Source organism: Prionailurus bengalensis, chromosome B3, assembly GCF_016509475.1.
Source record: "Prionailurus bengalensis isolate Pbe53 chromosome B3, Fcat_Pben_1.1_paternal_pri, whole genome shotgun sequence".
Taxonomy (NCBI): domain Eukaryota; kingdom Metazoa; phylum Chordata; class Mammalia; order Carnivora; family Felidae; genus Prionailurus; species Prionailurus bengalensis.
The window spans coordinates 53402949-53547127 of NC_057355.1; the positions used below are offsets into that span (position 1 = coordinate 53402949).

At 38.8% G+C, this 144179-nt stretch overlaps 1 protein-coding gene and 1 long non-coding RNA gene across 3 annotated transcripts; one reads left to right on the forward strand and one right to left on the reverse strand.

Annotated features, from left to right (window-relative positions):
- Positions 1-20992: 20992 nt before the first annotated feature.
- Positions 20993-88341, reverse strand: AP4E1 (adaptor related protein complex 4 subunit epsilon 1). The gene is made up of 21 exons (XM_043555432.1): positions 88192-88341; positions 85287-85358; positions 76213-76336; positions 71955-72028; positions 70589-70710; positions 67047-67206; positions 64179-64345; positions 60812-60885; positions 54684-54806; positions 54471-54580; positions 51848-51987; positions 49961-50073; positions 49734-49852; positions 45067-45369; positions 42505-42619; positions 38076-38199; positions 32886-33144; positions 28737-29291; positions 26895-27085; positions 25213-25370; positions 20993-24163 (listed from the first exon to the last, which is right to left on the reverse strand). Exons 1-21 carry the CDS (start codon positions 88339-88341, stop codon positions 24003-24005), a joined length of 3414 nt encoding a protein of 1137 aa, XP_043411367.1. The 3' UTR covers positions 20993-24002.
- Positions 88342-88536: 195 nt separating this feature from the next.
- LOC122468650 lies at positions 88537-102110 on the forward strand. 2 transcript variants are annotated; one of them, XR_006293299.1, is made up of 4 exons: positions 88537-88647; positions 90234-90350; positions 95894-95969; positions 101764-102110. It is a non-coding gene; the product is annotated as an uncharacterized LOC122468650 (long non-coding RNA). The 2 variants fall into 2 exon arrangements; XR_006293300.1 differs by lacking the exon at positions 101764-102110 and adding an exon at positions 101451-101508.
- Positions 102111-144179: the final 42069 nt, after the last annotated feature.

The following is a 144179-nucleotide window of genomic DNA, read 5'->3' on the forward strand; positions in this document are numbered from 1 at the left end:
ATAAAGTTTGCTGACCCCAGTGTAAAGAGCTTGACTTGAAATCCATTCCATCTCTATGCTTCTCAGAGGATGCAACTGTTTTTACCTCCCACCTCTTCTGGCTTTGAAACTGAGTCCATCACATTCTCCCTTTGTGTCCATGAGTCCCCCCTGATACTTGCTGTTCTTCTCACATATTCCATCACCCTGGGGCTATCACAAGGCCTATCCTCACCGGCTGCCCGAAGGACAGCTGTCTTCACTGCAGTGGACACCGTCCATTATCTCCAGTGCCGAGAGCCATGGGAACCATGGGGAAGGTGGCATGAGATGGCCATGCTGTCCTGGCCATGCCGTGAGTTTCACATTTGCCATGTTTTTTCTACTCCTCATCTCTCAATTAATGAAGTACCTTCTAAGGTGGCTGTCTAAAAATTTCCTCCTAAGGAAAATGACCTGGGACGCTAGTCTGAAATAGAATTTTCAGAATTATATTTGGTCCAGTTGCTTCAGGAAGAATAAGAGTCCCTCGGGGGCATGTTAAAGATGCATCCTCTGCTAGGCCCCTCTTCAGCCCCTTTTCTTTCTGAGGACCCCTCTCCAGCAATGTAGGATGGCCTGGAAACACCATTGAGGGGCAGGGCTACTCCTGGAACCAGGACCTAAAGGGAGCAGAAAGACCTGCCTTTCTCTCAGCTAGTGGAGAAATAAATGATCTTAAAGTCAAACATGGGCTCAGACCAGCCATGCATGAGACTCCCAGAGGAAGGAATAAAGGAGCCAGGGCACACAGAGACACAGGGAAGAGGCTCCCAGGCACATGGGGGTTTGGTCCCATGTGATTGCAAGCTGATCAGGGCTACCCAACACCTTCAGTGTTCTCTATCCAGGTTCTCTTGCACCAAAGGGGAGCTGGCTTTTTGCCAGAGGAAGAAAGATGGAGCCTATAGCCAATGAAACAAAAAAGGAATGAAGGGTCTCCAGCTGTGTTGTGGGGGTGGCACTGACAGGCCTCCCCAAAGATCCACGTACCCCACACTCTGGGGCCACTAGCACAGGGCAGGACTAAGGTGCTGGTGTACCAGGCACTTCCTAGCTGGGGTTGAGTAAGGCCCTACAAAAGCGAGGGCTCACCCCAGACTTCTTGCCTCTGATCTGACAATGGCAACTCATTTTTGGAGAGACCAAACCAGGTGTTGGTTCAGATTATGAGGCCATACCCTGATTATTCCCCAAATTCAATTAATGAAACTGATTTCATTGAAATCAATGGGCTGCTTCCCTCCATCTTACATAGATGGAGGCCACTTCCCTCATCATTATCTGTCAGGGGCAGAGAATTCAAAGTATGTTTCCCTCTTGCTTCTCCACACCACGGCAGCTAAATTCACTTTTTTCCTCAATGTTTTTACTGTTATAAAATACACATAACATAAAATTTACCACCTTTATCATTTTTAAGTGTACAGCTCAGTGATATTAAGTATATTCACATTGTTGTACAACCATCACCCCAATCCATCTACAGAACACTTTTCACCTTGTAAAGCTGAAACTTTATACCCATTAAACAATAGCTCCCCATTCCCCCTCCCCCGGTCCTTGGCAAGCACCATTCTACTTTCTGTCTCTTTGATGTTGACTAAGTATCTCAAATAAATGGAATCACATAGATTTTGGTTTTTTGTGACTTCTTTCAGTTAGCATAGTGTCCTCAAGATGTATCTATGTTGTAGCATGTATTAGAATTTTCTTCCCTTTTAAGGCTGAATAATATTCCATCGTGTATCTATATACATTTTGCTTATCTGTTCATTCATCCATGGACACTTGGTTGCTTCCACATTTTAGCTATTGTGAATAATATTGTGAACATGGGTACAAATACCTCTTTGAGACCTGCTTTCAATTATTTTGGATTTACACCCAAAAGTGGAATTGCTGGATCTTATGGTAATTCTATTTTTTGAAGAACTACTATTCTGTTTTCCACAGCCGCTGTACCATTTTACATGCCCACCAACAGTGCACAAGGGTTACAGTTTCTCCATATCCTCACTAACATTTGTTATTTTCGGGGGGGGAGGGGGTGCGCAGGTATTGACAGTAGCCATTTTAATGGGTGTGAGATGGTTTTGACTTGCATTTTCTTTCTTTTAATTTTTTTAAATGTTTATTTATTTTTGAAAGAGAGAGCACGGACAGGGGAGGAACAGAGAGAGAGGGAGACACAGAATCTGAAGCAGGCTCCAGGCTCTGAGCTGTCAGCACAGACCCCGATGCAGGGCTCGAACTCACGAACAGTGAGATCATGACCTGAAGTTGGACATTCAACCAACTGAGCCACCCAGGTGCCCCTTGGCCTGCATTTTCTTAGTGATTAGTGATGAGCATCTTTCATGTGCTTATTGACCATTTGTTTATCTTTGAAGAAATGTCTGTTCAAGCCGTTTGCACATTTTTGAACTGGGTTGACCTTGCTATTGTTGTTTTTAGGAATTCTTTCCATATTCTGGGTATTAATCTCTCTTCAAATGATTTGTGATTATTTTCTCCCAGTCTGTGGGTTGCCTTTTTACCCTGTTGACAGTGTTTCTGATGCACAATTTTTTTGTAATTTTCATGAAATCTAGTTGTCTATTTCTTCTTTTGTTGCCTATGCCTTTGATGTCATATACCATGCATCATTGCCAAATCCAATATCTTGAAGTTTTTGCCCTATGTATCTTCCAAGAATTTTATAGTTTTAGGTCTTACATTTAGGTCTTTTAACCATTTTGAGTTCATTTTATTAGCACTTTATTGTAGTCTTTGTTCAGTCTTTCACCTCGTTAATTCCTATTCTTTTTTGATGCTACTGTAAACGGAGTTGTTTCCATAACTTCCTTTTCAGATTGTTCATTGTTAGAGTACAGAAATGCAACTATGATTTCACCCACATGTAGAATTTAAGAAACAAACAGACGAACATAGGGGAAGGAAAAAAAAAAGAGTGAGACAAACCATTAAGATACTTTTTTTTTTCTTTTATGTTTGTTTGTTTGTTTATTGAGAGAGAGAGAGAGCACGAGCAGGAGAAGGGCAAAGACAGAGGGGGAGAAAGAGAGAGAATCCCAAGCAGGTTCCGCTCTGTCAGCACAGAGCCGAATGTGGGGCTCAAATTCACGAACCATGAGATCATGACCTAAGCAGAAACGAAGGGATGCTTAACTGACTGAGCCACTCAGGTTCCCCAAGATACTCTTAAGTATAGAGAGCAAACTGAGTTTGATGAGGTTGCTGGAGGGGAGGTGGGAGAGGATGGGTTAAATAGGTGATGGGTATTAAAGAGGGCACTTGTTATGACGAGCACTGGGTGTTATATGTAAGCGATGAATCTACCTGATTCTACCTGAAACCAATTTTGGCCATATATATTAACTAACTAGAATTCAAACTAAAAACTTGAAATCAAAAGGAAAAGAAAAGAAAAGAGAAGAGAAGAGAAGAGAAGAGAAGAGAAGAGAAGAGAAGAGAAGAGAAGAGAAGAAAAGAAAAGAAAAGAAAAGAAAAGAAAAGAAAAGAAAAGAAAAGAAAAGAAAAGAAAAGAAAAGAAAAGAAAAGAAAAGAAAAGAAAAAGAAAGAAGAAAGAAGAAAGAAGAAAGAAGAAAGAAGAAAGAAGAAAAGGCAACTGACTTTTGTGTGTTGACTTTGTATCCAGCTACTTTGCTGAATTCATCTATAAGTTCTAACAGGTGTTTTGTTTTGTTTTGTTTTTTGTTTGTATGTGTGTTGTAGAATCTTTAGAGTAGCTGCTATTCTACTAAGAGCTGAAATTAACAAATTAACCATCCAAACCTTCCCCTGGAATTGCAAGCTGGGCTTATTCAATAGACTCCAGGATTCTAAAATAGATCAGACAGATTCTTCCAGCACAATTTTTGTCTAGCTGGGGAGATGGTTTGCAGGTGCTTCCTGGTCCACCACCTTCCCAGCATCCTCAATGGCACATTCACTCTTGGGTCTCCTGCTTATTCACCCTGTGCCCTATCATGCCTATATATGTATGACCTCCAGCTCTCAGGCTTCGCCACCTGCATAGATGTTAAGACCACTGATGAGGCTGTGAATTCTGCTGAGCAATGAATCTCCTGGATAAATCAGTCCAGGACAACCAAAGACCCTGCTCTTCCAAACTAACTTCTCTTCCTCCTCACCTTTTTGCAATCAGGAATCTTTTCACTCTTTTTTTTTTTTTTTTTAAGAGAGAAAGAGAGAGTGTGGAGGAGGGGCAGAGGGAGAGAGAATCTTAAGCAGGCTCCATGCTCAGTACAGAGCCCAACACAGGGCTCTGTCTCACCACCGTGAGATCATGACCTGACCTGAAATCAAGAGTCAGTCACTCAACTAACTCAGCCACCCAGGTGCCCCACGTTTTCACATTTTTGCACAACTTTCTATCAATGTGATCAAAATCCCAAGAAAAGGAGAGGGATCTTCATGCTGTACGTATATGTATACCCATGTGGGGGACACAAGCACCTTCTTTTCAAGTTCCCAAAACCACAGAAAAAAACATTTTTTTTTCAAAGTCCAATCCAGTTGACAAATGTCCCAAAACTCTCTAAGCCACAAACAACAAGAACACTTGAAAGATTCTTGGTAGATGCTGAGCTTTCCAAGAGCCTGAACAAGGAAAACCGGCCCGTGAACACACGTGCTGGGTGCTTCTGAGGCTGGAGCAGGTCTTCTGCCCATTACCAGTTGGGAGAAGAATGGTGACATTTCACTTCCCACCCTTCATCCCGTTGCCTCTTGCCCTGAACGATACAGGTCTCATTGGTGGACTAATTATTGCCAGATTGATGTGAGGGGAGACTGCAGTTTGACTGGGCTGCTGAAACTGGGCCTTTGTAGGGAATAGCTTCCTCCTAACTCCCCTCCCCCACATCATAAATGCCAGGAAGAAAAGACCCACAGGGGAGTGGGTGACCCTCACGGTTGTGGCTGGCCAATTCCTCACTTGCCTGCAAGTTCCCAGAGGAAATGCAAACAAATCAGACCACACTTGGCTGCTGGCCAATGAATCTTTGAACTTCTTCAATAAAGTCTTTAAAACTTTGGTTCTGACCCAAATCTTTTGCTGCAACATAAAAACTGCTAGGCCTCAAGTCTCTCTGTTTAGGGAAACAGTGTGTCTGTGGCATTTGAATAAGGGTGTTTATCTCAGAGATGGTTCCTTGAGTTCCACCAGGTTCTATAGAAAGCTCACTGTGCCTCACTTTTCTTTAAACCTTCCTGAATATTTGGTGTGTTTCCCTCTACCCCTTACCTGTTGGGTGTGTTTACTTGTGACTATTCCTAATTCCATCCTCTTTCTGTGTAACCTCCAGTTGTGCTTTGTAAAAGGGCCCAGACATTGCTGAATTTCCACTGAAAACCAGACAAGAGAAAAACTCTCCAGCAGGAGGCATTTAAACGGTAGCTGCAGGCATTTAAACGGTATTGATTGAAAAAAATAAATAAATAATAAAAAAATAAACAAACGGTATTGATTGGCCACCTGGTATTCACTATCCAAAGTGGTCCTGGAACTACACTGTTAAAAAAAAAAGAAAGAAATTTAAAGAATTGGTGACATATGCAATGCACTGTGTTTCTTTTATGCCAAAGTGTATATTAGATTGTTTTTTCAACCCCCCTAGTTGCTGCTTACTTCTGCAGTAGATAATATGGCAGATACCCACCCTCCAAAGCCAAATCTCCTGCCCTTATAAACAGAAGTCACAGGAGGAGGGAGAACCAAGTTTTCCAGACCTAGGCATTCTTCTTAGCCCGTGTGTTCTCCAAATCAATACCCTTACTACGTCCACTTCCATACCTTCCTGGAAATAAAATGGAGTCCACTTGGAGCCTTTGACAGGAAGTCTGGAAGAAAGGAGCTGCCAGCAAACCACTAAGCAGTGATGTTTTAACTTCTATCCCCAATCTACCTACACAACATGGACATTCAAACAGCAGCCAAACGCTCCCTAGTGTGTCCTGAACTAGGCTTGAACCTCCTCAGCCTGAAATCTGCCTGCACCAAACCTGTAGAATATCCGGGAATCAACGGTATCAAGTTCCCCCAGAGCATCTCAAGTAGCTGGGAAAGGAGAGCAGGAGAGAATTCCAGACTCAAGGAAGGAAAAATACACAGATCATATGTTTTCAGAAAATTGGAGTGATCAGTAATTGTTAACCCATTTCCATAATCCATATAATTAAGGTGCTCTTAATTAACACCTTCATCGAGTCAGGCCCAAACTTAATTTTCACCTGAGTAACTTTTAGTGACAATTGATGGTAATCAACTCCATTTTGGAATTAATTTTCTCTTAAGGCATACTTCCAGATGTGTCACAGGGCATTAAGTGTTGTAAAATAGTGTTTTCTGTTATTTTATGAACTATTTTTTCTGTTTATTTATTTGAGAGGGAGGGGCAGAGAGACAGGGAGAGAGAGAACCCCAAGCAGAGTCCACACTGCCAGCGCATAGCCTGACGCAGGGCTCAAACCCATGAACCGTGAGATCATGACCTGAGCCAAAATCAAGAGTCAGACGCTTAACCAACTGAGCCACCCAGGTGCCCCTTTGTTATTCTTAAAGTGTCAGTATAAGTTTATACATACATAAGTATGCTGCGTCTAGTATTTCAGGACAGCACCAAATCATTTATGATGAGGTACAGCATTAACCAAAGAAAAAGAGGCTCTAAAGAAAGAGGCTTGCTTCCTTAGTAGGCATCCTTCCTTTTTGGACTGGTGGCAACATACATCATCTCCTCCCCACCAAACAGGCTTACTTTAGCCACCCATAAAACAATTTCATATTCTTTCATAATATTTGTGGATTAAATGTGATACTTGGCCTCGTTTTGTTCAATTTTCATGTTCTTCTTACCGTTATATTTATATATTTACATGGAAACTTCTAAAATTGGCCAGAGCTCTGTTGGAGCAAATTCTGAGAGCAGATGAAATAACATATTCATAGATTATTTATGATGGTGTAACTTTCTAAAGTGCTATGAAATCAACTCATATGAAGATAATATTGCTAGTGCTGGTATTTATGGCAGTCATAAAAGAACGTGTTGGATGCCTATTTTGGGTAATGGCAGCTTTTAGGGCTTTAGAAGAGTCCCTCACTGTAGTCATTTTGTTTAACATTATTCTTCCCTCTGGGGAATTTCTGGATGGCTGTTTAAGAGGAGGCTGACCCTGGAGGGAGGCCGCCAGGGCTACATATATAAAGGGGTGCAGTCACTGTCACTTGCCCGGGTAAACAGTGGTTTCTTAGGTTGTCACATGTCCCATCCTGGGCTGCCTTGACTCACACATTGCTGGTGGGAATGTAAAATGGTGCGATCACTGTGGGAAACAGTGTGGTAGTTCCTCAAAAAGTTCAACATGGAGTCACCACATGACCCAGCAATTCCGAACCCTGCATCTGGCTCTGTGCTGACAGCATGGAACCTGCTTGGGATTCTCTCTCTCCATTCTCTCTGCCCCTCCTCTGTTCGTGTTCTCTCTCTCTCTCTCTCTCTCAAAAATAAACTAAAACAATAATCCAGATTAACAGGCAATAGCTCCTTGGTACCCTGAGGACCAAGACACTACACACTCTAACTGGGAGAAGGTCCCTTCTGAACACCTTGCAGGCTCCTGAAGATACCCGTGTCCACACCCTCACTGCACTCTGCCTTCCAGATCATTCCCCAAATCGAGAACTCCCCAAGGGCAAGGACCCGATCTCATTTTCCAGGACCTAGCACCATGACTGACCTATAGAAGAAAGGAAGGAAAAAAAGCGAAGGAGGAAAGAGCACCACTTTTGGTCAACGCTATTCTCTGTTCTGCAGCCCCGGTCCTTCAGGGATAGTGTTGCTAGAGAATGTGGGGTGTGGGGAGAACCATGGGAAGCCTGGCATGATGATCGGGCTTGCCCCCTCTCCTCTCTGTGCTTCAGGACTGGCAGCTGCGCCCTCCTGGACCAGCTAGTAAAGCCTCACATTAGGCTTCAGTCAGCTGGTCCCGTGTCCCTAGAATCGCACCGCCTGAACTCTGGGCCTGCAACCCTAGGCTTGCTCCCAGCACTGCAGACAGGAGCTGGCGGTGTGATGATTCTACACCATGCCGTGCTGGGAGTAACCAGGGCACATTGGCTGAGAAACTATACTCAGGGGGTTCTCCTCAAAAGTTAGTGTGGCTGAAATAATTTTTAAAAAGATCTTTCATATATAAATAAAATTGTTAATTTCAAACATGTTTATTTAATTAAATAATGATATATGTACCTCTGTATCTGTATGTGTATGCTGGATTAATCTGCTTATCACTTATCTTCTGTGATGAGTGTTTTCCAATACAAAACTATAAAAACAATACCAGTCATCAATGGTTGACTTGTTGAAAACAGTGTTCCTTCGGCTTTATAGTTACCTGCTTCAATTAAAGAAAATAATCACAACATTATTTAATTTACCGACCTAATTGCCAAATTACAAAAAAATTACTGTAATTTCTCCATTTTCTTTCGACTAGGTGGACTTCCAACATTCAGAATGGCTTCAAATCTATAAGTAATCAAGAAAAGAAAAAGCAAAATAGGTCTCTCTCCAGTAAGATAAAATCCCTCCCTGTGAAGGCTTGTCAATCTGCTCACAGAAGTTCTGGCATCCTCTAATTGGCAGAACTCCCAAGGGGCCAGCTGCTCCTCACCAAAGCCACAAGGTGTGGAAGAAAAAAGGAAAAAGCAAATAAAATAGGCAGAGGACATTCAAGGGCAATCATAAAATCCCTCAAGTCCTAGATCTACTGCTAGGTATCTTTGGGACCTCAGGCAAGTCACTTCAGCTCTCTGAGCCTCAGTTTCGTCATCAGAAAATAGGAAAACACAAACAGGGGTTTGGGAGACTATAATATTGTTTGGAATCTGACCCAGTGGTGCTCAATAAAGGTTGCCTTGCTGTTGTGATGGCAAATTACTTTTCCTTGGAGGCCTTTTGGATTTAAATTGGGAGTAGACAGTCACTATGGATAGGAGATAAATCATATGATGAGGTAAAGCTGAGAGGTACTAGTAGTCTACAAGCTAGGAATCCCCTAATGTAAAGGAGGTTATTGTAAACTACATACTACTTAAGATAGAGAGGACAAATAGACTTAATTTTGAGTAGCAACTCAGATTAACTAGTAGTAGATGCCTGAAGTGCTATGTAGGAAGGATTCTGAAGCTAAGTCTTGAGTCCAGAGGCAGGAGTGATGTGACAGATAGCAACATCTGTCCTGATCTTAGAAAAGTGATGGCAAGTACCATTCCTGATCTTCTGGGCACAAAGGACCCACTTTCAACGACTCTGTAGCTAACTTCAACAAAAGACACTCAGACAAGTAATAGTACTTCTTAAACCAAGAAATAATTTAGTTGAGAATCACTTCGTTAAAAAAAAAAAATGTATGTCTAACAAAGAAAAATGCCAGTACTGATAAGATACATGGCATTACAGGGGCAACTCTTGAGGGATGTCCTACTTCACTGACTGAGGCCCCTGAAATCCAAGGAAGAGATTGGGAAAGGCGACTGTTGGAGAGCCCATGAACTGACATTTTCATTTATAAGTTCAATGTCCACAGAAACAACCATCTCCTCTACCCACCCTCCCCAAAAAAACCCTACTATTATGCACAAACTAGCAGTTCCAAGTCTACAGTATTCTCCCACAAAGAACATTCCCAAATACCACTCCCACGGATGGGGCGAGTTCAGCTCAGGCTGGCCTACCACCGAGCTCTCTGCCTGGGGCTGCTCCAGGCAGAGGTCAAGGCTGGTGCCCTCCTGACCTGTCTGGCTAGTTCTGTTGACAAGTCTTCAGAGGCTTCACAATGATGGCAAGATTTAAGATCCTCTTCTACTCCACTCTACCTTCTTGACCAGCACTTAGTGGCCACAATAAGGGGCTCTTCCTCTTAATGCTAATCACATCCCCTAATTGTAGGTACACTATCTTTAATAACCTGGCCAAACCTAAAACATACAGAGGAGTGTTCTGGTTCCGTGTCTACACAGAATGAAACATGCTTCTTCCTTCCAAATTCTATACTAAATTTGATCAAATGCCTCAGGAATTCTTAGAATAGGGTAGGAACATGTCCTTCATGAAATTAAAACCTAATTAAGGTACTACCTCTTCTGACCAAAAGCAACAAGAACGACATTTAGCCTCCTGCCTTAAATAATCAGGAAACTGGGGAGATTATATGAAATCATGATTTTTAGAAATAGAAAAACAACCAGCACAAGACTGATTTCCCCGAGAGAAGGGAAAAGAATAAGGCAAGCCCTGGGATTGTCCCAGCTTACTGCCTGAAGGCAGTTTCCAAGGCACAGGATAAGGAAGAAGAAGCCCTAAGAGATCAAGAAGGCCAACATGTCTAGAATTAGAGATGGAAATAGTTTGTTTTTACCAAAGTGCCCTCATGAGATAGAGGTAGTATCCTCGGAAGGGTGTTGCCTTAATCGGGATAAATTAACCCTAAAGAGACAGCTCTGTACTCAGCCTAATATAACTTAAAGGCAAGTGAAGGGGTGGCTGGATGACTCAGTCGATTGAGTGACTGATTCTTTATTTCAGCTCACGTCATGATTCCAGGGTCCTGGGATAAAGCCCACATGGGGCTCCATGCTGAGCATGGACCCTGCTTAAGATTCTCTTTCCCTCTGCCCTTCTCTCCCCTTCTAAAGTAAAAATTGAAAAAGAAATCTTAAACACAGTGTTGAAAGGATCAATCTGATACCAAGCAACTTTACTATGCACCAGAAGAAACTCCAACACTATTTAGAAAATAAAGTAAAATCTGGCACCCAATAAGGTAAAACTCTAGTAAAACATTACCAAGCACACAAAAAGGCAGCAAAATATGACCAATAACCAGAGAAAATGCAATCAGTAGAAACAAACAAAGAGGGGAGCCTGGGTGGCTCAGTCAGCTGAGCATCTGACTCTTATTTCAGCTCAGGTTATGATCCCAGAATTGTGGGATTGAGCCCTATGTCAGACTCCACGCCACGCATGGAGGCTACTTAAGATTCTGGCTCTAGCCCCCTCTGCTCCTCTACCTTGTGTCGCAGACTCTGAATCTGGAGTTCTCTCTTGTCCAGCAAGACAGTAGACACAGAATTGAATACAAGAGAGGCTGATGTCCGGGAGAAGACAAGAGCCCCAAACAGGATCTTTGTCTCTGTATTTATTGAGCTCACGAGATATTACCCACCTGGTGAACGTGAAGAAAACAAGATCTTACACACGTGCTGAACATGAAGAAAACAATCAGATATTAATCATTAACTTGTGTGTGTAAGAAGCAAAAGGTGGGGGGGGGGCAAGTGGACTTTGCGATATTGGCGTCAGATGGGAAGTAATTTCCTACAGGTGATATAACAAGTTACTCCTGATCTCATTACAACATCTCAATAGCTAACCTCAGGCACTTTTGCCCCATGGTGGCAGCTTTCTGCCCTAAGCTTTTTTCTAACCCATTTATGTAAGTAGAACCTATTTCCACACATCTCCGTTCACACTCTTTTTTATTTTAGAGAAAGAAATAACAAAGATGCCAGAATAAGCCACCAAGGACATGACAACAGCTATTAAAATATATACTCCATGTTGGAAAAAAAAAAAAAAAAAACATGACCATGGTGAAGAAAGAAATTAAAGATATAAAAAAAGATCCAATGGAACTTCTGGAGATTAAAAAATATTATGTATGAATTGAACACATTAATAGCAGTTTAGACAAAGATGAATTAGACATAGGAAGGAGACAAAGACAAGAATAATCAAATTCTTCCAGAAATGGAGGAAAATTCTCCATTTTAAGAAGATATAATTCTCTCTGAATTGCCATTAAAGTTTAAGAATAATGGATTTAATATCAGAATTAGCAGCAAGCAAGGGATAGAATAATCACTGATTGTTTTTTCTAGATTTGGCCTTTATAGGACTATAAATTGAGATCTTAGTTGAAAGTTAGATCTATGAAAGCACTATCCAATAGAAACATAATGTAATCACATATGAAGTTTAAATTTTCTAGTAGCCATATTAAAAAGAAACAAGTAAAATTAATTTTGATAATCCACTTTATTTGGTTTAATATATCTAAAATACAATTTCAATATTCTTAATATATAGTAGTATTTTACTTTTGCATGAAGTCTTTGAAATCCAATATTTATACTTAAAACACATTTCAATTCTATACTGAAAACACATCTCAATTCTGACTGGCCACACTTCAAGAACATCCAGATGAAGAGGTACATCAGGCAAAGTCTGAAAGGGTCCTGAGCACAAGAACTTCTGTCCCCATGGAAATGGGATGCCTCACCCACATGGAAGTTCATGAATCCTACTCAAGAGTTTTTCTAGAACTTAATCTCCAGCGACCCTACCCCTCCCTTTTCCCTTCCCAGAGGTAGGTGAGTGGGGCTGAAAGTTCCAACTTGGGTCTTTGTGGTGACCAACCCCGTCCTGAGGCTCTGTAGCAATGCCACTGTAAGTCACTTGATGAGCATGAACTCGGATGTGCTTAAAAAGGCTTTTTATGGGGCGCCTGGGTGGCACAGTCGGTTAAGCGTCTGACTTCAGCCGGGTCACGATCTCGCGGTCTGTGAGTTCGAGCCCCGCGTCAGGCTCTAGGCTGATGGCTCAGAGCCTGGAGCCTGTTTCCGATTCTGTGTCTCCCTCTCTCTCTGCCCCTCCCCTGTTCATGCTCTGTCTCTCTCTGTCCCAAAAATAAATAAACGTTGAAAAAAAAATTTTTTTTTTTAAAAAAAGGCTTTTTATGAATAACAAAAGACACATCACTTCTGTGGATGAAGACTGGTCCAATATTTGGGTCCAAATCATTTCGTTTTTCCCACAGCTCACCGTAACTCTTCTGTTTAACCCCAGCAACTATTAGTCAGTCAACTAAGATGAAAAAATAAATTCTTAACCTTGATCTATCAGGTCTTATACCTTGATCATCATTGGAGACCAGCTTGTTCCAGTCACTGGTTTTGCCCTCAACTTCATTAAATTATACAGTAGCAATTCAGACCAAACACCTCTCCCTAAGAATATATCACACCTTGCTTCTGTTACTTCCTACTTGTCACACAACATAAAGGATGGAGTTGTACAATTAAACAGATTTCCAAGTACTTTTCTCTCACTGAAATACAAAAAATAATCTCTGGGCTCTAGTCTCCATCCATTTAGCACATGTCCTGCCAGACCTCATTAGGGAAAAACTTCCTAAGGCCAGCTATTTAGTGGTATCTGCAATATGTTTTGGGGAAGGAAAAGTACTCATCCACTTATAAAAATAGTTTAAAATAACTAAAGAGGGAAAAAGGCAAGATGGTGGCTTAGGAGGACGCTGGGCTCACCGCACGTCCTGCTGATCACTTAGATTCCATCTACACCTGCCTAAATAACCCAGAAAACCGCCAGAGGATTAGCAGAACGGAGTCGCCGGAGCCAAACGCAGACGAGAGGCCCACGGAAGAGGGTAGGAAGGGCGGCGAGGCGGTGCGCGCTCCACGGACTGGCGGGAGGGAGCCGGGGCGGAGGGGCGGCTCGCCGGCCAAGCAGAGCCCCCGAGCCTGGCTTGCAACAGGGGAGGGGCCTGACGGACTGTGTTCCCACAACAAGCGCGACTTAGCGTCTGGGAGGTCATAAGTTAACAGCTCTGCTCCGAAAGCGGAAGGCTGGAAGACAAAGGGAGGGAGAGCTGCTGAGCCCCCTGACAACAGAGCTCAGTTTGGTGGGGAACAAAGGCGCTCGCCAGCGCCATCTCCCCCGCCCATCCCCCAGCCAAAATCCCACAGAGAACCAGTTCCTGCCAGGGAACTTGCTCGCTCCGCGCAAACACCCAACTCTGCGCTTCTGCGGAGCCAAACCTCTGGCAGCGGATCTGACTCCCTCCCGCTGCCACAGGGCCCCTCCTGAAGTGGATCACCTAAGGAGAAGCGATCTAAGCCTGCCCCTCCTGCCCCCGAGCACCTTGCCTACCCACCCCAGCTAATACGCCAGATCCCCAGCATCACAAGCCTGGCAGGGTGCAAGTAGCCCAGACGAGCCACACCACTCCACAGTGAATCCCGCCCCTAGGAGAGGGGAAGAGAAGGCACACACCAGTCTGACTGTGGCCCCAGCGGTGGGCTGGGGGCAGACATCAGGTCTGACTGCGGCCCCGCCCACCAACTCCAGTTATACACCACAGCACAGGGGAAGTGCCCTGCAGGTCCTCACCACGCCAGGGACTATCCAAAATGACCAAGCGGAAGAATTCCCTCAGAAGAATCTCCAGGAAATAACAACAGCTAATGAGCTGATCAAAAAGGATTTAAATAATATAACAGAAAGTGAATTTAGAATAATAGTCATAAAATTAATCACTGGGCTTGAAAACAGTATACAGGACAGCAGAGAATCTCTTGCTACAGAGATCAAGGGACTAAGGAACAGTCACGAGGAGCTGAAAAACGCTTTAAACGAAATGCATAACAAAATGGAAACCACCACAGCTCGGCTTGAAGAGGCAGAGGAGAGAATAGGTGAACTAGAAGATAAAGTTATGGAAAAAGAGGAAGCTGAGAAAAAGAGAGATAAAAAAATCCAGGAGTTTGAGGGGAAAATTAGAGAACTAAGTGATACACTAAAAAGAAATAATATACGCATAATTGGTATCCCAGAGGAGGAAGAGAGACGGAAAGGTGCTGAAGGGGTACTTGAAGAAATAATAGCTGAGAACTTCCCTGAACTGGGGAAGGAAAAAGGCATTGAAATCCAAGAGGCACAGAGAACTCCCTTCAGACGTAACTTGAATCGATCTTCTGCACGACATATCATAGTGAAACTGGCAAAATACAAGGATAAAGAGAAAATTCTGAAAGCAGCAAGGGGTAAACGTGCCCTCACATATAAAGGGAGACCTGTAAGACTCGTGACTGATCTCTCTTTTGAAACTTGGCAGGCCAGAAAGAATTGGCACGAGATTTTCAGGGTGCTAGACAGAAAAAATATGCAGCCGAGAATCCTTTATCCAGCAAGTCTGTCATTTAGAATAGAAGGAGAGATAAAGGTCTTCCCAAACAAACAAAAACTGAAGGAATTTGTCACCACTAAACCAGCCCTACAAGAGATCCTAAGGGGGACCCTGTGAGACAAAGTCCCAGAGACATCACTACAAGCATAAAACATACAGACATCACAATGACTCTAAACCCGTATCTTTCTATAATAACACTGAATGTAAATGGATTAAATGCGCCAACCAAAAGACATAGGGTATCAGAATGGATAAAAAAACAAGACCCATCTATTTGCTGTCTACAAGAGACTCATTTTAGACCTGAGGACACCTTTAGATTGAGAGTGAGGGGATGGAGAACTATTTATCATGCGACTGGAAGCCAAAAGAAAGCTGGAGTAGCCATACTTATATCAGACAAACTAGACTTTAAATTAAAGGCTGTAACAAGAGATGAAGAAGGACATTATATAATAGTTACAGGGTCTATCCATCAGGAAGAGCTAACAATTATAAATGTCTATGCGCCGAATACCAGAGCCCCCAAATATATAAAACAATTACTCATAAACATAAGCAACCTTATTGAGAAGAATGTGGTAATTGCAGGGGACTTTAACACCCCACTTACAGAAATGGATAGATCATCTAGACACACGGTCAGTAAAGAAACAAGGGCCCTGAATGAGACATTGGATCAGATGGACTTGACAGATATATTTAGAACTCTGCATCCCAAAGCAACAGAATATACTTTCTTCTAGACTGCACATGGAACATTCTCCAAGATAGATCATATACTGGGTCACAAAACAGCCCTTCATAAGTTTACAAGAATTGAAATTATACCATGCTTACTTTCAGACCACAATGCTATGAAGCTTGAAATCAACCATAGAAAAAAGATCTGGAAAACCTCCAAAAGCATGGAGGTTAAAGAACACCCTACTAACGAATGAGTGGGTCAACCAGGCAATTAGAGAAGAAATTAAAAAAATATATGGAAACAAACGAAAATGAAAATACAACAATCCAAACGCTTTGGGACGCAGCAAAGGCAGTCCTGAGAGGAAAATACATTGCAATCCAGGCCTATCTCAAGAAACAAGAAAAATCCCAAATACAAAATCTAACAGCACACCTAAAGGAACTAGAAGCAGAACAGCAAAGGCAGCCTAAACCCAGCAGAAGAAGAGAAATAATAAAGATCAGAGCAGAAATAAACAATATAGAATCTAAAAAAACTGTAGAGCAGATCAATGAAACCAAGAGTTGGTTTTTTGAAAAAATAAACAAAATTGACAAACCTCTAGCCAGGCTTCTCAAAAAGAAAAGGGAGATGACCCAAATAGATAAAATCATGAATGAAAATGGAATGATTACAACCAATCCCTCAGAGATACAAACAATTATCAGGGAATACTATGAAAAATTATATGCCAACAAATTGGACAACCTGGAAGAAATGGACAAATTCCTGAACACCCACACTCTTCCAAAACTCAATCAGGAGGAAATAGAAAGCTTGAACAGACCCATAACCAGTGAAGAAATTGAATCGGTTATCAAAAATCTCCCAACAAATAAGAGTCCAGGACCAGATGGCTTCCCAGGGGAGTTCTACCAGACGTTTAAAGCAGAGATAATACCAATCCTTCTCAAGCTATTCCAAGAAATAGAAAGGGAAGGAAAACTTCCAGACTCATTCTATGAAGCCACTATTACTTTGATTCCTAAACCAGACAGAGACCCAGTAAAAAAAGAGAACCACAGGCCAATATCCCTGATGAATATGGATGCAAAAATTCTCAATAAGATACTAGCAAATCGAATTCAACGGCATATAAAAAGAATTATTCACCATGATCAAGTGGGATTCATTCCTGGGATGCAGGGCTGGTTCAACATTCGCAAATCAATCAACGTGATACATCACATTAACAAAAAAAGAGAGAAGAACCATATGATCCTGTCAATCGATGCAGAAAAGGCCTTCGACAAAATCCAGCACCCTTTCTTAATAAAAACCCTTGAGAAAGTCGGGATAGAAGGAACATACTTAAAGATCATAAAAGCCATTTATGAAAAGCCCACAGCTAACATCATCCTCAACGGGGAAAAACTGAGAGCTTTTTCCCTGAGATCAGGAACACGACAAGGATGCCCACTCTCACCGCTGCTGTTTAACATAGTGCTGGAAGTTTTAGCATCAGCAATCAGACAACAAAAGGAAATCAAAGGCATCAAAATTGGCAAAGATGAAGTCAAGCTTTCGCTTTTTGCAGATGACATGATATTATACATGGAAAATCCGAGAGACTCCACCAAAAGTCTGCTAGAACTGATACAGGAATTCAGCAAAGTTGTAGGATACAAAATCAATGTACAGAAATCAGTTGCATTCTTATACACTAACAATGAAGCAACAGAAAGACAAATAAAGAAACGGATCCCATTCACAATTGCACCAAGAAGCATAAAATACCTAGGAATAAATCTAACCAAAGATGTAAAGGATCTGTATGCTGAAAACTATAGAAAGCTTCTGAAGGAAATTGAAGAAGATTTAAAGAAATGGAAAGACATTCCCTGCTCATGGATTGGAAAAATAAATATTGTCAAAATGTCAATACTACCCAAAGCTATCTACACATTCAATGCAATCCCAATCAAAATTGCACCAGCATTCTTCTCGAAACTAGAACAAGCAATCCTAAAATTCATATGGAACCACAAAAGTCCCCGAATAGCCAAAGGAATTTTGAAGAAGAAGACCAAAGCAGGAGGCATCACAATACCAGACTTTAGCCTCTACTACAAAGCTGTCATCATCAAGACAGCATGGTATTGGCACCAAAACAGACACATAGACCAATGGAATAGAATAGAAACCCCAGAACTAGACCCACAAACGTATGGCCAACTCATCTTTGACAAAGCAGGAAAGAACATCCAATGGAAAAAAGACAGCCTCTTTAACAAATGGTCCTGGGAGAACTGGACAGCAACATGCAGAAGGTTGAAACTAGACCACTTTCTCACACCATTCACAAAAATAAACTCAAAATGGATAAAGGACCTAAATGTGAGACAGGAAACCATCAAAACCTTAGAGGAGAAAGCAGGAAAAGACCTCTCTGACCTCAGCCATACCAATCTCTTACTTGACACATTCCCAAAGGCAAGGGAATTAAAAGCAAAAGTGAATTACTGGGACCTTATGAAGATAAAAAGCTTCTGCACAGCAAAGGAAACAACCAACAAAACTAAAAGGCAACCAACGGAATGGGAAAAGATATTCGCAAATGATATATCGGACAAAGGGCTAGTATCCAAAATCTATAAAGAGCTCACCAAACTCCACACCCGAAAAACAAATAACCCAGTGAAGAAATGGGCAGAAAACATGAATAGACACTTCTCTAAAGAAGACATCCGGATGGCCAACAGGCACATGAAAAGATGCTCAACGTCGCTCCTTATCAGGGAAATACAAATCAAAACCACACTCAGATATCACCTCACGCCAGTCAGAGTGGCTAAAATGAACAAATCAGGAGACTATAGATGCTGGCGAGGATGTGGAGAAACGGGAACCCTCTTGCACTGTTGGTGGGAATGCAGATTGGTTCAGCCGCTCTGGAAAGCAGTGTGGAGGTTCCTCAAAAAATTAAAAATAGACCTACCCTATGACCCAGCAATAGCACTGCTAGGAATTTATCCAAGGGATACAGGAGTACTGATGCATAGGGCCACTTGTACCCCAATGTTCATAGCAGCACTCTCAACAATAGCCAAATTATGGAAAGAGCCTAAATGTCCATCAACTGATGAATGGATAAAGAAATTGTGGTTTATATACACAATGGAATATTACGTGGCAATGAGAAAAAATGAAATATGGCCTTTTGTAGCAACGTGGATGGAACTGGTGAGTGTGATGCTAAGTGAAATAAGCCATACAGAGAAAGACAGATACCATATGGTTTCACTCTTATGTGGATCCTGAGAAACTTAACAGGAACCCATGAGGGAGGGGAAGGAAAAAAAAAAAGAGGTTAGAATGGGAGAGAGCCAAAGCATAAGAGACTGTTAAAAACTGAGAACAAACTGAGGGTTGATGGGGGGTGGGAGGGAGGAGAGGGTGGGTGATGGGTATTGAGGAGGGCACCTTTTGGGATGAGCACTGGGGGTTGTATGGAAACCAATTTGTCAATAAATTTCATAAAAAAAAATAAATAAAATAAAATAAAATAACTAAAGAAAATTGACTCTTCTCTTGGAAAGAAGCCCACAATCTAGTTGCAACCACTTAGAAGAACTCACTACATTTGCAGGATTACAGATGCTCCAGAAAACTCACGGTGTTTGACATCATCTGTCTCTCCCCCATGCCCAAGCCCATCCTCCCTGTATCCAACTCACAATCTTTAAGTTCTCAGGGTTCTATGGACCCATCTTTTGGGTACCATCCTGTCTTGGATCCATGCACCTACCATAAAGTTTCCCACATGATGCATAGGAAACACATTTCCTTTTAAGTAATTCTGCTTCCTGCTACTTTATTCAGAACTGTTCTTTCCTAACTTTCCTGATGCTGTTGGCCTTATTAATTTATAGCTGTCCCTCCCACTATCACAGTGCTCACTCTTCTGAAGAAACATGTAATGCTAGCTTAGCTAGTAAATCTGCCTTATCACATTCATTAGCTATCATTAACTTCACTGATCAAATGTCCACTGCTTTCTGTCCTAAAACCGGTTCTTTAGATCACTAAAACTTCATGAACATCTGCCATAACGCAGAAACGTCCTCCTCCTCCAAGTCATAGTATCTATCTGTAATCACACTGTATCTGCAGAGAGATCTCTTAAATGGCATGGCAACTTCTCACAGGACTTAACCTTCAGGCTGGTAAAGGTCTCATCAAGCAGTCATGCTTCCTCTCTTCCACCAGGTAGAAACTGGCACAAGCTATTTTCACCAAAACCCCTTTCTGCTAACTTATATCTATAAACTAAATCTGATCACTTTTCTTTACTTCTAGAAGAGCCACAGGATTGCTAAAGTCAATCCCTAGATATTACCTGGTCTCAGATTATTTACTTTGATGGGACAAGTCTTTTTAGTCATTCATTCAGTAGGCTGAGTCCCTATTACTGAATGCCTATATTATGCATCAGGCAAAGGAACACAGAATAGAATATATGCATGGTTCTTAACCATAAAAAGCTCATAGTCGTTCATTATGCACACACATAAACAAGTAACTTTCATACAATCATTAACTTTGACTACCAGGTTTGGCAGCAGGCCATCCCTCCCTTTAAGAGTCCCTTCTTGTCAATTACTGCAGTGGGTGTGGTGCATTTAAACCTCCTTTACCTTCAGTGTCCCAAAGATGGGGCTTCAAGTCTCAGAACTTCTTGCCTGCCACACATTATAGCCAATAGTAGGCATAAGTCAGTGAGATTTAAATGCCATTTCTGATCTAGCTTTGTGTTTCAGGATACACATGTAGAGACAGAAACTCACTAAATCACCTTTTGACTTACTGTGTTTCTTGCATCTTAAGGCGGCTGTACGGAGAGGGCATCATGGAAAGAAAGCACTGCTCTGAATGCTCTGGTCAGGCTAGGATAAGCTGACCTAGGGGATATGGGCACACACCTGAGAACGAATCCATGCCTGAAGCCCACAAAGTTCTCTTTGAACATCACACAGAAACAGCAGTATCTTTACTTTTAACCAATTAGGCCAGATTCTTTGAGGGACTGCAATGAGTAAATCACTCTTTTCATCCCATTCCAGTTGCTTCTGCTCCTTTTCACCAACCCTATCAAATTACTGAATAGGATTACTTATTAGCTATTTAGATAATAAAAAATATACAGACCAAAGAACAATATAGATCACTTTGTATTTATTACATATTTAGCCGAATTGTTTTTCAAATTACAGAATTCAACTCCAAAATAAAGTCATTAATGCCTATTAGGTTGTTATTCTCACTTGCATTTTTCCCTCTAAAATTTTAACACAGCAAAACACCTTAAAGACTTGTGAATAGGTTCAGTGCACTTGCAGTGGCTCACAATCATGACACAAAGATCACATTCATCCATAAAAAAGAAGACAAAGAACTCAATATTTTACAATATTACTGACATGAAACAAAATAAAGGAAAAAATACAATACTGCATTTTCAGCACAACTGTTTTTTGGTAGAGGATAGCAGGTTACTATTTAAATAGTGCCCCCCTGCAAAGAACATGCGGACACACTTGGCACATTAGCACTTGGTAACTGCTCACCTTCTATCTGCCCTCTCTTCAGAAGTACCCTTACTCAGGGCCCCACTTTCCCTTGAGCCTGATCCGCCCGCCTCCACAGGGACTACTCTGGTGGGAGCCTGATCCTTCTTCATTCACCTGCTCTTAAGGTTTTGCCGTCTGCCCTTTATTCTCCCCCAGAGTCACACCTGCCGCCGCCTGCACTCTCAGTCAAGGTGCCTGGCACAGAACTCACACGCTGAGCATCCCCACCACAGCTCTACTCCAGATGCTTCCCCTTCACTTTAAACCATGACTGTAAGGTAAAGAGGATTATCTGCCCACAGAAATCATGCTCCCTACTTTACAGTCACGTCTTCCTGCAATGCAAAAAAGGTTGGTGATGCCTGATTTGGAACTTAAAACACTGAATTAATTTAGGCAGATACACACTGCTCCGAAGTTCTTTAAAATTCACTCTTTCCTACTGTTGTTTTAAAGCCATAAAAATATAAAAATTGTAAACATTCTACTAAATGTTTCAGTGGAAACTCCATTACTCTACTTTTTATTTAGTGGATTCAGAAAGAACAAAAGTGACACTATGTTCCCTTTGACAAGCTAAAATGATGCTCCCGGCCCTAACCTACCATTACACATCTCCCACAATCAGACAGCTCTGTTGGCCAAGCAATGTTACTGACAACTGTCAGTTGCTATTCATGACCAACCTTTTAACAAAGCAGCAGAGTAGCCCATTGTAATCTCTCCTAGATAGTCGTCCATCTGCTTGCTGGGCACCTTACACACACTGCTCTATACTCAACCTAGCCTTGGTGATCATGCACACACACAGAAGTAAGGACACACAAAAAATTGGAGCACCTCCTTTGCCACATACTGTATTCCTCTACAAAGTGAGAGGGTACTTCCTAATTTTTTGTCAGAGTAACAGCAGAATCGGGGGTTGGGGGAGAGGGGTGCTGTTGACAGAGGCAGAAATAAAGAGGAAGCTGGTAAGTCTAGCTACCAGTGTCCACCACATCCAAGAGAGCTCATTCTCTTCACATGACGCTGCTGGGAGCATAAAGATGAATCTGACCTTCTATTCAAAAGAGAAACCTACTCAGGAAATTCTAGTCACTTATCATTACTTTCATAGCAAGGTTTTACTGTATGTTTTTAAAAACATGAAATTAACAAGAAGTGACATTTTTAAAAATGAGTAACTTTAAAATTAATTTTTAAAAACAGTGCTTTTGTTTTTAGGGAGAAAAATGCTAGACACAAAAAACTAATAAAACCTAACAGCTCTAGGGAATCCCTTTAGTATCTTTATCAGTTATGATTAATGAGATAATATAAACCAGAATTCCACACGTGGGTGATAAACAGTACCAATTAACCAGAGTATTAACTGCAATGACTTAAAACTGTATTACCTGAACAGTCTCCATGGTGAAGTGTCAGAAAAAGTGAAATAATAAATATTTTCCACAGCACCATAAGATTTTATAAAATACTTACTATTTCAGTTTTTAACTTTAATGTACAATCTCAAGATTGTGGTCCATTGTTCATAGTAGGCCTAACTTCTTCTTTCACTGACAAGAATTCTGACATAGGCCATAAAGGCACAATTACAACATGAAAATGATGTATCTTACTGAAGAATCTGTACAGTATACGTAAGTAGTCACTGTTGTGGTTGTATCCATTGAGTATTAGCAGATTCAAAAGCCAGGAAAGATGGTTTTACCATTTATACTCACAAAATTTAGTTTGTCAAAAGGACCTAAATGGACCTAAATGGTAACTAAGATAGTTGCCATAACTACAAAGTCCTTTTATATCTGTTTTAGTATTCTGTCCTCTTATGGGTTATGTTTTTATATGACAATATTTTGTAAATGGCTCTGGGTTTTTAAAATAAGAATACATTTAAAATAAGGATTCATTTTGAATTTTAAAAATAAGTTCAAGTGGAAAATGGACAAATTCTGTAGCTGAATTATCTGCAATTATGTGTAACAAGTTATCTACAATAAAAACTATATCACAGATTGAATCCCCCCGATATCCAGCATGCTCATGGATCTCCTAAACTGTTAGTGTGTGCTGTGCCAATTTATTTCAACACTTATCCAAGCAAAACATAATTGAAAGTAATGACTTCCCTATTGAAAAGCTTACACTGCATTCCAAAGCCAAATACAAATTAGGTTTGGGATGATCAATGCCATGTCTCCCCCCGACTCCCCCACCATTAATGCAGAGAACGGAGACTTGGCTTTACTACAAATCAGCTAGCACTAGAGTAAATTTGCTATAAAATTATTTATAACAAAATAAATATTTTCAGTCCCTCTACACTAAGTGACATATAAATCATTAGCAGTTTATAACATCAGTTCAGGTCACTTTTGTGAGACCCAAACATACTGTACAATCCTGAGTAAAAGGTTAAGGATACAGTTTCTTAGGGATCTTTCTTGATCAGGATTCATAAAGAAAACACATAAAACCACAGCTTGTAATAATCCCCGTTTTCATTAGAAGAACCAGGAGTTCTTTTTACTTTGGTAAATAAGATTATCTATGTAAACCATTTATTTTGATGGAGTAAAATAAAAGCAGAGCTTCTGCTAGGATCCCTCCACTACCTTTTGACACTGATACAGTAAATAGTCAGGAAGAGTAGAGCAGGAGGATCTGAACCACAGGGCTAATACATCACCATGAACTCGAAAATGCAGCAAGCAGGGGATGGATGGGAGCAGCTGACAGGCCAAAAGCCCTTCATTGCCTACAAGAAAACATAAATTGAAAATTCTTTAAGACAAAAGGACTCAGACATTTCTCCAAGATACACAAATGACCAAGAAGCACGTGAAAAGATATTCAACATCACTGATCAGTAAGGAACTGCAAATTAAAATCACAAGGAGCTACTAATCCTATAAGACACACACACACACACACACACACACACACACACACACACACACTCATATACATATAACAACTGTTGGTGAGGATGTGGAGAAACTGGAACCTTTGTGCACTGCTGGTAGGAATATAAATGGTACAGATGCTGTGGAAAATAATATGGCAGTTTCCCCAAAAATTGAACAAAAATTACCATATAATCCAGAAATTCTACTTCTGCATATATAACCAAAAGAACTGAAAGCAGGGACTCAAACACAGGTATGTGTACACACCCACACTCAGAGCATCATTTTTCATAATAGCCAAAAGGTGGAAGCAATCCAAGTGTCCATCGACAGATGAATAGATGAATAAAATGTGGTATATTCATATAAGGAATAGTATTCAGGCTTAAAAAGGAAGGAAATTTTGACATATGCTACACACGAATGAACCTTGAAGACATTATGCTAAGTGAAATACGCCAGTCACAAAAGGACAAGTATTGCATGATTCTGCTTATATGAGATCCCTACAGTAGTTGAATTCAGAGAGACAGAAATAAGAATGGTGGTGGTCAGGAGCTGGAGAGGAAGGGGGAATGAGGAGTTAGTGTTTAAAGGGCACAGAGTTTTAGTCAGGCAAGAGGAAAGAGTTATGGAAGTGATAGTGGCAATGGTTGCACAACATGAATGCACTTAATGCCAATAAACTATACAGTTAAAACTGGGTTAAAATGGTAAATCCTGTTATACTTTACCACACAAAAAATTCTTTAATAAAGTCTGAACAACACACTCACTTTGAAAGGTATTCGTAACAGGAAATAATAGCTCTAAGAAATCTGATACTTGTAAAAGTTGATTTGTGTTCTGTGAGAAAGCCCCCATAAACACAAAATTGCCTTTTCATAACTCTACGAACCTATAATTTCAACAACATGAAGTCTTAGTTTCTGTTGCAGGGTCTTCAGGGCAGAAGGCAGAGCAGCTTGAGATTCTGACATTTTTACATTTTGCTTCACATCATTTGCGAAGGATAACCAGAGTTTGCCAAAGTTTTCAGTTGAGATTTTCAACGGTCTGAAAATAATTTTTAAAATTAGATATGTCCAAAAGAATGAAATTAATTCTAAACAAATACATTTCAAATGACTCATGGGAATAAAACATAATCATTGTAAATCTGGGCCCCACAAAATTTATGTTTTTAAACTAACTATGATTAGAATTAGAATGCTTACCATCAACCTCCAAACTTAGGAAATACTAAAAGAAGATTTTATTAAAGTGTCAATGTCTTTCCAATAAATCACTCAGTTCTTTTTCTGAGCATTAGTCATTTCGGCAAAATTTTACCAAGTTAAAAAAATTTTTACCAAGTAATTTGATGAATCATTCAAATATAAATATACTTTGAATTTGGGGACAATAAGACACTATCAACATCATGTACAGAGTATAAATATGAAGATCTAGCACCTTACATAACTCAGACTAAGGAAAGGATTTTAACAAATGTATTTTTGAAAATGGTTCATGAGACTGAAGATCAAATAGTTAACACTGGGTCTCTGGGGGTAGAATTACAAGGAACTTTTATATTTTACTTATACTTTTCCATAGCATTTGAATTTTTGTAATAATTATGCACTGATTTTATAATGGGGAAAATATTTTTAAAACATACATAGGATTTTATTAATACACACAGAAGAACTGTTAATTATATATACTGTGCTGCTTCAGGTTACTAATGCTCACCATGGGATATACCTTTTTAGTCAGAGAGTATAAGTTTTTGGAAGGCTGGATTCTATCTCATACAGCACCAAGGCCATGAAAACTCTTTGACAGACTGAGAGACACATTCTTACTAAAAGATTGTAAAGAGTAGGCAAAAATTACAGCAGTGTAACACAAGTTAATGTGTGAAGGTTAAAAATTTTTACAGATATTTATTGGCATTCTGCATTTTTGGTTCAGGCAGCCTTCATTTAAAAAAATATTTGAATACAGTAAAATATATCCATAAAACCAAATGAGAACAGAAAAATGAAGAATTTGTTTTCAATTATTTTGGTAACACGGCTTAGTGCCTTGTATAATGCTAAATACTTACTATATCTCTAATTAAAGTTTAATAACCTTGAGTAATTTTCTTGCAGATCTCTAAACCTTAATAAACAGATTTTATGAAAGAATTAATCAAATAAATGAAATATAATGAGAGAAACTTTAAAAGCTTTAAAAAGAAGCCACCTGGAATCTTTGAAGTTATTTCAATTTAAACATTACTTTAATATTACTTTCTCTCAGAAGTTTTCCAAAATTACTAATCAACCCCAACGTAAATCAGGTCCCATACTATAATCACTCATTGTACCATTTACTTCCTCTTCAAAGCACAATTCAAAATTATTTATGCATTTATGTGATTGTTCAATGTTTCTTCCCTAGACTGGACTCTCCCTAAAGGTAGGGACTGTATCTAGCTTTGAATTATTTTACTCTGCAGCGCCTAGTGCAGTGCTTCTGTCCAGAGAAAAGGCCTAATAAATATTTGCTGAATGAGTAACTTGAATTAACATTCCAGAAAATATTTACCTAATGAAATCTAATAGTGATAAGTTTACAGAAAATTCAAGCTGAACAGAATGAGTATCCATCATCTGATAATTTATAAAACCAAAAAGATTCCCTTCTGTAAAAGGTTTCTCCATCTGTACACTATATTGAAAGGTTTTGATGCTTTCTGTTTCTATTACAGGCAAGCAGCATCCAGGTTGCTCAGTGATCTGTAAACAAAAGTAATAAAAGTATTGAAGAAAGGATCAATACAGACTATTATATGAATACCAATTTTCTATTCAATTGAATTTAAAAGCATACTATTGTGAGATGTTAATAACAAACTACAGTATAAAAATGACTAACAACTTCACTTGAGAAAAATTTACTAGCACAGATAATTAATATAGTATACAGGTAAAAGTTATGTGACAAATTGCAGTGAAAACCTCTGTATAATTTAGTAACAACAACAAAAAGATTATTTGGTTCTCAATCCTGACTAGCACTAGATGTTTAAAACAGGAGAGTTAAAAAACAAAACAAAACAAAACCCAAAAACACCACAACCAACACACACACACACACACACACACACACACACACACACACACACATGTCTTCTTTTCTCAAGCTACAGTACACCCTTACTCAACCTATGGCGAGTCGAGCCCAAGCAACTGAATTAGATTTTGTTTTGTTTTGTTTTGTTTCTTTAAGTTCCATAGGTGGTCCTAATGAACACCTACAGTCAGAACTTCTGCCCTGGTCAGTGGCTCAGGTAATATCCCATTCAACACATTTTAGCTCACAGAAGAAATTGGTCAGTCTTGTGAAATAACTATCTACTGGTCAAGTCTCATAACTCCAGCAAGGACATCCATACAATAATGTAATATCAAAAAGGCAATTCTCTAGGGAAGAAATAGAATTGATGCCCAAGCACTCAACATAAATCAATGAAAGAAAAAGACAGCAGACAGTATACAATATTATCCTTCAATATTCTTACTCCTTGATGTTCTGCTTTGCTAAATTGAGAACTCTGTTTCAGTGTTTATGGCAAGAATGAAGAATGAATGAATATGGCAGTTCTGTGAGACATTTAAAGGGAGCAAAAAAACACAAAATTCACACTGAAAATAATAACACACTAACACCTACCAAGTGCTAGGTACTGCTGTAAGCATTTTACAGATATTAACTCATTTACTCCTCACAGTAAAGGCAGACACTATTAATACCTTCATTTTAAATGTGAGGAAACTGAAAGCCACAAAGCAGTTACATAACCTGACCATGTAACACAGCTAGTAAGTAGCAAAAGAAAGATTCAAAGCCAAGCATTCAGAGTCAAGAGTCTACATTCTTTTATTATTTTTTTTTGTAATGTTTATTTATTTTTGAAAGAGAGAGAGTGAGACAGAGCGTGAGCAGGGGAGGGCCAGAGACAGGGAGACACAGAATAGGAAGCAGGCTCCAGGCTCTGAGCTGTCAGCACAGAGCCCGACGCGGGGCTCAAACCATGAACCCTGAGAACATGACCTGAGCCAAAGTCAGACACCCAACCGACTGAGCCACCCAGGTGTCCCAAGAGCCTACATTCTTAACTACTGTGCTCTGTCCAAACTCACTTTATATATTTATATTTATGGCCTTCCCCAATATAGCTGGAAAATCTTTATTATGTTTCCTTGTCTCTTTTGAATAATTCGTCCTTACTCAAAATAATAAAAAACCTGTCACACCTTTGGGTCTTTTTGCTAAAGAGGAAAGGATGTGGATGAAATTTATAAATCATCAGAAGAGTCAAGAGCAGAAACACTAAGTAAGCATTACCCCTTTAAGAAAGAAATAAGGAACCATTCATTGTCTTACCTTGAAATTTTCTGCAGAAGAAATTTCTAAGTCAGCACTTTGCAATTCCAAACCACTCTTATTAGAAACTGACCAGACCACCAGTAAACAGTCATCTTTCCAAATTTTGTAAGAAGACACTGATATGGTTTCATTATTACAGACCTCCATAAGATCTGAATGCATGTGTTCAGAAGTTTCTTCCAACAGAGAAGAAGCTAAAGAGATTTCATTAGTAACTGAGGCTGCAGTGGACGAAGGAGAGTGAAGACCTTCCATATCATCAGTGAACAAAGAAGGTGTAGACAGTGTGCAACTGGAGAGTTTCTCAACGGAGGGCAGTTCTGTGAGTGACTCAGAATCCAGAAGTTCTGAGTTGAGAGAAAACTTATTTAATTCTTTGTCTCCTCTATCCTGCAAAGTATCCAAATAATAATCATCTTCATAAGTCACATCTGACGAAGAACTAAAGTAAGAACAGGGCATATTCTGAGCACTGGTTGTTTCTCCACTTTTGGTTTCCTTGACTTTTGATTTCCTTCTGAACTTGTGAGATACGGTATCTGCTTTTCCTAGCTGCAAAAATAAAATATAACAATATCTAAAAAACCCATTCTACCAGTCATGAGTTTTAAACATCTTTCTATAATTTCAAATGAACAATTTACTAATTTGTTAAGAGTCTATGTATAAAGCATAGATTAACAAAAGAATCAGAGATGAATAAAATGTTAAACCCTAAAATTATGACAGTTACCTCACTTTGAACTATTAGCTAAATCTTATTTCTCATTAAATATACATAACATCAAAAAAAGAAAGTCAAAAAGTCATTGGTGAACAATTCTAAAAACTTGATCAATTTCAGAATGTTAGAGTACAGAATTGCACAAATTAAGAACAGTGAGAAACCCAGCCGTTATTTGAGTTTCCAGAGTTGTCCTGTAGAAGAGAAGATACCCTCAAATACATGGATGGCTCAAACTCTGGTTCAGTTGTCTATGATAATCGTGATTTCATGGCCCACAAGTCAATAAACAGAGAAGAAAAACTGATTTTACCTCAAGAACCAACTGGCAATGACTGACACACATACAGCAGGCAAGAATTTTGTAATTGACTAGTGATGTTTGCTACTGACTCCGGTGACGGGAATGGCAAATTTGCCATCCTTAAGCCAACACTCCTGGGGAGTGGTCTGCAAATCTATGTAAGAGTGGAGTGGTAGCTCACAATTCCCCTTGCCTCCCAAAGTTGCCTAGAATCAGGGCAGCAGTCTGGCACTACTCTAAATCCACATCTCCATCCTCCTAGGGGCTTCAACATGGTGTGGCCACCCTTCACGTGATTCCAGCTAAGCAGAATTCTAGTTCCTCTTCCATACCCTCTCACTCCCTCAAGTCCCAACACCTCTTCCAGCTTCCAGCAGATGTCTCCTATAGTTCAATTCAGAAGTCATCAAACAAGAACTAAAATTCTACTAACACAAAAATGAAAACAAGTGGGTGGGTGAAGGACTTCCATTTCCAAGTAACCAAGGGACTCGAATTAGATGTGTATTACACTGTTCAATATTGTTACTCAGGTCACTGATGTTCTGAGTTTTTTCATTTGTTTTTTCTCTTTTCTGTGCTTCATTTTGGGTTGTTTCTACTACTTTGTCTGCATGCTTAATAATTTTTTTTCTATAGTGTCTATCCTGCTGTTAATCAGAAGCTACACAAGCCACAGTACACTAGAGTGACATCTTGGTTAATGTTAACATTTAAAGAAAACAAACAGTTAACCTAGAATTTGTTACCCCAGAGAAAATGACTTTTTTTTTTTTATTTTTTTTTTTCAACGTTTATTTATTTTTTGGGGGACAGAGAGAGACAGAGCATGAACGGGGGAGGGTCAGAGAGAGAGGGAGACACAGAATCGGAAACAGGCTCCAGGCTCTGAGCCATCAGCCCAGAGCCCGACGCGGGGCTCGAACTCACGGACCGCGAGATCGTGACCTGGCTGAAGTCGGACGCTTAACCGACTGCGCCACCCAGGCGCCCCTGAAAATGACTTTTAAAAATGAAGGTAAAAGAGGGGCGCCTGGGTGGCTCAGTTGGTTAAGTGTCCAACTCCTGGTTTCAGCTCAGATCATGACCTCACAACTTGTCGGTTCAAGCCCCACATCAGGCTCTGCACTGGCAGCTCGGGGCCTGCTTGGGATTCTCTTTCTCTCTCTCTCTGTCCCTCCCATACTCATGCTCTCTCTCTCCCAAAAATAAATAAACGTTTAAAAAATGAAGGTAAAGGGGCGCCTGGGTGGCTCAGTCGGTTAAACGTCCAACTTCGGCTCAGGTCACGATCTCGCGGTCCATGAGTTCGAGCCCCGCATCGGGCTCTGGGCTGATGGCTCAGAGCCTGGAGCCTGCTTCCGATTCTGTGTCTCCCTCTCTCTCTGCCCCTCCCCCGTTCATGCTCTGTCTCTGTCTCAAAAATAAATAAAACGTTAAAAAAAATTAAAAAAAAAAATGAAGGTAAAAGAATAAAATCAAGAAACAGACTCTTGGCTATAGAGAACAAACTGAGGGTTGCTGAGGGGAGGTGGAGAGGGGGGAATGGGTTAAATAGGTGATGGGCATTAAGGAGGGCTCTTGTTGTGATGAGCACCAGGTGTTGTACGGAAATGTCGAGTCACTAAATTCTACACCTGAAACTAATATTACACTATGTTAACTAACTAGAATTTAAATAAAAACTTAAAAAAGTAACAAAAATGAATACAAAATAAAAGGCAAAGATGAGGAAAAACAAAAAGCCTTGATACTCAGAATGGATTATGTAAAAAAATTAACCCAGAAAGGATTTAGCATACCTTAAAAGGAAAAACACCCTCCTTACATTTCTGATTTCAAGTGCACCACAAAAAAAAAGCCTGATAATGAATTTGTCACAATGAATGTTCTCTTGAGAAAGACTGTTTAGTTGAAAGCTTTGCATGTTGTTAAAAGGGCAGAAATCCTTCGACATCAGCTATGGGGTTCACAAATCAGGGTTCTATAAGCCTGGGTGCACTGTGACCACAGAGAACTTGCCCCTTCAGTGCCAGGCATTCACTGATACCCTTACCACAGCCAGCTGGAACATCTTAGAGACCCAAGATAAGTCACTTTGCTGAACTGCAAATGCTGACTGAGACAGCATTAAGATACATTACTTATTTATAACTTTTAGATTGAAATTTTTTTTTCCTTAGGAGGGGATCTCAAGTCTGATAGAAATGGGGTCTAAAAAGAGAGAGAAAACAAGCAAAGAGTATTACAGGGATGGAAGGAAAATTCTACCAGGAGAGAGGGAGGATGAAAGCACTGTAATGATGTAAAACTGAAGAAAAGGTAGCTCTAATCACTATTTTGTACCAGGTAGGTCCATCAGTCCACCAAATTGGCAATTACATGGAATTCTCAGATGCTCAAAAATAGCACCTGTCCTTCACTCTGAGTTTTCATTCTTTTCCTATGATAGTAATATATCAGCATAAAAAGTTTTGAAAACCATCATAATCATAATGCCTGAGTATTATTTTCATTTTGGGGTAATTCCTTTCAGTCTCAATACATTTTTATCTCCTTAACAGTTATAAACAAAATATAAATAAAACTTTATATTCTGTTTTTTTGCTTAATATGTCACATGTATTCTTTATTTTATAATGAAGTATTTATCATTTTTAATGGCTGAGTAATATTCTGAGCTAATATAATTTATGTACCCACTCTCCTACTGTTAGACATCTAAATTGATTCCTATCTTTTACTATTAAAAATACCATTTTGAGAAGTACTTTTCCCAAAGACATATCAATATTATTGAACTATTACTACCGAAAATACTTCCCACTGAGAACTGTCCTATCCACCCATGGGAGTAATACCTATGGTCATATTTGTAACTTTATTTGGACCCTGACCCTTGCCCCAGCTGACTGGACTACAGAGAACACCTGACTCAAGCTAAGCCAATTAGAATTTCTCTTTCAGAAATATAAAAAGTGTATCACTGGTGGCTCTGGAGCTAGGGAAGCCATTTTCCACTGTGTGTATAGATGACAGCCAAGAGCTTTCGTAGAGCCCGGTTTTTTTGTACAAGACAGGGACAAAGATTCTCAGAGGACTATAACAGACTACTTACCAAATTGATTGTACTTTCTGTTCCTAGCCCAACAAATAATGATGACGCCAGCAGCTGCTTTTCTTTCTCCTCTTTAGATTGGGTAAGGACTTGAGACTGATCCTTTTTTATTACAGTTTGGTCTACATTCTCCATTATTATACTCTCTTGAGGAACAGGCGGAACTTCAGTTTCATCCCCAGTTTTGCCTTCTCTCTTGGGAAGATAGCCCTCTTTCCCCCATAATTTCTTTATACCTTCCAGCTTCAAGCTATTTGTCCTAAGGAGATTAATAATGAAATCAAGTCAACTTAAATAACTGCTGCTTAAATAACTTACTTTTTTGAGGCATTTTTAAAAACACATCATTGCCATGACCTCTTAAAAACAGCTTTCATATTCTATACTCTATGTCAGGAAGTAAAACCTAGATCCCATGATGTTATTTTAGTTTCATCCAATGTCCCCACACCCTCCAGCTAAAGGATTTAAGGCACTAGAACCCTAGACTTAGTTAAAAATTTCAGATCACTTAATTGCTTGAATAAGTTGTCCAAATCAAAACTACTATAAATTAGCTCCTTTCCTCCACTGACTTTTCAAAAATACCTTTAATTCTGATGAGTTAAAGATCAGAAATGACTCTTAGTAAGTTTCTTGGCTATAACCACCCAATAAATTCATTAAATAAAATCCTGTTGAAAGCAAAAAAAAACCCCAACAAATCATTCAAATCCACTCCTTTGATTTAATCCAAAAAGTTTTCTTAATGTGAACTCTAGCTACATAGTCAACTATTATAAATGTAATTTTATTAAAATGAATGAGGTTTGGGGCGCCCTGGGTGGCTCAGTTGGTTAAGCGTCCGACTTCAGCTCAGGTCATGACCTCACGGGTTCGTGGGTTTGAGCCCGGCACTGGACTCTGTGCTAACAGCTCAGATCCTGGAGCCTGCTTCGGATTCTGTGTCTCCTTCTCTCTCTGCCCCTCCCCTGCTTGCGCACTCTGTCTCAAAAATAAATAAACATTAAAAAAAAATTTTTTTTAATTTTTTTATTTTTGAGACAGAGAGAGAGCATGAGCAGTGGAGGGGCAGAGAGGGAGGGAGACACAGAATCCAAAGCAGGCTCCAGGCTCTGAGGTGTCAGTATAGAGCCCAATGCGGGGCTTGAATTCATGGAGTGTGAGATCATGACCTGAGCCAAAGTCGGACGCCCAACTGACTGAGCCACCCAGGCACCCCCCCAAAAAAAATTTTTTTTTTTAAATTTTTTTTTCAACGTTTATTTATTTTTGGGACAGAGAGAGACAGAGCATGAACGGGGGAGGGGCAGAGAGAGAGGGAGACACAGAATCGGAAACAGGCTCCAGGCTCTGAGCCATCAGCCCAGAGCCCGACGCGGGGCTCGAACTCCCGGACCGCGAGATCGTGATCTGGCTGAAGTCGGACGCCTAACCGACTGCGCCACCCAGGCGCCCCACCCCCCCCAAAATTTTTTTAATGAAATGAGGTTTGATCTGTAAGAGAAAAAAGATTTTTTTGAAAAAGCATGAAGATTATGAGCCTTTTTACTGGAGATGGAAGAACTTAAAGTCATGATTAGAGTTTGGACTCACCTACTGCTGTCCCAAAAGTTATTACATCTGTGACTCTATACTGACTAAGATAATCACCAAGTACAGGCTGAAACAGCCAAAGTTAACCTCTATTGTTTTTGTTTAAGAACCATGTCTCCTTTGCTCTTGGATCATTTAAGCATCCCTGTCATGGCCCAAAATAGCATTTTAACATTTGTACTACAAAACAGATCATAAAATGAATCTAAAAGAAAAACTCAGAATTATCTGTACAAGTTATTATTCCTTTCTAATTTGTTGGACTCATGATCAATTTGATTTTCTATATATGCAAAAAACATAGACAGGTGGTCACACTTCATACTGAGTGAAGAACTAATACTATTAAATAGTAATTGGCTGAAAGAAAATTTGAGTGTTAATAAAGAATGCCCTATGGGGAATTAGTCCAATCCTCCAGAATGAATTTTACTGCTAAATTTTCCTTTTATGAATACCTTCATTTCTCCCTTTCTTTCATGTACCAAAAAAGCCTTCTAAAAAGTTTTTTTAAAAATAAAGCTATTATTTATCCACCAGACCTCTTAGAAGAAAACTGGCTGTCTTTGTAAGAGCGGATCCAAAAGTGGTCATGGGAACCACTAAAATGACCCCTAGCATCTCTAGGATGCTCAACAACAGGAACTCAAAGGGATTCATAAATTCCCAGTGTTTCTGTAACCCTATTTATCAAAAAATATCCTTTAATTAATAAGGAAAAAGGGCAACTCTCCAAGTTTTACTAATAAATGATTTAAATATCAGTTTAACAACAACAACAAAAAAAAAGCAAGTATGGTAGACCCTGGGATGCTCCATCCAGATCATCCTTCAATAAAGGACTTGTTGCCCCAACTGTTGGGAGTACAGTCCTCTCTAGGATTGCCTCAGATGCAAAGAGTCACCTCGCCTGAGATCACACCCCTTCCCAGGGAAGCCCAAACCCAGTGACTGTGGGACAGAAGTCCTGGCCACAGTCCTGGCCACCCATTTGGGTCCAACTCAGGTCAACTCTGAAGAAGGGCCACTCTAACTTCAGAGCTCCTCATGGGATCAGCAGAGGCTGCTGTTGGCACCGCGTTGCATCTTAACTTCCTCCTCTGCTCAAACCTGCTTCTTTCTCCTTCCTTCCATAGGTGTTGATCACAAGGGCACTGCCTTAATATTCTGCATGCGAAACTCCATCACGGAATGCACTTGCCAGGGAATCCAATCCACAACAACAGACAAAATAGAAGAGGAAAAATAAGCCTAAAAGGAGCCTCAAACTACTTTAAAGATTTTCTTGCATATTTCATCTGCATACATGCCTATTATCAAATAAATTTTGTCATGCATTACATATCGAAAGTCTAAAAAGTAGGAAAAATGAATAAAAGCACAAAATATGATTCTTTATATGAAACCTACTGAAAAAGAATTGTTTTAAACATGCATCATCTTTGCCTGGATTTTAACAATAATAATATAATTCATGATATTATGTGGCATATATACTTTTGTATTGTTTTTAATCAGATCGTTCAAACAAAGATGTAAATTCTGGCCAAGCAACCTTCAAAAGATTAGGGATACACTTTAACTCAGCTCTAGAAATCCCCATCTGAGATAGTCCCAAATAGGGCTTAAGGTAAGAAATTATAAACTGGGCTTTCTACTACTTTATTTTCAGCTTGCCAGAGGTTGGACAAGAGTGACTGTCTCCTCCTAAAGCCTTGTCAATTACCATACAGGTTCCCAATCTGAAATGATGTGTGAGCTGTAGTCCTCCTGGGAAAGAAATTTAAAATTCATCCCTCATGTCCCATTTCATGATAAAACAGCAAGTGTATAATTCCTTAGCAGCTCTGCCAAATGTCATTTTTCTGAGAAGTACATGTAAATATACAGGATTTACAAGGCCCTGTCAAGTCTCCCAGATCTTAGTTCAGTACTAAACAAACAGACGCTGTCACCTGTTGTGCCTGTAGAAGAGACTGTTTCCTCCCTAGGTTTGGAGGGTTTCTATCCTCTCCTTCCCTTATCCCGCAATTCTCTGTTCAGGGCACTTAACTGCTGTCACCACTACCATCAAATGCTCACAAATCATATCTGTTCCCCATGCTTGGAATACCAAAATTAAATGTCTGGGAAAGAAAAGGGTGTCAACAGAGAATGAAAAAGAGGCTAAGAAAGAGAATTTCATTCAGCATATCACCCTACATTCCTCATAATCTATGTGTCATTTTTCTGATAAGTACTTCTCATAACCATCATGCTGGAAGACTGACAAATGCAAAAATGGACATATAATAAGCTGACTGACTCCATAATGAACATATGAGGACTCAAAATTCAAATTTCATCTTTTAAAGTTGTCACTTTTGAAATTTTATTACATTTATTCCAACAAAGCTGCCATTACTCAAAACGTTTTTTAATAAGCACAGAATAGTATATGGAGTGTTGAATCACTATACTGTACACCAGAAACGAATACAACACTGTATATTAACTACACTGGAATAAAATTTAAAAAAAGATTTTTTAAATCTTTTAGAAGCTCCTTCACAAACAAGGAAGCCATTTTCATTACTTTATGTCACATCAATATATTGACCAGTTATCCAGATAGATCACTAATTTCATTTGGTTAACTCAGCTTTTGGATAATGACAACTATGGCAATGACAATCACTATTAATAATAGCAGTTATCATTTACCATGCACTACATTTTATGAGGCACCTTATATATATTATCTCACTTTTTTAACTTAGTCATGTTTCTAAAAGTAATTTATTATATTTCGAAAACCAAAATCTACTTAAAATGGTAGATTTTGGCTCCACATAAGACATTTAGATAAATGTCTTCACCAATTCTCCAGGTAGCTGGAAAGAAGCTCTGAAAGCATTTTGAGCAAAGTATACATTTACTTAAATGAAGTCAGTCATCTTATTTTATGTTCATCTCTCTGTCAATCTTCCAATGAAACAGTTTATAAGAAGAGTATAAGGAATGTAGAGTAATATGCTCATATTCACCTGTGTATGTAAGTTCTCACATATTTCTTTAACAAATGTATGTGTATACATGTGTGCATATATATATGTGTGTGTATAATACACATACAAACATACATACATACATACACATACAATATGCAGTAATAACACACGTCATTACTGTGTATAAAGCCTATGTACACTATTCTGTGTTGAAGGTAAGCAAGCTCTCTTAAAGTTCTCTTGTACAGGGGCACTTGGGTGGCTCAGTCGGTTGAGAGTCTGACTCCGGCTCAGGTCACAATCTCACGGTTCAAGAGTTTGAGCCCTGTATCAGGCTCTGTGCCGACAGTGCTTGCTTCAGATTCTGTGTCTCCCTCGCTCTCTGCCCCTACCCCGCTTGTGCTCTCTCAAAAATAAATAAAAAACATTAAAAAATAAATAAATAAAATAAAATTTCTCTTGTACAACATCAACACCTTGAAAGCAATAAATAGGAAAAACTGAAACAAGAGGCTATGCAGAATTTAGCTTTCAGGAATCCTTCTACATTTAAAAATATTTAAATACTCCTCTATGTTCTCAGTTTTATCAAGAAAGAACTTACTCTTTCAGCCCAGTCTCTGCACTATTCCCAGATATATCTGAACCAAGAGAAATGCCAGCAGGAGACTGTCGTCCAGTGAAGCCAGATGAAGAAAATGAAAGTCCATATGGTTCAAAATTGAGAACTAGAATTTTAAAACAATAACAGAAGTTCATATTTAAAACAAAGCAAAAGTTAGGGGGGAAAAAGCAGATGTTATCAAAATTACCAGTCACTACTGAAATAAAATAATGGAAGACTAGAATCCAATGACAATTTTTAAACTGGAAGGGGCACTGAAGATGATTTAATCAAATAATAATAAAGTAGCTATGATTTATTGAAGGTCTACTACAGTCTTCACACTATTAGTTGAGAAAAGACAAACAGTACTTCATTTTTATCTTTTCACCTCCCTGAGAAGCTAAACTAGGATCCAATTAGGAAAGACAACTGATAAACCAGGTCTACTGAAAATTGCTGCTCCCAGACAAAAATGTTTAATGAGCTATGAATGAAGAGATAGTGTTTTTCCTTAACAAAATGTTCTTAAGCACATTCCTATGCCAAATAGACTAATGGACCCTTCAAAGTGAAATATCCCTTACTGACAAAGAACAAGGTTTATTCAGATTCAGATTCCTTTGACTCTGTATACCCAAATGAATTCAATCAGAGCCATAAAAATTCATACTGATATTGTGGTGGAGCAGATGCCAATATCCATTCTCCTCTTCTTTCTAAGTAATAGAACCCTGGATTCTAAGTAATAGAACCCTGGATTCATGGCAACCCAGAAAGAAATGACATTTCCAGACTCCTTTGCCATGAATTTGAGTCCTGGCCAATGAAATTATGCACACATTCTGAGCACAACTTCTGGGAGGAATCTTCCTGGAAAAAAAAAAAAATCTTTCTTCTCTCCCTTTCCTCCTTTACATTCATGAAGCCATTATCAATCCCAGGCTGCCTACTTCTGGAATTCCTCTAAGGGAAAGAGCAGTAATCTTCTGTCTTGTATAAGACCCTATATTGTTCTTTTGTTTTCTAATATGCTATGCAGCTATACCTAATCCTAACTGGCATTATTTATCTTTATGGACTGTCTGGATTATAACATAAAGGACCTCCTTAAATCATAAAAAAGTGCCGTATAAAAAATAAATGTGAGCTTCTGTAATTATTATTTTCATCTTACAAATACAGAAACTGTAGCAAAGTTTGCCATGAACTTAACCAAGATTACAAAAACAGGAAAAATGATAGAGCCAGATAAGAAATCGGATACTCTGGTTCTAGAGCTCACTCTCCACTGTCTCCTGCAAAGGAAACAGCATTTAATCCAAACAGAACTACATAAATTTTTGTTGTTACCCAAATGAATGATATAGAAGAGAAATCAATGTGCAATAGAAAAAAATAATGGGCTAATTAGTAATCAGAAGAACTGAGTTCTTGACATGCATCGGGTATTAAATGGGTGCATGAACTTGACCTTAATTTCTTTGTCTGTAAAGTGAAGGGTTCAGGCTTGATCAGCAGTTTCCAAATGCTGATTTGATAACCAGGATCAAGCTGACTGTGTAGAATCTCCCACAGACCTTTTTGTACATACAGCCAAGCTTTTACAGATTCAGATACAAAAGATACAGGAGTATGGCGCAAAAATCTGTATCATTTTTTAAAACTCTTTTTGATTCTGATTCATAACCATGTTTGGAAACCACTTGTCTAAACATTCCAAGGTCATTTTCAGCTAGAAAATCCTCTCGTTTTAAGCTTTTCAGGGGCACCTAGGTGGCTCAGCTGGTTAAGTGTCCAACTCTTGGTTTCAGCTCAGGTCATGATCTCACGTTTTGTGAGTTCAAGCCCCACATCAGGCTCTGTGCTAACAGTGCAGAGCCTGCTTGGGATTCTCTCTCTCCCTCTCTCTCTCTGTCCCTCCCCCAGTGACTCTCTCTGTCTCTCTCAAAACCAATAAGCTTAAAAAAAACTAAGCTCTTTTTTTCTTTTTTCCTTCCCCTCCCCCGTGGGTTTCTGTTAAGTTTCTCAGGATCCACATAAGAGTGAAAACATATGGTATCTGTCTTTCCCTGTATGGCTTATTTCACTTAGCATCACACTCTCCAGTTCCATCCACGTTGCTACAAAGGGCCATATTTCGTTCTTTCTCATTGCCATGTAGTACTCCATTGTGTATATAAACCACAATTTCTTTATCCATTCATCAGTTGATGGACATTTAGGCTCTTTCCATAATTTGGCTATTGTTGAGAGTGCTGCTATGAACATTGGGGTACAAGTGCCCCTATGCATCAGTACTCCTGTATCCCTTGGGTAAATTCCTAGCAGTGCTATTGCTGGGTCATAGGGTAGGTCTATTTTTAATTTTCTGAGGAACCTCCACACTGTTTTCCAGAGTGGCTGCACCAGTTTGCATTCCTACCAACAGTGCAAGAGGGTTCCTGTTTCTCCACATCCTCTCCAGCATCTATAGTCTCCTGATTTGTTCATTTTGGCCACTCTGACTGGCGTGAGGTGATACCTGAGTGTGGTTTTGATTTGTATTTCCCTGATAAGGAGCGACGTTGAGCATCTTTTCATGTGCCTGTTGGCCATCTGGATGTCTTCTTTAGAGAAGTGTCTATTCATGTTTTCTGCCCATTTCTTCACTGGGTTATTTGTTTTTCGGGTGTGGAGTTTGGTGAGCTCTGTATAGATTTTGGATACTAGCCCTTTGTCCGATATGTCATTTGCAAATATCTTTTCCCATTCCGTTGGTTGCCTTTTAGTTTTGTTAGTTGTTTCCTTTGCTGTGCAGAAACTTTTTATCTTCATAAGGTCCCAGTAATTCATTTTTGCTTTTAATTCCCTTGCCTTTGGGAATGTGTCGAGTAAGAGATTGCTACGGCTGAGGTCAGAGAGGTCTTTTCCTGCTTTCTCCTCTAGGGTTTTGATGGTTAGAGTGGGAGAGAACCAAAGCATAAGAGACTCTTAAAAACTGAGAACAAACTGAGGGTTGATGGGGGGTGGGAGGGAGGGGAGGGTGGGTGATGGGTATTGAGGAGGGCACCTTTTGGGATGAGCACTAGGTGTTGTATGGAAACCAATTTGACAATAAATTTCATATATTGAAAAAAAAATCTAAGCTTTTCTATCACCGAGTTTAACTTTCTGTCCCACTTTTAACTCTTTAATAGCATCTGTGACAGCCAGTTACCCAGCCTCTGCATTAACAAAGTAAGTGAAGAACTCAAGCAATGTTTCCTATGCATAAGTAAAAACAAAGAGTTTAAGCCAAAGATCAAGTAAAGATAGAGTTTAAACACAAGAGCAGAAAGAATTCAAAAGCAGAGGTATAGTTTAAGAGTAAAGAGAAAAAAACTAGACATAGAAGGGGACAGCATATGGAAAAGAGATAAAATTCCAAACCTGAGACAACAAAATTAAACACTGTCATCTAAGGAAGGCCTGGAAAGGATCGAGGTTGAGAATGAACTTCAAGCCACATTCTTTTCATTCTTTAGTGAAAATTTCCCAAGTCTTTATAGAGGTGAATAACAAGAAGGGCCAAAGATTTTTAAAAGTTAACTAGATGTACAAGAGCTCATGTGCATATGGGAATCAGGAGGAGAATCACAGTGTGCAGGAAGAGTCAGGAGAAGGAAGTAGATGGATGAATTGCAACTTAGACTTTTCTGGTATCATTTTAAGATCAATCATTTAGTTATACCTACCACAGAACCTGGAAAGTACTTGACAAAATCACTAGATGATGAGTGGGGAGAAAAAGAGCTTTCAGCATTGAACTTTTCAGTATTAACATTCTGAACTCCTACAAAGATAATACTCAATGGTCTCCCTTTATTCATATAAATACTTCCCGTCCACCATCCAAACACCTCAATGATTTCCTCTTTACCAAAATCATGACAGGCATCTTCCACTGACAGACTACATTTCTAAAATCTGAAGTTAATCTTTCCTTTCTTAGCTGTTTCTCACTTCACTGATCAGATATTTTGTTACAGGAAGCATTCAAACACACTTAAGATATATAACACTGCTCAGAATGAAAATGAAACTCACTAGTCCATAGTAACCAGACTTCTTTTCTCAAATTTCTCTGTAGATATGCTCATGTGATTATCTATCAGCCCTCCATCTAGCACAGTGACCCAACATGATAATTCCATCTTCAAGTTCTTTCAAAGTTCCAGAATGACTATCTTAGGCATTTAAATATATGGAGCCTATGACTTTGGGAATACCTCTAGGCTAACTTTTTTTTCTGGGTATCCAAAGACCTAGGCAGAGTAAATAAGTCACAAGCAGATTTAAAGAGAGATAACAAAAATAAATATCCTCAGTTATCTACATTACATGACTATAATACGAATTGCATTAAAAAAAAAAAAATGATGTCCCTTACAGACCCATAGAAAATTACCTTTTTCCTGAGAAAGCTTCTCCTCCTGACGTTGGTGGTGAGGTTTGTAAGGTGCTGCCCCCTGACTGAGTTCTTCAGCCACAAAACCATCCAGAAAAGATAAGGAAGCATCTACCTGTATTAAAGTGAAGCAAAAATCAGAAATTACAAAACTTTACCCTAAACCTAGACTGTACATTCACATAACTAATTTCAATCCATATGTCCTAAAAATAATTTTTAAGTGAAAAAAAAGAACTTCAGTTCTAAAAATGCTACTAGTGTTACCCAACTCTCTAGCTCTCTAAAACACCTATATTCAAATCACTCAGCTAAGTATGTAACAATGAAAATCATCTGCAGTTATTATTAATTTCATTGTACTGCAGAATAAACTTTTGAGCATCCAGTATGTTACAGCATCATGTCAGGTGCTATGATGAAGACAAAGAAAGACATTTCTCCTGCCCTCATGAGACTTTAACCTACTAGAGAAGACATCTACACTCTGAGCTAGTGTCTGTATTAGTTTGCTGCTAGGGACTAAAAACAAAGTGTTGGCAAGGCTAGTTCCTCTGGGAGGCTCCAAGGGAGAATAAGTTCCTTCTCCCTTCCAGCTTCTAAAGGCGCCACCATTCCCTGGCTTGTGGCCCCATCACTCTGATCTCTACTTCTATTGTTAGTTGGCTTTCTACTGACTCTTTGCTTACTTTTATAAGAACTCTTGTGATCATGCCTTCTTGGACAATCCAAAATAATCTCCCCCTCAAAAATTCCTTAATTTAAGCGTATCTACAAAGTCCTTATTACCATGTAAGATAACAAATACACAGGCTGCAGAGAATGAAGTATGCACATCTTGGGGAAGGCTACTATTCAGACCCTGGCAGTGTCTTTAACTATCCTATTCTTTTCTACCTAAAAATACCTTTTCACAAATCTATGGAAAATTACCTAATTTCAGCAGGAATAAAAAGGTACAAAAGAAAGAATAAGTGAAAATAAATAAGAGATGAAGAAAGAGTGAGGGGAAAGGATAAAAGAAAAAGTGAGGAAAGAAGAATGAGATATACACAAAAGGATATAGCAGTGGTGGCCTCAGAAGCCACAGATCTGCCTCTCCTGGTTTAGCCAACTGTATGCAAACAGCTCCAATAATTAGAAGAACAGACAGATCTCAAATATTTAAGTGGCATGACACACTCTGAATCTGGAAAGGTTCTTACAAAATGAAGACATGTCATCATTTCAATCTTTCATTGGAGGAAAGAGGAAAAAGAGTTATTTCCTAGTTTTGTACTATGTATAGCATATTTAGGGGAGCCTGAGTGGCTCAGTTGGTTAAGTGTCCAACTCTTGGTTTAGGTCAGGTCATGATCTCAGTTTGTGGGTCTGAGCCCTGCATCGGGCACAGCAATGACAGCCCAGGGGCGGCTTGGGATTATCTCTCCCTCTTTCTCTGCCCCTCCACCACTCTCTCTCTTTCCTTCTCTCTCTCTCTCTCAAAATAAATAAATAAACTTAAAAAAAATATTATGTATAGCATATTTATTCACCTTTTCAATGAATGTCTTTGGGCCTCCTACCAAAGGTGAAAGAAAGGTGTCTACCCCTGAGGAGCTTTTGAAAGAACTAATGAACAAAGAGGTTCAAAATGAATATAAGTCATGAAAATCTGAGTCAGAATTAGTAGGAATGCTGCCCCTCCTCTCCTCTTTCTCAACTATATGACATCTAACAAATAAAAATTTGTACAAATCTGGCTTCCTTTTGGCAATTTCCTAATTTACACCAGTCTGGAGAAGAGATCAGTACATATTCAGAGGGTGAGTAGTAACTGAGCCCATTAGGTCAGAAAGAGTAGTGGCTTAAAGTTAGGTAGGACAAGGAAGGTGGTTGATCAGGTTCCAAAGTGGTAAAGAAGTTAGACACTAGGTGGACAAAATGCAACAGAGAACTATTTTTTACATTCTCAAAGATACCAAAGTAATAATAAAATTGCATATTAGAGAAGTTCAAAGGAGATTTTAAAAATTTAATTTTTTTATGTTTATTTAGAGACAGAGACAGTGCAGGGTTTAGGGGGGCAGAGAGAGAGAGAGAGAGAGAGAGGGAGAGGGAGACAGAGAGAGAGAGAGAGAGAGGGAGAGAGAGAGAGAGACATTGAGAATATCCCATGCAGGCTCCACACTGCCAGCACAGAGCCTGACGCGGGGCTTGAACCCACGAAACCGCAAGATCATGACCTGAGCCAAAACCAAGAGTCAGATGCTCAACCGAGTCACCCAGGCTCCCCCCAAAATTTAGTACTTGAACTACCATATATTAAAAGAGACTGCCACTGGATATTAAACTGCTTCAGTGCAGTTCTCCGGAAGAGATACTGATCTATTCCCAACTCTTTAAGAGCTCTACTGAATTGAAGCTCTCAAATTCTCTCATATGATGTGAGAAAAACTCCAACCTTTATCTGAAGTGTTACAGAAAGTATATCTTGATATATTCCAGATACATCACAAAGGTAAGAATTATTCTGTTTGGAGACGATGCAATTTTTACAAAGATAAAATACAGATGCCTTACCACCATGTCTTCACAGCTCTTATCAACTGGAAGCAAGCTCTTCATAAGTTCCACATTCTCACGTAAGCATTTTAATTCAAACGCATGCTGTCTCATACAAGTATCCAAAGATACGGTGAATTCCTGGATTAATCTCTCAACTATGTTAGAAGAGTGTGCTTGGGGTGTCAACTTGGTAACAGCAGCAAGTAACCAGGCTTTTGTTTCTGAAGAAACCGAGTCATTCATAAGTAACTTGTAGAGTTTGGTTATAACTTCCTCTGGCGTTTCCTCATCTAAGAGATAGGAATACTCCCCTAACACCTATGAGTAAAACAAAGAGACTGTTCATATAGAAATATCAAGCAAATTGTACTGGGCACATCTGTACACAGCAAATTGTACTGGGAAATCCAAACAAAGTAGCTGCTGCTGGAGTGAATTTAATCTAGAGTAAATATATTCTCATGGTGAAGAAATTCTTAAAGATAAAATTGTATGTTTTAGTGTCGAAATTATACCAAGAATGAGAACTCAATACCAAAAGATTTTCCACATCTTTATCATCCACAAAATATAAAGCAGCATACTTTACAAGTGAGCTTTCTTCTGAACTTCCAGTTCAGTTGTTGCCTTTTATCAACACCTCCACATTCTGTTACTTATTTTGCAATTAGCATTGAAACCAGTGGTTCTCACATGCTAGTGTGCATGAGAGTCACCAAAGGTGTTTCATTTCTAGGTTCTACCCCCAGATATTCTGAGTGAGTATGTCTGTGGTCGGGATCCACAGTGCACATTTGGAACCAGCATCAGCTGATTCTGATGTACATGATCCACAGAAGAAACTCTGAGGAAGGCTGACCTATGTTACATATCCTTTTTCTTACAACTTATTTAGGTGATACATAATCCTACTGGTCTCAAAAATTATTAATAAACTGATAACTCATATAGTGTGAGATCTTTCCTAAGTGCTATTTATGGAATATTTTCATGTCTTTAGTGTAACACTGGCACCAGCAGGAAAAAACGGGAGGGGAGGTAAAGTGATAGGCAAGGGAAAATTTACAGCTAGTAACAAGAAAAGGAGGAAAAATTAATAGAAATAAATAAATCCAATCCTTAAAGTAGCAAGATAATTTTTTGAGTGGTTTAAGAAGATGAAAGGTATCTCTAGAAAAGCTGGTAATCTAACAGCCAGTTCAAAAATTACTAGGTGGTGGGAGGCTGATGCCTGGGTGGTTCAGTTGGTTGAGCATCAGATTCTTGACCTCAGTTCAGGTCATGATCACAGGGTCAGGAGATCAAGGCCTGTGTCAGGCTCTGTGCTAATGTGGAGCCTGTCTAGGATTCTCTCTCTCCCTCTGCCCCTCCCCCATTCTCTCTCTTTCTTTCTAAAATAAAAATAAAAATAATAACAATGGGAAGACAGAGTAGATGCATTTTCCCCTATTCCTCCCATTAAGTACATCTAAAATCCTTGGTGTTATATATAAAACACACATAGAAAGACACAGATAGGTGGAGAAAAGAAGGCCAATTGCTAACGACTTTGTGATAGTACGGTGGGTTATCTGCTGCCTCATACACCCCAGACTGGGTATTAGAGAGCCAGCAACCTGGAAACAGCAATGGGCACAGACAAAATGACCCCAAGAAAAGCCTGCCCTCTAGCCAAAGAGCCAGGACTGAAAACTTATTTATTTTTATTTTTTAAATGTTTATGTATTTATTTTGGGGAAGAGAGAGTGCAACCAGGGAAGGGATGGAGAGAAAGAGAGAGAGAGAGAGAGAGCTCAGCACAGAGCCTGATGCAGGGCTCAATCCCATAATCCTGGGATCATCACCAGAGCCAAAATCAACAATCAGACACTTAACTGACTGGGCCACCCAGGCACCCCAGGAAGACAGAAAACTTTTAGACAATAACCCTCTACTCTAGCCAAGTACCACATAGAAAAAAACCCACAGACCCACCCACACCACCAAAGGCTGAGTAGAGAGCCAAGACTTCCACCCCTACCAGGCTGTAAGAGGCGCTCCAATTCCCTCAAAAGAAAGAAGACTCAGTAGGGAGCTAGGACTTTCATCCCCACCAAGTTGTCAAGAGGCCACTCCTCTGCAGTGTCCATGAAGATCACATATGGAAGCCTGCATTTTATACCCTCTACCCAGGTATAAAGAGGGATTCCTCCGCCCCTTCACTGGGATGATGTCAGAAGCCCTGTGGAGAGTCAGGGCTTTCACCACTGCTCAGTCATTACAAGGCCACCCATCCACAATGTCAGTGGAGGCCACACAGAGATCTCAACACCTGTGTCACAATGCCATTACCAAAAGACTCTAATCAACATTTACCAAACACACCATCCAACAATAACAGAATACCCACTCCTTTCAAGCACTCACAGAACATATAATAAGACGTATCTTAGGCCATAAAACAAACATCAAAAAACTTAACAAAACTGAATTCACAGAGTATTTCCTCTGGTGACAATGGCAAACTATAAATCAGTAACAGGAAAGATAACAGAAAATTTTCCAAACACTTAAAAACTAAACAATACTCTTCAACACAACTTTTCCAGAAAACAGAAGAGGAAAGACTACTCCTATCTCATTTTATGACACTAGTATTAGTTTGATACCAAAACCAAAACAACAGGGTAGAAAAAAAATCTCATGAACAGAGATGCAAAAAATTCTTAATGAGGTCTCAAGAAATCTATTGAAAAAATCCTACATTAGTGAGTTCAGCAAGATGGCAGCATGTAAGATCAAACTACAAAAAATCTATTGTATTTGAATAAACTAGCAACAAACATGTGGGAACCAAAATTAAAAACAAAATGTATCTACTACTGCTCTAAAGAAACTGAAATGCTTAAGCATAAATCTAACAAAACCTGCACAGAATCTGTATGTTGCAGAAAGAAATAAAAGCAATATAAATATATGGAGTGACATGCCATGTTCTTGGAGGGAAAAAAGTGAATAGCTGCCAAATACAATAGCCCATTTAGGCAAGGATTATCAATACTAAAACCACTGGTGAAATATAGTTAAGGAAAAGATGTTGACACATAGCCCCTTAGAATCACCTCACAGATTAGCTACAAATTACTAAGGAGAAAATGCATCTTTACAATGGAGAGATCTGAAGGTTATCTTAACCAAACAAAGAAACTTAAAATCACTAGTAACTGGGGAACTGATATGGTATGTGTCCTGATGATACAGTGGGAAGTACATAACATTGTTGATATAGTATTCTTCCTAAAAATGTTTAACCAAACCAGAAATAATAAGACAAATTCAGAAAGTTGGACATTCTGCACATCAACAGTATTCATCCAAAAAAATCAATATCATGAAAACAAAAAGAAAGTGAGGAACAATATAAAATAAAAGAGGCTAAACAGACAACTAAATGCAATTTGTGATCCCTGATGGGATCCAGGATTAGTAGTAGTAGAAAAATAGCCATAAGAAACATTTTTTGGACAACTGGATAAATGTGAACATGGACTGTATATTAAATGATATTAATGAATTAATGTTACATTTCTTAACTATAATAATGGTTCTATGACAGAACAATGTCATTCTTAGAAGACTCATGTTGAATTTTTTTTGGAGGGTCATGATGTCTGCAACTTATATGTAGATCTAGATGTAGATATAGTAAAGCAAAGGTGGTTAAAAATACTAACAGGGAATCTAAATGAAAAGTATAGAGATATTTATTATACTAGTCTTTCAACTTTCCTGTGTATGAGAAAAAAAATTCTTAAATAAAAGTCTGGGTAAAATTCAAGTTAACATGCTAACATTTGGCAAAACTATAAAATATTAAAAGAGGCATACACTATGATCCTGCAGTTGTACTCCACCAAAGCTTCCCCTAAGGAAACACTCACCCACATGCAAAACAAAGATACACAGAGGTGATGGTATGTATGCAATTACATACGATTACATGACATAAAATTTGGCCTTCATCTTGCAAGAGATAATCTCCTTTGCTGGCTTTGATGAAGCAAGGAGGAATGTTTGGAGGCCCACATGCAAGAAACTGGGGGAAGCTCCAGGAACTAAGGGTAGCCTACGGTCAACAGTCTGAACTTCAAACCCTCAGTCCTACAACCACAAGAAACAGGTTTCTTCTAACAACCACACCAGTTTGGAAGTGGATCCTTCACCAGTCAAGTTTCAGATGAGACAGCAGCCCCAGCTGACTGCAACCCTCAGAGACCCTAAGCAGAGGACGTGGCTAAACCAGGTCTCAACTCCTGACCCACAGAAACTGTGAAATAATAAATTTATGTTGTTTGAAGCACTAAGTTTGTGGTAGCATACAGCAATGAAAAACTAACATAACACAGACGCATGAGTATTCACATATTCTAACACAGATTCACAGAGAAAATACAGCAAATGTATTGTGGACACAGATACCTAACCAACTGTCTATAATACACACAGTAGACAAGTGAGATGAATGGGAGAATGAATAGACAAGTAGATATTTAAGTGACAAACTAGCCAATGGGAAAGAAAATGGATAGCTAAAGGGGTTAGCAGGGTAGAATTAAATGATTTCTGAAGGAAATATATTGCTAGTATTGCGCTTTATAAAAAACAATGTTATAAATACTTATGCTCTAATGTACTTTGCTCACCCAACTCATAACTTGAAGAAATTTCTGTGGATAGAACACATTTTCCGCATCTAGTAAAGTGAGATAAGACTGAACTGCATAAAGCCTTAATTGTTGATTTTCTGTTTCATCATCAAAACCTACAAAGAAATTGATACATCATTTTAACTTTCACTAAAAACTCTTAATGACTCTGTAATAAAAACATTTAATTTTGAAATCTTTCCAGAATGCAGTAATTTACTAACCTTCTGCTAGCAGTCTCAGAAAGTTATTGGGAATATCAGGATGCATAACATCTCCTCCCACTGAAAATACAGCATTCATCGTCTGAATAAACCATGCATTATCTGGGGCATATGTGTCCACAGTGTTAAGACCAAGTACACTTCCAAATACCACTTATTAAAATTACCTTCTCTGCATCAACCTTGTAAAGAATAACCCCCAACCTATCCTACTTAGGTATTTTTACTTTTAACCTCTGCCAATAAATTGTTCTATACTCCAGATTTATGTGAAATAGGTGCTCAGTAAAAGCTTATTTAATAAACTTAATAAACTAAATTCTTGTTGCTTCATCTAGCACCATGCCTTGTACATACTAAGCATCCAATAAATAAGCGTGAAAAAAAATTTTTTTTAACTTTTGTTTTTACATTTATTTATTTTTGAGAGACAGAGTGAGACAGATCACAAGCTGGGGAGGGGCAGAGAGAGAAGGAGACACAGAATCTGAAGCAAGCTCCAGGCTCCAAGCAAGCGTTCAGCACAGAGCCCGACACAGGGCTCGAACCCACAAACCATGAGATCATGACCTGAGCTGAAGTCGGTCACTTAACCTACTGAGCTACCCAGGCACCCCAAGTGTGAAAAAAATTTAAAGAGATATTCCAGGTGCCTAAGGACAAATAATGGAAAATGACATACACTTCAAAGAGACTAAATGTGGTATGTCTACTCAATGTCGTATGTCTACTCACGCTATTTAATCTCTTTTCTAACCTGTTCTTCTTCAGTTCTAAAATTCCATCATTCTGCTGCCTGGAGTTACGTATGGCACTAGATACGTGGCACAGAAAACTATATTTAAGCAATTTCCAAGATGACTGACTGCAGTAACATTGTACATTTATTCTTCCTTTGATTTAAATAACAGACATCTTAAAAAGAATGAAATATCTTTGTCACCTGTAAAGTTTCTCTGACTTTTAAAAAGCAAATGTGGGGGCACCTGGGTGGCTTGGTCAGTTGAGTGTCCAACTTCAGTTCAGGTCATGATCTTGTGATTTGTGAGTTTGAGCCCCACGTCAGGCTCTGTGCTGCCAGCTCAGAGCCTGAAGCCTGCTTGGGATTCTGCGTCTCCCTCTCTCTGTGTCTCCCCTGCTTGTGTGCTCTCTCTCTCTCTCTCAAAACTAAATAAATGTTAAAAAAAAATAATAAAAAAAAAAGCAAATATGAAGAAAAGTGACATGTGAATGGCGTTCCCAACTACCTTACTGGGACAATTTCCAGTATAAACAATAGCGTAAAGGATAAATTTTAGCATGCTGATCCCTACTCCCAAGGACCCCCTGCAAAACAACAAGAACATTTACCAGAAAAGAAACTAATTATGAAATAAAGTCAAAGATAAGAAGGCAATGAAAGAGGAATCAGGCAGAGGTTCCTGTATCTTTCTGCTCATAATACTGACCAACTGAATGAAAGAATCAGGGGAAAAAAAGCCATCCACTAAGAAGCCTACAAATATTCCTGTTTTTGACAAAAAAGGCCTGTATATCAGGTATGGGAAAAGTTATTGTGTGTCTCTGAACTCAATTTGCAAGTGACCACAACTAAACCAATCATTCTAAAGTCACTATGTAACTGGGGTGCTTGGGTGGCTCAGTCTTAGGTTAAGTGCCCAACTTTGGCTCAGGTCATGATCTCACAGCTCATGAGTTCGAGCCCTGCACCGGGCTCTGTGCTGACAGATCAGAGCCTGGAACCTACTTCAGATTCTGTGTCTCCCTCTCTCTGAACTTTCTCCACTTGCACTCTGTCTCTCAAAAATGAATAAACAGTAAAAAAATTTTTTTGAGTCACTATGTAACTACAGGTATTTTATGACTTATGGTCCAAACAAAGGATATTTCTCAGCGAGTTCAGCTATTTTGCCAACCAAATTGACGATAATATACTCTTCTTTGCTCTGTTGTAAATATTCAAGCATTTTCTGGACAATCACTGTTATATTCTGTGCATTAGTAATTCTGTAAAGAAGTTCCAGAGTCTATTTAAGAAAGAAATAAAAACAGCATTATAAAACTATACATGGTAATTCCAGTAAATACAGCAATTTATAGGTTTATAATACAGTTGATTCTGCCATTTTTACATAGACCAACTGGGCAGTTAATAGGTGCTGAAGAAATGCACATTTTAGCTAAAACAGAACTTAATTAAGAAAGGTAGAATTTACTGTCAAAAAAAATGAATTATGATCAATTCCAAAGTCTAAAAGCTTTTTGATACCGATAAAAATTATAATCTGACTACTTCTAAATGAGAGGCCATGTAAAGTCTAAAAACTTAAAAGATTTATAATCTGTTTTCTAAAAATATAACAGCTTCTTAAACCTATATCATTTATGCCTGTCTGTGCATGTATATATACACACATGAAAATCCAGTCTTACAAACTATATTTTCCACACTACGTAAACAACAGAAAATAGCCCTTGAGTGGGTTCATCAGCTGAGAGCAAATGGCCTCCAACAGATGGACAAAGGCTGGGGCCTCAAGTGCTTCAAAGCCTTAGCAAGGCCTCTGTTCAGAATCTCAGGCAAGGAAAAACCATGTTATAGTCACTTTCTCAATGCTCAGGAATATACCTCTTGCTTCCTCTTAAAGGAAGACCAGTACGAGAGTAAGCTCCCATTTGGCTACACTTTCTGAGGCCCTACATTAAGGTTCTAAAAATATCGTTAACTCCCAGAAATCAATATGAGACCAAGGGCAGTACTGAGAAATTATCATTTACTGGTATTTTAGGATCAACAACATTAGCTGCAAGAGATTTCCATATATTCTACTTGTCAAACTTGTTCAAAATATCTTAAGGGTTCTTTGTAATTTTTCAATCTTCATTGCCAGGATATCAAGTACAAAAGATAACTGTTTAAGTTAATTCTTAACTCCATTTTAAAATCCATAAATACACAGGTCCTCCATTAATAGCGTTCAACTTATATAGCTGTCTCAGACATGCTCCCTGTAGATTTTAAACTACATTATTACATATTTTTAGATAATTATACCAAATTTATTTCCTACTCTAAGACTATGCAATTTAGCATTTCCAGGATTGCATGAGACAGGGCATTAGGAATTGCATTGCTCAAGAGAGGTCTTTTATGTTTGTTCCTTCTTGCCTCCTTTCTCCCTATGAGAAAGAAAGGTAATAAAACCAGACAAATGGGAAGCCCAGTCTTAAACAACAGGTCACTCCATTCCCAAGGACCAAAGTTCTTCTATGTAATTACTTACAGAGGTTATACATGATAGTGGCATTCGAACAGATAGTCCTGAGGTGCCTTCTTGGAGCACTATTGATACTAAAAGAATTCAAACTACTTTTCTCACAGCAGGTAATAGACAAAACAGATCAGACTCGATAATTTTAAAAGAAATTTATTTTCCCTTTGACTCTCATTTTTAAATTAGGGCCCAATAATTAAATATAGCACTAAGAAAACTGTACCTAAGTCAACTCTGTTCAATTGAGTAGCCAACCACACAAAGAAAACACATGCTCTGTATTTGTTCAAAGTGGAAGAGCCAAATAATTATTGTTATTGTCCTTTGGTGCCTTCTCACTCTTCTATCATGCCTACACAGAGAAATTAGTCCATCTACAAACTTCCCAGATTTGAGGCAAGTAACAATTTTCAGAAGATTAAAAATATAAATGCAAAAAGAAAAAATATATATGTAGATGACAATTTCTCAAAAACACTTTTATTTCAAAAACAGTACCTTTTAAAATTGAAAATTTATAATCTTATCTTTTAAAATTACAATTGTTTAATGAAATAGTATTCTTTGCATAAACTACTTTTAACTCATTGCTATTAAGTAATTTAGATGTTCAATAAATTATCTTTATTTTTAAAATAAAAAATAAAAATATCCATTCTTCTTAAGTAGGTCCCATATACCATTTTAATATCAGGGCACAGAGTGATTTGTTTACATGAAAATTAACAGAAACACTTATATAGGTACCCAAATGGACACTGAAGCAATTCCTTCCAAGAAGTTCAAATCGTTTAGGGGTTATCTTTATTAATTCTTTCAATATTCCTACATATTTAATAAGGAATGCATTAGCCCACTTCACAGATGTTAAGAATATGAAAAAAATATTAATCATCATAAATTACATCTTAAATTACATTAACAGAAAGAACTTGAAATAGAATTCAGGTCTCTTCTTAGACCAAAAAAGATATTAATGAATCCATACAGGTAATTGAACCTAACTCCTCTAACTCATAGTTTAAAAACATTTGTGAAGATACTGACACAAGGACTTTTTAGAAAAGTTCCTTAAACTTTACTAGAAAGAATAAAATACACTCAGAAGTTAAAATACACATGTGTGTACACACACACACACACACACACACTACTACTTTCCTCTCTCCATAATACCAAAAAAGAAGTTTAAAAGTTATAACACTTCACGTACACTATTCAAAGTACCAGTTTACCTCTCTTTTAATAATGGGATCAGGATGGTCTAAGCATTCAATTATTGTCATCTGGTGCTGAAGAGCCAGAGTGGGATCCTGCTGGATAACATAGGTAAGAGCCTTCAGCCCTAGAAACAAAGATTACGTTATACAAAGTGACTGGAAACAAATATCCAGCAAATTTCAAGAGCTGTCTTTGTAATTTCTGTCAAAATTATCTAATCATCTTACCTAAATACTTGAGATTTATTTTAGGTGACAGAACAAATCTTCCAATGCACTTGGCAGCCTTCTCAAGTAATTCTGATTTAGGATAAATAGAATAAACTGTATGTACACATTCAAACAGAATAGCTAGAGAAAGAAAATATAAAAATGTCAGGGATCATGTTAAGGCATAATAAAAGAACATGTGTAGAACTCAGAACAAAACAAACTAATTAGAAGGTCAGTTTTAGTAAAAACTTATTTATGGAAAATTTTCAAAGATAGGAACTTTGCTGTTTTCAGGCTTACACAACTATTAGGATTATATTACCACAATATAATATATTATGTATATTAATAGATAGAAATGATGCATTCACACATGCAACAAGTATTTACTGAACACCTCCTATGTGCCAGGCATTGTTCTAATAGCATGGATACAGCAGTGAACAAAAAAGACAAAAACCCCTGCCCTTAAGGAGCTCACATTCTAAAGGGCACATAAGTAACATATTCATTGTTCCTATATAAACAGGTATTTCCAACACTGCTTGCATGCTTTAAAATAATTTGTTCTCTGGCAGTTTCTACCATTTATACACAAAAACTATATATGTAGTTTATTTCAATGTAATCATTTTAGGATACTCTAGCATTCATTTCAAAGTAGGGCCATTTCATAAAAATCCTCCAGTCAGTTCTTTAAAACAAACCTCGAAGAACATAGAACTATCTATTGAACATCTTGATAGTGTTCAAATTTGATTTTCTAATACAGTCAAAGATTGGATAACTACGATAATGATAAAAGTGTACACTAAAATCTTTTTCAAACTCTTTTGAAGAGCCTAAGTCAAGGAGCCTGAGCTTTGTCATGGTAAATAAAGAAGAACCAGCGTGGTATCAAGTCCTGCATGTGCTATGGAATCACAGTGTAAGTGAGACACAGACTCAGTCGACTTAACAGTTCTACCACAAGTTGAAGCATATCAAGTGTCCTTGATAGAATCCTTTCTTCTCTATTTCTAAAAGCTTTAAACAAAACAATCTGATACTTTGTTGTATACAACATAAAACTTGAGTATTCAACCAGCTATATTTTCCACTGTTAGGTTGCCTATCGACTGATTCACACATAAACTTTGTATAAAAAGCTTTATACAAACCCTTTCTATAGAAGGAGAAAGAGAAAATAAATCAGAAATACAAATTTCTCTTTAAGAAGGGGACTGACTTTAAAGGAAAATCTACAAAGTGAGTTAACTGAACCTAAAAAGATACTCCTCTGTATATTCAGATGTTGTGCTGTAAAATGTCCTCATTCTGTGCCATGGAAAAAGTAAACTTTATGACTTTATGAACTAAACAAAGAGAGGCTTGGTCAAGTGAGTGACCAACTAAGGCAGGAATAGATGAACTACCACTAAATCTAGCCCTTGGCCTACTTTTGCAAGCCTGTAAACTAAGAACAATTTTTACATACTTTTTGAGATACAATTGACATATAACATTATATGAGTCTCAGGTGTACAATTACATGTTTCAAAGGTCGTGGAAAAACAAAATAAACACAGGAGAATTTATGACAGAAACCTATGTTACCTACAAAGCTTAAAATATTTACTACCTGGCCCCCTTTTCAGAAAAAGTTTGCCAAACCCTGAACTAATAGGCCAGTCCTAAGTAACATTAAAAATAATGATGACCCATTTTCTGTTATAACTGACACGGTTTCCTTTACAGATTGCTGCCATTCGGAACTCTCCTGCTATCAAACTGTGTTACTACAAAAGCTTCTCATTACCCATCCAAAATCCAAACTTTTATTTAGATGCTCATAAGATTTCTGGAAAGCTAGTATAGGTAAAATTAATAGTTCAATAATTATACTTATGAACTTAGTGCACAAATGAGCTAAAAATGAATTTAATAGATTTCTAAATCACTTTTCCACTATAGCTAAATCCCTTTATTCCCCAACTCTACAAAAATCTGAGTATAAGTCCATAAATGAAACAGCAGCCACCCTGCTCTGCTGTCTCCCCTCTGCAGCGGTTAAAAAAAAAAAAAAAAAAAAAGTGCTTCTGAGGATTCTAAACGTAAAAACACAATGTGAAGTTTTGTTTTCTCCTCAAGAGCAAGCCAGGTCCTAACCAAAATATCAAGTAAAAATTAGCAAATAAAAAATTAGTAATATCCTAACATTTGTGATACTGTGGTTTTATCATAGGTTTTTGGAGTTGGATTATGCACAAAATTTGAAGACATTCCACTGACACCTTATCCTTCAGACTAGACTTTACTTTCATATTAAATAAGGAAAGTATCTATTGATGCTACTCTGACAGGGAGACGCGGGTACCACCCTATGGGGATGAAAGTCCGGGTTCTCCACTCTGCCTCCTTTGACACCTGGAGAAGGAGGGGACCCTTATTCCTTCTGGGTGGGGGATGGGAGTGTCTACTGATACTATCCTGCCTCAGAAAGGAAGGGGCACCTCATTACCACTCCAATGGCCTCCACTGACATTGATGGGATGGCCTGAATATCCCTGACCAGTGGTGAAAGCTCCAACTCTTTCTAGGCTTCCCCTAACACCACCTCAGCAAAGAGGGGAGAGGTGCTTCATTAACTCCCTATTCCTAGATATGTGAAATCCAGGCTTCCCACATCATCTCCACTGACAGTCCAAGCGAGATACGCCCCACTCCCGACACCTGGCAGGGATGAAATTCTGGCTCTCCTCTTGGGCTTCTCCACAATAAGCCCAGTAGAAGCATTGGGAATCTGCTTACACCTGGTGAGGGTGGAAATCTTGGCTCTCCACTCAGTCTTTTCTGACATGGGTGGGTCCATAATTTATTCTGTGTGATGCTTGGCTGGAAAAGAGGCTACCATCTAAAAGTTTTCTACCTTGCTAGTTTGCCCTTTTCTTGTTGGTCCTTTGGCTAGACAGCAGGCTTTTCTTAAGGCATTTTTGTTTGGAACAGTTGGTGTTTCCATGTTGCTGGCTCTCCAGTACCCAGTCTGAGAAATATGAGGCAAAAAGAAAACCCACGGCACTCACCGTGATATTGTTCCTTGCATCCCAAGGTTCCTAACCAGTCCACCTTCATTTCTCTACCTTACAGAGTCTTATGTTAATTTTATATATAATGTCTATTAAGTGGGAAAAACAGGGAAATGCACTTCTGTCTACTTTTGATGGTTCTGTGCCTTGTACTCCCTTTTCTATAATTCTCCCAATTTACTAAAAAATGTTACTCTCATCTTATCAGTACCTTGCCCAGAAGTCTTCCATATCTCTGGATTTATACGGTATAAAGCCCAAACTCATTTGACTGCCACAAGAGAACCTCTGCACCAAGGCCTTTCCACTGCTCCCAATATGAACTGTCCATGTAGACTGATAAGTTGATATTCTCTGAAACTGTTTTAAATATCCCCACTTCTGTACCTTTTCTCATGTTCCCTTCACCTAGACCCCCCTGATCTCTCTTCTGGCTATCTGTATCCTTACTATCTGTCAGGGCCCCATTATATCAATGAACTCTTATGTGTGTCCTCAGGCCCACAGTGATCTCTACCACTGGACTCCTGTAATATTTATTCTCTGTATCACCCCTTAGCATTCTGCCTTATACTGATATTATTCTTTCATAAATAAGCTAGTTCTACCATTATATAGTAAATTTCTTGAAGGCAAAGATTACATTTTACACTCCTTCACATCCTCTATATCACTTTGCACAATGCCTGGCACATAACAGTACTCAATAAACATCTCTGATGGGATTTATGTCTTGACTTAACACTTAGGTAGGTTAAAATAATGGAATTTTCAAAAAAATATGATTTAGCAAGTATAAAAGCTAAAACCCAATCAGGTAACTGATAAAAGTTATCAGTTATATATAGATAACTGATAAAAGTAAAGTAGTTTTTCTCTTCCTTTAATTCAACTAAAACATGTTACTCATTGATTAGCCTAGTGCCAGACAGTGGGATAGACACAGTCTCTTCCCTTATGAAGTTCATGATTTAAAATTCACATTCTTAAGCAATAAAATATTCGTGTCAGCGTTACTAGAGAACATTCTATCATTGATAAAATCACTCAAAGTTATAAACTGTATCAATACAAATATGGAGGGGAAGCCTAACAATGGAAAGACTAATAAAAGAAATAAATAAAACAACAGAGACTATAAGGTTTCCATGGCAAGGTAAAACATTGCACTGACAGCCTACAAAGAAATGAATTATCGGTGTTGGTCCCAGAAATGTTAATAAGGGAAAGGTGCCCTAGGGGAGAACATTAAAAAAAGTATTTCCTCAGGTATACAGTACTCTCCAAATCAAAAGGAACAGATAACAGTGGTTATCTCCAAGAAGGGGAACTGGGTGGTGGGTGGTAAGGGTCAAAGGGACACTTACTGTTCACTGTATACCTTTTTGTACCTTTTGAATTTTGAACCATGTGCATATATTACCTATTCAAAAAAATAAAAAAATTAAAGCTGAAATGTCAATTACCAAAAAAAAAAAAAATTGTGCAAGAAAAAGAAAATCAGATCCTTAACTGATTCTAAACAGACTTCCCTGAGAGTCTTTCAAACTCTTATCCTACACACTAATTATATCTCAAGCAAAACTTTTTAGCTTCGCTGCCTGCAAAGACTCTGACACTTGTCTGGATCTTCTGACAGCTCCTAAACAAACCACCCATGTCAATAAGGATGATCCTTATCACTGGCCTGACTCTTCTCATTACACAGCAAGATCCTACATAATATCAACCGTTCATTACACTATACCCTCATAAGGGCAGGGACTGTGTCTATCTTACTCTCCCTTTAATCTCCTGTACTTATCATGGAGAAATACATAAATCAATCAACTCTTCTCTCAATCTGTACCTAGTTTACAAATCAAGTTTTTGTTTTGTAACCCTTCAATAAATACTGGTTGAGCAAATGAATAAACCACTTTCAATGTCTTAATTACCATTTTTCCATGCAAAACATAAATCTATCTTCCAAAATTTACCATCTCAATTCACTGTCATGTGCATTATCAATCCTGTATGAGTCTCATACATGCAATTCCTTCTCCTTATTCCTAACTCCATCTTTGTCAAACACTTTTCTTACAGTTAAACTAGTATAATTTCTCCCCTCTAGTCCATCCCACATTTCTACAATCATTGTTCTTAAAGATTCACCATTTACCACTGTCTGAAAAAACAGGATGGTCTTCAAACCCTACTTCACAGTATTTTACCAGAAAAAGAAATAACTTCTCATTTGAGTTAATCTCTCAATGCTTCTTCTATTTTTCTCTATAGCATGCAAAATTCAAACTGTTTTACTTTGCTTCTGAATATTTCCAAATACCTCAATTTCTTTACTGAGCTTTTTCAAACTAATCAATAAAGAACCAATAGTTCCTCCCTCTATTAAGATTGAAAGTTTTTTGGTTACTTTTCTCAGTCCTCTACCCTCTCCCCCAAATTACTCATCTCCTATCACTAAATTACTTTTTAAAATTGTATGTAACACATGACTACTGTCTCCTCACAGAACAGTATACTGTTATTCCATATATATATCCTATATGTTTTTGTCTATATCTTATCCTTCCTTCAGTTCTCTTCTTAAATGTCAATAAAACCTTCCTTGTTCTCCCTCTCATCTAAGACTAGCTGCTATATTTTCCCATACAAAGGAGTAACTCTCCTTTGTAACATTTACTCCACCTGTCCCTTTCCATGTATGATCTATCTATCTGTGAGATCAATGATAATATAATCAATTATAACTATTTTATTCACAGCTGTATTACTTATACAGGTTATCTTCACAGTCAATCAGATGCTTAATGAATATTTTCAATATAAAGATAATTTCTCTTAAAGAATATTTTAAAAAGAGAGATAATTTTAATAATGAATTTAGATCAACATTTAAATACTGCCATTATTTCTATTAGTTATCTAATGCCTGCACTGAAAAAGAATAACCCAGAGAACCACCTTAAAATTTAACATATAAGATTCTATTGGAATTTATAGATTCTAACACACATTTTGCTATGATGCTGAAAAACACTGTAATTTTTTCAAATAGCATTTATATATGTTACCTACCATATGTGACATTGTGATTTAACTCGGCTCTTCGTAAGGATTCATCAAGAACATCATACATTAATTCACTTGTCCTGTTTAAAAGATATTTTATTTGCAGTAGAATTATAGTATTATAACTCAATAAAACAGTTTTTCAAACTTCTCTCTCTTTAAAACTGAGGATCTACAGAAAAGAAGTGAAAAAAATTTATTTTATGAAGTTATGGAAATTTCACTTCTTCAAGATTCCATTTGCTCTTTTTCATGAGTTTAATTTCCTGTTTTATCAAAGATGACTAGTCAATGGAGAGATATACGTAAGTCAACCAGCTCTTTACCTGTACCTAGTGTACAAATCAGGTTTTTGTTTGAACATACTACCTTTCATAATTTTATTTGCAATAAAATATTTCTGCCTGTTTCAAGTTATTATAGTAATATCTCCCACATCCAGATTATTCCAGACAGTATTTTAACCAAATAGTTTTTTTAAAGTATTCAAATACTAGTCTTTCTTTGAGCAGCACTAGCTTTTCTGGGGAAAAAGTTTAACTTTCATTTATGTTAACTATAAAGAAATTGTATTTTGTGAAACAGGTTTATACCACTCCTATGTCTTTATGGTCACTGATTACAGTTCTGGTAACTGGGTTGAGGTAGATACTGTAAGAAAACGCAGTGAAGAAAGAAAGAAAGAAAGAAAGAAAGAAAGAAAGAAAGAAAGAAAGAAAGAAAGAAAGAAAGAAAGAAAGAAAGAAAGAAAGAAGGAAAGAAAGAGAAAATATAGCGCTTTGTAGGGCACTCTATCTCAAAATCTAGAAAAGTTCTCTGCAAGAGGCTAGTGTGAAACGATGACTTCTCAACCGGCATTTGTCTCTGTTTTACAAATTCAAAAAGCACCAATAGAAAAAAAACTACCATCAACACAGAATACACACAGTAGTCTTGCAGAGAAACTACACTGTAAATTAAACAAAAAGATCAAAATAACCTGGGGCCATACAAATGACATATGACGTATGTTACATCTTTTTCAGAAAATGTTTTTCTAAATATGCAGCTATAAAAATTTAATTTGAAGTGGATGGACTTTTATTCTGTCTTGACTGAAGTGTAACTATTCTGTGAAATCCAGAACCATATTCTAAAATCCCTCATTTTATTGTGTAAGCACTTTTTCCAGACAATACCACACAGCAGACATTACAATTCACCCCCCAAATTTGGTAATACGACAGCTAGATTACAGTCTAGTTTCTCAATTTTAAAAGCTGATGTCTGGCATAAGAGTCATAATTAACCACATAGAAATATAGAAACATGTGCAGACATGATCAAGCCAAACAGGAATAACCTAAGAAGAAGACTGCTATAAAACAAAAGAAACTATCTAAACAAGCGATATAAAAGAACATAAATATAAGAAGACTTTTCCACTAAATTAACTCTTTCAATTAAATACATTAGAATCCTACTATAAAATACCATTTTTACTTTGCCACACTGGACTAATCATGTCTTAAGAACTACAAGATTTGTGTTAACATAAAATCTCAGAGTTGGGACAACAAAGGAAAAAATATTCTAATGTTCCATAACATCATAAAAGAGTTTAACTCTTTGTTCATTTTCTTGAGCCTAATTCTATTCAACTGAGCTCTCTGGAGGTAAGCTCTCTCTTTGTACGTTCTTTGTAACTTTGTATGTATTCCCCAAATTCATTTATAAAGGAAAGAAGGAAGATAATGAGTTAATGAATTTAGTAAATACACTAAAAGCCTCCAAAGTTACTTCATGACAATATATTGTCAACAGACCTTTTTAGACTAGTGAAGTCTGAATGCACTACTATGAAATTCGTGATTTTAAAACAGAATTCCAGTGGACTCCCAACTAGAGCTATGCCGTAGGATAGGCTGGATTACATAAAATAAAATTACAGCAAACATTTCTAACGTGTGTATCTACTCCCATCACCTCCAGTTTTTTACCTAGGAATTTAGAGTCAGAAACACAGAAAAAATGACATAGCAATATCAAGAGTGATACAGTCCAGCTAGCTCTCACCAGGAGCTCATAGGCGATGGACACTGGCATGACACTGACAAGGCATTACTAGGAGCAACAGCCTAGAATACAATCCCTTTGTAAAGCTAGGCTAAAGAATTAGAAGGTACTGTACTGCATAAAGGAAAACCAGATCTTATAAAGTCAGAACACTGACTAGCAAATATTTTCTTAAGACAGAAACACATCAAGGACTTCAGCCATGGTACTTGCTTTCAAGGGAACTAAAAGACTTGTCCTTGAATGGTTCAGGAAAAAAAAAATTAATATGTGTGCACACATGCACATATATATAGAAAGAGAAAGAATGATAAGACATATGAAAATAATTGATGACTCTAGGTAAAAGGTATAAGGAAGCTTCTTGATCTGTTGTTGGAACTTTCTGGTAAGTCTGAAAAACTATGACAAAATAAGGGCACCTGGGTGACTCAGTCAGTTAAGCATCTGACTTCAGCTCAGGTCATGATCTCATTGTTCATAAGTTCAAGCCCTGTGTCAGGTTCTGTGCTGACAGCTCAGAGCCTGGAGCCTTCTTTGGGTTCTGTGTCTCCCTCTCTCTCTCTGCCTCTCCCCCACTCGTACTCTCTCTCTCTTTCAAAAAATAAACATTAAAAAAAAAAAGAAAAACTATGAGAAAATAAAAAGTTACAAACAATATGCATAATTGAAAAGACACCGTAAAAATTTTAATATAAAGTATTGGCTAAAAGAGTAATTCAGACAAATGAATTAAATGAAACACTCACATCCAACCAGAGGAAGAGTCAGCAAACTACTGTCTCCAGGACTATCCTGGCTGGATGTTTGTATTTGTATGGCTACAGGCTAAGAATGGTTCTTACATTTTTAAATGAGGAAAAAAATAAAAAGAATAATATTTCATGATACATAAAGATTATACGAAATTCAAGTTTTAATGTCCATAAAAAGTTTTTCTGGAATACAGTAGTGCTCATTCCTTACATATTATCTATGATTGTTTTTAAGTTATACAACAGCGGGCTTCAACAGACAACATACAGCCCACAAAGCATCAAATATTTATTATCTGGCCCTTTACAGTAAAGAAAGTTTCCAAATCCCTGAACTAGAATGTTTAAGAAGGCTTCAGGAAAGATATGGAGCTTCAGAGGTACCTTTCCCTATGAGCAGGATTAGATAAGCAGAGAGCCAGGATTATCCCAGCAACCTATTATATACTTCTTACAGTGATTTATTTATCATTATTAAGCCAATTAAACATTGGGAGAATCTGACTTATGAAACTTCTAGGTGACAGGCTATCAGGGTATCAAGTTTGCTTAGAATAGTTTACCTTTGATCGTCTTTTCCTAGAAGTCCTAGTATTCTCAAGAGCTGGATTTGTAACCATGGTGCTGGTACACTATGGTAATTGAAATCTACTGGGAGCTTTCCTCCAACTACTTGCTTCAAAATTGTTACAAAACTCCCCGTCAAGTCTTTATATCCAGATGAATTCTCCTATACCCAAAAAACAAAACAAAAAACTTTCTATTAATAATAATCTCTTATCAAATATAAAATAGACCTGGTTTAAATGCCATACAAAATCTAACTTAGGGTATGTTAATTTAGAAGCTGCATGTTCACATTTAATAAAACAGTACTCTAGGGGCACCTGGGTGGCTCAATGGTTAAGCATCCAACTTCAGCTCAGGTCATGATCTCGTGGTTCACGAGTTCAAGTCCCACGTCAGGCTCTGTGCTGACAGCTCAGAGCCTGGGGCCTGCTTTGGATTCTGTGTCTCCCACTCTCTCTGCCCTTCCCCAGCTCGCGCTCAGTCTCTCTCTCTCAAAATAAATAAAAACATTAAAAAAAATTTTTTTAATAAAAATAAAACCATACTCTAATGTGTTTAATGTCTTCCATGATGAAACTACTCTGACTACCTGATCCAGAGCTGAATCATCCCCCAAAAGGCTTCCACCATTCACTACTTGTCTCCACACAGAGTCTTAATCACATTTCATAAGTTCTTATAATTATATCTTATATTGAACTTTTGTTAGCCAATACCAGCAATTAAATCAAAAAGTGAAAAAAAGGGCGCCTGGGTGGCTCAGTCAGTTAAGCATCCAACTCTTGATTTCAGCTCAGGTCATGATCTCAGGGTCGTGGGATCAAGCCCCATGTCAGCCTGGGGATGGACTGCTGGGGATGGAGCCTGCTGGGGATTCTCTCTCTCTCCCTCTGCCCCTCTTCCCTGCTCACTCACTCTCTCTCTCTCTCTCTAAAAGAAAAAATATATATCTTTTTTTAAAATATAAAAAGGTATCTTTTTTAAAAAATAAATAAAAGTCTTAATAAATAAATAAAATAGTTTTTAAAAAGTCTTCATAATATAGAGAAATAGGGTAAGAAGGCAAAAACAGAAATCAGTTTTTTTCCCTTAAACTATATTCTTTCCTATTCTATTCTCCTTATTTCTCACATCCTTTCCCTCACTTCCCATCTCTCTCCCTCTCTCTCGCTCTCTCTCTCTCTCTCTCTCATACACACAATAAATACATCAATGTGATCATTTATACTGTCTCCACTGTATTTCATCTCCTTAGCACACTTGAACATTGACCCCATTTTTGGCTAATATAACACTATCTTTAAGTCACACATTGAATTAGCAGATGTCCATTAGGTGGTTAATCAAGAACTACTAGTGAAGTACTGCCACATTAAGAGATTAACTTAAGTTTGAGATTAACTCAGTTTGCCCTTAGTGCTTATGAACAGTTTCAAACTGCAATTTAAGACCAAAAATAGGGGCGCCTGGGTGGCGCCGTTGGTTAAGTGTGGGACTCCTGATTTTGGTTCAGGTCATGATCTCATGGTTTGTGAGATCGAGTCCTGTGTCACGCTGCACTGTCAGTGCAGAGGGATTCTTTCTCTCCCTCTCTCTCTCTCTGCCCCTCTCCCACATGCACTTTCTCTGTCTCTCTCAAATAAACAAACATTAAATAATAACAATAATAAATAAATGTGTTCTGGGTGGAAGAGCACAGGGCACAGTCAAGTCTACTCAAACCTCCCAAAATCAGTGCATCTGCCTTTTAAAAATTAATTAACCCTATTGTATTTAAACATACCTGTGTTCCGAATGAGTGTGTTTTGATTATCTATCTGACTAATCTCTTGGACTGGGGAATTTAAATACATATTCCTCAGAATAAACATTAGATTCCTCATCGTAATTTTTATTTCACTATCAACGACACATTTTTGGAAGGGAAATAATAGCTCTTTCAAATTTAGTAAACGTTAGAGGAAAAACAAGATTTAATATCAAGTATCTATTTATACCAAATCTATTTTGGAGCATAATGAATAAAAATGAACACAACTTTCAGTTCTATAACTGTAAATTTAATTCAGTGACATATTCCATTTTGTTTTACAGTACTCATCATGGAATATCTCACATGGAATACAAAGGGTTTCAGGCAATGCACTGGGGCTGAATTAGTATAAACTCATATCACCATTTAGAAAATGTTACCATACCATTCGACCTTCCTTCTTCCTCTGACACAGTATCAATTTAAGGAGTCAGCAGCATAATCTATAGTTTACATACCCTCCACCAGCTCTCCTCATTTCAATAAGCTCTTATGCATCTTATGAAGTCGTATAAAAGTCACTGCTTAAAAAACCACAAATCTGGGGGCACCTGGGTGGCTCAGTCGGTTGAGCGTCCGACTTCGGCTCAAGTCATGATCTCACGGTTCATGAGTTCAGGCCCCACATCGGGCTCTATGCTGACAGCTCAGAGCCTGGAGCCTGCCTCCAATTCTGTGTCTTCCTCCCTCTCTGCCCCTCCCTCACGCGTGCTCTGTCTCACTCTGCCTCTCAAAAATAAAGAAAACTAATAAAAAAAAATTTTTTTAAGAACCACAAATCTGCAAATTTCAATCACCTTCCATAGCTACCATTTTTCCATGCATCTTTAGTAACACAAAAAACTTAGGCATTTAAAAAAAAGACTAATTCTGTAATGTGCCTACAACTCATGCTATCAACAACTTATAAAAATTACTATCAAAAAGTCAATAATAAAAACTTGACATGTTCATTAAGAATTTTACTGAAAAATGTGAGTTCTTTTTATTCCATAATTACATTTTCCTAATGGCAACTACTCAGTACTTCCTGAAATTTCCAACTTACCTTAATCATCCTAAAGTATATGTGCAAAGAAGCAGCCATGACCCCAACATCTCTGTCACAAAGTGCTTTCCGAAACTTAATATGGATATGCTGTACTTGATTAGGAGCAATGAGATGGAATTTATATAATGCCAGAACAGCTTTTCTTCGTATAATCTCCCTAAAGAGAAAAAATAAAATCTAAACAAACTGTCTGAATCCACAGGCATTTAGTTTGAAAATACTGTACACAAGATGATTTCACAATATCAGCTATTACCTTAATACAAAAAGAAAGAAAGAATTACACACTTATTGTTAATTTCTATATTCTAATCCATCAAACTATAAAAAGTAGTTATCTCTCAGAGGTTAAGACCTCAAAAGATTTTAACTGCTCATATTATATATTTCTTTAGGTTCAGAATTTTTGGTAACAAGCAAATATTAGTTTTGAAACCAGAACAAACAAGAAAGATAAATAAATTCCTTAATTCCCTAATTCCATTTTTGAAAGCCATCTCTCTAGAAATTGGGAAAAGAATCAACAGTTCAAATCTGTAAGAAGTAACTCTGGCTAGTAATATTATACAGTATATTTATCAATGTTGATATCAATAAATTAATATGTATTATTATATTTTATTATAACATTATTTTATTTTATTATTTTATTAATATTTATTATTTTATTTAAAAATTAATAAAATCTCATTAACATTATACCTTTAAAGATTTCTTCTTTTGTACCATGGGCAAGCATACTTGAAATACTTTAGGGAGCCAGGGCAATAGGAAGACTCACATTAAAAATGTCACTCCTCCCCTTTTCCAGCTCATGTTTCAGAAATGTCATTACAACAAAGAGGAAAGTATATGCTAGTCTTACACTTAATTTTAACAGATAATGTCTAGCACACAAGAAGCAAAATAACAAGTCACTATCTTATGTTCATAATGTAATTTCCAAGTTAGTACATTTCCTTGTTAATTCTCACTCACGCCTATTTCTAAATATATTTGCAGGCAGGCTATGCTGGCAGTGTTCATAACAGCAGCAAATGTCACAAAACTAAAGTATTTACTATTAGGGTTCCTTAATATATATTTCTTTTACCTAAAATCACAGAATCTCCAAACTGAGATTACTCAATGCAATCTTCTGTGTTCCAATCAAGAATACTTTCTATGGGACGCCTGGGTGGCTTAGTCGGTTAAGCATCCGACTCTTGGTTTTGGCTCAGGTCATGATATGGTTTTGTGAATTTGAGCCACGCATCAGGCTCCATGCTGACAATACAGAGACTGCTTGGGACTCTGTCTCCCTCTCTCTCTGCCCCTCCCTGACTTGTGTTCTCTCTGGCTTTCTCAGAATAAATAAATAAATGTTAAAAAAAAAAAAAGAGTATCTTTTATAAGATTCCTAAAAAATGTCCTCCAGCTTCTGCTAAATTCCATTAACAAGCAACTCACTACTTTCCTAGGCAAACTATGCCATGATGGAAAATTATTTTGATATGGAAAGAAAAAGTAGGTTAACAACAGATTTGCCAGTAGTATTAATACTATGGTGACTGTAAACTACATCTCAATATATTGCTATTGAGTGTTAACCAATATCAGTTCTGAGAGAGTAGGTAAATGAGGTGAGATAAAAGAATACAAATACTGAACAGGCTCAGGAATCCCTAGGCCTGGCCCTATGTGGTGGTACTAACAAAAGACATCAAGAGACCTAGATTGGGGCTCTAGGTCTGGCTTGGTGAAACTCAAAAGTCAAGTCCAAGCCACATCTTCTTTGTGACATCCACTAGCATACCTATAGCTCTGACCCATATTTTTCTGCATGGAGTTAGTTATGGCCATAACTACAGAAGCAGAATTTCAAAAAGTCTAACTGGTAGAAGACAGGAGATACCAATATTTGAAATTAGAGCACATGGAAAGCAATAAGGAAAAAATTCAGTTCTCAGAAGGATTTCAAACAAAGGATCAGTAAGTACCATTATCACAAAACAGTGTGGGTATGGAAAAATTACACAAAAATGATGCTCTGCTATCATCAGATCAACCTCTAATTATCTAAGAAAAACTAGTATTTTATTTCCAATAATTAATCGTTTACATCCATCATTTGTTCTGAAGACAGATTTGACATAAACAAAGCATTAAAACAAGTATGAAAAACTTATGAAGTTATTCCATAATTCTTAGTAAAAGCTATCATTTTAGCCAGAAGTTTCATGGTCCAAAATTTCTTAAAGAATACAAACCATAAGACAACATTTTTTAATCTTAGAACACTAAAATTACTAGCTTAAAAAAACATACAAAATAAAGAAATCTTGTTATGAGCAACAAAATATTTTTATTAAGAATGTATGTATATTGGGGTACCTGGGTAGCTCAGTTGGTTGAGCATCCAACTTTGGCACAGGTCATGATCTCACGGTTCGTGGGTTTGAGCCCCATGTCAGGCTTTGTGCTGACAGTGCAGAGACTGCTTTGGATTCTGTCTCCCTCTCTCTCAGCTCCACCCCACCCTCTCAAAAATAAACACTAAAAAAATTTTAATTAAAAAAAAAAGAATATAAGTATAACTAAAATATTGTAATACAAAAAAAAACAGAAAGAAATAGAAGAAAACAAAAGAAAAGAAAAGAAAAGAAAGAAAAAAGAAAAAAGAAAATGATTGCAAACTGTTCCTAGTTCTAAAGGTTACAAAGTTAAGGGGCTTGTCAAAAAAAAAAAAAAAAAAAAAAAAACAATAAAACAAAATAATTAGTGAAAAGGTAAGTCAAGCTCAAACTGAGGGATGCTGGAAGGAAGGTCGGTAGGGAGATGGGCTAAAGGGTGCTGGGCATTAAATGGGTAACGGGTACTAAGGACGGCACTTGTGATGAGCACCGGGTGTTATACGTAAGTGATTAATCACTGAGTTCTACTTCTGAAACCAATACTACACTATATGTTAACTAACTTGAATTAAAATAAAATCTTTGAAGGAAAAAAAAATTCAAGCTGATAAGGAACAAGTTAAGGAATCTTACAAGGTAAGATTAGCAAAATACTACAAGTTAAGGTTTATTTGGATATATTTTGCTATAAAACAGAATCTGAATGTTACAGTTTTGCCATCAAAGCATCCCCCGTACACTGAAGCTCTGCATTCACAGCACTTGAACCACTCACTGCCAATTTTTTTCCATTATTCCACTTTATCCTCAAAACAACTTTGTGAAAACTAACATGTTTCAACCAATCCCACAGTCAAAGGAAAAACAGGACCACTACTGGTTAGTGGTAGAACTGGGAGGAAAGCCACAGATTCCTGACACCAAACCTCACTGCCTCTTGGTTTAACTTTAGAAAGCTGCCTAACATTTTCCCAAACCCACATAAAATAAGGGACAATGCTATCAGAGATTTCTGCATTGTATCAGGCAGTCTAAGTCTATCCTCTACCCTAGCAGCATTAAGTTAAAGTTAGAGTAAGTTTTTTAGTATAAATTTTTATTTTGAAATATATAGTATAGACACATACCCAAAAAGAATTTACTTACTTAGAATGTTGAAGTTTATCTTCAATTAATGGAAGAACAGCTGGAATCATTTCTCGAGGGAATATCTGGCTGACGACAGTAAGTGCCATGCATACTTCTACCAGGTTAGTGCTCTGCAAGTCCTGACATAATCAGTGAGCAAACAAACATTCAGTGCACATTCTGAAACTAGGTTGAGTTCAATACTGCAATGGCCCTACATACTTTATGGTTTTCTACTAACTTTATAATCAATTTGTACATTCAGGTTTACCTCATATTGTGTAGGAATATCCTACTGTTTCATTTCCCTTAATAGAGTTAATTAAGATACATATAGCCAAAAAGCAACTGATCCAAAAGGAAACTGTATTTCTGTTCTGACACTGACCCATAGTAGTCTCCTTTACTACAGCGTTTAAAACTTTTCTAAACTAATAACAAAACCAATCTTTGAATTTTTTTCTTGTTAATTGAGTAGATGTTTAAAAGGAAGTAATTCTAGATTGTATACAATGCGTGTGTTTATATACTTCTATATGCACAAAGTTTATAAATCATTCAAACAGATTTATTTTGGAAACAAATTTATTTTGGAAAATCCTGAAAAATTTAAGCTACTAGTAACCTTAAAAGAGTATGTAACTTAAAATTCAGAAAGTACCCTATACACATTCACATACACAGAGTCATACATCCAGAAAAACATGGAAGAGCTCAACAGTTTGATTACGTTTCGTTACTAATTTTGATCCAAAGTTAAACAGGAAAAAACACTATGTGGATTACACTATATTTTTATTATCTATAAATTTCAGTTACCCAATTATACTCTATTCTCCTTAAAAATGACTTTTAGAATTTGAAAGACTTCAATTATTCAGTTTATATCTATATCCTTTTAGAAGAGATCCTGAAGAAAAAGACAGTCAGAAAAGTGGATCTGACTAAAGGTCTGCAGAGCTGTATGATTGCTGTCTTGCTTTTTTTTTAACTAGGCGCCACGCCTAGTGTGGAGCCCAACACAGGGCTTCAACTCACAATCCTGAGATCAAGACCTGAGTTGAGATCAAGAGTCAGATGCTTAATCCACTGAGCCACCCAGGTGCCCCTGGAGATCTGCTTTTAAATGAAACAATAAGAGCGAGCGGCAGGAGCAACTACTTCCTACTTTAACACAGTGTTCCATTTAACCCTTACAACTTGGCTAAGTTCTATTATAAACTTCATTTTACAAACTCAGAAACTGATCTAAAAGATCTTTCTAAGCCCATTCTGTAAGCCTGGCTTCTTCCAAAAATATCTAACTCAATATGATAGAGGTGAAATGTCAGAAGCCCGCAGGACTAACTTAAGACTTCATACTAACCAACATATAGTACAGTACCTTTACAACTGTATTCACAAGGAGAAGCAACAGCTCATGACTTTCATGTAGAAATAAAGAAACAGCCAAATAACCTATAAAATTTGAGGGGAAAAGTCTCATTATTACCTGCCAAAAATGACTTTTCCCAGGAAAAGTTAAACAAAGCAATAATATATTCCAAAATTTAAGTGTCAAAGATAACAACTACAGGTAACTATAAAAACAGATTGGAAAATATGAAGTTCAAAAACTTCAGGAAGATTTCAAATGTTCTTTATCCTGAAATCTTTCAGAATTCTGTATTTCACAGGATTGTCACCAAAATGGAAAAGAGGCTATATGTACCAACTTAAAGTCTTATAAATGACATTAGAAATATATGCCTTCTATCTTCTGTGCATATCTCTACACAATCAATTAAAACATTGCATTTTCTATCTTACAGCCAAAGATAACTATATAAAAATAGTTACTATAGTTACTAGTGAGTTACTGGCTATTTCTTATTATTGAATGAGCTACCTAATACCAACCCGTATGATGTAAATCACATATTAAGCCATACACAATATCTATTTTCTCATTTGGAGATACACTATTGAAGGAATAACAGTTGTTGAGGAAAGAAACACTGTCTACCACATTAAGTGTACTTGACTTAAATAAGCATTTTTATTTCAATAATATTAAAACATAAAAAAGTACATCTTAGGGTTGAGGAAATCCATTAATACTATGACAAATGCCATGTATATGGAATCTAGCTACTCCATGTCATTTTCTTGTCACTCTTCAGATTGAGAACATTTGTTAGACAGTTACTGTGGATCAGTATATTACAAGCCTTACCTCATTCAATCCTCACAACTGTATGAAGTAGGTATAATTATCCCAAAAAGAATAAGGACAAAAAAGGGTAAATGACCACAGTCTATAGCTATTACATGGTGAAGCCAGCACTCAAACCCAGCCAGGAGTTAGTTCATATTTTAATCCCTATGCTGTCCTGTCTCTCCATGGTCTATCCTGAGGCCCTATTCCCTGACACCCATCCTCACTGTGTTTCATTCTTCTCAATTCTTTCGGTTCTTTCATTAGGGATTCTAATGCTAACTGTCCCCATCATGTCTGTGTCTACTGGGAATCATGGGAAACTGTAAGAAATTACCTATTCTCACAACCAAGAAGAAAGGGTATGACCCACAGCAACATCTTCACTAAAGGTCAGAGGAGCAGGGCAAGAGAGAAAAAACAACTAAGCAGGGGCAAGAAAGGAGAAAACCCTAGAAAGCATTTAAAGAAAAAAGTTCTTATCTGATTGCTGAAAACTCATGATCAGCTAAGGTATCACCCACACCCAAGTCACCAAAATCAAGGTATAAGAAGATGAGTAATTTCAAAGACCATATCAAGGAAACCTTAATTCTGTTACAAAGAATATCCTAACTATTGTGACAGTCAGGAAACAGGGAAAAAAATATTCAGTGAACTCAAAAAATGAAAAGGTTCCAGAAAGCAAAGAATAATGACTAGATTATGGAGCATGCTTGATATGAAAGAGTGACATATAGGGTAAGAATACAGGCTTTGATTCATAGAAACTTGGGGTTTACATTCTGGCTCCACTATCTACTAGCTATATGACCTTGGACAAGTGACTTAACCTTTCTGAGCTTCAGTTTTCACCTATCTCATAAGATAAAGCACCTAACATAATGCCTAACTTAATGGGTGCTGAAATTTATATATTCAACAACATATAAAAATAATAAGGTGGGGGCACCTGAGTGGTTCTCTCAGTTAAGCATCCAACATTTGATTCTGGCTCAGGTCATGTTCTCATGGTTTGTGAGTCCGAGCTCAGAGTCAGGCTCTGCACTGACAGCGTGGAGCCTGCTTAGGATTCTCTCCCTCTCTCTCTCTCTCTGCCCCTCCCTCTCTCTTTCCCTCAAAAATAAGTAAACATTTCACAAGTACGTGGATGGAACTAGAGGGTATTATGCTAAGTGAAATTAGTCAGAGAAAGACAAATATCGTATGACTTCACTCATATGAGGACTTTAAGATACAAAACAGATGAACAGAAAGGAAGGGAAGCAAAAATAATATAAAAACGGGGGGGGGGACAAAATATAAGAGACTCTTATGGAGAACAAACAGAGGGTTACTGGTGGGGTTGTGGGAGGGGGGATGGGCTAAATGGGTAAGGGGCATTAAAGAATCTACTCCTGAAACCATTGTTGCACTATATGCTAACTAACTTGGATGTAAATTAAAAAATAAAATAAAATTTAAAAGTAAATAAAATAAATAAATAAATAAACAAACCTTAAAAAATAATAATAGGGGCACCTGGGTGGCTCAATCAGCTAAAGCATCTGACTTCAGCTCAGGTCATGATCTCGTGGTCTGTGGGTTTGAGTCCTGCATCAGGCTCTGTGCTGACAGCTCAGAGTCTGGAGTCTGCTTTGGATTCTATGTCTCCCTCTCTCTCTGCCCCTCCCCCACTCAACGCTCTGTCTCTCTCTCCCTCTCTCTCAAAAATAAACATTAAAAAAATTAAAAAATAGTAAGTAAATAAAAAGAAGAAGGCATCTCCATCAGAGAAAGCACCAAAGCTAATCTTAGAAATCTCAGGAGAGTTGAAAAGGCAATACTAACACAGTGAAGACATATAGAAGGTTTAAATGATATCTTAAAAAAAACTTATACTCACTAGCACACATAAAAAATGTCTGATACCTGCAGGAATAAGTTCCTCTACTTGGCAATAAAATATTTCCCTAAGATCATGAATCTCAATAAAAATGACTCTGAGGTCTCTATTAAAATAAGCCTCCAGAACTATGAATAACACAGGTACAAGGTTATTCACTGCAACATTATTTACAAGAGAAAAAAAAATAATAACCCACATGTCCACCAATAGGGACCTGATTGAAAAAAATAATGGCCTATCCATCCATCCAATGAAAATTATGCAACTGTATAAGAGTATGAAGATGTCAAAACAAGGTGTATAATAATCTATATAGCATGTTATCATTTGTGTAAGAGAGAGTTTATGAGTATGTTCCCATGCATTTGCTTGTTTTGCAAGAAGAAACAATGGAAAGATTAATTACAAACTAATGAAAATGGTTACTTATGGCAGTAAGGAGCAAACTGGGTAAGAGAGACTAGAAATTAAAAGTGAGACTTGTTTGATTATACCTTTTTATAAGGTCTTAACTTTTGAACTTTATATATTTTTAATAATAAAATTAAATTGAAAATGAAAAAAATGGTATGCCAGTCTAAGAAGCACAATATAGCAACAGTCGTACAAAATTACAGCACCAACCACCTAATATTGACTATTGTTTTCAAAATTTCCCTGCCTTTGGGGATCTTAGAATTAGTTCAAGAGCTAAGACATTAATATATGAAAAGATACCACCCAAAGATGACGGTAAAAGCCACCAGAGTGATAAAAGAAGAGTTAAAACTTGATTTGGAATATGAGAAGGGAGAGACAACAGAGGACATTCCCTTGGAGGGAAGAATACAATAAATCTAGGAGAGTGAAGTGAGTTTCAGTAAGTAGAATAATGGGTACAGCCAGTCTCAGAATCTTTAGCAAACTATCTCCCTTTCCTATCCCATTATCTGATAGCACAGATATTTGTGAAGAATGCTGGTCCTTGACAACATGACACCATCAACTCCTTTGAATACAGAACATGTTATACTCCTATATGACTCTAAAGTGCTTCCTTCTTGAATTTTGATACACAGCTGAACCTACATGAATAAAAGATTTAAAGGATATTTCCTAAGAGCCCTAAAGGTTGATTAAGGAGACAAACATTTTTAAAAGATACCTCTAAGCCTCACAGCTAACATTTGTGAAACTGAGAACAGGATATTTTAAATTATTCAAGTCAATTTCAGTTTTTATTCTATAAAGAAACATTTCTGATCATTAAACTGATGATGTTAGACTTTAAAATCAGCTTTGTGGAGGTATAATTTACACAGAAGAAAATTCGCCCATTTTAAGTGTACAGTTTAATGAATTTGACAAGTATAGAAGCTCATCTATCACAAAAACAGGATAGAATCAGTAAGACTGATTTCACTTATAGGCTTTAAGTTTTTGAAGTGTTCCCTTTTAAAGTTTTGGAAATTACAAGGCAATGTTCTAAAAACACACTATGTACCTGCCATTACTCATTTTACACAGTAGCTGGAACTTTAAGAACATTTAGTATTAAAATCTTAAACACATACATACCTACTCTTTTTTCTAAAAGGTTTCCTTGTTGTGCCAACTTGATCGCATGTATGTAGCCAAAGGAAGCATCATATCCAAGCATTTCACAATATATAAGTCTCACCATACACTCCTTCATCATTCTCTGAAAAGCAAATATCCAGTAACCGCATAAACAAATAGAATGTTTTGGGTTTTTTTCATTATGTTGCAATCATTTCACAGAGGAATCCTTTAATCCTAGCACTGAAGAAATAACATACACATATATAATAAATTAATAACCTGAAGTCAAACTTTATAAATAAAAGTTGCTCCAAAACTTAGCTTACCAACAGTACTGATTTTAGTAAAATTATTTCAACATTTTGTTAGTGGCAACATCAAACAATAAGTCAACTGTATCTATTTCTAATTCTAGGTGTACCTGTGAAAAATTTAGTTATAATGGGAGACACCTGGTCCTCAGACAAAATTTCACCCATAGTAATATGACTTGGCTTCTAGAACAGAGCACATCATTTTAATACACTTTGTCAAATGAAGACATCCATAAAATTCCCATAAGTTGGTAATAATTTGTAAAGAAAATAATTTTCATATTTGAAAACCAAATTGCACCTGAACTTTTTCAGAATTGTTTTGCTGTACATAATATGCAACAGTTTGTTTTATAGGCATTGTTTTCTTCTTCTTTTTTTAATGTTTGTTTACTTTTTGAGAGAGGGAGAGAGAGAGAGAGAGAGAGCAAGCGGGGTAAGCACAGACAGAGAGGGAGACACAGAATCCAAAGCAGGCTCCAGACTCCCAGCTGTCAGCAGAGTCCGATGTGGGGCTCAAACCCATGGACCATGAGATCATGACCTGAGCTGAAGTCAGCCGCTCAACCAACTGGGTCACCCAGGTGCCCGTAAAGGCATTCTTTCTAAACAATTCTCAACTAGGAACTGAAAGGTATGATATCATTAATGGTATAGCATTTCTAATTATTTAATTTTTTAACTGGGTCTTTCAATATTTACAACACAAGCTAAAAAGCTGTTTTATAATATAATAACTTTTGCATTCTCAATATTTATAGCAAATTTTAATCATAAATAAAAAATAGAAATAAAATGTGTTTCAAAATAAGCTCACAGGAGGTTGCGGCAAGATGGCGGCTTAGGAGGACGCTGGGCTCACCGCACGTCCTGCTGATCACTTAGATTCCATCTACACCTGCCTAAATAACCCAGAAAACCGCCAGAGGATTAGCAGAACAGAGTAGCCGGAGCCAAGCGCAGACGAGAGGCCCACGGAAGAGGGTAGGAAGGGCGGCGAGGCGGTGCGCGCTCCACGGACTGGCGGGAGGGAGCCGGGGCGGAGGGGCGGCTCGCCGGCCAAGCAGAGCCCCCGAGTCTGGCTTGCAAAAGCGGAGGGGCCGGGCGGACTGTGTTCCGACAGCAAGCGCGACTTAGCGTCTGGGAGGTCATAAATTAACAGCTCTGCTCGGAAAGCGGGAAGGCTGGAGGACAAAGGGAGGGAGAGCTGCTGAGCCCCCTGACAACAGAGCTCAGTTTGGTGGGGAACAAAGGCACTCGCCAGAGCCATTTCCCCCGCCCATCCCCCAGCCGAAATCCCAAAGGGAACCGGTTCCTGCCAGGGAACTTGATCGCTCCGTGCAAACACCCAACTCTGCGCTTCCACGGAGCCAAACCTCCGGCAGCGGATCTGACTCCCTCCCGCTGCCACAGGGCCCCTCCTGAGGTGGATCACCTAAGGAGAAGCGATCTAAGCCTGCCCCTCCTGCCCCCGAGCACCTTGCCTACCCACCCCAGCTAATACGCCAGATCCCCAGCATCACAAGCCTGGCAGGGTGCAAGTAGCCCAGACGAGACACCACCCCACAGTGAATCCCACCCCTAGGAGAGGGGAAGAGAAGGCACACACCAGTCTGACTGTGGCCCCAGCGGTGGGCTGGGGGCAGACATCAGGTCTGACTGCGGCCCCGCCCACCAACTCCAGTTATACACCACAGCACAGGGGAAGTGCCCTGCAGGTCCTCACCACGCCAGGGACTATCCAAAATGACCAAGCGGAAGAACTCCCCTCAGAAGAATCTCCAGGAAATAACAACAGCTAATGAGCTGATCAAAAAGGACTTAAATAATATAACAGAAAGTGAATTTAGAATAATAGTCATAAAATTAATCGCTGGGCTTGAAAACAGTATACAGGACAGCAGAGAATCTCTTGCTACAGAGATCAAGGGACTAAGGAACAGTCACGAGGAGCTGAAAAACGCTTTAAACGAAATGCATAACAAAATGGAAACCACCACAGCTCGGCTTGAAGAGGCAGAGGAGAGAATAGGTGAACTAGAAGATAAAGTTATGGAAAAAGAGGAAGCTGAGAAAAAGAGAGATAAAAAAATCCAGGAGTTTGAGGGGAAAATTAGAGAATTAAGTGATACACTAAAAAGAAATAATATACGCATAATTGGTATCCCAGAGGAGGAAGAGAGAGGGAAAGGTGCTAAAGGGGTACTTGAAGAAATAATAGCTGAGAACTTCCCTGAACTGGGGAAGGAAAAAGGCATTGAAATCCAAGAGGCACAGAGAACTCCCTTCAGACGTAACTTGAATCGATCTTCTGCACGACATATCATAGTGAAACTGGCAAAATACAAGGATAAAGAGAAAATTCTGAAAGCAGCAAGGGGTAAACGTGCCCTCACATATAAAGGGAGACCTATAAGACTCGTGACTGATCTCTCTTTTGAAACTTGGCAGGCCAGAAAGAATTGGCACGAGATTTTCAGGGTGCTAGACAGAAAAAATATGCAGCCAAGAATCCTTTATCCAGCAAGTCTGTCATTTAGAATAGAAGGAGAGATAAAGGTCTTCCCAAACAAACAAAAACTGAAGGAATTTGTCACCATTAAACCAGCCCTACAAGAGATCCTAAGGGGGACCCTGTGAGACAAAGTCCCAGAGACATCACTACAAGCATAAAACATACAGACATCACAATGACTCTAAACCCGTATCTTTCTATAATAACACTGAATGTAAATGGATTAAATGCGCCAACCAAAAGACATAGGGTATCAGAATGGATAAAAAAACAAGACCCATCTATTTGCTGTCTACAAGAGACTCATTTTAGACCTGAGGACACCTTTAGATTGAGAGTGAGGGGATGGAGAACTATTTATCATGCGACTGGAAGCCAAAAGAAAGCTGGAGTAGCCATACTTATATCAGACAAACTAGACTTTAAATTAAAGGCTGTAACAAGAGATGAAGAAGGACATTATATAATAGTTACAGGGTCTATCCATCAGGAAGAGCTAACAATTATAAACGTCTATGCACCGAATACCGGAGCCCCCAAATATATAAAACAATTACTCATAAACATAAGCAACCTTATTGATAAGAATGTGGTAATTGCAGGGGACTTTAATACACCACTTACAGAAATGGATAGATCATCTAGACACACGGTCAGTAAAGAAACAAGGGCCCTGAATGAGACATTGGATCAGATGGACTTGACAGATATATTTAGAACTCTGCATCCCAAAGCAACAGAATATACTTTCTTCTAGACTGCACATGGAACATTCTCCAAGATAGATCATATACTGGGTCACAAAACAGCCCTTCATAAGTTTACAAGAATTGAAATTATACCATGCTTACTTTCAGACCACAATGCTATGAAGCTTGAAATCAACCACAGAAAACAGTCTGGAAAACCTCCAAAAGCATGGAGGTTAAAGAACACCCTACTAACGAATGAGTGGGTCAACCAGGCAATTAGAGAAGAAATTAAAAAAATATATGGAAACAAACAAAAATGAAAATACAACAATCCAAACGCTTTGGGACGCAGCAAAGGCAGTCCTGAGAGGAAAATACATTGCAATCCAGGCCTATCTCAAGAAACAAGAAAAATCCCAAATACAAAATCTAACAGCACACCTAAAGGAACTAGAAGCAGAACAGCAAAGGCAGCCTAAACCCAGCAGAAGAAGAGAAATAATAAAGATCAGAGCAGAAATAAACAATATAGAAACTAAAAAAACTGTAGAGCAGATCAACGAAACCAAGAGTTGGTTTTTTGAAAAAATAAACAAAATTGACAAACCTCTAGCCAGGCTTCTCAAAAAGAAAAGGGAGATGACCCAAATAGATAAAATCATGAATGAAAATGGAATTATTACAACCAATCCCTCAGAGATACAAACAATTATCAGGGAATACTATGAAAAATTATATGCCAACAAATTGGACAACCTGGAAGAAATGGACAAATTCCTGAACACCCACACTCTTCCAAAACTCAATCAGGAGGAAATAGAAAGCTTGAACAGACCCATAACCAGCGAAGAAATTGAATCGGTTATCAAAAATCTCCCAACAAATAAGAGTCCAGGACCAGATGGCTTCCCAGGGGAGTTCTACCAGACGTTTAAAGCAGAGATAATACCAATCCTTCTCAAGCTATTCCAAGAAATAGAAAGGGAAGGAAAACTTCCAGACTCATTCTATGAAGCCAGTATTACTTTGATTCCTAAACCAGACAGAGACCCAGTAAAAAAAGAGAACCACAGGCCAATATCCCTGATGAATATGGATGCAAAAATTCTCAATAAGATACTAGCAAATCGAATTCAACGGCATATAAAAAGAATTATTCACCATGATCAAGTGGGATTCATTCCTGGGATGCAGGGCTGGTTCAACATTCGCAAATCAATCAACGTGATACATCACATTAACAAAAAAAGAGAGAAGAACCATATGATCCTGTCAATCGATGCAGAAAAGGCCTTCGACAAAATCCAGCACCCTTTCTTAATAAAAACCCTTGAGAAAGTCGGGATAGAAGGAACATACTTAAAGATCATAAAAGCCATTTATGAAAAGCCCACAGCTAACATCATCCTCAACGGGGAAAAACTGAAAGCTTTTTCCCTGAGATCAGGAACACGACAAGGATGCCCACTCTCACCGCTGCTGTTTAACATAGTGCTGGAAGTTCTAGCATCAGCAATCAGACAACAAAAGGAAATCAAAGGCATCAAAATTGGCAAAGATGAAGTCAAGCTTTCGCTTTTTGCAGATGACATGATATTATACATGGAAAATCCGATAGACTCCACCAAAAGTCTGCTAGAACTGATACAGGAATTCAGCAAAGTTGCAGGATACAAAATCAATGTACAGAAATCAGTTGCATTCTTATACACTAACAATGAAGCAACAGAAAGACAAATAAAGAAACGGATCCCATTCACAATTGCACCAAGAAGCATAAAATACCTAGGAATAAATCTAACCAAAGATGTAAAGGATCTGTATGCTGAAAACTATAGAAAGCTTCTGAAGGAAATTGAAGAAGATTTAAAGAAATGGAAAGACATTCCCTGCTCATGGATTGGAAAAATAAATATTGTCAAAATGTCAATACTACCCAAAGCTATCTACACATTCAATGCAATCCCAATCAAAATTGCACCAGCATTCTTCTCGAAACTAGAACAAGCAATCCTAAAATTCATATGGAACCACAAAAGTCCCCGAATAGCCAAAGGAATTTTGAAGAAGAAGACCAAAGCAGGAGGCATCACAATACCAGACTTTAGCCTCTACTACAAAGCTGTCATCATCAAGACAGCATGGTATTGGCACCAAAACAGACACATAGACCAATGGAATAGAATAGAAACCCCAGAACTAGACCCACAAACGTATGGCCAACTCATCTTTGACAAAGCAGGAAAGAACATCCAATGGAAAAAAGACAGCCTCTTTAACAAATGGTCCTGGGAGAACTGGACAGCAACATGCAGAAGGTTGAAACTAGACCACTTTCTCACACCATTCACAAAAATAAACTCAAAATGGATAAAGGACCTAAATGTGAGACAGGAAACCATCAAAACCTTAGAGGAGAAAGCAGGAAAAGACCTCTCTGACCTCAGCCGTAGCAATCTCTTACTCGACACATCCCCAAAGGCAAGGGAATTAAAAGCAAAAGTGAATTACTGGGACCTTATGAAGATAAAAAGCTTCTGCACAGCAAAGGAAACAACCAACAAAACTAAAAGGCAACCAACGGAATGGGAAAAGATATTCGCAAATGACATATCGGACAAAGGGCTAGTATCCAAAATCTATAAAGAGCTCACCAAACTCCACACCCGAAAAACAAATAACCCAGTGAAGAAATGGGCAGAAAACATGAATAGACACTTCTCTAAAGAAGACATCCAGATGGCCAACAGGCACATGAAAAGATGTTCAGCGTCGCTCCTTATCAGGGAAATACAAATCAAAACCACACTCAGGTATCACCTCACGCCAGTCAGAGTGGCCAAAATGAACAAATCAGGAGACTATAGATGCTGGCGAGGATGTGGAGAAACGGGAACCCTCTTGCACTGTTGGTGGGAATGCAAATTGGTGCAGCCGCTCTGGAAAGCAGTGTGGAGGTTCCTCAGAAAATTAAAAATAGACCTACCCTATGACCCAGCAATAGCACTGCTAGGAATTTATCCAAGGGATACAGGAGCACTGATGCATAGGGCCACTTGTACCCCAATGTTCATAGCAGCACTCTCAACAATAGCCAAATTATGGAAAGAGCCTAAATGTCCATCAACTGATGAATGGATAAAGAAATTGTGGTTTATATACACAATGGAATATTACGTGGCAATGAGAAAAAATGAAATATGGCCTTTTGTAGCAACGTGGATGGAACTGGAGAGTGTGATGCTAAGTGAAATAAGCCATACAGAGAAAGACAGATACCATATGGTTTCACTCTTATGTGGATCCTGAGAAACTTAACAGGAACCCATGGGGGAGGGGAAGGAAAAAAAAAAAAAAGAGGTTAGAATGGGAGAGAGCCAAAGCATAAGAGACTATTAAAAACTGAGAACAAACTGAGGGTTGATGGGGGGTGGGAGGGAGGAGAGGGTGGGTGATGGGTATTGAGGAGGGCACCTTTTGGGATGAGCACTGGGTGTTGTATGGAAACCAATTTGTCAATAAATTTCAGAAAAAACAAAAAAAACCAAAAAAAACAAAATAAGCTCACAGACTATTTTAATACCTAAAAATCTTATTAGGTAAATACCCATTTATCTTATTAGGGTTGGTATATTACAAGATTATTAAATCACAAAATACTTAGAAAACAGTAACATAGTAACATATTTTAAGGTAAGGACATTAATATTCAATATTTCATTCATATTTTATATATGAATATCATATTTATATATTTAAATATGAAGAGCTTTATTTATCTTATTTTATTTTATTTTTAATGAAGAGTTTTAGTTTTTTGTTTTGTTTTTAAATTTTTTTTTTTAACGTTTATTTATTTTTGAGACAGAGAGAGACAGAGCATGAACGGGGGAGGGTCAGAGAGAGGGAGACACAGAATCTGAAACAGGCTCCAGGCTCTGAGCTGTCAGCACAGAGCCCGACGCGGGGCTCGAACTCACGGACCGTGAGATCATGACTTGAGCCGAAGTCGGCCGCTTAACCGACTGAGCCACCCAGGCGCCCCTAATGAAGAGTTTTAAAAGAAACCATGGGAAAATCCTTGGAGAATAAGATTTAATTCAGGTCACTTGTGTTTAAGTAATAAAAGTCAAATTTATTAGTGTATTAAGACTACTAAACACTGAAAAAATAAGCTTAAAAGATACTGTAAGTTCCTTTCAAAGGCTTCCACATCAATTAGGAGCGGAAGTGTTCATCTAATCCATTAAGTATCATCCCTGGTTTTGTAACATTTTATTTCAGTCTTTCAAAGGTCATCATGAGCTCTATTTAATTAAAATTGTATTGCATACCTTCTTATTCTCTTAGTTTTGGAGAAGAAAATCCGTTCCTCAATACAGAATTTTTTTTTTTTTTTTTTACAATTTCTCTACACAGAGCATCTCAGGGACAGACTACAAAACATGCCCAGAGCTGGACAGCCATAATTACTATAAAATCTTCCTTCAAAAGTTTGGCTCCCTAACTTCTACCTATTTATCTTATTTCTGTGCATACCAGGTGTGCCAATTACAGAAAATGGAAATCAAACAAAGTAAAAGGAGAGAAACTGTTCCTGCTTAACATTTCTATCAAGTATCACGAATAAAAATCACAATGACTTCTTACATATATACACATAAAGATCTATACACCCACATATATACATTTACACACATAAATACATCAAATTAATGTGCTTTGAGTTTCATTTGTCCACATATTACCATGATCATAAAAGGAAATACATACATTCTCTTACACTTTAAAGTGTTATTCATGTACGTGATCATGTGTTCATGAAAAATATCACCCCAATATTTTTATTAGAAGAGAAGGGTACTCCCACAGTGACTTACACACAGAAAGCACTCACTAAATATTTGCTGAATAATGTTACCTGGAAAAACTCTCATTATATGAAACCACATGAAAGTTAAAAGAAAAAAAAACAAAACAAAACCTATTAGGTCTTAATCTAACTATGTAGGGACAGAGACCTGAATATAGGGGCTACTCATTACTAGCTGCTGAATGAATGCTGTTTGAAAAATCAAAGCATATGGAACTGAAGTTTTAAAAAAGACTGGAATCTGATTTAGCTGTCATGCAATATACTGTTTCATAGCAAGAAAGCCATTTTTCTACTTTGTTCACCTATATTCCAAGATGTATAATAGTAAAATGAGAGATCTATAATATACCAACTAAGGACTGAAAATATTACTTTAAATGATATATGGTAACCTTTTCTCAGTGTACAATATTAACACATTAAGATCAGCACTGGGGTCCATGAGTATTGCCACATTTATGTAATTACCATCATGTTGGCATTGAACTGGCATCCGTCAAGCAAGTCTTACTCAGGTGCAAACAGTCAATAATAAAAAGTTCAAGCTAATGTCTGACTTGCTACCATCCCATAACCGATTGTGACTATGATAAATTACATTTTAGCAACTTACCAATGAGATGCCACGATAGGGTCCACAGTGGACCAGGTTTCAAATATAAAATGTGCTGGTACCGACTATGCAAACTTACCAGTGTTGTAGTAGGAGCAGAAACAGTTGCTTTCAGATTACTCAGTTCCTGCTGGATTAGTTTCTCTTCCTCCTGAAAAAGTGAAAGTATTTAAACACATGAATAACTGGCTTTTTAAACTGTAACAATATTTTTTTAAAGGAAAAATATAATTTATAATACTTGCAATAAAAAATAAACATTATGTTAAAGTACAATTACATGTGCTTAAAATTTGCCTACAGGCATTTCTCCAAACCTTGGAATCATTCCTAGAAAGAATAATCCACCATCTCTCTTTCCTTCACTTAATTACTGTCCCCTTAAGGACAGTTTAGCAAAAAAAGTTTGGTTTGGTTTGGTTTTAATTAAAGTTAGAGAGAAAGAATAAAAGAAAATTTTCATGTACTGGCCCAGGATAAGGTTCTCACGCCTTCCCTTTAAAAGTAAAAAGTCTTGGGGTGCCTGGGTGGCTCAGTCAGTGGAGCATGCGACTCTTGATCTTGGAGTTCTGAGTTCGAGCCCCACGCTGAGTGTAGAGATAACTTAAAAATTAAAAATCTTGAGGGGCGCCTGGGTGGCGCAGTCGGTTAAGCGTCCGACTTCAGCCAGGTCATGATCTCGCGGTCCGTGAGTTCGAGCCCCACGTCGGGCTCTGGGCTGATGGCTCAGAGCCTGGAGCCTGTTTCCGATTCTGTGTCTCCCTCCCTCTCTGCCCCTCCCCCATTCATGCTCTGTCTCTCTCTGTCCCAAAAATAAATAAACGTTGAAAAAAAAATTTAAAAAAAAAATTAAAAATCTTGGGGCACCTGGGTGACTCAGTCAGTTGAGTGTCCAACTCTTGATTTCAGCTCAGGTCATGGTCTCAGGGTCATGGGATCAAGCCCCATGTCAGGCTCCATGCTGAGCTTGGAGCCTGCTTAAGATTCTCTCTCTCTCCCTCTACCCCTTTCCCCTGCTCACTCACTCTCTGTCTAAAATAAGAAAAAATTATATGCTTAAAATAAATAAATAAATACTCTTAGTAAATAAATAAAAGTCAGTCTTCATAGAATCGAGAAATAGGGTAAGAAGGCAGAAACAGAAATTGGTCTTTTTCCCCTAAAATATCCTTCCCTATTCTTTTCTCCTTATTCCTCACATCCTTTCCCTCACTTCCCATCTCTCTCTCACACACAATAAATGCACCAATGTGATCATTTCTACTGTCTGCACTGTATTTCATCTCCTTAGCACACTTGAGTATCAGCCCCATTTTTGGCTAATATACCACTATCTTTAAATCACACAATGAATTAGTAGATATCCATTAGGTGGTTAATCAAGAACTACTAGTGAAGTACTGCCACATTAAGAGATTAATTTAAGTTTGAGATTAACTCAGTTTGCCCTTAGTGCTTATGAACAGTTTCAAACTGCAATTTAAGACCTAAAATAGGGGCGCTTGGGTGGCTCAGCTGGTTAAGCGTCCAACTCTTGATTTTGCCTCAGGTCATGATCTCAGTTAGTTCATGAAATCGAGCCCCACGTCAGGCTCCATGCAAAGCACAGAGCCTGCTTGGGATTCTCTTTCTCCCTCTCTCTCTCTCTCCCCTCTCCCACCCGTGTGCTCTCTCTCTTTCAAAATAAATAAATAAACTTTAGAAAATAAAATATTTTTTAAAAGACCAAAAATATTTTTTTAGATTTCACTTAGAATCTCACAGAAATTAGTAAAAGACAAAATGTTAAAACAATAATAAGTCCATAAATAATGATTTCTGAATGTGAAGCAGAAATACAGCATCCAGTAGAGTATCATCTAGTTCGGTTTAAACAGAATGTTTTAAATCCTCAGAGCGCTTTGAAGAAAATCTTTCTGTCTGTCTTCGTCATTTCCTCTCCCCCAGCACTTATACGTCATTGTATATTGCTTATACTTGTCTTTTTTTAAATTTTTTAAATTTATTTTGAGAGAGCGAGACCACGCACGCGCAAGCACACAAGGGTGCGCAAGGGTGAGGGAGGGGCAGAGAGAGAGGGAGAGAGAGAATCCCAAGCAGGCTCCAGGCTGTCTGATGCTTAACCAACTGAGCCACCCAGGCACCCCTTATTTCTATTTATCTTAAGCCCCAAATGAATGATCAATTCCTTGGGGAAAAGAAAATCTGTTTTATTCTTTTTCCTCAATGTCTAACACATAACCTCTCCCACAAATATCTTTTGAACAAATTACGGCATAATACACAATCTTTTTTAAATATATAAATTCCTTGAAACTTGCAATCCGTATCTAACACAATCCGTTCGACTACCAAAAGTCTGTGGAAACTTAATACCTTCTATTATAACTGCTCATTTTCAAAGCCCAACTGAGGCTGAGACAATAAATTTGACACTGAGAGAGAATTATGCTTTTTCTCTGCCCACCCCGTAGGTCTAATCTAAGAACCTCAAGCTCCCCCAAAATATTCAACGACCAGTTCAGATGGCAGGGGCTGTTCCCGAGTGTGACGTCCAGCAGTTGAAATAACTGGAGGAAAGAACCTGTAAAGAAACTTTGTAGAAGGTAAATAATGTTGACACTTCCATCGTACTTGGTATTTCCACTCGCTTGATGTCTCATTTAATTCTCGAAACAGCCTATGAAATACGTATTGGTACTTTTCCACTTCAACGTTCGGGAAACACATGGAGTCTCAAAGATTAAAAAGATCTGCTCCAGGTAATAATGACTCAGTGTGAGGATCCACTGTGGAAACTCGGCCTCCCCGCTGTCAGTCCCGGAAGGAAAATCACGCTTCTAGACAGACGCAGGGACGGACTGATACAAGCAGTCCATAAGCCCCGCCGGAGGGCCAGCCCTGAGGGCTCCCGCCCGACTAGGGCCTCCCAGTGCCGGGGCCTCCCCCGGCTCCCCTGACCTCCCGGCCCGGCAAGTACGTACGTGCTTGGAGGTTAGCGCGGTGATGCCGCGGACGAGGTTGCCCAGCCGCGAGGAGAAGGACGCCTTGACTCCCGCTGGCCCGCCAACCGACTGGTTCTGCAAGAAGAGTCCCGGCAGCGCCGTCAGCGTCTTCTCCACTATGTCGCTCATCGCCGCCGCCGCCGCCACCAGCCGCGATCTGGTTGCCGCCCGGCTTCATGCCCGGCCCCTGCCCAGCCTCCGGCCCGGCCTCCGTAGACACTTCCTGTTTGTTTGAAAAAGAAATCTTTATTCGCGTCCAGAATGGACAAGTACAGTGTCGTTCCCGACTGAGGCCGCCGGAGGGCGCAACAGTCCGCTGGGAGAAGCGGCTCTCCCAACTTGCTCGAGGAGGGTGACGTCCTGGAGAGGAATTGAAGGACCGGATGGTCCGGTTACGATGGCAACCCCGGGGTCTCACCCTTGGGTCCTCTTGAGGTAGCCGCTGGGGCTGGTCCCCCTCACGCTTCATCCTGCAAGGTCTCCCTTTTCCCTTTCGCTGCCTCCCCGCCGCGCGAGACCGCGTCGGGAGGTGCACATTCCTTTCCCCCATTCGGCCCGCGGTCCCCCTCTGCGGGACCGCCGGCAGTAGGCCCACCTCCCTGCACCGCAGCCCGAGCGCCGGGACAGCGCGGGCCCCGGCCCTGACAGTGCTGGTGGTGTCGAATGACAGGCCACTGTCCCGCGCATTCCTTCCGCCGGGGTGGGCGCCCGCGGCGCCGGGGTCTCGCGGTCACTGCAGCTTCCCTTTCACCCCTCTTCACCGCGGATGTGGGAAGACAGCCGGGGAGGGCAGGTGGTCGCGCGGCCACCCCCGCCTCCGACCGAGTCCGACTCCGCAGTCCCAGCTGGAAGGTCTCTCTCCTGGAGCGGCCTCCCCTGGCCGGACAGACAAGGATGAGTGTTCCTGCCCTACCCTGTCACAACCTTCCGTTCATTTTCATTTGACAACTCATCACGGTTCTTACTACATAAATATCTCCGCATGGAGCGGGTATTTTAGCTATTGACGTTACCCCAGTTTCTACCTAGAGCACAATCTAGTACGGTGGTTCTCAATATGTGCTCTGGTGTCTTCTGAGGGTCTCTGACCCCCTTCCAAGAGATCCACGAAGTCAAACTGTATGCCTAATATTATTTAAAAGTTGTTTGCTGTTTTAGCTCTCATCCTCTAGGGATATACAGAGAAGTTTTCAAGAGGATAGTTGACTTAAAAGCTCTGTTGACTGGTGAAATGTGTGCTTGGGTATTCCTCTGTTTTCTAGAATCTTCTAAGGTGTAGGGTATAAATACGTGCGTTTTCAGAGATTAACTCAGTTTGTCCTTAGTGCATCTAGTGTGTTCTTACAAGCTATCGTCCTTTATACTTAATTTCTGTAACCTCATCAATCGTCCTATAAATGGCTTTTTGAAAACCCTAAATTGTCCTTGTACTTATGTGGAAACACAAGAAAAAAAGTTTATTTTGTCAGGGAGCCTGGGTGGCTCAGTTGGTTAAGCACCAGACTCTTGATTTTTGGCTCAGGTCATGATCCCAGGGTAGTGGGTTGAAACCCCATGTCAGGCTCTGCTCTGAGTGGGGCGCCTAATTAAGATTCTCTCCCACTGCCCCTCTTCCCTGCTCTCTATCTCAAAAAAAAAAAAAAAAAAGTTCATTTTGGAGACTTTTTTTGCAATAATTTTTAATTTATTTAAAAATAAATGTTTATGGGGCGCCTGGGTGGCGCAGTCGGTTAAGCGTCCGACTTCAGCCAGGTCACGATCTCGCAGTCCGTGAGTTCGAGCCCCACGTCAGGCTCTGGGCTGATGGCTCAGAGCCTGGAGCCTGTTTCCGATTCTGTTTCTCCCTCTCTCTCTCTGCCCCTCCCCCGTTCATGCTCTGTCTCTCTCTGTCCCAAAAATAAATAAACGTTGAAAAAAAAATAAAAATAAAAAAATAAATGTTTAAATTTTATTTAAAACTTATTCTTTGAGAATTTAATATTCTAAATTAAAATTTTGTTTATACCCTTTTTTTACTTTAGGTTCTCTCATTGGCTTACAAAAGGGAGATTAGAAGACTTGCTTTTTCAACCTTCCCACACCTAAAGATGCTGAAAAAGATGATACTGACATCAATATCAAAGCATTCTCTGACTCAGGTAAAGGGAAGAATCTGGGTGAAACTGTAAATAAGAAAAGGCAAAATTGAATATTTCAAACATGGTAGGTTCTTTAAAAGCCCAGGAGTTTTTGTTACCACTTTTCAAACCAGAAATGAAAAACCCCCTGACGCATCTTACAGGTTAAATTATTGTATTGCATTGGCTGAAAAGGTGCATGTAGGAACTGAGAAACTAAGAAAGCCTGTACATTACTGAGGAAATGCCTGCTAGGTGAAAAATCAGTCAAAGAAATCATGGCCAAGCTACTTTCCAAAAATGCAGTAGCTCACCAAATTAGAACTTGAACTGCAAACATCAAGACTGAGGTAACATCTCATCTGCAGAACTGTAGTGCCTTTCAGATGAGCAAAAATTATAGAATTATAGATGTAGCTAGACTTGTTGCTTTGCATGTATATATCCAGTGTCAGCACCAACTAACACTTGAAGATCTTTTATATGAATGCTTAGCAGCAAACAGAAGTGGTGCTAAAATAGAGCATTGACTCATTTTTAAAATCTCATAGTTTATCCTGGAACAACTGTGCTGATATTTACACTAATAGTATAAAAATAGTACTGGGCAAAACTGCTGGCGCCTTGGTGCAAATCAAGGCAGAGGCTCCAAACTGTCCTCTTCACCACCACATGCTCACAATGGGGGACGAGGGGCAGCCGGTTTACCTCAGACTAAGAGTTCTTAATTTTATTAAAGCTCGACCTTTTAGTACATTTCTTTTAAATATTGTATGTGACATTTGGGTGAGCTCATGCCCCACTTCTCGTGAGCTCCAGCCCCGCTTCAGGTAAAAACAGGAGCCTCGGGGGAGTCCCAATTCTCTCTCTCCTTCCCTCTCTGCCCCTCACTCACTTGCATCCTCTCTCTCTCTCTCTAAAATATGTGTGTGTGTGTGTGTGTGTGTGTGTGTGTGTGTGTAGTGTGTGTGACAAAATTAGAAGTGCACATAAAACAGTTCTGATGCACAGCCACAGTTTCTCAAGGAAAAGCACTTGCGCGCTTATTTGACTTGAAAGCTGAACCAGCCACTTTTCCTCACGTACTGACAATGGTTTTCTTGCAAATGAACAGCAAGTCTGTAAGTTCAAAGAAAATAACAGAATTTGTTGCCACTGATAAAATTCAAGCTTTCACCTGAAAATTAGAATTTTGAAAACTGTGTTTCTGTACCAGGAGTTTGTTAATTTCCCAATATGCAAGAACTGTTCTGATAAGATTGGTGGTGATATTAATGAATGTTATTTTTTGATCATGTATAATTAAATGTGTTAAGATTTGGAAGATCTGTTTAACTTAACCAATATCTTCCAAATGATCAATGCGTGATGTTATAAAATTATGAATCTATTTAAAGTGCATATATCCCAATGATTTTAATGTAGCCCAGTGAGAAAAGTTCACTGATATGTTTTCAAATTCCACAATTGTAACAAACCTTTAAGAAACTACTTCTTGTTGAGTTTCGATGTTGTGCTAAAGAATAATATCCACAATTATTTGAAAAGGCTATTTAAAAACTCTCTTTTGGGGCACCTGGGTGGCTCAGTCGGTTGAGCATCTGGCTCTTGATTTCGGCTCAGGTCACAATGACAGAGTTGTAGGATCAAGCCCTGTGTTGGGCTCCACACTGAGCGTGGAGCCTACTTGAGAGTCTCTCTCTCTCTCTCTCTCTCTCTCTCTCTCTCTCTCTCTCTCTTTCTCTCTCTCTCTCTCTCTCTCTCCCTTTCTCTCTCCCCCCCTTTTGTTTCTCTCCCCCTCTCATGTACTCTGTCTAAAATAAAATTAAAATTAAAAAACAAATGTAATACTCTTTTTTCCCCAAGCCGCATATTTGTGTGAGACCAGATTTTCTTCATAAACATCAAACAAAATAACAGCCTGTTGTAGGCTGACAGTCACTCCCAAGAATACATCCGCATCCTAATCCTCAGAACTGGTAAATGTTATATAGTGAAACGTGTGCAGGCATGATTAGGTTAAAGATCTTGAGATAAAGAGATTACCCTGGATTATCCCAGTGAGGCCTAAATGCCTTCACAAATGTCTTATCAGAGAGAAGCACAGGGAGATTATAATTCCAGCACATACAAAAGAGCAGTTGAAGCAAAGATAGGGGAAGAGATTGGAAAGAAGCAGCCTTAAATTAAGGAATGCTAGCAACCACCAGCATCTGCCAGAGGCAAGGAGAGAATTTTCCTCTAGAGCCTCCAGAGGGAGCACTTCCCTGCCCACACCTTGATTTCGGTCCAGTGAAACTGATGTTGAACTTCTGGCTCCAGAACTGTAAAAGAATTACATTTCTGTTGTTTTGAGCAGCTGGATTTGTGGTAATTTATTAGAACAGCCCCAGGAAATGAATACAAACCCTGAAACAACAGATTAAATAAAGAGCCCGGCATGAGAATCCAGCTGTTTTATGTTAAGCCTGACAGTAAAGAGATTTGCAAAATTGTGAAACAGTGCCACTCCTGTCACTAATTTTTGTTGTTGTTGTTGTTGTTGTTTTGAATATATAGATGTTTGTCATTCTTAAAAAATGTTTTTAACATATAATGGGTCCATTTTTTGCTAAAACTAATAGCTTAAAATTTTGTTTTACCTTTTAATTTGGTAAATATCTATAGATATAACCCATATAAACAAAAGCCTTTGGAGGTCCTTGACAACTTTCAAGCATGTTAAGAGGTCCTAAGATAAAAAATTTTGAAAACTCCCTAGTACACGGTAGGTACTCAATTATTCTGAAGTAATTATTATATTTATTATTCAGTCACATCAATTGATATAGGAGTGTAGGCCAATGAACAGCAAAAGAGTTTAGGGGTAGGATGAATGATTGTAAGAGAAGAAGACAGAAGAATCCTTAGAAAAGAGAAAAATTTGATAAAAAGGCAAAATTATCTCCTACTGACCGGATTCTGAAGGAAACGTTGCTGGAGCAACTTCCAGAGCTTTCTACCCAGTGTGTGACCCAGGCACAAAGATCATTGAATCCCCACCAATTCCTACCATTCCTTCTCTAGGTTCCACCTTGAAAAGCTAAAAATTTACAACAGAGGTGAGAAACAAACATCAAAAGCCTGTAAGTGGAATTCCTGTTAGGAAAAGCTGTAGAAGTATATAGCAGGACTTAAGATTTAGAATTATATGATGTGGGAATTGGAAGAAACTTTGGATGTCATCCACACATCCAATCACCTAATATTACAGAAAAGGATACTGATACTTAGGCTGTGGAAGCCACTTGGCCAAAGTCACACAACCCTAGAGGTAGAACTGAAATTGCAGCCCTAAATACGGACTTTGAGCTTGGAGCATGTTCCCCATATTTTCATGGCATTCACAGTGAAGAGGTCGCCTGTGGCTTCCTACTCTGAGACCCTGGCTCCAAGTCCTGCCATGAAATGAAAGGGGTATGGATGTTCTCTTTTAAACATGTAATTTTAGACTGTCCATTTTTTCTGTAAATATGGGCTCTTTCTCCTTTTCCTATCTCTACCTCTGTCCCAGGTAATTTCACTCAGAATGACAGGGACCAAACCTGTTAAATTAAACCCTCTAGAACTGGATTTCCTCTGTCTCTCCTTTTAGTCAGGGAGGAAGGTGGCTGTCATTGAGCTGAAAATAGGGCCGAGAGGTGGGTGACTCAGTACATTTTAAGGAGGTACAGTGGTCCTAAGACTGCAGTGGGGCAAACTAGCTTATGCCTCACAAGAATATCAGCAGCCCCACCACAAACTTTCCAAGCAGGACTATCTCACCTGGAAATATATGGAGATGTGTGAAAGAGTAATAAATGTGGTGGTTTTTTGTTTTTTGAAGGGGTAATAAAAATTTTTCTTCTGCATTTATTCAGCTTCCTTTTTAAAAACTTTTATTTTGAAAAAAAAAATTCAAAAAAAAAAAAAGGAGGGGGGGGCACCCGGGTAGCTCAGTCGGTTAAGCGTCCGACTTCGACTCAGGTCACGATCTCGCGGTCCGTGAGTTTGAGCCCCACGTCGGGCTCTGGGTTGATGGCTCAGAGCCTGGAGCCTGCTTCCGATTCTGTGTCTCCCTCTCTCTCTGCCCCCCCCCCCCCCCCCCGTTCATGCTCTGTCTCTCTCTGTCTCAAAAATAAACGTTAAAAAAAATAAAAAAAAAAACTTTTATTTTGAATAGACATTAAATTCCCTCCATTCAAAACTCAAAATGTACAAAACGTTATGCTGAGCAAAATCTTTTGCCCCTCTCATCCCCCAGCTGCCCCCTTTCCTTCCCTAGAAACAACTGTTACCATCTATTTCTTCAGAAATATTTGATATATAAATATTAGCTTTCACTTTAAAAGCCTTAGATTCCACCCCATACCCACAGAGAATTCAACACACTTCTTCTCAAGATGTATCTCTAGGGAATCATTCTTTCAGGTAACATTTTCCCAAAAATTTCTGCCTTCATTTGATGGCACTATTCAAGACAAACAACAGTAATTCATGCTCACTTACTGCAAGGTTGTCATGCCGTCCTGGGAATGAGCCTGGGAACCACGTGAAAGGGGAGTTACAAGGACACACAAATATCCTTGCCTCCAAGGATCTCACCTATACGAGACTCTCCCCTAGGTTCCCAGGCATGTATCCTATTCCCAACCCCAACTTCTAAACTCCATTTAGCTTTCTTCATACCTTTACTCTTGGCATTGTTTTCCCTGAAAAGTCCTTGTCAGCTCTCCAAATAATTCTGATTTCCCACTCTAGCTAAATTGCCTCCATTTACCCCTAATAACATGGTTAATTCACCCCCATTTGCTCCATTTCCCCTGCCACCATTTCTGTCCTGGATTATTATAAAACTCTTCTAATTAATCACCCACTATCACCGATTTCTTCTCCTTTCAGCCAACCTTTTAGAGAGAGCTTTCTATCTCAGAAATCTGATCATGTTTTTCTCAGTTCAGACTAGTCTGACGGATAAAATGCAAACTCTTTACCAGGGGGATGTAGGCCTTGATAGCTTTCTCATTGCCCAACTCTCTAGCCTTTTCTCCTACTAGGCTTAGGTTAGCGTTTTTTGTTTTAGCAATATCAAGCAGCCAACAGTTCCCTGAATATGCCACACTTTTAACTCCTTTGTTTTTGCACATGCTGACTGCCTGGAATATCCTTCTGCTCTTAACTAGAAAATTTCTATTTTTCCTTTAAAACAGAACTCATGCAGTCACCTTCTCCATGAAGCCTTCCCTGCTCCATGTTTATACAACCTCTACTAAAATTGAATTGAAATGATCTATTTATATGTCTCTCTCCTCTGTTAGAACCAAACCCTCAGGAATAGGAGCATGTTTTTCTTATTCTTGATTCTAGCACAGAATCTATATTTGTTGTCATGGAAAGATTGATATGAGTGAAGAAAACAGGTTATAAAACATGTGTATGTGGCTTGAGTCTGTCTTTGCCAAAATACATATCAATCTCACATTTATCACAATTTGTAAATATGAAATTATTTACCAGATTTACTTAATGTCTTTCTCCCTCACTAGACTGAATGCTTCTTGAGACCAAGGATCAAGTGTTCACCACCATTTGCCCAGCACCTGGCAAAATGCCTGACACTTAGTAAGCACTCATTTTACATTTCATAAATGAAGAGTGTGTGGGAGGGAAGGGTAAGCATAGAAAAATATCTGGACACATAAATACCTAAATGTTAAAGGTGATTACCTAGGATGGTTAAATTATGATTACTCTGTATGCTTTTCTTTATACTTTGTGCTATTTACTGAATTTTTAAAAATGATAACATTAATTTTATAATCATAAGGAAAATTAAAACCATTTTAGGAAGGAAGCCAGGAGCTAGGAACTCAGAGGTCCATTCAGGTCCCAACTGAACCTTCTCTGTCAGGGTAGATTAAGTGGGTTTGGGGCTGCCTGAGTAGCTCAGTTGGTTAGGCATCCAACTGTTGGTTTCGGCTCGGGTCATGATCTCACTGTTCGTGGGCTTGAGTTCCACATAGGGCTCTATGCTAGCAGTGCAGAGCCTGCTTGGAATTATCTCTCTCCCCCTCTCTCTCTGCCCTTCCCCTGCTTGCTGTTGGTCTCTCTCTTTCAACATAAAAAAATAAACATAAAAATTTTTTTAAAAATTAAATAAAATAAGTGGGTTTGCCTCAGAGACAGAACTAATGGGAGCTTAAAGTGTCAGGGATTAAAGCAGGACCAGAGAAAGATTTATTAGGATAAAAGGGTGCTGGGAGAACATCTGGTTATTTGTTCCCCACTACTGACAATGATCTGTGGGAATATAAAGAAGTACCCATTGATGACCATCTCTTAAAGTCTAAACAGTTCATTTGTCCCAGAATTTACCATTGTTTCTTAACTTATTAATAGATACTCATCGTAAAAGATATTCTGTGGCTAAATTAATTGGAAAATGCTGCATACTTGTACTCTACTCCACAGCCCTGCTCTTAGAGATGTGCAAGGTATCTTGGAATATTCATGACCCTGTGAAGTCCTATAATAAAGAATCCTATTTAATTTTATTTACCTCAACATTTCCCAAACATTTGTAAAATATGAAACAGATTTTTTAGCAAACAACAATCTAGCATCTTATAGATAACTGCTTGATAAACACAATTTTATGTAACATAAAAATGGATTTCAGGGCAGGACTTCTCACATGATGAAGAAAGGAGATAAGCAAATCCTCTCCATGGAAAACAAGTATACAGCAAAATTATCAAAAATATCCATTCCAGTGTTTTAGAAATCACTCAGAAGCACACAACAAATTGAAAAGTATCAATTCATTAAAAAGTACCACACATCAGATAAGAATGGAGGGTTCTAGGTTGTTTTTCCCTGAGGCTACTCCTCCAGGCCCCTCTGCCCAGTAAGTTTGATTGGTACCGTGATCTATCTGGGTGGAGCAAGTCATGAAAACTTACACCTTCCTTGCTGGAGGGAACTCATTTAATTTGGAGACAAATGTGAAAAATCCAGTGGCATCTGCCAGCCTGAGGCTACAGTTCTGACTAGGGTAAGCAATGGATCAAAGACTAGCCAATAATTTAAAAAAGAGATCAGGAAATAGACAGTCCTAGATAGTGGCTCTCCATCCATCACTGGCCAACCCAAGGCTGCGTGTACGCACAAAGTAGACACAAGGCCTGTTGGAAAGTAAAAGTCAGGCAGATGTGAAAACTGCCTAAAATGTGAAAGTTCCCTCCAAACCACACACGTATCGAATAGCAAGGAATGGAAGTCTTACTGACTCTGTGGTTTGAGCACAACCTCTGATCAATCCTAGCCTGACCACCAAGCTGTGCAGATCCAGGATGACCCCTAAAAATCCAGAGATATCATGAGCACACAAGGTGAGGGAGACATCCATAGGTTTAGTCCAGACAAGGCACTAAACAAACAAAGAAAAAAACAGCAACAACTATCACTAGGGGTAGAAATCAGAAACCAGATTTGCTACAGAATTTTATCTAATATGCTCAGCTTTCCTGGAGCCCTCAAATCCCGACTTCAAGTTATATTACAAAGCCGTAGTGATCAAAACAGTAGGGTACCGACACAAAAATAGGCACATAGGTCAATGGAACCGAATAGAAAACCCAGAAATGAACCTACAACTACATGGTCAGTTAATCTTCAACAAAGTGGAAAAGAACATCCAATGGGAGAAAGACAGTCTCTTCAACAAATGGTGTTGGGAAAAACTGGACAGCAACATGCAAAAGAATGAAACTGGATCACTTTCTTACATCATACACAAAAATAAGCTCAAAATGGATTAAATACCTAAATATGAGACCTGAAACCATTAAAATCATAGAGGAGAACACAGGCAGCAACATTTTTGACATCAATAGTAGCAACTTCTTACTAGCAACTTCTTACTTCATCAAAATAAAAACCTTCTGCACAGCAAAGAAAACAAAACATCAATAAAACTGAAAGGCAACCTATGGAACGGGAGAAGATATTTGCAAACGACATATCTGATAAAGGGTTAGTGTCCGAAATCTATAAAGAACTTCTAAAACTCAATACCCAAAAAATGAATAATCCAATTTAAAAATGGACAGGAGACCTGAATAAACATTTTTCCAAATAAGACATACAGATGGCCAATAGACACATGAAAAGATGCTCAACATCACTCATCAACAGGGAAATACAAACCAAAACTACAATGAGATATCACCTAACATCTGTCAGAATGGCCAAAATCAGGGTGCCTGAGTGCCTCATTGGTTAAATGTCCGACTTCAGCTCAGGTCAAGATCTCACAGTTCATGGGTTTGAGCCTCGTGTCTGGCTCTGGACTGACAGATCAGAACCTGGGGCCTGCTTCAGATTCTGTGTCTCCTTCTCTCTCTGACTCTCCCTCACTTGTGCTCTCTCTTTCTCTCTCTCAAAAATAAATAGATAAACTTAAAAAAATGCCTAAAATCAGCAGCACAAGAAACAACAGGTGTTGGCAAGGATGTAAAGAAAGGGGAACCCTCCTGCACTGCTGGTGGGAATGCAAACTGGTGCAGCCACTCTGGAAAACAGTATGGAGTTTCCTCCAAAAGTTACAAATAGAATCACCCTATGATCCAGCATTGCACTACTAGGTATTTACCCAAAGAATACAAAAATACTAATACAAAGGGATACATGCACCCCGATGTTTATAGCAGCATATCTACAATAGCCAAAATATGGAAACAGCCCAAGTGTCCATCAACTGATGAATAGATAAAGAAGATGTGGTACTTATATACAGTGGAATATTACTGAGCCATAAAAAGAATGAAATCTTGCCATTTGCAATGACCTGAGTGGAGCTACAGAGTATTAGTATTATGCCAAGCAAAATAAGTCAGTCAGAGAGGAACAAATACTATATGATTTCAATCATAGGGGGAATTTAAGAAACAGAACAAACAAGGGGCACCTGGGTGACTGGTTAGGTGTCCAGCTTTGGCTCAGGTCATGATCTGGCAGTTTGTGAATTCAAGCCCTGTGTCAGGCTCTGTGCTGACAGCTTGGAGCCTGGAGCCTGCTTCAGATCCTCTGTCCCCTTCTCTCTCTGCCCCTCTCCTGCTCATGTTCACTAGCTCTTGCTCTCAAAAGTAAATAAACATTTTAAAATATTTGTTTAATAAGTTAAAAAAAAGAAATAAAACAAATGAGCAAAGAGAAAAAAGAGAGAGAGGCAAACCAAGAAACAGACTCTTAACTATAGAGAATAAAATGATGGTTCCCACAGGGGAGGTGAGTGGGGGGATGGCTGAAATAGGTGATGAGTATTAAGGAGTGCACTTATGATGAGCACCAGGTGTTGTATAGAAGTGTTGAATCACTAAATTGTATACCTGAAACTAATATTATATTGTATGTTAACTAACTGGAATTTAAATTAAAACTTAAAAAAAATTAAATGTCCGGCTTTCAACAACAAAATTATGAAGTTTCAAAGAAGCAGGAAAGATGACTTATATTCAGGGGAAAAAGGAGTTAATAGAAACTGTCTCTGAGTGGGCCTACATGTTGGATTTAGCAAAGATTTCAAAGCAGTTATTATAAATATGTTCAAAGAACCCAAGGAAACCATGTTTAAATAATTAAAAGAATATATGACAACAGTGACTTAACAAATACATAATTCAATAAAAAGACATAATCTGTTTTTAAAAAGAGAACCAAATGTAAATTTTTTAATGTTTATTTATTAACATTAAAGACATTAGAGACAGAGACATTAGAGACATTAGAGACAGAGACAGAATGAGCAGGGAAGGGACAGAGAGAAAGGGAGACACAGAATCCGAAGCAGGCTCCAGGCTCTGAGCTGTCAACACAGAGCCCGACACGGGACTCGAACTCAGGATCTGAACCAAGAGATTATGACCTGAGCCAAAGTCAGACACTTAATGGACTAAGCCACCCTGGCACCTGATTTTCTTTCTTTCTTTTTTTAATGTTTATTTTGAGAGAGAGAGAGAGAGAGCACACAAGCAGGGGAGGGTCAGAGAGAGAAGGAAAGAGAGAATCCCAAGCAGGCTCCTTGCTATCAGCTCAGAGCCCAACCTGGGGCTCGATCCCACAAACTGTGAAATCATGACCTGAGCTGAAACTAAGAGTTGGCGTTTAACTGACTGAGCCACCCAAGTACCCCTATGGTCAATTGATTTTCAGTGAAGGATCCAAGATAGTTCAATGGAGAAAGGAGAATCTTTTCAACAAATGATGCTGGTACAGTTTGATATCCATATGGAAAAAAAGTTAACTTAGACTTTTACATCACACCACCCCCCAAAAATTAACTCAAAAGGACTCTTAGACCTAAATGTAAATGTAATGTAGCCTTGGTGGTATAGTAGTGAGCATAGCTGCCTTCTAAATGTAAATGTAAAACTAAAAGTTCTAGAATAAAATATAGGATAAATTCTTCATGACCTTAGGCTAGACAGAGTTCTTAAATATGATCTCAAAAGTGCAATCCACAAAAAATTGATAAACTGGACTTCATCAAAGTGACAACTTTTGGGCTTCAAAGAAAACTCTTAATAAGTTCAAAAGATAAGACATAGACTGAAAGAAAATATTTATAAGCTATATATCTGGTAGAGGAGTTGTATCCAAATACACAGAGAACTCTTATAACTTAGTAATCAGAAGACTAACAATCCAATTTAAAAATGAGGAAATGCACATTTCACCAAAGAGAATATATGAACGGGTAACAAGTACTTGAAAAAACACTCAACATTATTAGTGACTAGGAGAATTCAAATTAAAACCACAAGGAGATACCATTACACACCCACTAGGGCCATAATCAAAGTATAGACAATACCAAGTGTTGAAGAAGATGTGGGAAACTTTTTATATATTGCTGGTGGGAATGTAAAATGGAAAAGCCACATTATAAAACAACTTGGTAGTTTTTTAAAAAGGTAAACAAATTTGCCATATGACCTAGAAACTCTACTAGGTATTTACCCAAGAGAAATGAAACTATATGTTCACACAAAGACTTGTACATAAATGTTCACAGCAGTTTGGTTTTTTGTTTGTTTTTTTAAGGTCTTTTCATTTTTGAGAGACAGAGAGAGACAGAGCACGAGCAGGGGAGGGACAGAGAGAAAGGGAGACACCGAATCCAAAGCAGGCTCCAGGCTTTGAGCTGTCAGCACAGAGCCCGATGCGGAGCTTGAACTCACGAACTGTAGATCATGACCTGACCTGAAGTTGGACCCTTAACCAACTGAGCCACCTACATGCCCCCATAGCAGTTTGTTCATTCATAATAACCAAAAGCTGTAAACAACGCAGATGTCCATCAACTGATGAATGGATAAACAAAACTAGTATGTCCGTATAATGAACTATTTTTCAGCTATGAAATGGAACGAAGCACTGATACATACTACAACATGGATGAACCTTGATAACATTATGCCAACTGAAAGAAGCTTGTTATAAAGTGTACATTTATATGCTATGATCAGAAAAGGAAAATCTTCAGACAGAAATCAGATCAGTAGCCGCCCGAAATTGGAGGTGAAATTGAGGATTGGCTGCAAATACTTGTGAGGGAACTTCATGGGGTTTTGGAAGTGTTCTAAACCTAAACTGCATAGCACTGTAAATTTAATAAAAATCATTGGCTGTACACTTACAATGGGTGAATATGATATGTAAATTATATTTCAATAAAACTATAAAATTGTTAAGTGAAGTTTAGAAATGCTTGTCTGTTATTGATTGACATTTTCTACAGGATCTTTCTGGGACTTAGTGACCAGAGATGCATGCAAAAGTAGAAAGAGAAAGAATTTGTTTAGAAAACTTAATACATTGATGAGGGTCTATAGAGGGTTACCAGAGAAAAATTTCAAGAGAGAAGGCTTAGGAGTGACCAGAATTTGTTCAGGAAACTCTCCAGGCTGAGAGGCAAGGCCTAGAAAAGGAGACATGCTGGGTAGAGTTCTGGGGACTGCAATGGTGGGGATTTAGGCCACTTTAAAGAAAACAGTTCCACACTCATACCCAAGAGGGCACCAGAGGAGCAAGCCCCAGTTGTGACTGCAGATACTCCCAACCCCTGAAGGCAGGGCACTTTCCTGAGTTCATTTCAAAACCGGACCCAGGTTCTTCAGAGAGCAGGACTCTCAATTTCCTTTTATTTTCTTTCTTGGGAGGAAGAGGGAATTTGCCTGAAGGTGGCTTCCTTTTAAGTCTGAAAATGTGGCAGGAAGAGCCAAGAGAGGCCCTGTGACTCTCTCCAGGGGAGAGGCAGCAGTTACAGCCAAAAGAAACTGCCCTAAGAGGAGCTTTTTCAGAATGACACATGCTATTTTCTTCCTCTCCCTCCGTGACTCAGATTCACATTTCACACAGACCTTTGCCTGTGTTTTCTTTCCTCTGCCTTGACTGCTAGCCAGCAGACTGTGTCCACAGTATTTTCCCACTCCTGCTCCCCAGTCTGAATCAGCCTGGTAAAAACTTAGCTGGAAGAGATCTGTTGTTTACAGGTAAACTCCTCTACAAGTACCTTTGCAATGAAAATCTCTAAGAGAGTCCTCCACAGCGCAGCTTATATCTAACCTATTTCAAATCGTAGTCAATGAAACAAAATTCTAATCCATACCGTGTATTTGGACAGTCCAGTGGAGCTTACTTGTAAAAAGATTTGACCTATGATACTTTCTTTTCCCCAAAGAACTTGAGAAGTAAGTAGAGGCAAAAACAGAGCCCCTTCTGTAGTTAGAGAGTATTTTCCCACAGACACTTATTTTAAAACTCCAGTTCCCAGGAAATCTTCATAAAGACTTTTCCCAATAGTCTACCTAATCCTGGACAAGAAAGAGAGATAGGCTCTAGATTCGATAAGCAGGGATCTTCTCAAAAGGAAACCATGGGAACTTTCTCAAATTCAAGTGGGCCTTGGTCCAGAGCATTGTCAAAAATGATCAAGGGATCAGAAATGAATCTAGTTAAAGGAAACAAAGTAGCATATCAAAGAAATAAGAGTATATTGAGGCCTGAGGCCATACTAATCTACTAATGAAAGTCAAATCTTTAAAATTACAATACCTAGATCATATGACAGAATTAATTACATCAATTCTTCTTCCATAGTGCTAAGAGCAAGATGCCCTCAAAGGACATTATTACTAGGGGAAGCCATTTTCTCCCTCTCCCAGGTCCATAAAATAGAAACTTCCACTTCTTCAAAATTGCGGAGACCATTTGCCTTTCTGCTTGTCCCCTCCCGGTTCTCCCCAAAGAGGGAGTGACTTACCTGACCGGGGCCCTGGGGAAGGAACTGAGCATGCTCAGTGCACCCACCCCTGCCTCACCAGAAGGTCTAGAGTAGAGTATTGGGAAGTGCGGTTGTACACCCTGACATGTGACTCCTCCACTTTGGCCTCACCACCATCAAAGCTAACTCTTTTCTCTCAATATGTCTGATTCATGTGTCTGTTTCTCAAAAGGTTCTGAACCCAGAGGGGGCGAGAACCTCCAAATCAAGACTTTGAGTCGCCCTGCCACTGAAAAATTTGAAAAACAGTGAATAACGCAAAGAAATGACTCTGGCATTTCTAAATTCACCATAGGCCCTGATGAAGGGGTGAACTCCCCAGTCAAAAAGGGAGGCCACCTCTCCCAGAAAAGAGTGTAGCTTGAGGGCCTTGCATATGGGGCAGTGAGGGATGAACACATAACTTCCCAAGAGCCTGTTGTTGGGAGACCAGCATCACTGCCGGATTCGCTCATGTCTAAAGTGTGAAGTGGTGGCAAGAACCCCACATTAGGACCTAGCAAACTTGGGGTGAAATCCCAGCTCTTACCAAATGTGCAGCCTTTATCAATTTTGAGCCTCATTTGTTGCCTTACTTGTAAATGAGCATAAATATCATCCCCGCCTATCCTGTAGGGTTGCTGTGAGAATCACATTACATCATGCATATGAATGTTACATGTACACTGGAAAGTAAAATAGTAATATAAGATAGTGTGAAAAAAAATGGTGAGGAGAAGGTACTTGGAAAATATTTTGGAGTGGAAGAGCTGGATATTTTCTGTTTACTCCTTCAGATCCACTCTCCAATCTGATCCACATTCTGGAGGTTGAACTTTCTGAGCATCATTGGGCTCCCTCGCCTGCTGGCTGCTGGTTGAGTTTCATGGAGGGGGAGCTACAGAGAGAGGGCAGGAGGGCAGGAGGCTGCCTGGATTAGATTCCCTGGTGTCTTCTCTGCTGGGTCTCTTCAGGTTGGAGGGCACAACTCAAGCCAAACTGCCTTTTCAGAGGTTTTCCCCCAGACCAGCAGCACCAGAGAATGTGTGAAAAATACAAATACTCTAGTCCTACCCCAAACCTACCAAAGCGGAAACTCCCAGGGAAGGCCCAGCAATCTATGTTTTCACAAGCCCTGCAGGAGATTCCGATGCATACAGAACCATCTCTGTAACTACTGTACTCCCTTTCCTTTGCATGCAGCTGCTAACCTTGGGATACTATCCAAATCCCTTTTGCTTCTCCCCACCCGCCCCATACCCTGTTTACCTTAGTAAGTAGTCCTTTCGTTATACTCCCGTCAAGTTACTCATTTTGAGCATGCCATTGTTTCCGTTTGGTAAACTAAGAACTGATGCAACATCCTTGTGAGACTTATGACTAAAATCTGAGGTTTTTGTGTGGGCTTGGGCTGTAATGTTGGTTTCTACCAAGGGCTTTAGTCTGGAGAGGGCAAATGCTAAAATAAGTCGCTACTTGCAAAAGGAAGCTGCTGGTATTTCTTTCCTTTGGCTAAGGCCGAAGCTATAGTGAGCTAAATTCCTATTATTTTTCATTTCACATGAAGTTGAATGGGCCAAGATATAATATTCGAGCAGCTATAGAAAATAAGCAAGTTCAAAGGGTCAGTCTAGAGTGTGTAATGCCTAAGACAAAAGGAGACTTTTTCTAGGTGTTTGTTTCCTCAGGTCTCTTGTCTCAGGGACTCTCCTTGTTTCCAGGGTGTAAATCTGAGGCAGTAATAGTCAACAGAGATCAGTGGGGAGCCTAGAGTAAATCTCAGAAGTCCCACTCCAGCAAGTCATTTCCTTCTGGAAGAAGCCCACAGTCAGGGGAAGAAAGAGGCTGTGGGAAAACTCAGCCCAAAGTGCTAACTAACCCAGGTTCTTCTCGTCTTTGTGGACTGAGTATACTGCTTTTGACTACAAATGAAGAAACTGTTTTTCAAAATGGCATCTCTTTTTTATGCCTTATGATTTATTAATTTAACCACCAATAAGAACTGGACCCTGAAAAATGATGAGACAAGCTAATTTTGTCTTCATTTTTTTCTTTAATCCACTTAAAAAAATTTTTTTTAATGTTTTTATGTATTTTCGAGAGTGAGCAGGGAAGGGGCAGAGAAAGAGGAAGACACAGAATCTGAAGCAGGCTCCAGGCTCTAAGCTGTCAGCACAGAGCCCAATGCAGGGCTCGAACTCAAGAACCATGAGATCATGACCTGAGCCAAAGTCATATGCTTAATTTGATACCATGAGATCTATGGTATCTTCAAGCTGTAAACTGTCCCATTTATAACCCACCACTTGAACAACCTTCCCAGGTTTTCCCCTCTTTGAACTTTCCCAGAGCACACTGAGAATTTAAAGGAACAGGGTCCTGTACCTCAGGGCCTATTGCTGATGTAAATATCTATTTACCTCTGGTGGGTAATGGCTTACTACTAGTAACTCTCCTGCCCAAGGCAGCCCACTAGAGAAAACCACCTCGGGGACAGAGGGCCTTGCAACAATAGTTGTGTGACCTTGAGAAAATTACAAAGAAAGATACAAAGAGCCATAGATTCTTGGGGTTGAAAAAGACCAATACTTCAATACACATTCTAACACATTACCAAGGTATTATCTACCTATTTAATTTTCTACTGAAAATAGTTTCTACCACTTATAGAGTGCCTCTTATGGGCCAAGGCCTATTTGAGGCATGTTGTATACATTGTCACAAGCCCTATAACTAACCCAGCAAGCTACTTAGCACTAGCCCCAGTTTACAGTTGTGGAACTGAGACTCAATAGAGTGACATAGATAGTTCCAAGAAAGTGACAAAGCCACTTTCCTGTTGGCTCAGAAGTCAGTACTCATTCCATCTGACTATATGATCTCCTGAGAGATCCCATTCTAACCCTGCAATTGAAGCATCCTTTATAATGAGCTAAATTCTGTCTTCCTCTACCTCCCACCCATCATCCCCAAGTTCTACCCCTCTGGGTATAATAAGTGAAACTGGCTTCTTCTTCCACATGCCACTTTTTCAGATATTTGAAGATTCTAAACTACTCTGACCATCCTGAAAATAGTCAACCTTTCCTCCTATGAAGGAAATCCCTTTACTATCCTACTGATTCCTCTTCAGTTGGTCTATGTCCCATAAATCAACAACAATAAGCCGAGTTTTAATATATATACAGAAAACTGCACAAATTATAGGTATAAAGTGCAATTGATCTTTACAAAGTAAGCGTTCCTTCCTGGATGGAGAAACAGAAGCATTACCAGATCCCTGGAAGCCCATGCTGTCCCGTCTCTGCCTCCCCCAGAGATGACCACTATCCTGAATTTTAACACATACATGATATAGAAAGCAGACAGTTTGCATCCTTTTGTGTCTGGCTTCCTTTGCTCAACATTGTATGCGTTCCCTGTCATATCGTGTGGAACTATAGTTGCTTCATTCTCATTGCTTTCTGTGTTCTTTTCTGTGTGTGATGCAACTTTTTTATTATTTTATTTTTTACACTGTTATATTAGTTTTGGGTGTACAACATTAGTGATTTGACAACCCCATACATTACTCAAATGCTCACCACGATAAGTATAGTTACTATCTGTCACAATACAAAATTAGTACAATATTATTGACTATCCCTATGCTGTACTTTTCATCCTCATGATTTATTTATTTTATAAATGGAAGTTTGTACCTCTTAACCTCCTTCACCTATTTTGTCCATCCCTCCACCCCACTCTGGCAGCCACCAGTTTGATCTCTGTATTTATGAGTCTGCTTCTATTATTTATTTGTTTGCTTGTTTTAATTCCACATATAAGTGAAATTGTATGGTATTTGTCTTTCTCTGTCTGACTTATTTCATTTAGCATAATACCCTGTAGGTGCATCCATATTGTTGCAAATGGCAAGATTTCATTCTTTTTTGTGGCTGAGTAATATTTCATTGTAGATGTATACCACAACTCCTTTATCCATTCAGGTATCAGTGGACACTTAGGTTGCTTCCATATCTTGACTGTTATAAATAATGCTGCAATAAACATAGGGGCGCACATATCTTTTCAAATTAGTGTTTTCATTTTCTTTGGGTAAATACTCAGCAGTGGAATTACCAACTCATTTGGCATTTCTATTTTTAATTTTTTGAAGAACCTCCCTACTGTTTCCCATAGTGGCTGCACCAATTTACATTCCCACCAATAGAGCACAAGCGTTCTCTTTTCTCCACAACTCGCCAACACTTCTATCTTTTTGATACCAGCTATTCTGACTATCGTGATGCTTTCTGTGTAATTGTTTTAATGTGGTAAAAAATATATATAACATAAAATTTACCATCTTAACCAGTTTTAAGTGTACAGTTCAGCAGTATTAAGGACATTCACAATGTTGTGCAACCATCACCACCATCCATCTCCAGAACTTTCTCATCTTTCTGAATTAGAACTCAGTCCCCATTAAACAATGACTCCCCCTCTCCCCCTCCCTCAGCCCCTGGCAACCACCATTCTACTTACTGTCTCTGTGAATCTGACTAGGTATCTCATATACGTGGAATCATACAGTATTTGACCCTATGTGACTGGCTTATTTCATTTAGCATAATGTCCTCAAGTTTAATCCATATTGTAGCATGTGTCAGAATTTCCTTCCTTTTTAAAACTAAATAATATTCCTTTGTATTGATATACCACATTTTGTTTATTCTGTGTGCTTTTTAAAGCATGTTGTCTTATAGGCTACACGGTGTCTCTGGTGGGTCTAACACAAGCAGGTCCTTTGTACAGCTGTACCACTTCACTCCCACACTCATTTTTACTTGCTTCTGAATCTGGCTCTCCTCTGGACAGAGTGCTCCTTGTGCTTTATCCATCTTTGCTTCCCCAGCACCTAGCTCTTAGTAAAAATTAAGTGAACAGGGCGCCTCAGTGACTCAGTGGATTAAGCGTCTGACTCCTGGTTTCAGCTCAAGTCATGATCTCACGGTTTGTGAGACTGAGCCCAACATCAGGCTCGGCGCTGACGTATGGAACCTGCTTGGGATTCTCTCTCTTCCTCTCTTTCCTTCCTCTGCTCACTTGTGCTCTCTCTCTTTCTCTCAAAATAAACAAACATTAAAAAAAAAGGAAAAAAGAAATTCAGTGAAAAATATCTGTTAATAAACAAATGAATGGAAGTAGAACAGCCCCATGAAATCCCTCCTCTTTACATCTCTAAACCTCAGTTTCTTCCTTCTTAGAATGAAGGTTTTAAAACTATGGACTTCCCAAGTTTTGCCTACCTTAACATCTCTGATTTTATAACAGACTGGCACTTAACAAAACTCTTCTGTGACCTATTCCCAAGGTTTGGCTAACACAAACAATAACTGTAACTTTTAAAACTGCATTTTTGTGTTTTAGTTTATGTAATTTCAGTGTATCCTCTCGGTAATCCTGTTAGGTAATGTGAGAATTTAAGGCTCTGTGAAAGATGATTCTGGACAAGGAGACAGACTTGCAAAGTGGGTTGTTAAGGCGGTTTCTATTAGAGAGAAGTTTGCCAACCTAATTTCTTTCATTCCACATGTGAACTGACAAGCTTCCTGGAGTGTGTGCATTGTGGTGGAGTGAGGTGGGGGGAGGGCACTGTAGGGTAGCTACAATTCCCAGCCCAGTCACTAGGTTCACCCAGAGGGAACAGATGAAGAAAAACACTCCAGCCCCAGCTCCAGGATGGTCCCAAAGCGTCAGTAAACCGAATTAGGCTTTTTTCTTGGAGCCTTTCCAGATATAAAATGGTTAGGAGGCCCTGAATATTCTGATATATACGATGACTGGCATTAGACTTACAATGCTACTCACTCTGTTCCTGGATAAATTAAAATCTGACCATAATACCATAACCTCCATCTTGTTACTTCTGGATCTCATTCTCTCCTCTCCTCCTTTTCCCTCATCAATTAGAATTTATGAGAAAGACACAAAGTCGAATTTTGATGGGCCTATGGGTGAAACACACTGACTTAAAATGTCTCCAGCAATAGTAAGTTTGCAGATGGATCAATAGCTCCATTGATTTTTTTTTTTAAGATTTTATTTTTAAATGATCTCAACACCCACCATGGGGCTCAAACTCACAACCCCAAGATCAAGAGTTACATGCTCCACCAACTGAGCCCGCCAAGCACCCCTCCAGCTGGAATTTTTAAAGGAGACTGAGCTTGGGGTGCCTGGGTGGCTCAGTCGGTTAAGCGTCCGACTTCGGCTCAGGTCATGATCTCACGGTCTGTGAGTTCGAGCCCCGCGTCGGGCTCTGTGCTGACAGCTCAGAGCCTGGAGCCTGTTTCAGATTCTGTGTCTCCCTCTCTCTGACCCTCCCCCATTCATGCTCTGTCTCTCTCTGTCTCAAAAATAAATAAACGTTAAAAAAAAATTTTTAAAAATTAAAAAAAAATAAAGGAGACTGAGCTTACTGTCTAACTAAAGAGAACACTCTCGCACATATTTCAAGAATATTTGGAAACTTTTGATCAGATCAAAATCGATACAAATAAATAGTCTCTCCTTGATAATTGCTGCTAATAACATGGTGTGCGTGTCTCCAGGTATTTTTTTCCAAAGTACATACTAGCATGTTTCTTCTTTATAAAAAGGAAAGCTAACACTTTCAAATAACCTTTTAAAGTTTATTATAAAGACCATTGATTAAATCATGACACCCGTTAACCTTACTCCACATTCTCTTCTCTTCCATTGAACATCCATAGGTTTTGGTAAAGTTGTGTTCAATTATTTCCTATTTTATGTTTTAAAAATAGTATTAATTTATTCTGGCCTCCTTCTGAATCCTTAAGTGTTTGGGGCATATCTGCTACAAAGGTATTTTTGCCAATCCCTATCAATTTTTTGTTATCCTTTCAAATTTGCAAAGTTGATTACTGAACCTAGGTTGATTTACAACTTTTGAAACATAGTGCTCTATTATATTATTGTATGCGTTAACATTAGTAATGCCCCAGTGGGTTAAAAACAGACAAAAAAAACTAGAGACTAAATAAATAAATAGCTGTTTTGGAGATCATAGAGAACAACTTCAACCTACACATTAGCATTGTATAAGGATAAAATGAAATAGCCAAAGTGAAAACCCTTTGAAAAATACAAATGTATGCCATGCACATGTAATATTTGGCTTGCCTTCAAGTGGAAACCAACACCTGCTGAAATAATGGCTTTTTAGGATTTACCAAATGCCTGGGGTCAAATATCTGAGGAAAGAGCTTGGAGACACATAGCTAGCATCATTTCTTAAACTAGTTGAATATTCTACATTGTTTACTCACAAATATTCTGGCTACTATTGTGACTTACTTAGCACATTTTAGTAACAGCAATGGGAGAATTTTTTTTTTCTTTACAGTAGCCTTGAGATTCCAACAAATATCATGGGACATAAATCAGCTCGAAGTCTTCAAAGTGGCTGGTCTGGCAAAACAGAGCCAGTGTAATGTGGCTTTTCTATTAGCTTGGCTATAAAGTTGGCTATTAACTTAGCACTTAATTGGATCCTCCTACAGAGGAATCATAAGATCATTCAGTCCTGCAGGCTAGAGAACGTGTTGTACCTGTTGAATAGTGTTTAAGGCACTTTAAAAGTCTGGTTATAATTGAGTAATGACTAAACACCACTTTATTATATCGGACTTTTAGAGGTGATAAGTATGGTGTCTACCTATGCCTGTTGTGGAGAATTGTGTCTAAATTGCATCTGAATCCTAGCTCCACCATTTACAAACTGTGTAACTTTGGTCATGTATTTTAGCCTTCATGAGCTTGTGTAATGTAGGTAACAGTACCTGACCTTCTTTCTTTCATGGAATTGTAAGAATTAAGTCAGACTACGCATGGATAAGAGCTCTGGGGACTTAAGAACTCTACATGCATTAGTTACAATGACCGAATGCAACCATCATATTGTACCAATGAGGAAACTGAGGCTCAGAGAAGCTAAATGATTTGGCTAAGGATCTATGGTGGCAGAACACAGATTTCCAAGGCCTCTTTTCTTTGCAGTGTATCAATCAGTACTGTTTTGTGGCATTTTATATAAAGTCTCCATCCATGACTCATTTACATACCATTTATTAGCCAGCTATAAAAGGTCATTAAAATTTAACTTCAAGTTTGTTAGAAGCTAGATTTAATTACTGTGCATGTGTAGATGCATTGCCTGACTTCCAGCTAAAACTATAGCTAGGTTAGACCCTGAAGGGAAAAGATTTTTGTTTTTATTTTGCATGTCAGTGCTTGGCTAAAACTTCTGTTTTTCTAAGAGAGTCACATGAGATCATCTAAACTCTAAATCTAATTATGAGGAAGAATCTACAAAACAAACTCAAATGTTGTATGAAAGCCAAAACTTTCCTTGTACTTTCATAGTCTTCATAAAATAGCTGTGCTGTTCTCACCTGCACCCTAATATATATTTTAAACCCATAATTTTAACATAAAGAGGACCAGTTGTAGCCTCAAATATATCTTACTCTAATATTATTTTTGTCCCAATAGGTTCATTTGTCAATAACGTGAATGTAAAAATAGCATTACATCTAAAGGCACATTTTTGTTTTAAATAAGGCTATTCCAAGTTTTCCCTTATACTTAAAATTGATGATGAAATTGGACTAAATAATGTCTAAAATTTATGACTCTAAGCTTCTAAGATCTAGAATTCAGAATTATAGGAACAAACTAGATCCGTATTTATTTTTCCAGCTATAGTTACATGGAGCTAGTTTCTTTTCCACAGAAAAAATAAATACAAGCATGTCCAACCTTGGGGCCTTATTAAGGAATGTCTCTCAAAGTTTTTGTGAGTTTACAGAAGCTTAATTTTACAGTGTTCTATTATGGAGGATGTGTAGAACTTGTATCTCAAGATCTGGGCCCAGGTCCTGGCTGATTTTGAGTAAGATATTAAGCCTCTCTAAATCTCAGTTTTCTAAACTTTTAAATGTGGCTGTTTCAACGTATGCCCAGAACTTACAAGATTTTTAAAAGATTGGGGCCGGGGTGTGCCTGGGTGTCTCAGTCAGTTAAGCGACCAACTTCAGCTTGGGTTATGATCTCACAGTTTGTGAGTTCAAGCCCTGCATTGGGTTCTATGCTGTCAGTGCAGTGCTGGCTTGTGATCCTGTCTCCCTCTCTCTCTGCCCCTCCCCCACCTTACACACACTCTCTCTCTCTCTCAAAAATAAACATTAAAAAATATTTTTTTAAACAAAAAATAAAACAACAACAACAAAAATATGGGGGGCAGGGTTGGCAGACAACTGAAGAATCTAGAAAAGCTGTTATTTCAAAGCTAGAGAGCTTTTCAGTCTAGAAAGTGGTAAAACTTGACTACTCATTGTCACTTTTGTCCTGGTGAGATGACCTAACTGCGCCCTTTCCAAAAAGTAAAAATCATGGATGGTGGAGAGCACTTTGAGGAAATCCAAACACAAATGTTCTCAGAGGAGAACTTAGCTATGTATTCTTAATGAGAACACAACTGTTAGCTTCTAAGCCTGTGCTTATCTCTGCCAGCTTTGTCACTTTCGAGGTGGAAGCAATGTCTCCTTTCTTTCCATACAAATCTCAATGGCTTGGGGCAGCCCTGTTGCTCCTGGTGCCTGGGGAAATGTGCATTCTTGCCAGAGAGGGTGCTTTTCACAAACCTGAAGTCGAGGCAAGGGTGTTCACATCTAGAAAGTGAGGACAGTGAAACGTACTTTGGAATGTGGCTGTGGGAATTAACAAGCTAATGGGTGTAAGCCTTTTGGCACATAAGATACTTGTTAAATGGTAGCTATTATGAGTATGCCCAATATTGAGTTCCTAAGTCCTACTATGGCCTCTTCTTCTGGCAGACATCAGGGGAGGTGGCAGAAAGCAAAGCAGCACTGGGTGGGCAGCCCTGTGCAGGTGCTAGCCTGTATGGTCAAACCCTATCCCTGGGACACGTACCTGCAAACCTTGGGCAGGGCTCTGGGTGGCAGCTGGACAGGATTCACAGCAGTGAGGGCAAAAGCAGACTGTATACCTCGCAAGCTCCCAGAGCTGGCCCAGGGAGACATGTGACCTGCTTGTAGTTCACCAGAAATGTAGGCAGGGGACAAATGTTTGGTCCCCAGTTTAGATAGGCTTGCATCCACTAACTGAAGCTTCAAATGGAAGAGATGCAGCAACACAAGACAAAGGGACACTGCTGTCAGGGAGCATTCCCAGGACAGCGCTATCTTGATGCTCTCTGATTGTTTTAACGTCCAGAAAATATTCTGTCCTTTAAGTAAATGACAGCTAGGGCAGGGGCATGAAGACACTGCTGTGTGCCATCTTCCAACAGTTTAATGAATCTGAGTTGTGGGGCAGTTGGGGTGATGAGAGCACATGGAAGTTTCTTCTGATTATTCATATAAAGCAATAGTGAGCAAGGTGACCCGCAGAGTAAAAAGGGGGAGCAGGTGTAGACTAGCTGTCTAGGGGAGAGGGCAATGCAATGGAATAGCCAAGAAGCATGGGGGGGGGGCGGCCGCTACAGGATGCCTATGATTTCGAATTTCAACAGAGTCCAGTCACCATGGTTATGTGTTTCTCCCCAATGTTCTGAGGTGTGAAGTCGGTAGAACTAATTATAATTAGTTAGGGTTTTGCCAGATAAATATATGAAAGGAGAGAGGGGTAAAGACATTGGGGATGTACACAAGGTCTGTGAATGGAACCTGGGTAGGGAGGGAAGTAAGGATACAGTGGAGGTAAGGGGTGATGAAGAAAGGTGTCAGGGTCAATGGATCCTGGGTCCTAGTGGGGTTGAGGACATTTTTTTTTTTAAGGTTTACTTATTTATTTTTGAGAGAGAGAGAGAGAGCCAGGGAGGGGCAGAGAGAGAGGGAGACAGAGAATCTGGATCAGGCTCTGCACTGTCAGCACGGGGCCCAATTCAGGGCTCAAACACACAAACCACGAGATCATGACCCAAGAGAGTCAGGAGCTCAACGTACTGAGCCACCCAGGTGCCCCGGGTTGAGGACATTCCATAAGCAAATTTTGGCATTACAAATCTTTTTGGTCCCCAGGTGTTTAAGAGTAGATATTTCCTTGCCATCTTCTCATGTTACCTTCTTTATTCCCACTTTTTTTTCTTCTCCTTTCCGCAGTTTAAATAGCAAGTTCATGAGGGGTTGCTACTTGGTTTGCTGAGAAAGAGTGCAGATTTTTGTACTCCTGGCAAAGAAGGAGTTAAATGGTGTTATTTGGAAGTCCTTTTACATTATCCAGATTTGGTTTAGAGATAGGATTATGCTGATGTCCTTTATTTTTCTCCTTAATTTACAAAGAGCTCGCTTATCTCAGACATTCTGGTGCTTTGTTGGAATTTTCCAAATAATACAACCTACTACAGAGCAATTTTTGGGGAGAGCTGCAATCTGACCCTTAAATTGGGGCAGGATTCTAGCAAAACAGAGCCCTCCTGGCTAGAGCCTCTGCTCAGATTCTTAACAGGAACACACTTCTCATCAGAATGGCTGCAGGAGATCAGATGACAGACAGTTCTATGAGTTTGTTGTGCTGGTCTTTCACTTACCTGAAAACGATCTTAAAATGATTGCTTTCCAAATGCAGTGACACAGCAGTCTGTTTTCTAGAGACCTTACATTCAATAAACTCCTTACTCTGAATGTTTGCCCTGGCAATTATGGAGGTGCTTTAAAGTAAAATGAGCAGTTCACAAAGGCACTGAAAGGACAGAGAACAAGAGAATCTGCAAGATTTGGGGATCACGAAAAGTGAAAATGACCCACTGATATGTTCACCCCACTTGCCTTGCTGGAAGGGACCTCAAACAGTGTTCATGTTCATCTTTCTGCCTCTACATGGGACTGCAGCAAAGCTATTCTAGAAAGAGCTTTCTGCCCACTTGGAAATTAGGTCTAATGCTGTCAACGCTTTAGGAATTTTTAAAAGTTGATCCTATATTTATCTTTAAGCAGATTTACTCTTCCACACTTTTATTCGTTCTTCTATTGACTATTAAGGGATATTCCTAATTTGGAAAGTAATTCACTCTATGTAGCTGTTACAGACATTCCTAAGTTTTGAAATGATCCTGTTACCACAGGAAAGTTAATCATGATAATTTAGAGCTTAAGTCTTGACTTTTGGGTTTTAGTTTGTAAAAAGCACAGTTTTGTTTTGTTTTGTTTTGGTCAGGTGACTTGAATTCTCCCTAAATTCAACCCCTGACCTTTCCTGACACTGTGTAATAATGGTGGACAGAGAAATACAGCCAGAAGCCTCAAATCCCAACTCTGCTATTATAACCCACCTCATCACTGTTTATGTTATTCTTAATTTATAGCCCTATTTTCTCAGCTATAAAATGTGAAAAAGCATACCTATGCCCCTAGATAAGTCAGGTAACAAATGTAAAAATCACTTTTAAAATTCTAAAACATTGTAAAAGTGTGTCTGTTTTTAGGGTTTATTCCCAAATGCCCTATGTTAGCTTGTTTGAGGTCTCCTCGGGCCCTTATCCTTCCCTGCTCCCCTTGTTTTTGCCCAAATTTCCCTCTCCTTTCCCTAGCGTCCAGCTGCCCTCCATGGAATGTTGTTGTAGCAGAAATCTCAGAGACTATACAAAAGCTAAAAATACAGCCAAGGAAGAAATTAATACCAGTGTACAGAGACCTTCTTCCTGCTAAACAGATTTCTTAGAGGGTGCTATGAGACTGGGAGAAGGAGGGGAGAGAGAGGAAAAATCAGATGGGGATGGCAGTGATGAGAGCAGGAGAGGGGAGAAGGAAGAGTAAAGGAGGCAGGAAAGAATCCACTGGAAAAGTGGGAGTACACAACTCATATCTCCCCCAAGCCTCTGAACTGGTTGGGAAAGGAGGGGAAAAGGACAGTATAATTCCAACAAAACGTGGAAGTATATGAAAGGGAGTTTGTACAGAAAAGAGAAAAGTAAGCACAAGAGTAAAATTCTTCTCAGGAAGAGCAGTATCAGACTGCATTGCAGGTAGGTGCTGTGATAAAGTTATGGCACAATGTATACTTCTGAGAATAGTTTAGTAAGAAAATTTGATTCCTACAGCCAATTATTGAGAGAAAAGTGTAAATCACTGTTATATTTGTACTGCAGGTAAAATTGTTCTATGGCCAATAAAATAGAGAAAAGGGATTTGCTTAAAATGTGGTTGGGACACATGCTCTTACACTCTGTCCATGTGATAGAATATGGGAGATGAACTTGGAGGAATGCATATTCCCATCTGTGTGCTTTCCTCCCCCAAGGAATCCAGTGGCAAGTCTGCAATAACTTAGAAGTAGGAGTTTTAGATGGACACCAGGTATGACAATTAGAAGAATGAAGGAATTGGAGGAGGAATCACCACTAAGGCATGAGCTAGGATTCACTGAGGGATTAGGGTGGCCTAGAAGGAGCAGCAATCCTATTAGAGGCTAGACTCTTTCTGGTGGAATTTCTTGAGAAGGAAAACTGCTAATACCTAGGCTACCTTGTAATTAAAGGAGGCTACCTTGTAATTGAACAAGCCCCTCTGCACACCTAGGTTCCCATGGAAACGTCACTCCCCAATCTTCAATCTCTTCTGACACGCGGTGTAAAAGATGCCTTTCTCTGAGCCCGGGTAAAGACAGTAGCAGACCATCTTACGTCTTGGTCTCCCACCCCCACAAGACTATTTCAGAAACTAATATTAGAGGTAACAACCAGGATAGTGAGCTAAGGTTGGGAGAATTATATCCTGCACCTTCAAACTCCCCCAGGGAACAAAACCACAAAGGTAAACTATTTCTGTTTCACATTGCAAAAGTACCCCATGACTCATCCTTTTTTTTTTTTTCTTTTTAACTGGTCCTTCTCTTTCTGATCACATCCATCTCATCTCAGGCAAACCTAATCTTTGTTACAGCACTGGTAAGCACAAATATTGGTTTCCCATGTAATGTTGTTTTGAACCAAGTTAATTTCACTCCTACTTTGGCTGCTCTGAAATCAGCCACTTTATGCAAAATTGAATGTAGATGCCTTATGTATAGTTTGAGCAAGGTGCCAGTGAAAAGAGAGGCTCTCTTTTGTTGGCTGGGGAGACTGGACTTTCCCATACAATTCAAGTAACTATCCCAGCTGCCAGACCTCTAGGCAGCTTTCATGACTATAGGCTCTCTGCTTATGCTCTGTGGCCAACAAAAAGAGAAATTCTAGGCTACCTCAATGGCCTCAAATCTAGGACTTGATGACTTCTCAGATCTGACCTCACTTGTAGGGTTAGAATCCTAAAGCTGTGTCTTCTACCTTCACATCTATCAAAACAAGATAAGCAAAATTCATGACTCCATTTTACTAGGTCATTGTGTGAGGGAAAGCACAGAGGGAGAACTAAAATCTTTTGCCTTCAAAGAAAAATGCTTCATCTTCCGCTTCAAATAGAGCCAATGAGACTGAGCAGAAAACATCTCCCATAGATACCTGCCAGATATTATAACAAAGGAAGGCAGGAACAGAATCTTTGTATAAATGAGGAATGTTCTGGTTCTTGGAATGAGAAACCAAACTTGGAAGAGTCAGTATTGTACATATAAAAACTCAAATATCAGAAAAATGAGTACATAGTACTCCTCTATGTTATGGGGCTAAGAGAGGTTTATCTTTTTGCTTGTTTGGGAAAATTAAAGAATACCAAGTTATATTTTGTGTACATATCAATTACCAAATAATATGCCCTAAGTATAGTCCATCATATTTCCCTTGATCTTTGAAATAGGCAGGTAGGGTTCATTTTCAGGACCTCCCCTTGGCACAAATATGCTCCCAGCATTATATCCACCCTTCATTACTCTTATCTTTTTGCTCCTAATTTAATAGATTTATCATTTAACTGTTCCTGTTTCTTTTAATATAAAAGAAATTTGGAAGAATAAAGGGCATACAAAAGAAGTGTATTGTTTTAAAATAACAATAAAGGTCAAAACTTTCAGTCAATGAAAATAACTTCTTTTCCTATTCCAAACATATATAGATGAAACACATATAACAGCAACAAAAAATTAAATATGTAGACAAGATCAAAAGCCAGAGAAGGAAGTCTCTGGATGCCAGAATGGAAGCAGAAACTAAAAGCCCTAACAGGAAGCAAGACAGCAGTAAGACAGCCAATTCATTAGGTGCCTCTGCATAAATCAGAAAACGGAGTACCCTCTGAGTAGATTCAACCTTATGGGTTCAGGACCTGATGAATGGAACTCAAGCTTGATTTCAACCCTGTACACCACCTTGCTGAAGTGCCCTTCTATAGGACATGCATGGTACACAATGTACCTAGGGGCCCTGACAAGTGGGAGTAGAAGCTATACCACTCAGAAGGGTTTTGAAATGGGAAATTGGTCTTAGGGGCTGAGAGATAGAGTTTAAACGCACTATGAGGAAAGGACACTAAGTCTGAAGTCCGCAAAAGACAGGAGGCTGATTGTACATGCTTACTCATAGTAGCATTACTCTCAATAGCCAAGAGGTGGAAGCAACCCAAGTATCCAATGAGGGATGGATGAATGAATAAACAAAATGTGATATATACATACAATAGAATGTTGTTCATCCTGAAAAAGGAAGAGAATTCTGATATCTGACAACATGGACAAACCTTGAAGACATTATGCTAAGTGAAATAAGCCAGTCACAGAAAGACAGTATTTTATGATTCCACTTATATGAGGTACTTAAAATAGTCAAATTCCTAGAGCTAAACAGTAAAATGGTAGTTTCCAAAGGCTATGGGGGAGGGAGGAATGGGGAGTTATTGTTTAATGGGGATGGAATTTCATTTTGGGAAGATGAAAGTTTTGGCGATGAATGGTGGCAATGGTAGCACAAAAATGTGCACATACGTAATGCCACTGAATGGTACACTTGAAAATAGTGAAGACGGTAAAATTTTACAGTATGTATATTAAAAAAAATTTTTTTTAATAAAATTATTTAAAAGTAAATACAGACTTTAGGGGCACCTGGGTGGCTCAGTCGGTTAAGCATCTGACTTCAGCTTAGGTCTTGATCTCGTGGTTCCTGAGTTTGAGCCCCGCTTTGGGCTTTTATGCTCACAGCTCAGAGCCTTGAGCCTACTTCAGATTCTGTGTCTCCTTCTCTCTCTGCCCCTCCCCCACTCGCGCTCTGCCTCTCTCGCGCGCGCGCTCTCTCTCAGATAAATAATGAACATTAAAAAAAAACCTGATAAAATAAATACAGACTTTAAAAGTAAGATCATAATGTGAAAAAAAGAACGACAGGGAGCTGAGACCAAAGTCTGCACACAATGAGGGGAGCCACAAAGGACTGCCCTTGAAGTAGAAGAGCAGGTACTGTGGACTCTATCAGATGTAGCAAGAAACCCTGCTGTCAGCTGGGCCATGAATCAAAAGAAATCAGAACCCAGACCCGTGCCACTCATGGATATAAGGCGTAAGTTCATATTCCCTGCCAGTTATAAGAATCCTAAGTAGACACTGGTGGCGGGAATGCAAACTGGTGCAGCCGCTCTGGAAAACAGTGTGGAGGTTCCTCAAGAAATTAAAAATAGAACTACCCTATGACCCAGCAATAGCACTGCTAGGAATTTACCCAAGGGATACAGGAGTGCTGATGCATAGGGGCACTCATACCCCAATGTTTATAGCAGCACTTTCAACAATAGCCAAATTATGAAAAGAGCCTAAATGTCCATCAACTGATGAATGGATAAAGAAGATGTGGTTTCTATATACAATGGAATACTACTTGGCAATGAGAAAGAATGAAATCTGTCCATTTGCAGCAACATGGATGGAACTGGAGGGTACTATGCTAAGTGAAATAAGTCAGTCAGAGAAAGACAGATATCATACGTTTTCACTCATATGTGGATCTTGAGAAACTTAACAGAAGACCATGAAGGAAGGGAAGGGGGAAAAATAGTTACGAACAGAGAGGGAGGGAGGCAAACCATAAGAGTCTCTTAAATATAGAGAACAAACTGAGGGTTGATGGGGGGTGGGGGAGAGGGGAAAGTGGGTGATGGGCATTGAGGAGGGCACTTGTTGGGATGAGCACTGGGTGTTATATGGAAACCAATTTGACAATAAATTATATATTTTAAAAAAAGAACCGTAAGTGGAAAAACACACATAAAGAGAGATTCATGGGGGGACAAATAGGCAGAACACTATGGCAATGACTATTTTATTTTATTTTTATTTTTTAATTTTAATTTTATTTTTTAAATTTACATCCAAATTAGTTAGCATATAGTGCAACAATGATTTCAGGAGTAGATTCCTTAATGTCCCTTACCCATTGAGCCCATCCCCCCACAACCCCTCCAGTAACCCTCTGTTCTCCATATTTAAGAGTCTCTTATGTTTTGTCCCCTTCCCTGTTTTTATATTATTTTTGCTTGTGTTCATCTGTTCTGTGTCTTAAAGTCCTCATATGAGTGAAGTCATATGATATTTGTCTTTCTCTAATTTCGCTTAGCATAATACCCTCTAGTTCCATCCATGTAGTTGCAAATGGCAAAATTTCGTTCTTTTTGATTGCCAAGTAATACTCCATATGTATCTATATGTACCACATCTTCTTTATCCATTCATCCATTAGTGGACATTTGGGCTCTTTCCATACTTTGGTTACTGTTGATAGTGCTGCTATAAACATGGGGGTGCACGTGTCCCTTCAAAACAGCACACCTGTATCCCTTGGATAAATACCTAGTAGTGCAATTGCTGGGTTGTAAGGTAGTTTTATTTTTAGTTTTTTGAGGAACCTCCATACTGTTTTCCAGAGTGGCTGCACCAGTTTGCATTCCCACCAGAAGTGCAAAAGAGATCCTCTCTCTCCACATCCTTGCCAACATCTGTTGTTTCCTGAGTTGTTCATGTTAGCCATTCTGACAGGTGTCAGGTGATATCTCATTGTGGTTTTGATTTGTATTTCCCTGATGATGAGTGATGTTGAGCATTTTTTCATGTGTCAGTTGGCCATCTGGATGTCTTCTTTGGAGAAGTTTCCATTCATTTTTCCATTCTTTTGCCCATTTCTTCACTGGATTATTTGTTTTTGGGGTGTTGAGTTTGATAAGTTCTTTATAGATTTTGGATACTAACCCTTTATATAATATGTCATTTTCAAATATCTTCTCCCATTCCGTAGGTTGCCTTTTAGCTTTGCTGATTGTTTCCTTCGCTTTGCAGAAGCTTTTTATTTGATGAGGTCCCAATAGTTCATTTTTGCTTTTGTTTCCCTTGCCTCGGGAGACATGTTGAGTAAGGGCAATGACATTTTAGATACAACACCCAAAGCATGTTCTAGGAAAGAAACAATTGGTAAGCTGGGTTTCATTAAATTGAAAAACTTGTGCTCTGTGAAGGACAATATCACTATCTTAGGAGATAGCTGCACCCCCATGTTTATTGCAGCATTATTTGCAATAGCCCAGATATGGAAACAACCTAAGTGTCCATCAACAGATGAATGGATAAAAAAAATTGATAAATAAAATATTACACACACACACACACACAAATATTATTCAGCCATAAAAAAGAAGGAAATCTTGTCATTTGAGACAACATGAATGGACCTTGAAGGCCTTATGCTAAGCGAAATAAACCAGACTGGGAAAGACAAATACTAGATCTGATCTCACTTATATGTGGAATCTTTTTTAAAAATGCCAAACTCATTGAAACAGAGGATAGAATGGTAGTTGTCAGGGGATAGGGGATGGGAGAAATGAGGACATATTGGTCAAAGAGTACAAACTTCCAGTTATAAAATGAATAATTTCTGGGAAATCTAATATTCAGCATGGTAGCTATAGTTAACAATACTATATTATATTCTTGAAAGTTGCAAAGAGAATAATAGATCTTAAATGTTTTCAGCACCAAAAATATGTAATTATGTGAAGTGATAGATGTGTTACCTAACTTTATTTTAATCATTTAACAATATATACATGTATCAAATCATCATGTTGTATACCTTAAGCTTACACAATGTTATATATCAATTATATCTCAATAAAGCTGGAAAAATATAAACACTATGAAGGCTGGCATTCAGTTAAAGAAAAAAAGAAAGACAATGTGAAAAAAATGAGAAAACAAGCCACAGGCTAGAGGGAAATATTTGCAAAATACACATCTGATAAAGAAATTTATCCAAAAATATGCAAGGAACACTTAAAACCCAACAGTAAGAAAATGATCAACATGAATAAAAAATGGACAAAACACCTGAACAGGTACCTCATGAAAGAATACATACAGATGGCAAGTAAGCATATGAAAATATGCTAAACATAATATGTCATTAAGGAATTGCAAATTAAAACGACAATGAGATAGTACTATACACCTATTAGAACGGGCACCAAATGCTAACACCAAAATACTGACACCAAATGCTAACAAGGATATGGAGCAAACAGGAGCTCTTTCTTAGTCACTGCTGATGGGAACACAAAATGGTACAGCCATTTAAAAAGACAGTTTGGCTGTTTCTTACAAAACTAAATGTACACTTATTATATGATCCCGCAATCGCACTTCTTAGTATCTACCCAAAGGACTTGAAAACCTCTCCATACAGAAACTTACACACAAATGTTTACAGCAGCTTTACTCATAACTGCCAAAACTTGGAAGCAACTAAGATGTCCCTCAGTAGGTGAGGGATAAATATACTGTGGTACAATCATGCAATGGAATGTTTTTCAGTTTAAAAACAAATGAGCTACCAAGCCACAAAAGGATGTGGATAACCTTAAATGGTATTACAAAGTGAAGGAAGCCAATCTGAAAGGCTACATAAATATAATCCAACTATATAACATTCTGGAAAAGGGAAAACTATGGAGACAGTAAAAAGATCAATGGTTGCCAGGGGTTAGGGAAGAGGGAGAGATGAATGGCAGAGCACAGGAGTTTGGGGACAGTGAAACTTCTCAGTTTGATGAAGCCATGGTAGATACATGTCATTATACATTTGCCAAAGCTCATAGAATGTACGACACCAAGAGTTAAACTTAAGGTAAGATGTGATCGTTGGGCGATAAGAGGATTCATAGATTGTAACAAAATATACCACTCTGGTGTGGGATGTCAATAGTATAGGAAATTGTGGGTGTGGGGACAAGGGATACATGGGAACTCTCTGTACTTTCCACTGTTAAGTTGAAAATGCTCTAAAAAATTTTTTTTATTAAGTCAGTAAGGTCACAGGATATAAAATCAATATACAGAAATCCGTTGCATTTCTATACACTAATAATGAAGTAGCAGAAAGAGAAATTAAGAAAACAATACCATTGGGGCGCCTGGGTGGCTCAGTCGGTTAAGCGTCCGACTTCAGCCGGGGTCACGATCTCGCGGTCCGTGAGTTCTAGCCCCGCGTCAGGCTCTGGGCTGATGGCTTAGAGCCTGGAGCCTGCTTCCGATTCTATGTCTCCCTCTCTCTCTGCCCCTCCCCCGTTCATGCTCTGTCTCTCTGTCTCAAAAATAAATAAACGTTAAAAAAAAAAAACTTAAAAAAAAAGAAAAACAATACCATTTACAATTATACCAAAAATAATAAAATAAACTTAATGAAGGAAGTGAAAGATGTACTCTGAAAACTATAAAACATTGATGAAAGGAATTGAAGATGACACAAGTAGATATTTCTTGCTCATGGATCAGAATAACAAATATTGTTAAAATGTCCTACCCAAAGCAATCTACAGATTTAATGCAATCCCTATCAAAATACCAATAGCATTTTTCATAGAACTAGAACAAATAATCCTAAAATTTGCATGGAATCACTAAAGACCCCGAATAGCCAAAGCAATCTTGAAAAATAAAAATAAAACTGGAGATATCACTATCCCAGATTTCAAGAAATACACAAAACTGTAGTAATCAAGGGGCGCCTGGGTGGCGCAGTCGGTTAAGCGTCCGACTTCAGCCAGGTCACGATCTTGCGGTCCATGAGTTCGAGCCCCGCGTCAGGCTCTGGGCTGATGGCTCAGAGCCTGGAGCCTGTTTCCAATTCTGTGTCTCCCTCTCTCTCTGCCCCTCCCCCATTCATGCTCTGTCTCTCTCTGTCCCAAAAATAAATTTAGGAAAAAAAAAAAACTGTAGTAATCAAAACAGTATGGCACTGGCACAAAAATAAACACATGGGTCAATGGAACAGAATAGAGAGCTGAGAAATAAACTCACAATTATATAGTCAATTAATCTTCAACAAAGGAAGCAAGAATATGCAGTGGGAAAAAGATAGTCTCTTCAACAAATGCTGTTAGGAAAACTGGACAGCAACACACATAAGTATGAAACTAGACCCACTTTCTCACGCCATATACAAAAAATAAACTCAAAATGGTTAAAGACCTAAATGTGAGACCTGAAACCATAAAAATCCTAGAAGAGAGCTTAGGTAGTAATAGCTAAGATATTGGCCATAGCAACATTTTTCTATATGTCTCCTGAAGCAAGGGGGGGGGGGGGCGGGGAAGCAAAAATAAACTATTGTGACTACATCAAAATAAAAAGCTTCTGCACAGTGAAGAAAACAATCAACAAAACTAAAAGACAACCTACTGAATGGGAGATGTTATTTGCAAATGACATATCCAATAAAAGGTTTGTATGCAAAATATATAAAGAACTTATAAAATTTAACACCAAATAACAAATAATCCAATTTAAAAATGGGCAGAAGACATGAGATTTTTGCTCCAAAGAAGACATATAAATGTCCAACAGACACATGAAAAGATGCTCAACATCACTCATCATCAGAGAAATGGAAATCAAAACCACAACGAGGCGCACCTGGGTGGCTTAGTCAGTTAAGCAGCCAACTTCAGCTCAGGTCATGATCTCCAGCTTGTGAGTTGGAGGCTCATGTGGGGCTCTGTGCTGACAGCTTAGAGCCTGCTTTGGTTTCTGTGTCTCCCTCTCTCTCTCTTCCCCTCCCTGCTCACGCTCTGTATCTCTCTCCTTCAAAAATAAATAAACATTAAAAATTTTTTTAAAAACCCACAATGAGATGTGGGTTCATACTTGTCAGAATGGCTAAAATCAAATCCATAAGAAACAAGTGTTGGTGAGGCTGTGGAGAAAAAGGAACCTTTGTGCACTGTTGGGGGAAATGCAAACTGGTGCAGACACTATGGAAAATAGTACAGATGTTCCTCAAAAAATTAAAACTTATCATATGATCCAGTAATTCCACTACTGGGTATTTACCTAAAGAATATGAAAAAACTAATTCAAAAAGATGTATGCACCCCTATATTTATTGAAGCATCATTTAAAATAGCCTAATTATGGAAGCAGCCCAAGTGTCCATCAGTAGATGAATGAATAAAGGTGTGGTATAGGGACTCCTGGGTTGCTCAGTGGATTAGGCATCTGACTTCGACTCAGGTCATGATCTTGCTTCCAAATCTGTGTCTCCCACTCTCTCTGCTCCTCCCCTGCTCAGGCTCTGTCTCTCTCTTAAAAAATAAACATTAAAAAAATATTTTAAAGAATATGTGGTATATATACACAATGGGATATTACAAATATTACAAAATTTCACAAATATGTGGAATTTAAGAAACAAAAAAAAAAGAAAGAAAAAGAAAGAGATAAACCAAAAACAGGTTCTTATTTATAGAGAACAAACTAGTTACCAGAGGGGAGGTGGATAGGAGGATGGGTGAAATAGGTGAAGGGGATTAAGAGTGCACTTATCTTGATGAGCAATGAACAATGTAGAATATAATGTTGAATCACTATATTTTGTACACTAATATAATACTGTATGTTAACTATACTGAAATTAAAATTTAAATAAATAAATTTCTCTGAAAAAAAAGGAATATGAAAACACTAATTCAAAAAGTCATATGCACCCTTATGTTTATTGCAGCATTATTTACAATAGCCAGATTATGGAAGCAGCCCAATTTCCATCAATAGATGAATGTATAAAGATGTAATACACACACACACACACACACACACACACGCACACACACACATATATATATAACGGAAAATTACTCAGACATAAAAAAAGAATGAAATCTTGCCATTTGCAACAACAAAGGTGGATGTAGAGGGTATAATGCTAAGTGAAATAAGTCAGTCAGAGAAAGACAAATACCATATGGTTTCATTCATATGTGGAATTTGAGAAACAAAATAAATGAACAAAGAGAAAAAAAGAAACAAATCAAAAGCACACTCTTAACTATATAGAACCTCCTGATGGTTATTAGAGGGGAGGTAGGTGGAGGGATTGGTGAAATAGGTGAAGGGGATTAAGAGTACACTTATTATGATGAGCACTGAGTAATGTATAGAACTGTTGAATCACTATAGTGTACACTTTAAATTAATATAACACTGTGTGTTAACTATAATGAATTTAAATTAAACTTAAAAAAAACTTACAATATCACCTCACATCAGTCAGAATGGCTAAAACCAAAAACACAAGAAACAACAGGTGTTTGTAAGGATGTGGAGAAAGGGGTACCCTCTTGCATATTGGCGGGAATGTAAATTGGTGCAGCCACTCTGGAAAATAGTATAGAAGTTCCTCAAAAAGTTAAAAATAGAAATACCAAATGATCCAGCAGTTGCACTACTAGGTATTCACTCAACACAAAAATACAAACTCATGTTTGTTTGTTTGTTTGTTTGTTTGTTTGTTTGTTTTTGAGAGAGAGACCAAATGTGAGTGGAGGAGAGGCAGAGACAGAGGGAGACACAGAATCTGAAGCAGGCTCCAGGCTCCAAGCTGATAGCACAGAGCCTGATATAGGGCTCAAACTCACAAACCATGAGATCTTGACCTGAGCTGAAGTTGGACACTTAACCAACTGAGCCACCCAAGCGCTCCCAAAAATACTAATTCTAATATAGTACACTAACGTGTACTCCAATGTTTACAGCAGCATTATGTACCAGCCCAAGTGTCCATTGATTGATGAATGGATAAAAAAGATTTATGATTATACACACACACACACACACACACACACACACACTGGAATATTACCCATCCATAAAAAAAAGAATGAAATCTTGCTATTTGCAATGATATAGATGGAGCTAGAGAGTATTATGCTAAGTGAAATAAAGTCAGAAAAAGACAAATACTATATGATTGTACTCATATATGGAATTGAAGAAACAAAACAAATGAGCAATAGGGAAAAAGAGAGAGAGAGATGCAAACCAAGAAATAGACTCTTCACTATAGAGAACAATCTGAGGGTTACCAGAAGGGAGATGAATGGTAAAATGGGATAAATAGATGATGGGGATTAAAGAGTACACTTGTTGTGATGAATTCAAGGTATTACATGGAAGCGTTGAATCACTATATTGTACATCTGAAACTAGTATTACACTGTATGTTAACTAGATTTTAAATTAAAACTTTTTTAAAAGTTTTTTAATTATAAAGCACAGATAGAATTAGAAAATCTCTAATATTCAGCCTAATGAAATAGTTGATACAGGTAAAACTCATCAATGAATGAAACCACTAAATAGAAGTTTGTTGGAGAACATTGCAGTGAAGGGCTCAGACTGTCACTATCTGAACCTACTGATTAATCTTAGCATCAAGAGTAATGACACAATCAGACATGCTAGTCTCCTGATTTGACACAATATGGCACCAACTCTTAAGAATTTTTGTCAAAAATATTGAGCCTGAGACGGTAACTTTGCCTCTCTTAGCCTGGTTTCCAATGACAGGAAAATGGAATAGAGGAATAAGTTAGATGATCCCATAAGGAACCAAACAAATTCAGAATGTGGGACATTCCACAAGACAACTCAACTAATTTATTCCTTAATTCAATGTCACATTTAAAAAAAAAGAGGACTGTACTAGATCAGTATTCTCACCAGAGATGATTTTGTCCTCAGGGGGACATTTAACAATGTCTGGAGACATTTTTGATTGTCTGAATGTGAGAATTGCTACTGGAATCTAGGAAGTAGAGGCCAAGGATGCTGCTAAACATCCTGCAATGCACAGGACTGCCCACACATGTAAGAATTATCTGTTCCAAAACATCAATAGTGCCACTGCTGACAAACCCTGTACTAGAGGAGATTGAAAAGACACAACAATATAATTTTGTGTGTGCATCTTACTTGGGTCCTGATTTAAAGAAACTCAAACCACAAAAAGACATTTTTGAGACCACTAGGGAAATTTGAACATAGACTGGGTATTAGATGATACTGAAGAATTATTGTTGAGTATGATATTGGTATTGTATATGGTATGTAAGAAAATATCTATAATTTTCAAGGATGCACACCAATGTATGTAGGGATAAAATGGTATGATGTCTAGGATCTTCTTTAAAACATATCAGCCTAAGGGTGCCTGGTGGCTCAGTGGGCTAAGCATCCAACTTTGGCTCAGGTTATGATCTCACGGTTCATGGGTTCCAGGTCCGCATCAGGCTCTGTGCCGAGAGGTCAGAGCCTGGAGCCTGCTTCAGATTCTTTCTTCCTCTCTCTGTGCCCCTCCCTGCTCACACTCTATCTCTCTCTCAAGAATAAGTAAACATTAAGACATTTTTTCAATAAAATAAAATTAAAAATAAAAATAAAATATTTCAGGCCAAAAAAAAATAGATTACATATTACTGTTGACAAAATACTGCTAAGTTTATTTTTTTTATTTTTTAATTTTTTTTAACGTTTATTTATTTTTGAGACAGAGAGAGACAGAGCATGAATGGGGGAGGGTCAGAGAGAGGGAGACACAGAATCCAAAACAGGCTCCAGGCTGTCAGCACAGAGCCAGACACGGGACTCGAACTCACGGACTGCGAGATCGTGACCTGAGCCGAAGTTGGCTGCTCAACCGACTGAACCACCCAGGAGCCCCAAAAATACTGTTAAGTTTAGATCTTGGTGATTGCTTTGTGAGAATTCCCTATATATGTGTGTATATTGATAAAACTTTTCATTTAAACACAAAGAATATTCTTCAGAAAGAAAGATTTAACCCACCCAGCAGGAAAAAAGAATAGGCAAGAAACAATGAATGTTGTTCATTGAGGAATCCTATTGGACTGTGAGAACCCTCTGTTGAGATTGGAATGCACGTGGTAAAGATGCTGGTGCTCAGACAGATTCTCAAACGAGCTGCATGGTGGCCAGGCACTTTCAATCACAGTTCAGTGAGAAGAAACAAGATCTCCCTGCTCACCAAAACATACTATATCTGAAAAAATATATGTATATTTTACTGGGTTCATTCTAGTTCAGAAGCTATGGCTATACATATTTGATAAAGAACAAGACTTTTCTCACCTCATTTTTGTAGTAGAGTCTTTTGAGAAATTGGAACACTATAAAAATTTTTAGTATCAGGAGAAACCACTGAGCTAACAAGGAAGGAATCTTCTAGTGTGCCTCTTGTTTCTCTATATTTTCAAAGAAACTATCATTTTTTTTACATCTCAATTAATTTGATGACTGTACCTCTCAGAATATTATGGACAAGATGGTTTTCTATTTGTGATTTTCCCTGGCTTGTTATCATGCAAAGTCCAGACACGTCTGACCTCATTAGTGTGGGTGCAGTGATGGGTGTGTTCCTCATGATTGGTAGTGACACTGGTGGAAAGTCAAAGCCATACTTTCACTGGCCAAATGGAATCCTACTGTCTGCTGGAAAGCAGCTATGGAAAAAAATCATTCACTTGTATTGCATGACAGAGGTATGGATCACAGCATGAGTGATTTTCAGTGGTTAGTGGGCTGCATCATCCACACCAAAATGGTACATCCAAGTTCTATTCCCTGGTACCTTTGAATGCAACCTTATTTGAAATAGGGTCTTTGCAGATATAATTAACTTAAGAATCTTGGGGTAAGATCATTCTAGATTTAGGATGAGCCCTAAATCCCATGGCCGTGTCCTTATAAGAGAAAAGAGAAGATTAGAGACACAAGTGAGATTGCCATGTGAAGATGGAAGCAGAGATTGGAGATATGCAGCTACAAGCCAAGGAACACCAAGGATTGCTAGCCACCACCAGAAGATAAGAGTGAGGCTTGGAATGAATTCTCTCTCAGAACCTCCAGGAGGAACCAACCCTCCCAAACCTTGATTTTGGACTTCTGGCCCCAAGACTGTGAGAGAAATTTCTGTTGTTTTAAGCCACCCAGTTTGTGCTAATTTCTTATGAAGGCGCAAGAAACTAAAACAATTGATATGGGGCAGATGCTCACAGAAAGAAACTGATGAATTAGGGGTGCCTGGGTGGCTCAGTCGGTTAAGCATCCAACTTTGGCTCAGGTCATGATCTCATGGCTTGTGGGTTCAAGTCCCATATCAGGCTCTGTGCTGACAGCTCAGACCCTGGAGCCTGCCTCCGATTCTGTGTCTCCCTCTCTCTCTGCTCCTCCCCCCGTTCACACTGTATCTCTCTCAAAAATAAACATTACAATTTTTTAAATTAAAAAATAAAATAAAATAAAGAGAAAAGAACAATCGTTATTAAAAAAAAAGAAAGAAAGAACCTGATGAATTAAAACAAATGATTCAGAGTCTCAGATAGTTTCTATTTGGTCATTCATTCATTCATTCATTTTCTCATTCATTCATCAAGTATCCATTTATTATGTACTAGGCTCTAAATTATAAACTGGTACTTTTTAAATTCATTGACACATTCTAATCTAGAGTATATTTGGTTACTGCTAACTTCTTTGGTGGGGAAAGTTTATTATAGATATTTTGTACTTCATTCGAAAGAGCTGTTATCATCTGGATTCTTGTAAGTTATCTTTGCATTCCACCTAACAGTTGGCTAACAAAAGGCAATAACAAGAAGTAAAATGAGACTTTTCTGTTTTCTCATAATTTCATCTAAGGCTACAAAGTTGAAGATAAAGGGCAATAAATACTCCCACATTGGGAGGATAGGTGCTAGATACATCTTTGCAGGATATAAAAAAAGATTAAAAACCCTTATCACATAATCTACATATGAGAAAAGAAACTTGTCAGCAAAGGAGTCATTGAAGGGGATTCATAGAAGCAAAGGATGTTGAGATTTTTTCTCTTGGGAATACTCTTTATAGCTGTGCTACATGTACACTGCACAACTACAGGGGGCACCATTCACCCCACAGTCATCAGAGATTTATATAGTGTTATAACAATTTTCCAGCAGATGGCAGTAAAGTATCTTGAGAAGTAATGTCCTTCTGCTAACTCACACAAGGTCATATAGGCTAATGAAGGCTCTGCTCTTTTTCCTCCTCCCTTACACTCTCCCTCAAGCCAAGTACACAGAATTCTAAGAGAATCTTCACAGATATTGGGATAGCCTGCAACAAGAGAGACTAGCATTTCATTCTTTGAATGAAACCTGTCTGAGTTATAGAAACTCTTAGGCCTACCCCAGGCTACTTACTATCAGAGCAGAGCCTGGGAGACCTGAGAGAACTTGATAAGGATCCCAAGAGTCTTAAGCCTAATGCCTGTTCTTGTCTGGAGAAGTCTGAAGGCAGGAGACTGGCTAGAACTACCATGACAACAAGACAAGGATAGGGGCATCAGAGCTGGTTACACTGCACTTCAACCACTTGGCATGCCAAGAGCACATGAATTCCTTGAGCCAAATTGACACCCTAGCTACAGGTAGCCAGGTATGAACTGTTGGAAAGAACTTTGTCTGAAGAAACTGACCACTGAGACAGCTGCTCCACCCTCCCAACCCCCTCCCCTGGCCCCCTCCCAACCCTAATGTACACCTAGAGACAGAGAAGGTGAGGGGAGATCCCCAAAGTATACCCAGAGAAAAGATTACCTTTGGCATAAAAAGCTGTGTGGAAGTCCACCACAGATTTGCCAAAGAACCCATAAAATTCCTCTACAGAGGAGAGACATTTGATCACAGAGGGCATTCCACAGCTAAGAGAAAACTAAAAATGGTACCAGTCTTAGCCCATTTACCAGTCACCCATTCATCCCTACCTACCCTTGAAGAACCAGAAGCTGCAAAAAGGCAGAAGGGGAAAGAAAAGTAAAAATAAACCATATTCTGCCTTCTTTTCCTCAGTGTGGGTTCCCAATTCACCAATCAAGCCTAAGGAATTACTACTCACTGCATAACCTTTTGTTCTGTCTGAAGAGAACCTAGACTTTTATTTGGTGGTTTCTTCTCCCCATGTAATTCATGTGCATTAGGGGAAGCTAACATCCTAACAATAACCCACTCTCTACCACTCCAGAACTAGTTCTAATACTCTGACAACTATTAAACACTGTTCAAGGAAATTTTTGAATATCTAAATAAATAGAAAGACATCTCATGTTCATGGATCAGAAGGCTTAATATTGTTAAAAGAAAACAATTCTCCTCAATTGAGCTACAGATTAAACAAAATTCCTGTCAAAATCCAAGCTGGCTTTTTTGTAGAAATTAACAAGTTGATCCTAAATTTCATACAGAAATGTAAGGATTCCAGAATCACCAAAACAATCTTAAAGAGGAACAAAGTTGGAGGACTCACACTCTGATTTCAAAATTTACCACAAAGCTATAGTACTCAAGACAATGTGGTATTGGTATAAGAATAGGTATATAGGGGGTGCCTGGGTGGCTCAGTCATGATCTCGTGGTTCATGAGCTCGAGCCCCACATCAGGTTCTGTACTGACACCTTGGAGCCTGGAGTCTACTTCAGATTCTGTGTTTCTCTCTCTCTCTGCATCACCCCCCCCGCCCCACCCTGCACGTGCTCTGTCTCTCTCTCTCTCTCAAAAATAAAATAAAAACATAAAAAAAAAAAGAATAGGTATCTAGATCAGTAGGGTAGAATTGAAAGCCCAGGAATAAACTCTCACATTTACCATCAATTAATTTTCTACAGGATGCAAAGACAATCCAATTGGAAAAGAACAGTCTCTTCAACAAATGATGTCAGGGCAACTGGATATTTACATGCAAAGAATGAAATTGGATCACTTCCTCACACCATACACAAAATTAGTTTAAGATGGATCATGGACACAACTACAGGAGCTAATAATTATAAAAATTCATAGAAGAAAACATAGCAGTAAATCTTCATGACCTCAGATTTGGCAATGGTTTTTTAGACATGACACCAAAGCACACATGACAAAAGAAAAAAATAAATTGGGCTTCTCAAGATTAAAAACCTTTGTGCCTCAAAGAATATCATCAAGAAAGTGAAAAGACAACCCACAAAATGGGGTAAAGTAATGTAAATTGCATATTTGATAAAGAACTTGCATCAAATATATAAAGAACTCTTAAAACTTAATAAAAAGAAAACAACCCAATTTAAAAATGGGCAAATGATATAAACATTTCTCCAAAGAAGACATAATGGTCCACAAATACATGAAAAGATGCTCAATATCATTAGCTATATGGAAATGCGATTTGCATATGGAAATACAAATGAAAACCACAATGAAATACTGCTTCAAAAAATAGCCACTAAGATGACTATAATGACTATAATTTTAAAAAGACAGATGATAATTATTGATGAGGATGAAGAGAAATTGGAACCTTTATACGTTGCTGGTGAGAACATAAAATAGTGCAGACATTTTAGAAAACAGTCTGGCAGTTCTTCAAAAGATTAAGCATTAGAATTATCACATAACCGGCAATTCTGCTCCTATGTATACACTCAAGAGAAATGAAAAATATGTCCATAGGAAAACTCATACACAAATGCTCACAGCAGAATTATATATAATAACCAAAAAGCAGAAACAACCCAACTATCCATTAACTGAATGAATAGATAAATAAAATGTGACAATGCATACAATGGGATAATATTCAATCATGAAAAGGGGTGAAGTACTGATATATGCTACAACATGAGTAAACCTTGAAAACTTTATGCTATGTGAAGGAAGCCAGTCACAAAAACCTACATAATGTATGATCCCATGTATATGAAATATCCAGAATAGGCTAATCTATAGAGGTATAAAGTAGATTAGAGGTTGCCTAGGACTGGCAGCTTAGGGAGAAATGGGGAATGACTGCTAATGAGAACAGGGTTTTTAGCAGGAGATGAAATGAAAATGCTCTAAAACTGACCATGGTGATGGTTGGATAACTGTGAATATACTACTAAGAACCACTCATTTGTTCACTTTAAATAGGTGAATTATGTTAATTATATCTCCATAAAAATTATATATATAAGTTTTTATGTCCATCCCTAGAGATTGCAATTTAATTGTATTGGAGCATCAGGATTTTTAAAAATTTCTCAGGTAATCCAAATGTTCAGCAAAGCTTGAGAACCACTGATCTGAACTAATCATAGTAACTCCCAGAGATTGGTTTAGACATGGACATATGTACAACTCTTGACAAGATATAAGAAGTTTGCTTGAGGTTTCTTGGAGAGCTTTCTACAAGAGTTAAAGGAAAAGAAGCCTTCTCCTTTTTTGAGGATTATGTCTGGAATTGCAGCACATATTTTGTAACCATGAAAGTTGTTAATCCAAGAACAAATCTGACATATAAGGATGCAGAAAAGAAAGACGTAAAAGAACCTGGGACCTCGACTACTTAATTCAGCTGCTGAGTTGCACAATCCTTGAGTCACCTGAATTCTGGACTTCTTATAATGTGAGATCTATTTCCTTTTTTTTTCAAATCTCTTTGAGTTTTCTGTTACTTGCAGACCAGAGTACCCACACATATTGAGGAACATTTAAGGAGCAAATGAAGACCAACCTACAAAAGAGAAGGAGAAGGAATGGACAAAGAAGTAGATAGAAAATCAGGAGAGTATAGTATCATAAAAGCCAAATACAAGAATAGTTTAAGGAGGAAGGAATAATCAATGTTGTAAAGTGTTTCAAAGCAGTTAAGATGAGGTTGAAAGCAGTGTGAACCTGTAGGTTCATAGCCTTCTCAGGAGCTTTCCTGATGTAATTCGAATTGCTCCCATGTGCATGTAGAGGTCATGGAGAGACCAAAGAAAGAAGCAAGCCATTCTTGGTAGGCCATTCCTGGTAGGTGGCAATTTTAATAATAGCAAAGGGAAGTTGCATATGAGGCTTGTCTTGGGTGGCAGCAAGACAAATGGATCCCTAGAGGCATCCTCCAAATCTTAAAAGTTTATGAAAAGGTGCTGGCTGGGCTCAGTCATATGTACCATGCAGGTATACATCATATCACCGCCTCAAGCCTATGCCCTTGGAGCAGCCTCTGGGAGTGGGAAAAGCAAACCGAATACACATTTCAAGGACAGGGGAGGAGAGGGGAGGGAATGAGGAGCCTCTAAGCACCCAGGTCCAGCTCACAGGTCAATCAATAGTCATGTCTTTTTTTATCACATTTCCCAACACTCCACCCTTTTTTTTAAATTTTAACTTTATTTATTTTGAGAGAGAGAGAGAGAGCACATGCACACACTATGAGCGGGGGAGGGGCAGAGAGAGAGGGAGAGAGAGAATCCCTGGTCATGGGGGTTGATCCCACAAACCATGAGATCATTACCTGATCCGAAATCAAGAGTCAGAGTGTCAACCAACTGAGCCACCCAGGCACCCCCTTCATAGTCCACCCTTGTGACCAGCTCTTGTGATTTCATATATACCCCTCTTGTGAGCAGTCCGCAAGGGTTTTTATTAGCATGAAGGTGGCTCTTCTGGTGGCTATCTGGCTGCGTTGGAGGCAGATGCCACAGCAACAATACAAGCACATGTAAGAGAAAACATAGGTTAAGACCATAATTTTTAAAGTTATTGACAACTTTCTCTACCAAGAGCCCCAGGATTCAAACCATCAATTTATTAAATCTCCTGGCTGGGGGTTGAATCATTCAGAGCATTTACTTGTGTCCTCATGTGACTTAATGAAGATGATACAATAGCAGACTCGTCAGATAAGAGTATATAACATACCGTTTGGATAATGAATGGGACAGGTGCCTCCTTGTGCGACAGTAACAATGTCTAAAAGCCATTCTATTTGGAAGGCAGCTTTTCTCATTAGAGTCATTTCAGTGGTTACTGGGACAAGTTTTGTTGGCTCATTCAGGGCTTGCTGAGTGAATGTAGTAAGAGTTTCTATGTGTGCTATAATATCCTCCAGGCCTACGAAGGGAACAAACACAGTGACCGAACAATCACATTATGAAAAACTGTCTATTTGGCCTTGGGAAGAGTGAGGTTGGCAGCTTCGGAATCTTAGCTTGGTTGTACATACCATATAAGTATTGTCAGGCATTAGGAGATGGACTAAGGATGGGATATGCCAAACCAGGACCCCTATCTTCTCCTCTCTCTCGAGGTGTATTTTCTACTTCACACAGAGTGTATTTTAACAAGTCCAGCTTGTAGCTGGATGGTGGGATCCCAGTGGAGATTGAGGAGCGCCCCCTCACCCAAGGGTGTGAAGTAACTCACCAACTTTGGCCACATGTCCCACTGCAAATTCCAGTAGCAAATTCCTTTCCCAGGTGTGATGGAGCCCTGTGTTCTCAGCAGCATAGCAGCTGATCTACGATGAGAATCAAGGCAATAGCTATTTCCTGAGACTTCTATACTTTTTTGTGTTGGGTGCCTTGGCAGGGGTCCCCAGTTTGGTATATGGGGCAACAGGCCCTCCTGGTTGATAATTTAAATTTATTAAACCTAGAAAAATACTTTAGTTGACCTGGCCAAGGTGGTTTTATCTGTTAACAGTTTAATCTGTTGCTTTAATATATATTTCTTATTTTTATTAACCCTGTCATTTGTGGGTTATAGGGTAGATTAAACCTCTATTTAATGTTATGTTTTTTGCCCAATCTTGCATATCATGACCTTGGTGTAAGCTTGGTGTAAGCAAGTTAGGGAGTGAGTGTTTCCGGAAGGTGGCCCTGTGTTTATTCTGAGGTTGGAGGAGGGAAATGGTGCATGCCAGCTCCTTGTTCCTGGAAGGGTCTTCTGGTGATCCCTACCTCTCCAGGCCATGCTCCTAGATGAACAAATCACTCTCCCTCCCATCTGTGCCATGTGTTTTTCAAACTGCTGCTTCCAGGCTGTATCTCTATGGACTGTTTTTGTACTGTCTCTTTAAGGCTGGAGACTCCACTCCCTAATGCCCTCCTGGCTTTCCCTGCTGATTTTTTTATATTCCAGGCTTTAAGTCCCACTGGTTGTAAGAACTCACAAAATTCAGCCCCTCTTACTTTCAAAGCCAAATATTATGGGGATTTGTCTTCCCCATGTGGGCTCCCCAGTGTCAAAGTCTATTTTTGCCCTTCTCTGTGCCACCAGCTCCCTATCCACCTTGGATGGCCATGATCTATTTCTCTCCCAAACCATGTCTTCACCCTTTCTACCTTCCTTGAGGTGGCCTCTTCTCCTCTTAGTTGTGGAGTTTGTTCTGCCAGGCTTCAGATTATTTTCTGGGTTATTTACACTGATGTGAGTGTTATCTAGTTGTATCCATAGGACAAGACAAACTTAGGATTCTACTCCACCATCTTCCCAGCCTCTCTCCTCCGTATATAGGATTTAATTTCTCTAATCTCCTAATGGTGTCAGCCTGGCTTGCACCAAAGCAGGAAAAAGCTCGGGTTAGGCCAGAGTCAGTGTCCATATAAACCAGAGTATATTTAGATCCTTCATTCAGAGGAAGGGTGTCAATATAATCAATTTGCCAATTACCTACCAGTTGAGAACTCTGGTATATGGACCCACATTCTTTTGGCAGTTGCCTTGAGTGGTATTTAGAATACACAGGACAGGTTGTTATTGTACTAACCATTTCACTGTACTTCAAAAGCAATCCAGCACCCCTGGCAATATGTCCTTTCATTTGAGCATTGTGAAGGCCATTTTTTCTATGCACTCAATCTGTTGTGTCTACTAAAGGGTCAGTAGATAAAGCTTGTACCAAGCTAAAGCATCACCTTACCAGCAGTTGCCAATGCCTTATGAGTTGAGACATGGAAAATAGTGAGGACTGCCTTGGACTCTTGCAGATGAACCCAAATGTCTATAAGGGCTTATTCATAGGCCATAAAGACTTATTCATAATCATCAATCCCTTGGTTTTCTATTTTCCAAGCCATAGGGTTAATCCCCTTAGAATAGCTGAGCTGTCAGTGTAAAGGGTTAATGGCCAGGGTTCATGAGTGATCACTAGCCAGACTGCTTTGAGTTCAGCCCACTGGCTGCTGCATTGGCTACTATGTGAGAGGCCCTACCTGGAGGAGCACTATGTACACTGCTAGGAGCTGTTGCTCTATGGGGATATATCAAGTATTTGTCCCCTTCCATAATTGGGTCCAAAATCCTAGAGGTATTTTCCCATTCTGTTGTTTTTGCTGTGGTGCCTACCCATGTTTTTTGGACTCACAGATATATTTAACTCAAATGTTAGCCCTACTTGGGAAATGCCCAGAGCTTTAATCTGTTTCATTAGTATTTTTGTCTACTCAAAGACCACTTGTTGTTTCAATCCCCAATCCCACATGTGCCCTTTCTTTACCAAAAGGCATGAGGAATGGAAGCATTGTGCCAGGTGGGAAATAAAAGTGCTCTAAAACCCCCAAATCCCTACCAAGGTTTGCATTTATTTTACATTCTTATGGTTGGACAGGCTTGCACCTTAGCAATCACAGCTTTTGGGACAATACGAGTCTTACCCGACCAGATAATACCCAAAATTTTATGGCAGTACCTAAGCCTTGAATTTCCTGTGGGTCCATTGTTTATCCTCTCCCTCGTAGATGCTCTAACAAAGCCTGCAAGGCATCCTGCAGCAGAGGTAAGTCTTTTATATTAGCGTTACATTATCAGTGCAATGGGTTCATCTTACCGATGTGGATGAGCACACAGAGAGAGAGGTCCCCAGCTACCATCCCATGACATATTGTGGGCCTGTGGAGGTAGCTTTAGGTGAGTACTTTATCATTGTCCCTCCCATATGAAGGCAAATTGATCTTACTTACTTACCAAAAACATCCACCTGTCAAAGTTTTTTCTATGAATCTCCTAGAGGATGAAGAACTTTCATAGGAATATATGTGAAAAAGAAGTGTCAGAGTAAAACAAAAATTGTCTGCAAATAACAAAAAAATTTTAAATGGCCTTGGTTAAAGATCCGATAAGAGTTTTTTTTATAAACCTGGTAAAGGTAAAAACTAGAAACTTTGTTTTGGGGGCATGTAAACAAAAACCTTTGTTTATAATTTCTTATCAAGGGCAGACCAGCAATCTAAGAAAATTTTGTCTTTTTAACAGAGAAAAATCAAATTTTAATCTTACATCAGTGTACTTTTAGAAATTTATTTTTTTATATTTTTTTAATGTTTATTTATTATTTTTGAGAGAGACAGAGACAGGATGTGAGTGGGTTAGGGGCAGAGAGAGGAGACAAAGAATCCGAAGCAGGCTCCAGGCTCTGAGCTGTCAGCACAGAGCCGGACGCGGGGCTCAAACTCACGGACCGCGAGATCATGACCTGAGCTGAAGTCGGAGGCTCAACTGACTGAGCCACCCAGGTGCCCCACACCAGTATACTTTTAAAATTCATTCATTGCAGTCTTAGTCCTGACCATGCATAAAATTCTTTTCTAAAGATTCCCCTTCACAAACCTTCTATAATTTTATTTTTTATTAAGATTTTATCCTAAGTTTTTTCCTCTCTAAACAAGTCTAACTTCAGAACAAAGTTATTTTCTTTTACCTCAACAAAAATATATTTTCATTCTTCATACTTTTCTTATATATTTCCTATTTTCCTGCATACAGAGTTGCTCTTATTATTTCTAGCTGTCTGTATTTTAAAGAAGCTTTTTCCTCTCTTTTGTTTCTTTTAAATTCAGCCACTGTAAACAATGTCTTGGCTATCTCCTGGGGTATTTACATTTTAAAGACATGATAAGATTTACAACTTAAAAAAAAAAATTTTACACCTCCAAGAGACAGAAAGAATGCAAGTTTTCTCCTAAGAGTTTTGGGAGTAATTGCTATTTAAAATTTTTCCTTTGTGGGCACCTGAGTGGCTCAGTCAGTTAAGCATCTGACTCTTGATTTCAGCTCGGGTCATGATTTCATGGTTGTGGGATGGAGCCCCACATGGGGTTCCACACTGAGCATGATGCCTGCTTGGGATTCTCTCTCCCTCTGGCTCTGTCTCTCCCCCATTCATGCTTGCCCTCTCTCTCAAAATAAATAAATAAACATTTTTAAAAAATAAAAATTTCCCTTTGTAGTAAGAGCTTTGAAAACATAGGGCATTTTGTCTGTCTCTTCATCAATTACCATAATATTTCTTTTTCATGTTTATGATTTTTAAAGAGATTTTAGCTCTTAGTGTCCTAATTAGGTTTTGTCACAAGTGCCTGGATCTTAATCTGTGGTATTTGCTATCCTCCTAGCTTTGCAAAACAGCATATTAAGGTCCCTAAGTTTTTATCTTGCTCTCTCATCTTGTCTGCCGGGTTTTATGTTCTTTTCTAATCTTAGTTCATTTTTTAACTTTCAGACATGAGCTTCAGCCTCCAGCTGGGCATATGTAACCAGCCAAACTGCTTATAGTAGAGGCCAACCCCCTGCGGCCACCGTGTGTATCCCTTCCTTGCCACAGCCTGCAATGTGCAGTGCCTCCCACAAGCATACTAGACTGGGTGGCATTTCCTGGGCGTCCTTGTACTCATGTGGTGGTCTACCAGTATCTGACACATGGACCACCCTTGCCCACATAGAGGTCAATGGCCAACTCAGGATGTGTTGGCCCCCACGGATGTGTCTTTTCCAAAGCTAGGGAAATTTAAGAGGCTTGAATGAGCATCCTTCCCCACACAGAGGTCAATGGCCAACTTGGGATTTTCCTGGGAAATGAATCTTTCCCAAGGCTCATTTCTTTGGTCTTCTGGCTGGCTTGCCAGTTGTAGGTTTGCAGCCCTCTCAAGGACTTTCCTGGTATAATTTGAAATTGCCCCTTGTATCGCTTCTCGGCCTTTTGGCTAAGATCAAGTGTGAAATTGCCCCTTGTATACAGAAGTCAGGGAAAAACCAAAGGAAAAAACAGGCCACTCCATGTTGGTAGGTGGTAATTTTAATAATAGCAAAAGGAACTTACATACAAGGCTTGTCTTGGGTGGTAGCAAGACAAATGGATCCCTGCATTCACCCTCCAAATCTTAAAAGTTTATAAAGAGGTCCTAATGGGGCTCAGTCATGTATACCATGCAGGTATTTTCAACATTACCACCTCAAGGCTATGTTCTAGGAGCAGCCTCTGGGACTGGAAAAGGCAAGCAGAACCCACATTTCAAGGACAGAGAAAAGGGTAAGGAGGGTCTGAATGGCTGAGTCCAGCTCACGGGACAATTGGTGGTCACATCTTTTTTTATTATGTTCCCAACAGAACCCAGCTCATTCTGGCTTCTCTCCAGTGTAACAGTATATTGGCATAAAAGACCTCTGCGTATGGGCCTACACCATCCAATACAGTATCTAGAAGCCATGAGCGTCTCTTTAAATTAACTAGAATCAAATACAATTTAAAATTCACATTATCAGTAACATTAGCCAGATTTCAGTTACTCAATAGCCACAGTATCAGGCAAATATAAAACATTTCCATTAACCTAGAGGGTATCATGCTGAGTGAAGTAGGTCAGACCCAGAAAAACAAATACCATATGATTTCGCTTATATGTGGAATCTAAAAAACAAAACACATAAACAACACAGAAACAGACTAAACCCCATAAATACAGAGAATAAACTGGTGTTTGCCAGAGAGACGGGTGAGGGGGATGGGCAAAATGGGCGAAGGGGGATGGGAGGTACAGGATTTTAGTTATGTAAAGAATAAGTCACAGAGATGAAAGGTACATCATAGGAACTATAGTCAACGGTATTGTAATAACGTTGTGTGGTGACAGATTGTGGCTACACTTGTGAGCATAGCACAACATATATAGGTGTCACCATATTGTACACCTCAAACTAATGTAACATTGTGTGGCAACTACAGGGTTTTTTTAATGATGAAAAGGGGAAAAAAACACATTAGCATCAGCACAAAAAGTTTTATTGGAAATCATTGATCATTGAAGTCTCTAACTCTTAGGCACGTTTGAATTCCAAAGCCAAGTCTGTTTCTCCTTCTCTTCACCCTTCTCTCCCCAAAAGCCTGATTTGGAGGGAAAAACTACTGTTCTATACCCTTTATTTTTCAGAGATAAATACAGTTATAGTCACTCATTCTTTCTTTCTATGCTAGATACTTTCCATTTGTCCTTCAGATCCACCTTCCACTTTTTCCACCCTGCTCTGTATGCTAGAAGGCAGACCAACAGCTTCCTGTCTTCTCATTTCTGGTTGGGTTTGGCCAATGGGAAGCACCAGCAGGATGTTAGAGGGAGGGAGGCAAGAGACATCGGGATATTTACGTCCTGCCCCAAAGTACTGTTGTATATCAGGTGTATCCCTCCATCAAAGGTCTCAGCTTCTGTCAGGTGGCCTTCTTCATATATCCCTCTACCTCCAGGATCCATCTATCTCCAGATCCTTCTTCTCACCACTTTAAGCCTTGGAGAGGTACAGAGAGCCCTGCTGTTATCAGTCCAAGGACATTACACTCTGTATTGTGATTTTCCTGCAATATGCCCATACCTTTTAAAATAGTCCTTTTATTAAACCTTCCAATTATTATAATTTGAGTGTATGATAGGATGCTAGCTAATAGATTTTCTTATGTTCATTAGTTCTCTAAGAAGATGGGCTTATAAGTAAGGGGACCAATCTTCTCATTTTGCCCAGGATTGAATGTTTCCCCAATACAAGGGAATTTCAGTGCTAAAATCAGGACAGTTCCAAGAAAACTGAGATGGCTGATTACCCTACCCATAAGTATATTTGATTATGATATTTATCCACATGATAGTCTGAATACAAATAATTGTTTCTCATTTATTTAACTGCCTGTTTAATTTTACTCCTCTCTACCTATCTTGATTTTATTTTGGGGGCTATTGGTTTCTTTCTAATTTTTTCCATGTATTTGTATTCAGTGCCTTTGTTCCTTGCTGTTTTGTGCCTTTATACTCCAGAGGTATCTTCTTTCCAATGTGGGAGGTAGTCATACACAGTCCTACTTTGGAGATATAAACCATGTAACATTTTAAGATTTTTTTTTAATCTATAAGGTTTATGGAAGTAAAATCCAGGTTATTTTCTTGCCCTTCTTGGGATCTGTGAGTGACTATTCACCCAAGGTGATTAGGATCTATAAGTTTCTCAATGCTTTCTGGTATTGATAAAGAGAATACCAAACTTACTTAAAAGGTTACTGTAAGTATAAAGTGACTTCAGCCCACTCAACCTGTACCCTTCAAGGTGTTGGCTCCTAGTTAAAAGATAAATATCCT

Bases quoted from the DNA above. Each gene is read 5' to 3' on its own strand.
- AP4E1 (XM_043555432.1), bottom strand. From the start codon at position 88,341: ATGAGCGACATAGTGGAGAAGACGCTGACGGCGCTGCCGGGACTCTTC. The intron at 33,145-38,075 runs GTAAGTTCTTTC...TAATCTCCTTAG, and splicing joins GCAGAGACTGGGCTGAAAGA to GACAAATAGCTTGAAGCTGG. The intron at 29,292-32,885 runs GTAAGTAGTCTG...TTATTTTTGCAG, and splicing joins CAGAAAGTACAATCAATTTG to CTAGGAAAAGCAGATACCGT.